This window comes from Mesoplodon mirus (genome assembly GCF_964341445.2).
Source record: "Mesoplodon mirus genome assembly, chromosome: 3".
Classification (NCBI taxonomy): Eukaryota; Metazoa; Chordata; class Mammalia; order Artiodactyla; family Ziphiidae; genus Mesoplodon; species Mesoplodon mirus.
In genome coordinates, this window is record NC_138978.1 from 122,063,683 (window position 1) to 122,207,861 (window position 144,179).

General features: G+C 37.8%; 3 protein-coding genes and 3 pseudogenes across 7 annotated transcripts in view; 1 reads left to right on the plus strand and 5 right to left on the minus strand.

Moving 5' to 3' along the window:
* Positions 1-6,362: 6,362 nt before the first annotated feature.
* Positions 6,363-7,489, plus strand: LOC309799216 (olfactory receptor 10Z1-like; the record flags this gene model as incomplete). The annotated part of the gene is given in 5 exon segments (XM_082612202.1): positions 6,363-6,382; positions 6,605-7,044; positions 7,047-7,423; positions 7,427-7,462; positions 7,466-7,489. Coding segments are annotated over 5 exon segments (897 nt in total).
* A 5,500-nt stretch (positions 7,490-12,989) lies between these two features.
* SPTA1 (spectrin alpha, erythrocytic 1) lies at positions 12,990-89,543 on the minus strand (the record flags this gene model as incomplete). Of its 2 annotated transcripts, none has more annotated exons than XM_082613441.1 (51): positions 12,990-13,425; positions 13,959-14,103; positions 14,878-15,024; positions 15,397-15,450; positions 16,347-16,534; positions 19,956-20,007; positions 20,477-20,494; positions 21,656-21,768; positions 22,595-22,891; positions 33,741-33,950; positions 37,017-37,093; positions 37,697-37,859; positions 38,818-38,916; positions 39,433-39,565; positions 40,058-40,179; positions 40,779-40,899; positions 42,093-42,301; positions 43,350-43,454; positions 43,640-43,777; positions 44,291-44,422; positions 44,685-44,847; positions 45,297-45,400; positions 45,934-46,077; positions 46,877-47,074; positions 47,189-47,288; positions 49,259-49,440; positions 50,941-51,085; positions 51,975-52,066; positions 56,713-56,814; positions 57,976-58,162; positions 58,800-58,951; positions 60,172-60,309; positions 62,023-62,115; positions 62,937-63,154; positions 64,736-64,858; positions 66,136-66,379; positions 71,377-71,558; positions 72,956-73,160; positions 74,478-74,633; positions 74,779-74,856; positions 76,209-76,319; positions 76,915-77,052; positions 78,537-78,638; positions 78,740-78,875; positions 79,822-79,976; positions 82,522-82,666; positions 83,224-83,357; positions 85,189-85,335; positions 86,355-86,495; positions 88,107-88,232; positions 89,307-89,543. In XM_082613441.1, 51 exons carry the CDS (start codon positions 89,541-89,543, stop codon positions 13,300-13,302), a joined length of 7,227 nt encoding a protein of 2,408 aa, XP_082469567.1. In that variant the 3' UTR covers positions 12,990-13,299. The 2 variants fall into 2 exon arrangements, with proteins under 2 accessions (XP_082469567.1, XP_082469566.1); XM_082613440.1 differs by having other exon boundaries at positions 20,477-20,521.
* Positions 89,544-96,401: 6,858 nt separating this feature from the next.
* On the minus strand, positions 96,402-97,830 carry LOC309799217 (olfactory receptor 6K3-like; annotated as a pseudogene). Its single transcript has 2 exons — positions 97,825-97,830; positions 96,402-96,993 (listed from the first exon to the last, which is right to left on the minus strand). The product of its transcript is annotated as an olfactory receptor 6K3-like (transcript).
* An 8,364-nt stretch (positions 97,831-106,194) lies between these two features.
* On the minus strand, positions 106,195-107,275 carry LOC309801126 (olfactory receptor 6K2-like; annotated as a pseudogene). The gene has a single exon. The product of its transcript is annotated as an olfactory receptor 6K2-like (transcript).
* A 7,700-nt stretch (positions 107,276-114,975) lies between these two features.
* Positions 114,976-115,931, minus strand: LOC309799218 (olfactory receptor 6K3-like; the record flags this gene model as incomplete). Its single annotated transcript, XM_082612203.1, is given in 4 exon segments — positions 114,976-115,028; positions 115,031-115,505; positions 115,509-115,541; positions 115,545-115,931. Coding segments are annotated over 4 exon segments (948 nt in total).
* A 26,180-nt stretch (positions 115,932-142,111) lies between these two features.
* LOC309799219 (olfactory receptor 6N1-like) overlaps positions 142,112-144,179 on the minus strand; it is a 2,991-nt pseudogene continuing 923 nt past the window's right edge. Inside the window, exon 2 of the transcript in view lies at positions 142,112-143,105. The product of the transcript in view is annotated as an olfactory receptor 6N1-like (transcript). The remainder of the gene's footprint in view (positions 143,106-144,179) is intronic.

Sequence of the window (144,179 nt, forward strand, 5' to 3'; positions counted from 1 at the left end):
AATAGAATCTTGGATCAGCTTTACTATCATTATTCTGAATTCTTTTTCAGGTAGACTGCCTATTACCTCTTCATTTGTTAGGTCTGGTAGGTTTTTATCTTGGTCCTTCACCTGCTGTGTGTTTTTCTGTCTTCTCATTTTGCTTATGTTACTGTGTTTGGGGTCTCCTTTTTGCAGGCTGCAGATTCGTAGTTCCCATTGTTTTTGGTGTCTGTCCCCAGTGGCTAAGGTTGTTTCAGTAGGTTGTGTAGGCTTCCTGGTGGGGGGGACTAATGCCTGTGTTCTGGTGGTTGAGGCTCGATCTTGTCTTTCTGGTGGGCAGGTCCACGTCTGGTGGTGTGTTTTGGGGTGCCTGTGGCCTTATTATGTTTTTAGGTAGGCTCTCTGCTAATGGGTGGGGTTGTGTTCCTGCCTTTCTAGTTGCTTGGCATAGGGTGACCAGCACTGTAGCTTGCTGGTCGTTGACTGAAGCTGGGTGCTGGTGTTGAGATGGAGATCTCTGGGAGATTTTCGCTGCTTGATATTATGTGGAGCTGGGAGGTCTCTTGTGGACCCGTGTCCTGAAGTTGGCTCTCCCACTTCAGAGGCACAGCACTGACTCCTGGGTGCAGCACCAAGAGCCTTTCATCTACCCGGCTCAGAATAAAAGGCAGAAAAAGTAGAAAGAAAGAATTAGTAGAAGAAAGAAAGAGAGAGTGAAAGAAAGGAAGAAGGAAAGAAAGGAAGGAAGGAAGGAAGAAAGAAATAAAGAAAAAAGAAAGAAAGAAAGGAGAGAGGGAGGCAGGAAGGATGGAAAGAATGAAAGACAGAAAGGAGGGAGGGAGGGAGGAAGGATACAAAAAGAAAGAGTGAAATGAAGAAGGGAGGGAGGGAGGGAAGAAGGAAAGAAAGAAAGACAGACAGGAGGGAGGGAGGGAGGAATGAAAGAAAGAGAGAAGATAAAGTAAAATAGAATAAAGTATAAAATATAGTAGCGTTATTAAAAATAAAAAAAGTAATTATTGAAAAGAAAACAAAACAAAAAAAAACGGATGGATAGAACCCTGGGTCCTATGGTGGAAGCAAAGCTATACAGAGAAAATCTCACACAGAAACATACACATACACATTCACAAAAAGAGAACAGGGGAAAAAAAATCGAAAATCTTGCTCTCCAAGTCCACCTCCTCAATTTGGGATAATTCGTTGTAAAAAGAGGAAAAGGGGAAAAAGTCTGAAATCTTGCTCTCAAAGTCCACCTCCTTAATTTGGGATAATTCATTGTAAGAAGAGAAAAAGGGGAAAAGATCTTAAATCTTGTCCTCAACGTCCACCTCCTCAATTTGGGATGATTCGCTGTCCATTCATGCACTCCACAGACACAGGGCACATCAAGCGGACCGTGGAGCTTTAATCCGCTACCTCCGAGGCTGCACAGAGAGATTTCCCTGTCTCTTCTCTGCTCTCACAGCTCCCTGTTCTCAGCCTTGGACCTGGCCCCGCCTCTGCGCGTAGGTCACCGGAGGGCGTCCGTTCTTTGCTCAGACAGGACGGGTTTAAAGGAGCCGCTGATTCGGGGGCTCTGGCTCACTCAGGCCGAGGGGAGGGAGGGGCACACAGTGCGGGACGGGCCTGCGGCGGCAGAGGCCGGCGTGACATTGCACCAGCCTGAGGCGCTCTGTGCACTTTCCCGGGGAAGCCGTCCCTGGGTCCCGGGACCCCGGCTGTGACGGGCTGCACAGGCTCCCCGGAAGGGGGGGTGGACAGTGACCTGCGCTCGCACACAGGCCTTGTGGCGGCGGCAGCAGCAGCCCTAGCATCCCACATCCGTCTCCGGGGTCCGCGCCTTCAGCCGTGGCTCGCGCCCGTCTCTGGAGCTTCTTTAAGCAGCGCTCTTAATGCTCTCTCCTAGCGCACCAGGAAACAAAGAGGGAAGAAAAAGTCTCTTGCCTCTTCGGCAGCTCCAGACTTTTTCCCCGGACTCCCTCCGGGCTAGCCGCGGCACACCAACCCCTTCAGGCTCTCTTCCTGCCGCCAGCCCGAGTCCTCTCCCTGCGCTCCGACCGAAACCCGATACCCGAGCCTCAGCTCCCAGCCCTGCCCGCCCCGGCGGCTGAGCAGACAAGCCTCTCGGGCTGGTGAGTGCCAGTCGGCACTGATCCTCTGTGCGGGAATCTCTCCGCCTTGCCCTCCGCACCCCTGTGGCTGCGTTCTCCTCCGCGGCTCCGAAGCTTTCCCCCTCCGCCACCCGCTGTCTCCGCCCACAAAGGGGCTTCTAGTGTGTGGAAACCTTTCCTCCTTCACGGCTCCCTCCCACTGGTGCAGGTCCCTTCCCTATCCTTTTGTCTCTGTTTATTCTTTTTTCTTTTGCCCTACCCAGGTATGTGGGGAGTTTCTTGCCTTTTGGGGGTTCTGAGGTCTTCTGTCAGCATTCAGTAGGTGTTCTGTAGGAGTTGTTCCACGTGTAGATGAATTTCTGATGTATCTGTGGGGAGGAAGGTGATCTCCACGTCTTACTCTTCCGCCATCTTCCTCCGGATGCTGATTTGCATATATTGAAGAATCCTTGCACCCCTGGGTTAAATCCCACTTAATCATGGTGTATGATCCTTTTAATGTGTTATTGGATTCAGTTTGCTAGTATTTTGTTGAGGATTTTTGCAACTATATTCATCAGTGATATTGGTCTGTAATTTTTTTGTAGTATCTTTGTCTGGTTTAGGTGTCAGGGTGATGGTGGTCTCATAGAATGAGTTTGGGAGTGTTCCTTCCTCCACAATATTTTGGAAGAGTTTGAGAAGGATGGGTGTTAACTCTTCTCTAAATGTTTGATAGAATTCACCTGTGAAGCCATCCGGGCCTAGACTTTTGTTTGTTGGAAGATTTTTAATCACAGTTTCAATTTCATTACTTGTGATTGGTCTGTTCATACTTCTGTTTCTTCCTGGTTCAGTCTCGGAAGGTTATACTTTTCTAAGACTTTGTCTATTTCTTCCAGGTTGTCCATTTTATTGGCATAGAGTTGCTTGTAGTAGTCTCTTAGGATGCTTTGTATTTCTGTGGTGTCTGTTGTAACTTCTCCTTTTTCATTTCTAATTTTTTTGATTTGAGTCCTCTCCCTCTTTTTCTTGATGTGTCTGGCTAATGATTTATCAATTTTTGTTTATCTTCTCAAAGAATGAGCTTTCAGTTTTATTGATCTTTGGTATTGTTTTCTTTGTTTCTATTTCATTTATTTCTGCTCTGATCTTTACAATTTCTTTCCTTCTGCTATCTTTGGGTTTTGTTTGTTCTTCTTTCTCTAGTTCCTTTACGTGTAAAGTTAGATTGTTTACTTGAGATTTTTCTTGTTTCTTGAGGTAGGCTTTATAGCTATAAAGTTCCCTCTTAGAATTGATTTTGCTAATCCCATAGGTTTTGGGTCATCACGTTTTCATTGTCATTTGTCTCTAGGTATTTTTTGATTTCCTCTTTGATTTCTTCAGTGATCTCTTGGTTGTTTAGTAACATACTGTTTAGCCTCCATGTGTTTGTGTTTTTAAAGTTTTTTTCCATGTAATTCATTTCTAATCTCATAGCATTGTGGTCAGAAAAGATGCTTGATATGATTTCAATTTTCTTAAAGTTACTGAGGTTTTATTTGTAACCCAAGATGTGATCTATCCTGGAGAATGTTCCATGCACACTTAAGAAGAAAGTCTAATCTGCTGTTTTTGGATAGAATGTCCTATAAATATCAATTAAATCTATATGGTCTATTGTGTCATTTAAAGCTTCTCTTTCCTTATTTATTTTCATTTTGGATGATCTGTCCATTGGTGCAAGTGAGTTGTTAATGTCCCCCACTATTATTGTGTTAGTTGATTTCCTCTTTTATAGCTGTTAGCAGTTGCCTTATGTATTGAGGTGCTCCTATGTTGGGTGCATATATATTTATAATCGTTATATCTTCTTGGATTGATCCCTTGATCATTAGGTAGTCTCCTTCCTTGTCTCTTGTAACACTCTTTATTTTAAAGTCTATTTTATCTGATATGAGTATAGCTACTCCAGGTTTCTTTTGATTTCCATTTGCACAGAATATCTTTTTCCATCCCCTCACTTTCAGTCTGTATGTGTCCCTAGGTCTGAAGTGGGTCTCTTGTAGACAGCATATATATGGGTCTTATTTTTGTATCCATTCAGTAAGGCTGTGTCTTTTGGTTGGAGCATTTAATCCATTTACTTTTAAGGTAATTATCGACATGACCATTTTCTTATTTGTTTTGGGTTTATTTTTGTAGATCCTTTTCTTCTCTTGTGTTTCCCACTTAGAGAAGTTCCTTTAGCATTTGTTGTAGAGCTGGTTTGGTGGTGCTGAATTCTCTTAGCTTTTGCTTGTCTGTAAAGCTTTTGATTTCTCCATGGAATCTGAATGAGATCCTTGTGAGGTAGAACAATCTTGGTTGTAGGTTCTTCCCTTTCATCACTTTAAGTATATCATGCCACTCCCTTCTGGCTTGTAGAGTTTCTGTTGAGAAATCAGCTGTTAACCTTATGGGAGTCCCATTGTATGTTATTTGTCATTTTTCCCTTACTGCTTTCAATAATTTTTCTTTGTCTTTAATTTTTGCCAGTTTGATTACTATGTGTTTCAGCAAGTTTCTCCTTGGGTTTATCCTGTATGGGACTCGCTGTGCTCCCTGGACTTGGGTGGCTATTTCCTTTCCCATGTTAGGGAAGCTTTTGACTATAGTCTCTTCAAATATTTTCTCTGTTTCTTTCTCTCTCTCTTCTCCTTCTGGGACCCCAGAATGCGAATGTTGTTGTGTTTAATGTTGTCTCAGAGGTCTCCTATGCTGTCTTCACTTCTTTTCATTCTTTTTTCTTTATCCTGTTCCGCAGCAGTGAATTCCACCATTCTGTCTTCCAGGTCACTTATCCGTTCTTCTGCCTCAGTTATTCTGCTATTGATTCCTTCTAGTTTAGTTTTCATTTCAGTTATTGTATTGTTCATCTCTGTTTGTTTGTTTTTTAATTCTTCTAGGTCTTTGTTAAAATTTTCTTGCATCTTCTCGATCTTTGCCTCCATTCTTTTTTCTGAGGTCTAGGATCATCTTCACTATCATTATTCTGAATTCTTTTTCTGGACGGTTGCCTATCTCAACTTCATTTAGTTGTTTTTCTGGGGTTTTATCTTGTTCCTTCATCTGGTACATAGCCCTCTGCCTTTTCATCTTGTCTATCTTTCTGTGAATGTGGTTTTTGTTCTCCAGGGTGCAGGATTGTAGTTCTTGCTTCTGCTGTCTGCCCTCTGGTGGATGATGCTATCTAAGTGGCTGGTGCATGTTTCCTGATGGGAGGGACTGGTGGTGGGTAGAGCTGACTGTTGCTCTAGTGGGCAGAGCTCAGTAAAACTTTCATCCGCTTGACTGCTGATTGGTGGGGCTGGGTTCCCTCCCTTTTGGGTGTTTGGCCTGATGCAACCCAACACTGGAGCCTACCTGGGCTCTTTGGTGGGGCTAATGCAGACTGTGGGAGGGCTCACGGCAAAGAGTACTTCACAGAACTTCTGCTGTCAGTGTCCTTGTCCCCACGGTGAGCCACAGCCACCCCCCGCCTCTGCAGGTGACCCTCCAACACTAGCAGGCAGGTCTGGTTCAGTCTCCCCTGCGGTCACTGTTCCTTCCCCTGGGTCCCAATGTGCACACTACTTTGTGTGTGCCCTCCAAGAGTGGAGTCTCTGTTTCCCCCATTCCTGTCAAAGTCCTGCAATCAATTCCCACTAGTCTTCAAAGTCTGATTCTGTAGGAATTCCTCCTCCTGTTGCTGGACCACCAGGTTGTGAAGCCTGACGTGGGGCTTAGAACCTTCACTCCAGTGGGTATAAGTGTTCTCCTGTCTGTGAGTCACTGACCCAGCAGTACTGGGATTTGATTTTACTGTGATTGTGCCCCCTCCAACCGTCTCATTGTGGCTTCTCCTTTGTCTTTGTATGTGTGGTATCTTTTTTGGTGAGTTCCAATGTCTTCCTGTCGATGATTGTCCAGCAGCTAGTTGTGACTCTGGTGTTCTCATAAGAGGGAGTGAAAGCATGTCCTTCTACTCTGCCATCTTGGTTCTTCCCCCTCTATTTAATTTTTAACAGGTCACTTTGGAATGGCTTTTCACTGTGTTTCCTGCTTTTCCTCCAAACTCTGGAACCCTACACTCCACAGGCCCTCCTTTCCATGTGCTGCCTCTTCCCTTCCCTGCAGATCCTAACCAGTGTAGAGTTTTGAATGTGTAAAATGTGCATAATTATGTGTGAGTGCTTTGCATGGGTATGCATGTATATATGTGCCTGCATATATGTAGTCATGTATGTATGTGCACATATGTGCATATTGTGTATATTTGTGTTCATGTATGCACATATACACAAGTGAGAATAGATCCATACCTCTGTGTGTCTAATAAGTGCATTTCTGAAGGTTATTGCTGTCTAAGAAAGAGCTTTCTTTTTGAGTTAAAACAGGTACAAAAAAATGAGAATCCACCTCATCTTGCCTTCTAAAGAAACAAGGCATCTTCTGGCAAGGTGGAAAGAATCAAATCTATCAGGCATGTCACTCAGAATGGAGTAGACCAATGCAAACTTCTGCAGGGGCTTTGTATTCCTGGACTCCTCCAGCTTTGGGGAACTGCAGCTCGTGCTCTTCGCATTGTTCCTCTCCCTGTATCTTTTCACCCTGACCAGCAATGTCTTTATTATCATAATCATCAGGCTCAATGGCCATCTGCACACCCCTATGTACCTCTTCCTTTCCTTCTTACCTTTCTCTAAGACCTGCTATACCTTGGGCATTATCCCTAGGATGCTTTCCGGCCTGGTCAGGGGTGGGCAGGTCATCTCCTATGTGGGCTGTGCTGTCCAAGTGTTCTTCTCTGCTTTGTGGGCCTGTACCACCTGCTTCCTCCTGGCTGTCATGGGCTTTGACAGATATGTAGCCATCTGTGCCTCACTACACTATGCCAGCCAGGTTGGCACCTCCTTCTTGAGTGGGTATCTCTTTGGGCTGGGAATGACACTGGTCATTTTCCACCTCCCATTTGCAGCTCCCATGAGATCCAACACATTTTTTGTGACACGCTGCCAGTGCTGAGCCTGGCCTGTGGAGATACAGGCCTGAGTGAGCTAGGGATCCTTATCCTCAGCCTGTTGGTCCTCCTGGTCTCCTTCTCCTTCATCACTATCTCCTACACCTACATTCTGACAGCAATCCTGAAGATCCCCTCCAATGAGGGGTGGAAGAAGCCCTTCTCTACTTGCCCCTCACACCTCACAGTGGTCATCATTCACTATGGCTATGCCTCCTTCATGTACCTGAGACCCAAAGCCAGTTACTCTCTTGAGCAGGACCACCTTATTGCTGTCACCTATACTGTGGTGACTCCCCTCCTCAATCCCACTATTTATAGTCCATGAAATAGGGCTGTGCAGACAGCCCTGAGAAATGCTTTCTGAGGGAGGTTGCTGGGTAAAGGATGAAGGCTACCATAATGGGATAGTATCCTCTATGTAGGCTGGACATACACCAGAAACCCAAGCCAAAGGGACAGATATTCAGGGCTTTAGACCAAAGCTACCCCAACTCCAATTCCCCAAGAGAGCCCCATCCGGTCTCTTGCATGCCCCCTCACCCCCAGGGCTTCTGGGAAATGCAGATGCAGGGTTTCCTGCTCTGGTTACTGTGCTTAACTCACACTGATCTCAGACTCTGAATTTTCACTTTCAGCCTCCCATACACCACACTTAGTTCCTGAAACCCAGTTCATTAAGAATTTTCTAACTGAGCTGAACAAGATGAGGGGAGTTTCAAGTGCCCAAGTTCAAAGCAGGGTTGGCTGGGGCACTGTCAGGGATACTGTAGAGATTTCTAAAATCATTTCATAATTAGATTATCTGACCAATAATGTTCTTCCAAGAGCTGAAACTCAGTGACTATAAGGTTGGCAAATCAGTTTGAATGCTTTCCTAAATGAAGAGGTCAGTTATTATTATTTTTTCTCTCCCAAAAAGTGTCTTTAATCTTTTCATGTAGTTGTCTTCTTTATCTCTGGCTCATTATTACTTTGCCCTATTCTTTTTAATTGGCTCTTCTAGTTGGTTAACTTCTATTTCAGAAAATAGATTTATTTCCTATTTCCTTCAATAATAGTTGTTGCTCTCTAATGGCCTCCTAATCTTGGGTGTAAGGACCTCCTCACTTGAGTCACTCCCTAGTATGGATACTACTCTTTAGAATCTATGGTGGAACTCTCTGTCCTGCCTATTTTACTTTCAACTCACAATATGTCATGCATGGTACCAGACATTTCTAGGGATAAGTAAAGGTGGAATGAATTCACACAGTTGTCAGGAAGAAGTTTGAATACAGATTCTGCCACTTACAGTGTGACCCTGGGTAAGTTATTTAATCTTTCTCAGCTTCAAAGTCCTCACCTGTAAAACGGTTGTAACTTCATAGTTTTGTGTGGCTGACTAAACAGGTTCATACGAGTAAATAATTTAGTGCAATAATTGGATCATAAAAATCTTCCAATAAATGTCAGCTGCTACTATTAATAATGTGCTAAGCAAAGTGATACTGGCTTTTAGTTTAGGGAGAGGTTATTTTCGGTGGAGGATCAGAGCAGATTTCATGTCTAAGGTAGTACTTGAAATTGTTCCTAAAGAATGAGTAAATTTTGAATGCAGTAAGTGGAAATAAAGTGCATATATTCTAAGAAGACAGAACAGAATAACTACAGTCTCAGTGGCAAGACAATATAGGCTTATTACAGAGTGTGGTGAGTTGTCCAGAGGGACAAAATATCTCACAAATGATGGGTGAAGTTAACTTGGGTTAAGATTTCTTTTAGGAGAGCATTGTGAATACCTTGCTTCAGACTTGATACTTTTGGTAGTGGAAGATAGGACACAGTATACCTTTGAGCAGAGAGTGGAGTTGAATCTGGGAACTGATTTAGGAAGATTAATCCAGCAGCAGAGAGGATGATAAATCTCAGCAAGGAGAAAACAGAGGCAAGAAGATCAGTAAGAAATCCATTGCCATCATTTAAAGAAAGGCAAAAAGACCTGAACAAGGATAGAGGTATTGGAAACTGAAAGAAATGGAAACATAAGAGATTTTGAAAATGTAGGATTCATGTGATTCTTCCATGAGTTAGAAGTGGGACAAAACTTAAGAGAGAGGAAAGAACTTACATTGGGGGAATGTTTTTCAGATAGGAATCCATATTTTTACATGCTCTCAGGGAAGAAACATATCCTCTAGGGAGAATTCAGTGGAAATCAAATTTGGCAGGAAGAAAGCTAGTCCAAGAGAAGAGAATAGGTTGTAGAGAAGTAGGAGATTTAGTTAAATGGCAGAAAGACTTGGGTTAGGGGAGAAAAGCCATGTACTCTAGGCTCCTTTTCACTAGGTCTGGAAGTAATCTCCTCATTGCATTGAGGTATTTGAGCAAATTCATTTCCAAAACCTGTTCAGTTCATCTAGCATAACATTCCCTAAATGCACACTCAGCAATGATGGGTAAAGATGTTCTAAAAATTGCTATGTAATACTCAAAGTTCAATCTACCTTCCAAATGTGGTAGTCTTAAGTATGAAAGGGTATAAAAATCACATGAGGGATCTTTCAGTATATGTTCCTGGGAGCCATCTCAATAGACCTTGACACAATTGATCTGGGGTGACAGGAAGAAATAGTTTACAAAATGTGCCTAGGTGATTCAAATTCCCTCCCTTGATTATGAATATGGCCATGTGCTTAAAAAGAACAAATCCTCCTCCCAGGTATATACATACGTATACACATAGCAAAGCAGAGGTCTCTCTGATGTGAACATGACCACATATGCCCAACTCATTGTTCTTTAAAGAGCCAATTTATTCCATAAAGCTCTGGAGTCAGATTTCCTGAGTTTAAAGCCTAGCTTTGCCACTTTTTAGATGTGTGATCTAGAGGAAGTTTATTAACATTTCTGTGCCTCTATTCTCAATGGCAAAATGAAATTTTAACAGTATCTATTTTGTAGGCCTTTTTGTGATGATTAAGATAAAATCTTTAGAACAGAGTCTGCCATACATGAAACAACCAATATGACCATATTTTATTATTTGGAGTTTCTAGGCAGAATCAATTTAGCCTGACATATTTGTTACCTAGTTCATGCTGGCAGAAGCCAGCGCTGACAGTGTCCAGCATCTTATATTTCATGATATAACCAGCCAAAGAAGAGTAAAGTGCTGTTACCTGGCACAGTGTCTGACTGGAGAATGTAGGAAGATGGACCTAGATCCAGAGACCCGAGAAGAGTAGGTACTGGGAAATGGATCAGGCTATAGGAAAAAAGAATCAGATGGCTTCCAGGCAAATGTTTGGCATCAGGGAAGCCCATAGAATGTAAAAGGGAGAGTTCTGTTAAGAGTGGAATCGTTTTTGAGTCCCAATCAAGCAATAAGAATCATAAAAGAAAAATCAAGGGCTTCCCTGGTGGCACAGTGGTTGAGAGTCCGCCTGCCGATGCAGGGGACACGGGTTCGTGCCCCGGTCTGTGAAGATCCCACATGCCGCGGAGCGGCTGGGCCCGTGAGCCATGGCTGCTGAGCCTGTGCATCCGGAGCCTGTGCTCCGCAACGGGAGAGGCCACAACAGTGAGAGGCCCGTGTACCACAAAAAAAAAGAAAAAAAAGAAAAATCAAGAATGTAGCCTCAGGGCTGGGTCTCAGAGGCAGGCTCCCCTCTATAAATTGTAAAGAAAAGAGTTACCAAAGAGCAGCAGGGATTCCAGTTCAAAGTAAGTAAACAGAAGGTCAAGAAAAGATCACTTTGAAATATTAGGAACTTAACCCTGAGATCAAGAGGAAAATTTGATACAAGTTCTAATTGTTATAATATTATAAATTGAATATTTATAGTCCCCAATTATGTATGATAATTCCCATATTACAATTTTTTGCTTGAGTGCATGGGTGGTCAGAATCTGATTTCAGAAGATGCTGTATGTAACTCTAACAGTACCATCTTCTTAGGGAATTTTTGTTGATTCTTTAGATAAATACAATCTTCTTTAGCCTCTATATTATTAATCTCCTTTTATGAGATGGTACTACTGGTCCTTTGCCTTAAAGACTAACCACATGCTTAATAATCTGCTTTAGCACTTACAGATACTTGGCAGGGTTCAGGAGAAGAATGAAACCATAGTCACTTTTGCCTTTGGTTATTACAAACATACATTTTTTAGATTTTCCATATTTGGGCAGTGTGATATTAAATGACACTGATTTTTGATGGCCTACTGGGCTATGAATATTTTCAACTGTAATCATATTTGGTAACTCATAATTTGGTAACACAATTTAGACATTTATGAACATTTTTTGAAATACTTTTATTATTGTCATACTTCATAGTACCCAATTGTTTAAGCAAAAATCAGTAAAAATATTTATACATTATTAGCAGCAAAGACAGCTTTATAGTTTTAACCAAATTTTCTATAAATGGCTCCTGTGACAGGATTTTTCCCTTAGCAAGGACTAATTTCTATACAAAGAATGAGATTGAGACTTGAAATGGTAACCAAGTGGCAATATACATGGATAAGGAGGTGGAGTCTGTGCAGGATACAAAAACAGCTAGGCAGTTTCATACTGAGCAAAGAAATGAACTAATTCTTCTCACAAGCAAATGACACCATAAATTTTTACAAGTCAGAACAGAATGTCAGCATTCAAACCTGTTCAGATCAAACCTGGTCTGGAAATTATTTGGAAATAGCACCACCTCTTGTTTTTTTTTTTTCTTTTTTCTTTTTTCTTTTTTCTTTTAGAGCTTTTATTTTATTTTATTTTTTTAGAATATAATTGCTTTCCAATGTTGTGTTAGTTTCTGCTGTATAATAAAGTGAATCAGCTCTACGTATACCTATATCTCCTCCCTCTTGGACTTTCTTCCCCCACATCCCACTCGTCTAGGTCACCACAGAGCACTGAGCCGAGCTCCCTGTGCTATACAGCGGGTTCCCACTAGGGATCTATTTTACACATGGTAGCATATTTATGTCAAACCTAATCTCCCAATTCATCCCACTCTCCCCTTCCCCCTCTGTGTTCACATGTCCGTTCTCTACGTCTGTGTCTCTATTCCTGCCCTGCAAACAAGTTCATCTGTACCATTTTTCTAGATTCCACGTATATGCATTAATATACGATCTTTGTTTTTCTCTTTCTGACTTACTTCACTCTGTGGAAGCAACCTAATTGTCCATCGAAAGATGAATGGATAAAGAAGATATGGTATATATATATATGAGTATATATATATAAGTATATAAAGTATATATATATATATATATATATATATAAAGGAGTATTACTCAGCCATAAATAGGAACAAAATTGTGTCATTTGTTCTTTTCCTTAATTCTATAAAAATTCTACTGACTCTTAACACTAATAGGAGATAGAAGTAAATCAAAACAAAGATTCTTTTTATCACATTAAAATTTTGGAGAAAATTCAGGGACATACAGGACAAAAAAAAAGACCTGCCATGCTCATATTTTGCTGTTCTGAGAGTAATAACTTCACTTTAATGGGGAAGTATGAAAAATGGACAGATTAAGAAGAAAATGTGTGCTGTGCTGGTCTTCTCTGTGTGATTCCATTTTATAGACTAAAATATTGGGGTTTCCCAGAATATCAAATATCTCCATTTTCAAAAGTAAGAATTTAAACACATTTCAAGCTCAAGAAACACTGTTTGTAAGTTATCTTGGATCTTATGTATCTACTGCACCCAAGCACTTATTTACAGTGTAATTAGATGCCTATATTTAGATGACAGTACAATTCTCAGAAATATAGAAACCCAATTGAGTCAGGAACATTTTACTTCATATTGTGCTATCAAAAAGAACTATAAAAATGTTTTTTTTAAAAAGGAAATACTTTATTCTATAATCAGAAAAGACACAAAGCAATAAGGATAGGTAGAAATCAACAAATGAAAAATAGAGGCCTTGTTTAATACCCCTCAGCAGTGACTAGTTGCATATAAAATAAACCCATGGCCTCCTCTCCTCCAATTTTGTTAATGCCTTTATTTCCCAAGCTCAATAATTTTTTTCAGGTCCTGCAATAAATGTAACACACACACACACACACACACACACACACACACACACACGACTATCTTTCCACCCTCTATACTCGCCTGTCTTCTTCATCCCCTAATACTTCCCACAACACCAAGATTCAATATCCTCTGACCCAGGAATAGCTGCTTATCACTTGCCAAAGTAGGAATTAATGAAGCCAACATAATCATAGCCAGCAGGCTGGCTTCGGCCGCGTGGGTCCATGTATTGCTGCATATGTGAGGCACAGAATGACACTTGTTCTGGGGTTAGGGCCTGAACATAAAAAAAGAAAGAAAGAAAGAAAGAAATACAGTAATAAGGATTAAAAATAGCTGGCTCTTTGGGGCTTTTAATATGCCCTAAACCCAGGAAGTGGAGAGACTTTGGAAGAAGAAGCCAGCCCTGGTCCTATCATGTGCTTTTCTTATAGAAAGAAATCTATAATTTCTAATGAATAAGACCAACTCATCTCTTCAACTTAGTTCTTATCCAAAGAGTCCCATCTCACTCTGACTGCACTATTTACACCATTCTCTAAATTTGGCTTATTAAATAAACAGGATAAATAAATAGCCTTAAAAACCAAGTAGCATGTTTGGGATTGACACTGAGAGTCGTTAGAGATTGACTGTAGATTTTTGAGTTGTGTCAAGACAACATGAGTGATCAAAGCAAATGATATCCAGTGCATAACACTATCTGAGAAAAAGTGGTTGCCTATGATAAGTAGGCAGCCAAGCCTGAGATGAGCAAAATGTAGATTGTGATGAGAGTGTAATGAGAGTGGATGCAAACTGGAATCTGACCTGCTTCATGTCCTCTTTGGTAATATAGGCCTTGCCCTCTGCCAGGGCTTGGAAAGCATCCTCTAGTTCATCACTGGACTTGATGTTCTCTGACTCCTTGTCGATCAGGAAGTCGGTATATTCGGTTTGTGAGATATAGCCCTTTCTGTTGGAGAAATAGATCAGGAATTGTCCCCTCTCAAGACAAAGAGGAAGGCAGATTCCTTTCTCATCCTAATCAGTGTCTCAGAGACAGAGAGAAGCTGGATTCTCCAAGTGTCTGTCCCATCTCAGCTCTCTGAGACTATGGGCTATGATCTCTATTTGACCCACATCCTCATGTCCTTACAGCCAAATAAACAGTTTCCTATGTTCTAGCCTCCGTTTCCACATGGGTCAGTCAGCCTGACTCTCTAAGTAGAATTTGGGGATTTTCCACTAGCACCAGTCTCTAAGTATCTCAAGCTCTTCAAGTTTAGTTGAAGACCTCTATTTCTGATCTTCTTTGGTCCTTGGTATAAGAAAGAATTGGTCCCTAATTAGTAACGTAATCCCTCTATGACTCTGGTCCAAGCACACAGCAACCCCATCTGCAGGAGCTGGCCTTTGAATAATCCATGTCTCGTTAAGATATTACACAAGGGAAGGAATTATTCTCTCAAGTTCCTTTCCAGAGCCAGCTGAAATTCCTAGATCAAACATAAACCAGGAATTGAACAAATTGCAGAGCTGGTGCCTGAGCTGGAGTTAGTGCCATGAACTTCTGAGCTAATCCTAAAAGGGAACCAAAAGCTGCTCAATTCATTTATGGTAGTCTGTATATTCCTACTCTCAAGATGAATTAATTTCATATTTTATGGATCATTTTACTTTCTGTGCTTGCCCCCCCCTCCCCAAGCCTCATTCCCTGCTATGGTCTGGCCCTTGGTCTTCCTCCTACCTCCCTGGATCAACAGCATCCAGGAATTTCTCAAACTTGGGCTCAGGTTCACCTTCCTCCACCATGGGCAAGTAGTAATTGAGCCCTCTCAGGCAGGACCGGAAATCTTTGTGACTTAAGCGACCTGTCAAATTCTCATCAAAGTGCCTAAAGAATAAAAACATTTTATCAAGTTCAATAGAAATCAGATTAAAAAAGAAAAGAATAGATCTTTTTGTACTAGTTGGAGCTTTAGTAACATTCCATAAGGATATCAGTTGAGTGGAGAGCTTGTCTGTGTTTCCACACTTTTTTTTTTTAAGCTATTATATGGAGGGAAATGAATAAAATGTTGAACATAAGATAAATGTATTTCCTAAAATCTCATAGACATACTAAAAGCCAAGACTTGAAGCTAAATAACATATCTATATCTTCATTTAAGATCCTACTAAACCACACTGAGGGAAAAAAAAATAATAGTTACTTGGAAATTCATTTTGATTGTCTGGAAAACAAAGAACCAATCGTTATACTCACCTGAAGGCTGTTTCAAACTCCTGTAGTGTCTCCTCACTCAGACCAGTGATGTCTCTGTAAAGAAAAACAAAAATTAACCCATGTAGTAAACAGAGAAATAGAAAAAGGCATGCCATAAGAATAAGAGAGGAATTTTAGTGACTATTATGCTAGTCAAGTGATCTAGTTCAGGGGTTGGCAAACTATGGTCCATGGGCCGAATCCAGTCGGCCACTCACTTTTGTATAGTCAATGAACTGAGAATGGTTTTTACATGATTAAAAATAACCAAAAGAAGAAGTCTGTTTCATTAAACATTAAAAATTGTGAGAAATTCAAATTTCAGTGTCCATAAATAAAATTTTATTGGAACATGTCCATGCTCATTCATTTATGAATTATCAATAGATGTTTTCTCTTCACAACAGCAGGGTTGAGTAGTTAACCCAGAGGCTATATGTCTCACAAATTGTACGATACTAATTATCAAGATATTTACAGAAAAAGTTTGCCAATTTCTGATCCAGATAACTAATGCTGCCAAAAAAGCTATGGAGAACTAAGACTGCTCTGATATAATTAATTAATTTAGAAAAAAAATGAAATTTTCTCTTCTGCTCTATACTTTGAATATTTATTTTATTCTAGACATTTTGGTGGGAACTTTACAAAAGGGAATGCTTTCTGAAGAGGTCATATAAGATGGTGAATAGACTCAGAGAAATGGGTGGCGAAAAGACACAGGGGGATGGGAGCACTGTGTCCCAGTTTATAATAGCCTCCTATAAAAAGATAAATAATCATTCTGTGGGTCAGTAAAGAGAGAGAATATCGGTTCTGGGGATAGTGAGTGTACTATCCCTGAAGCAACTCCTGTATACAGTACCCCAAACTTTAGCTCTTGGAGATAAGTTTCTAATACCTAACACCACCCACACCCTTGCCCAGCCCTGGCCACAGGTTCTCAATACCTGGCTTGGATCTGTTGTTCCAGACTGTGTTGCCTTCTCATCCCAAGCTGGTAGAGCTGGTCCCACTGCTGAGCCAGCCCAATGGTGCTGTATTTAATGTCCAGGACCAGAGCCTCTTCTAAGTTTTCACCCAGGTCCTCAATCTTGGTCAGCTTACGCTTCATTGCCTGGATCTCCTTCTGCTTCCTCTGGAAAAAGACAAAGAAAAGAGGCAGTCAACCAGGGTACCAGATCCAAACCTAGGGATGATACAGAAGGTAAGAAGCTAATAAGTTTAGACTTCACTTCATTGCTCCTTTTCAATTATCTTCAGGAATTTTCCTGTCCTCTGTAAAAAATGAACTACTCAGTTATATTTGTATTCCTCATTTATAAAGTGGTGGTTATAATTCTGGTAATCTGTAATATATAAATCTAAGTGTCAACAGTTATGTGCTGCAGATAAAGAAGGGTAGGATTCCCAGGATCCATGCTCCCAGTGATTTGCCTCATGTATTATTTGCACTATTGATTGTGGTTGAGCTCTGAGGTCCACTTAAACTTCCCAGTGTTCACACTTCAGTCTCCTTCATTGGCTTGGACAGACTTCCACAAGACTCTTCTGTCATTCAGGCATATTATATGCCAAACATCTACATTTAGGTCATGTTTTCTGAACAGGGGAATGTCTTTTCCTAAAGAAGGGGGGAGTGAATTCGTTGTGATGAGGAGGGTAGTTGTGAAAACATATTAGATATTACAATGGTTTGTGGCCCTGCAAAAATCAGTCCTGTCTGACAACATCTTTTTAGATTAAGTTCTCTCATTAGGGATAAATTAGATTTAATTAGTTAATTTTTTCTTCTGGTGGTGGGGGGAAAGAAAATAAGGTTAAGGTTAAAAACACTGTTCTAGCCAACTGCTATTTTTTTTTCTTGCCATTTTATTTTTTTTAACATCTTTATTAGAGTATAATTGCTTTACAATGGTGTGTCTGTTTCTGCTTTATAACAAAGTGAATCAGTTATACATATACATATGTCCCCATATCTCTTCCCTCTTGCATCTCCCTCCCTCCCACCCTCCTTATCCCACCCCTCTAGGTGGTCACAAAGCACGAAGCTGATCTCCCTGTGCTATGCAGCTGCTTCCCACTAGCTATCTATTTTACATTTGGTAGTGTATGTATGTCCATGCCACTCTCTCACTTTGTCCTAGCTTACCCTTCCCCCTCCCCGTATCCTCAAGTCCATTCTCTAGTAGGTCTGCATCTTTATTTCCGTCTTGCCCCTAGGTTCTTCTGACCATTTCCTTTCTTTCTTTCTTTTTTTAGATTCCATATATATGTGTTAGCATATGGCATTTGTTTCTCTCTTTCTGACTTGCTTCACTCTGTATGACAGTCTCTAGGTCCATCCACCTCACTACAAATAACTCAGTTTCATTCCTCTTTATGGCTGAGTAATATTCCATTGTATATATGTGCCACATCTTCTTTATCCATTCATCTGTTGATGGACACTTAGGTTGCTTCCATGTCCTGGCTATTGTAAATAGAGCTGCAATGAACATTTTGGTACATGACTCTTTGAATTATGGTTTTCTCAGGGTATATGCCCAGTAGTGGGATTGCTGGGTCATATGGTAGTTCTATTTTTAGTTTTTTAAGGAACCTCCATGCTGTTCTCCAGAGTGGTTTTATCAACTTATATTCCCACCAAGAGTGCAAGAGGGTTCCCTTTTCTCCACACCCTCTCCAGCATTTCTTGTTTGTAGATTTTTTTTTTTTTTTTTTTTGTGGTACACGGGCCTCTCACTGTTGTGGCCTCTCTCGTTGTGGAGCACAGGCTCCAGACGTGCAGGCTCAGTGGCCATGGCTCACGGGTCCAGCCACTCCGCGGCATGTGGGATCTTCCTGGACCGGGGCATGAACCCGTGTCCCCTGAATCGTCAGGCGGACTCTCAACCACTGCACCACCAGGGAAACCCTGTTTGTAGATTTTGTTGTTGTTGTTGCTAATTGGCATATTTATTTATTTATTTATTTATTTATTTTATTTTTTTAAATTAGTTTCTGCTTTATAACAAAGTGAATCAGTCATACATATACATCTGTTCCCACATCCCTTCCCTCATGCATCTCCCTCCCTCCCACCCTCCCCATCCCACCCCTCCAGGCGGTCATAAAGCACCGAGCTGATCTCCCTGTGCTCTGCGGCTGCTTCCCACTAGCTATCTACCTTACGTTTGTTAGTGTATATATGTCCATGCCTCTCTTTCGCTTTGTCACAGCTTACCCTTCCCCTTCCCCATATCCTCAAGTCCATTCTCAAGTAGGTCTGTGTCTTTATTCCTGTTTTACCCCTAGGTTCTTCATGATATTTTTTTTAAAATTCCATATATACGTGTTAGCATATGGTATTTGTCTTTCTCTTTCTGACTTACTTCACTCTGTATGACAGACTCTAGGTCTATCCACCTCATTACAAATAGCTCAGTTTCGTTTCTTTTTATGGCTGAGTAATATTCCATTGTATATATGTGCCACATCTTCTTTATCCATTCATCCGATGATGGACACTTAGGTTGTTTCCATCTTCGGGCTATTGTGAATAGAGCTGCAATGAACATTTTGGTACATGTCTCTTTTTGAATTATGGTTTTCTCAGGGTATATGCCTAGTAGTGGGATTGCTGGGTCATATGGTAGTTCTGTTTGTAGTTTTTTAAGGAACCTCCATACTGTTCTCCATAGTGGCTGTACCAATTCACATTCCCACCAGCAGTGCAAGAGTGTTCCCTTTTCTCCACACCCTCTCCAGCATTTATTGTTTCTAGATTTCTTGATGATGGCCATTCTGACTGGTGTGAGATGATATCTCACTGTAGTTTTGATTTGCATTTCTCTAATGATTAATGATGTTGAGCATTCTTTCATGTGTTTGTTGGCAATCTGTGTATCTTCTTTGGAGAAATGTCTATTTATGTCTTCTGCCCACTTTTGGATTGGGTTGTTTGTTTTTTTGATATTGAGCTTCATGAGTTGCTTGTATATCTTGGAGATTAATCCTTTGTCAGTTGCTTCATTTACAAATATTTTCCCCCATTCTGAGGGTTGTCTTTTGGTCTTGTTTATGGTTTCCTTTGCTGTGCAAAATCTTTTAAGTTTCATTGGTCCCATTTTTTAATTTTTGTTTTTATTTCCATTTCTCTAGGAGTATAGCTCACTGCTTCACTCAATTATTAAGAGATAATCTAGATTCAATTTTATTTTCTTACCACATCAAATAATAACAGAAATTTGTCAATGTTGCAAGTTTTAGGCCAGAAGCTTTTGCATTTGTTCCCTTACTTAATCAGTAGAGTAAGTCTATAATGTAGCTATTATTGACTCCATTGTATAGATACAGAAATTGAAGTTGAGATTTAAGCAAACTGACATCCATGTCCATGAAGTGGTGGCCAAAGGTTAGAATGCAAATTGTTGGCAGGGTTGACACCAGAGCCTTAGGCTTTTGACTTTTGCACCAGGGGACTTACTGCAAAGAATCATCAGTTTCCTTTGAGTAGTTTTTCTTGCACTTTTTCTAATTCCAGCAATGTTTAGAGCTAATGAATGAACATTACTTACTTTATTTGCTTCCAGCTGGGATTCCAGAGTTCCTGTTTCTTTCAGCAAAGATCTAGTTAAGAACCACAGGAAAACATTACTTATATTATCAGAGGTCAGTATTTTACACAAACAGACTAACCCAAAACCCCTACACTTCTATAGTTCTTCCAAGTTATATGGCTTTTCTGAAATGAATTTTCACAATGCCAAATTTTCACAAGGCCAAACCCTCTCTGTTTATTGGCAAAAAATGAAAAAGAAAGTAAGGCTGTCCCAGTTCTTCTCTGCCTATGAGAAAGCTTCCATACTTCCCTCCTAGTTATTATTCTCAAATATACCTTTAACCTAATGTAGGCAATACTTCACCTAGTGGGGTGTAGGGCCAGAATGATATACACTTTGCTTCTCTTTCTTACCCCACATTTTACCTAGGGACCATCAGATTGCAATGGGATGAAGATGCTTTAGTACTAAGGCCTCCTTAACTAATTCTTTCAGAATGATACAACAAAACAAACATGATAACATAAAATACTGACCCATCCAGAAAATAATCCCTGGATATGGATGTCCAGAACAGGAATCAGAAGAGAGAAAAGTGAAATCACATGTTAACATGGTTTACTTAAATGATCTTCTTTCTTCAGATTTATGACACATTCTAAATTCTTTGTACCTAGAAAGTATGAACTTGTTCCACCCACTGTCCCCAAAATCTCCCCCACACTGAGAAGCTCAGAGCCTTCTGTGCATCTCTTTAATTTAAGATGAAGGGCTCAGGTGTCAGGTGCTATGCTCAGTGTTGGGCACCTGCTGCCAGGGGAGGAGGGACCAAAACCAGAGGCAGAGGAGGGTGAGCTGTATATCCTCTGCTTTCTGTCAGATGTTTTATTTAGCCATGATACAGAATTTCTTTTTGTTCATTGTCTGATTTATCCTTGTCAACGTGTTTGTAGGAACATTAGCATGGATTGCCTAAAACAACACTTTAACTCCACAATGCTGACCCACCTGCTGAATATAGTCTACCACCTTTGACCATTTACTCATTTGTTATACCCTCTAAGTCTCCTCTTTTCCAGGTCATTTGCCCCAGAAGGTGTGACAAATGTTATTTTCATGTATAGAACATTTTGCATTTAATAAAAGCAATTAGCATATATTATCTCACTTGATTCTTTTCACAGTTTTAGCAGTCAAGCAACATAATAATTTCCTATGAAGTATTCACAGTGTACTCTGCTCTGGTTGTGCCAATAAATACATATGTGATCTTGATCGAGTCAATTTATCTACTGAACTTCTTTCCACATTTGGAAACAGTGGTAATAGGATCAGCTCTGTACACTTTTCAAGGTTGCTCTGAAAGTTGAGATAATGGATCATAGAAATACTTTGTAAAGTACAAAGGGGAAGGCAAACATAAGGGATTGTTATTATTTTTGGACTGTAATTATAGGCAAGAGGGAACAAAAGTAAGAGTATCAAGGAGAGAATACAGAATGGGCAACGAGATGAAATTCTCATTTCTCAATTTTGCAATGATTGATTTAGAGTACAGTCAATTCCAAATACAGAGCACAGACAGGATATGGTGATTTTAGGACAGCATAAATACTGTAAGAGTTCCCCTTCCTTCCCTCAGTTATGTATTTCATCCCTATAGTAAATGGAAAATATAGCTTATGGATGATGAGTTTGGGGGTATCACAGCACACCTGGTCTGCACGATCCAATCAAGGAAGGCACTGGCATTCTGTTCAAATTCTTGGCACATCTCAAAGTTCTTGACCTGTCTTGTCTCTTCCTTTTCCAGCTCCTGCTCCCTGTCCTAAAACCCCAAATCACAGATAGTAATGTGCAGATTGCAGACCTTTCTTTGAAATAAAATAACTGTTTCTGAGTCTCACCTGCTCATCTTCCCTCTTTCAAATTTCACTTATCTTCCAATACTATTGCCTGTGTGCTCACTTTTCTTCCAACCCACCTCTTCTCATCTCAGAAATGTGAAAGAAGCTTATGCAACTTCCCATAAATACTTACAGGTGTTACCAAGGCCAGTAACAAATAAACTAGTAACAAAGGCAAATCTTTCCTCAACTCAATTTTTTTCCAGTTGAAATTTCATTTAAATGGACATAAAAGTAGCTTTAAAGGAAAAGATAATGAGTTGCCAAATGAAATTGGTGATTTTATAGTGAATTTTTTCTTTGTAAACTTTTAAAATACTTTCCATAGCTTCAGTAATGAGCATTACTATATACAGACAAAAATTAAACACAAACACATTAAAAAGGCACTTTTGGAGATGTGTATAAAATAGAGAATGCCTTGGAGTATATACACTGTAAAGGTATATACAAGCCTCATGAACTTCTCATAACCTATTTTTAGAGCCATCTCCTGGAGCTTGTGCTTGCTTCCTTGAATCACCACTCAACACCCAGATGCTTGAGACTCTAACCTAGGGCATAGGGCTATGCCTGTTGTGAATATATTTCCAAATTTTTTCTTAGATTGTCTCAGTGCATGAGTGCTGTCCTAATATAATTATTAATAGTGTTCCTTTCTTTCTCAAAAGTCCCCAAACTTGGATAATATATCAAGTGATCATGCTCACTGTAGCCAAAGGAACTCTCTGCTCTGCCCCAAGCTACCTTGATGATGTCAGATAGGTGATTCCAGATCCTTTCTAGCACCTCTACTGTTAACCACGTATAGGGGCTAGAGGACACATTTAAGGCCTTAATCTGCTGGTCTAGCTCTAGCAAATAGTTGAAGTCTCCTTGGGCCCTTGACAAGGAGGCCAAGAAGTCCTCATGGTCCTTCTGCAGCTGCCGAATTGCATCCAGTGAGACACAGCGCACAGGCTCTGAGAGGTCCTCCTCAGCATTCTCACACCAGTTGTTGAAAGCTGAAGCCTTGTGTGCAAATTCCATGAACAGATCCTCGGCCTATAGAGGAAAAAAAAAGAAACTTCCATCTTTTCTGATAAAGTTTGTCAGCAGAAAAGAAGACTGAGGATAAAAAGATGACTGTCTTCAAATATTTTCAGGGCCAACACTCTAAGAGGGCAGAACTAAAACCAATGGAGACCATGTGACCAGATGGATGGACATGTGCATTCAAGGTACAAGCCCCCATCCTAGCATTTTCTCTTTTTCTTCCAACACCTACAAATGAAGTTGGATGACTTCTAGGATTATATTAGTTATAAGATTCCAAAAGTGGCAAGGGTAGATTTAAATGATAAGATTTCATGATTTCTTGTTCTGATGTCTGTGTTCCAAGTCTACTTGGCACATAGTAAACATGCACAAATAAGTGTTAAATGAGTGAATTGATAACTGATTGAATAAAAATCAGCCATAAAAAGAAACAAAATTGAGCTATTTGTAATGAGGTGGATGGACCTAGAGTCTGTCATACAGAGTGAAGTAAGTCAGAAAGAGAAAGACAAATACTGTATGCTGACACATATATATGGAATTTAAGGGAAAAAATGTCATGAAGAACATAGGGGTAAGACAGGAATAAAGACACAGACCTACTAGAGAATGGACTTGAGGATATGGGGAGGGGGAAGGGTAAGCTGTGACAAAGCGAAAGAGAGGCATGGACATATATACACTAACAAACGTAAGGTAGATAGCTAGTGGGAAGCAGCCACATAGCACATAGCACAGGGAGATCAGCTTTGTGACCGCCTGGAGGGGTGGGATAGGGAGGGTGGGAGGGAGATGCAAAAGGAAGGGGATATGGGAACATATGTATATGTATAACTGATTACATTTGTTATAAAGCAGAAACTAAAAATAAATAAATAAATAAAAAGATATAATTTTTAAAAAAAGGAAGTAGGAAATATTATTAAAAAGGAGCTAATTAAAGTAATGCTCACATCTTTGGGCAAGACAATTAAAGAAGACATGCAGGAGGTGGAAATGGTTCAGTGAAAACAAAAGCTCAAGGCTAGTAATAGGAAAGTGACATTTACTTTTACTTCTGAATTTAATCCCATCAGACAGTCTCCAAGGAAAACTGTCCAGTAAGCTGTCAGCAGCAAACTTCATATTTTCTCTCTCATTGGGTTAGGCTTGCTTTCAAAAAAAAAAAATCAATTTGTGGGATATCATTTCTTCGTTCTCTCCTCTGATCTTCTGCAGACCACACTTCTTTGATGTCTCTTTGCTTATACTGCGTTCTCATCATACCTTCCTTCTAAACCTTGTTCAAGGCTCATCTCATGACTGAACCCCTGCTTAAACCCATTTCCTACCCTCTAACCAGTATCCTTATCCATGCAATGCTCTTAGGAGTTATTCATATGCTCTGAATGACTTTGAATTTCTAAATGAGAGAAATAGCATGGATTTTCCTAAACAGTAGGTAATAGAAAAGTTTTAGATTTAAATACATCACATAGGGACTTCCCTGTTGGCTTGGTGGTTAAGAATCTCCCTGTCAATGCAGGGGACACAGGTTTGAGCCCCGGTCCAGGAAGATCCCACATGCTGCAGAGCAGCTAAGCCTGTGCACCATAAATACTGAGCCTGCACTCTAGAGCCTTCGAGCCACAACTACTGAAGCCCATGCACCTAGAGCCCGTGCTCCACAACAAGAGAAGCCACCACAATGAGAAGCTCGTGCACCGCAACAAAGAGTAGCCACCACTCACCGCAACTAGATAAAGCCCGCGAGCAGCAACAAAGACCCAATGCAGCCAAAAACAAACAAACAAATAAATTTATAACAAAAAATGAAAAAATATACATCATATACTTTGGGTCAGCATGTTGTACTTTCAAAGAGATTTATGTTATACAGATATGAAAATCAGTTTTCATTTCCAAACATAGGGGTTAAAGAGAAGAAAATTGACCCAAATGGAAGGAGATTGCAAAGGTATTACACCATTACACCTTCTCTGTATTCATTTCAGCAATCTATACATTAAAATAGACCAAACACAGAGAAAACTAATATTGCCCCTACCCAAGAAGGACATGAAAAACTATAAATAATGTCATATTATATTCATAATATTATGTATCAACTGAATACTTTACAAAGATTTTAAAATCATAAAATAAAATAACAAAACTCTTTGCAGTTTGAAAATTGAGTAAAATAGAATTAGAACATGAAGTATCTTCTTATGTAGAATGTGTGTATGTACATATATGTGTGTGCGTGTATATATATATAGATATGGATATACAGTTTTCCATTAATTGCTTTAACTTTTCACTAAGATTAATTTCTGTAGGTTCCATGTCCTTCAATAGAGTAGAAATTGAGACCCGGGGGAAGATGGCAGAAGAGTAAGACGTGGAGATCACCTTCCTCCCCACAGATACATCAGAAATTCATCTACACGTGGAACAACTCCTACAGAACACCTACTGAACGCTGACAGAAGACCTCAGACTCCCCAAAAGGCAAGAAACTCCCCACATACCTGGGTAGGGCAAAAGAAAAAAGAATAAACAGAGACAAAAGGATAGGGACGGGACCTGCACCAGTGGGAGGGAGCCATGAAGGAGGAATGGTTTCCACACACTAGGAAGCCCCTTCACGGGTGGAGACTGTGGGTGGCGGAGCGGGAAAGCTTTGGAGTAGCAGAGGAGAGCGCAGCAACAGGGGTGCGGAGGGCAAAGCGGAGAGATTCCCGCACAGAGGATCGGTGCCCTCAGGCACTCACCAGCCTGAGAGGCTTGTCTGCTCGGCCACCGGGGCGGGCGGGGCTGGGAGCTGAGGCTCGGGTTTCGGGTTACGGTCTGAGCACAGGGAGAGGACGGGCTGGCGGCGGGAAGAGAGCCTGAGGGGGTTAGTGCACCACGGCTAGCCCGGAGGGAGTCCGGGAAAAAGTCTGGAGCTGCTGAAGAGGCAAGAGACTTTTTCTTCCCTCTTTGTTTCCTGGTGCTCGAGGAGAGGGGATTAAGAGCGCTGCTTAAAGGAGTTCCAGAGACGGGCGCAAGCCTCGGCTAAAGGCGCGGACCCCGGAGACGGGCGTGGGACACTGGGGCTGCTGCTGCCACCGCCAAGAGGCCTGTGTGCGAGTGCAGGTCACTGTCCACGCCCCCTTTCCGGGGAGCCTGATAGCCCGCCACTGCCGGGGTCCCAGGATCCAGGGATGGCTTCCCTGGGAGAACAGAGTGCACGGTGCGACTCGGGCTGGTGCAACGTCACACTGGCCTCTGCCGCTGCAGGTTCACCCCGCACTCCTTGCCCCTCCCTTCCCTCGGCCTGAGTGAGCCAGAGCCCCCGAATCAGAGGCTCCTTTAAACCAGTCTTGTCTGAGTGAAGAACAGACGCCCTCCAGCAACCTACACGGAGAGGCGGGGCCAAATCCAAAGCTGAGACCCGGGAGCTCTGAGAACAAAGAAGACAAAGGGAAATATCTCTGTGCAGCCTCAGAAGCAGCGGATTAAAGCTCCACAATCAAATTGATGTACCCTGCATCTGTGGAATACATGAATAGACAACGAATCATCCCAAATTGAGGAGGTGGACTTTGAGAACAAGATTTAAGATTTTTTCCACTTTTCCTCTTTTTACAACGAATTATCCCAAATTGAGGCGGTGGACTTTGAGAGCAAGATTTCAGACTTTTTCCTCTTTTCCTCTTTTTACAACGAATTATCCCAAATTGAGGAGGTGGACTTTGAGAGCAAGATTTACGATTTTTTTCCCCTTGTTCTCTTTTTGTGAATGTGTATGTGTATGCTTCTGTGTGAGATTTTCTCTGTATAGTTTTGCTTCCACCATTTGTCCAAGGGTTCTATCCGTCTGTTTTTATTTTAAATTTTTTTAATAATTACTTTTTAATTTTAATAACGCTACTATATATTATCATACTTTGTTCTATTTTACCTTATCTTCTCTCTTTCTCTTTTTCCTACCTTCCCTTCCTCCCTCCCTCCCCCCTCCTTTCTTTCTTTCTTTCGTTCTTTCTTTCCTTCCTCCCTCCCTCCACCCCTCCCTCCCTCCTGACTTTTTCTTTCTTTCTTTCCTTCCTCCCTCCCTCTCTCCCTCCTTCTTTCTTCCTTCCTTCCTTCCTTCCTTTCTTTCCTTCTTCCTTTCTTTCTCTCTCTCTTTCTTTCCTCTACTAATTCTTTCTTTCTACTTTTTCTGCCTTTTATTCAGAGCCGGGTAGATGAAAGGCTCTTGGTGCTGCACCCAGGAGTCAGTGCTGTGCCTCTGAAGTGGGAGAGCCAACTTCAGGACATGGGTCCACAAGAGACCTCCCAGCTCCACATAATATCAAGCGGCGAAAATCTCCCAGAGATCTCCAACTCAACACCAGCACACAGCTTCAGTTAACGACCAGCAAGCTACAGTGCTGGTCACCCTATGCCAAGCAGGTAGCAAGACAGGAAAACAACCCCACCCATTAGCAGAGAGGCTGCCTAAAAACATAATAAGGCCACAGGCACCCCAAAACACACCACCAGACGTGGACCTGTCCACCAGAAAGACAAGATTGAGCCTCATCCATCAGAACACAGGCACTAGTTCCCTCCACCAGGAAGCCTACACAACCCACTGAAACAAACTTAGCCACTGGAGACAGACACCAAAAACAACGGGAACTATGAATCTGCAGCCTGCAAAAAGGAGACCCCAAACACAGTAGGATAAGCAAAATGAGAAGACAGAAAAACACACAGCAGGAGAAGGAGCAAGAAAAAAACCCACCAGACAAATGAAGAGGAAATAGGCAGTCTACGTGAAAAAGATTTCTGAATAATGACAGTAAAGATAATCCAAAATCTTGGAAATAGAATAGACAAAATGCAAGAAACAGTTATCAAGGACCTAGAAGAACTAAAGATGAATCAAGCATCAATTAAAAACACAATAAGTGAAATGAAAAATACTCTAGATGGGATCAATAGCAGAATAACTGAGACAGAAGAACGGATAAGTGACATGGAAGATAAAATAGTGGAAATAATTGTTGCAGAGCAGAATAAAGAAAAAAGAATGAAAAAAAAAGAAAAAAGAATGAAAAGAACTGAGGACAGTCTCAGAGACCTCTGGGACAACATTAAACGCACCAACATTCGAATTATAGTGGTTCCAGAAGAAGAAAAAAAAAGAAAGGGACTGAGAAAATATTTGAAGAGATTATAGTTGAAAACTTCCCTAATATGGGAAAGGAAATAGTTAATCAAGTCCAGGAGGCACAGAGAGTCCCATACAGAATAAATCCAAGGAGAAATACGCCAAGACACATATTAATCAAACTGTCAAAAATTAAACACAAAGAAATCATATTAAAAGCAGCAAGGGAAAAACAACAAATAACACACAAGGGAATCCCCATCAGGTTAACAGCTGATCTCTCAGCAGAAACTCTACAAGCCAGAAGGGAGTGGCAGGACATAATTAAAGTGATGAAGGAGAAAAACCTGCAACCAAGATTACTCTACCCAGCAAGGATCTCATTCAGATTTGATGGAGAAATGAAAACGTTTACAGACAAGCAAAAGCTGAGAGAGTTCAGTACCACCAAACCAGCTTTACAACAAATGCTAAAGGAACTTCTCTAGGCAAGAAACACAACAGAAGGAAAAGATCTACAATAACGAACCCAAAGCAATTAAGGAAATGGGAATAGGAACATACATATCGATAATTACCTTAAATGTAAATGGACTAAATGCTCCCACCAAAAGACACAGATTGGCTGAATGGGTACAAAAACAAGACCCATATATATGCTGTCTACAAGAGACCAACTTCAGACCTAGAGACACTTACAGATTGAAAGTAAGGGGATGGAAAAAGATATTCCATGTAAATGGAAATCAAAAGAAAGCTGGAGTAGCAATTCTTATATCAGACAAAATAGACTTTAAAATAAAGACTACTAGAAGAGACAAAGAAGGACACTACATAATGATCAAGGGAGCGATCCAAGAAGAAGATATAACAATTGTAAATATTTATGCACCCAACATAGGAGCACCTCAATACATAAGGCAAATACTAACATCCATAAAAGGGGAAATTGACAGTAACACACTCATAGTAGGGGACTTCAACACCCCACTTTCACCAATGGACAGATCATCCAAAATGAAAATAAATAAGGAAACACAAGCTTTAAATGATATGTTAAACAAGATGGACTTAACTGATATTTATAGGACATTCCATCCAAAAACAACAGAATACACATTTTTCTCAAGTGTTCATGGAACATTCTCCAGGATAGTTCATATCTTGGGTCACAAATCAAGCCTTGGTAAATTTAAGAAAATTGGAATTGTATCAAGGATCTTTTCCAACCACAATGCTATGAGAGTAGACATCAATTACAGGAAAAGATCTGTAAAAAATACAAACAGGGCTTCCCTGGTGGTGCAGTGGTTGAGAGTCCACCTGCCGATGCAGGGGAGACGGGTTCATGCACTGGTCTGGGAGGATCCCACATGCCGCGGAGTGGCTGGGCCTTTGAGCCATGGCCGCTGGGCCTGAGCGTCCAGGGCCTGCGTGTCTGGAGCCTGTGCTCCAGGGCGGGAGAGGCCACAATAGTGAGAGGCCCGCATATCACACAGACACAAAAAAAATACAAACACATGGTGATTAAACAATACACTAGTTAATAACGAAGTGATCACTGAAGAAATCAAAGAGGAAATTTAAAAATACCTAGAAACAAATGACAATGGAGACACGACCACCCAAAACATATGGGACGCAGCAAAAGCAGTTCCAAGGGGGAAGTTTATAGAAATACAATCCCACCTTAAGAAACAGGAAACATCTCAAGTAAACAACCTGACCCTGCACCTAAAGAAATTAGAGAAAAAAGAACAAAACCCCCGCAAAGTCAGCAGAAGGAAAGAAATCATAAAGATCAGATCAGAAATACATGAAAAAGAAATGAAGGAAATGATAGCAAAGATCAATAAAACTAAAAGCTGGTTCTTTGAGAAGATAAACAAAATTGACAAACCATTAGCCAGACTCATCAAGAAAAAAAGGGAGAAGACTGAAAGCAATAGAATTAGAAATGAAAAAGGAGAAGTAACAACTGACACTGCAGAAATACAAAAGATCATGAGAGATTACTACAAGCAACTCTATGCCAATAAAATGGACAACCTGGAAGAAATGGACAAATTGTTACAAATGCACAACCTGCCAAGACTGAATCAGGAAGAAATAGAAAATATGAATAGACCAATCACAAACACTGAAATTGAAACTGTGATTAAAAATCTTCCAACAAACAAAAGCCCAGGACCAGATGGCTTCACAGGCGAATTCTATCAAACATTTAGAGAAGAGTTAACACCCATCCTTCTCAAACTCTTCCAAAATATAGCAGATGGAGGAACACTCCCAAACTCATTCTATGAGGCCACCATTACCTTGATATCAAAACCAGGCAAGGATGTCACAAAGAAAGAAAACTACAGGCCAATATCACTGATGAACTTAGGTGCAAAAATCCTCAACAAAATACTAGCAAACAGAATCCAACAGCACATTAAAAGGATCATACACCATGATCAAGTGAGGTTTATTCCAGGAATGCAAGGATTCTTCAATATATGCAAATCAATCAATGTGATACACCATATTAACAAATTGAAGGAGAAAGGCATATGATCATTTCAATAGATGCAGAGAAAGCTTCTGACAAAATTCAACACCGATTTATGATAAAAACCCTGCAGAAAATAGGCATAGAGGGAACTTTCCTCAACATAATAAAGGCCATATATGACAAATCCACAGCCAACATTGTCCTCAATGGTGAAAAACTGAAACCATTTCCACTAAGATCAGGAACAAGACAAGGCTGCCCACTCCCACCACTCTTATTCAACTTAGTTTTGGAAGTTTTAGCACAGCAATCAGAGAAGAAAAGGAAGTAAAAGGAATCCAAATTGGAAAAGAAGAAGTAAAGCTGTCACTATTTGCAGATGACATGATACTATACATAGAGAATCCTAAGGATGCTACCAGAATACAACTAGAGCTAATCAATGAATTTGGTAAAGTAGCAGGATACAAAATTAATGCACAGAAATCTCTGGCATTCCTGTACACTAATGATGAAATATCTGAAAGTGAAATCAAGAAATCATCCCATTTACCATTGCAACAAAAAGAATAAAATATCTAGGAATAAACCTACCTAAGGAGACAAAAGACCTGTATGCAGAAAATTATAAGACACTGATGAAAGAAATTAAAGATGATACAAATAGATGGAGAGATATACCATGTTCCTGGATTGGAAGAATCAATATTGTGAAAATGACTCTACTACCCAAAGCAATCTACAGATTCAGTGTAATCCCTATCAAATTACCACTTGCATTTTTCACAGAACTAGAAAAAAATTTCACAAATTGTATGGAAACACAAAAGACCCCGAATAGCCAAAGCAATCTTGAGAACGAAAAACGGAGCTGGAGGAATCAGGCTCCCTGACTTCAGACTATACTACAAAGCTACAGTAATCAAGACAGTATGGTACTGGCACAAAAACAGAAAGATAGCTCAATGGAACAGGATAGAAAGCCCAGAGATAAACCCACGCACATATGGCCAACTTATCTTTGATAAAGGAGGCAGGAATGTACAGTGGAGAAAGGACAGCCTCTTCAATAAGTGGTGCTGGGAAAACTGGACAGGTACATATAATTGTATGAAATTAGATCACTCCCTAACACCATACACAAAAATAAGCTTAAAATGGATTAAAGACCTAAATGTAAGGCCAGAAACTATCAAACTCTTAGAGGAAAACATAGGCAGAACACTCTATGACATAAATCACAGCAAGATCCTTTTGGACCCACCTCCCAGAGAAATGGAAATAAAAATAAAGATAAACAAATGGGACCTAATGAAACTTCAAAGCTTTTGCACAGCAAAGGAAACCATAAACAAGACCAAAAGACAACCCTCAGAATGGGAGAAAATATTTGCATACGAATCAATGGACAAAGGATTAATTTCCAAAATATATAAACAGCTCATGCAGCTCAATAATAAAAAAAAGAACCCAATCAAAAAACGGGCAGAAGACTTAAATAGACATTTCTCCAAAGAAGACATACAGATGGCCAAGAAGCAGATGAAAAGCTGCTCAACATCACTAATTATTAGAGAAATGCAAATCAAAACTACAGTGAGATATCATCTCACACCAGTCAGAATGGCCATCATCAAGAAATCTAGAAACAATAAATGCTGGAGAGGGTGTGGAGAAAAGGGAACATTCTTGCACTGCTGGTGGGAATGTGAATTGGTACAGCCACTATGGAGAACAGTATGGAGGTTCCTTAAAAAACTACAAATAGAACTACCGTATGACCCACCAATCCCACTACTAGGTATTTACCCTGAGAAAACCCTAATTCAAAAAGAGACATGTACCAAAATGTTCATTGCAGCTCTATTCACAATAGCCCAGAGATGGAAACAACCTAAGTGTCCATCATCAGATGAATGGATAAAGAAGATGTGGAACATATATACAATGGAATATTACTCAGCCATAAAAAGAAATGAAACTGAGCTATTTGTAATGAGGTGGATAGACCTAGAGTCTGTCATACAGAGTGAAGTAAGTCAGAAAGAGAAAGACAAATACCATATGCTAACACATATATATGGAATTAAAAAAAAATGTCATGAAGAACCTAGGGGTAAAACGGGAATAAAGACACAGACCTACTTGAGAATGGTCTTGAGGATATGGGGAGGGGGAAGGGTAAGCTGTGACAAAGTGAAAGAGAGGCATAGACATATATACACTAACAAACGTAAGGTAGATAGCCAGTGGGAAGCAGCCGCAGAGCACAGGGAGATCAGCTCGGTGCTTTGTGACCGCCTGGAGGGGTGGGATAGGGAGGGTGGGAGGGAGGGAGACGCAAGAGGGAAGGGATGTGGGAACAGATGTATATGTATGACTGATTCACTTTGTTATAAAGCAGAAACTAATAATGATTAAAAATAGAGTAGAAATTAATTAAGGGTCTGATTTTTTATTTGTGTGTTTTCTGATTCCTGTAACTCCCTACCTTAAGTTGTTGCCAGGTACAATACTTCCCTTAACTTGTTGCCAGATACAATACTTCTTATGGTCTAGAAATACTCAGTAATTTCACTGACCATCTTGGCTTCCTTTTACTATTAATATTTTTATCATCAACATTCAATACCTTAGCAGCCACCACTAGAAAGAACATTTTAAAACTTATATCCATATAAAACATGATGGTTTATACTGCATTTTCAGATCTATTATCTCTTTTAATAGTAATAACATAGAACGAGATATGATGGTGATATTACCCTGTTTTATAAATAGATAAATCAAGGTTCAGAAATGTTAGGTGACACAGGCAAGGTCCCCCAGCTAGGAAATATAAGAACACAAGTTATACTTGTCTAATATTCCTTTTATTTGAGTTAGCAAAAAAGACAAGGACAACCTTGACTCCTACATGCCAGTATTAGTTCTTCCATACAGTAAGATCTTCTATCCCTTGTCTCACCTACTTCTTTCCATTATATGTACCTGGCTTCCATCATAAGTCAGCTGGATAACAGATAAATCAGTCAAAAAAATACTCCCTATCAATCTAAAAAAATGAATTACCTCTTGCTCATAAGAATGTCTTCCTGATTCTTTGCAATGTACTCACTTAAATGTCTACAGTATTCAAACATGGTTTCCAGTATCTATTTCTGGATTTCATGGCTAAGGTACAGATAATCGAGGCCTGATGGTTTTTCATCTTTTTTTTTTTTTTTTTTTTTTACCTTCTGTAGGGGCAGCTGTTTTTCCAGCAATTCCTGTCTGTGGGCTTCAGAAGCTTCCAGCAGCTGTTCCCAGAGCCTCAGCAGGGCAGCATGGCGCTCCTTAATGGCTTCAGTCTGGCTGTGCTCAGCAGCCACTAGTTGGTCCTTCAGGTCAGTTATCTCAGACAGTCTCTCTTGCTGGAAGCTCTGCAGACTGGCATGCAGTGTGTCCTGAGAAAGACCCATAGAGAAACTGTGAACAGAAAAATAATGTAGATTCCAAGGGGTCGTTCATACCTGGGTTCCACCAGATTGGACCTACACAAGAGTTTAGAGTGGTGCCCAAGGAAAATGAAATAGGACTTAGAGACTTTTGTAAACATTTGGGATTGGAATTATAGTCAAATTCCCGTGTTTTAAAATTGGATTTTAGATTAGGTACAAAATTAATATTAAGGGAGTATTGGAGCATGATGTGATATTCCAAATATTTCTGAATCAAAACTAAATCCTTCTTAAGTCTCACATTCTAAAACTCTTTTATATCATTTATTAGATTTTGCATTCTAATTAGCAGTAGTACACTACTAGAAATTGTGGAAGTATTCAAACTAACAAAAGACCTTATACAGGTGCCAGTTATACAAATGATTGTGTATGTGTGTGTGTGTGTGTGTGCACAAATGATATCAGAATCACAAAATTCAGGATATTCCACTTCCAGCTTTAACAGGGTGGTATGTATTTGACAAATTCTCCCTTTGAGAATAACTTTTAATGCTGGATAAAAGTACAAAAAATCAGCTGTTTGAAAGGGATCAGAATGTAACTCAGGTAGCTATAACTTGAGGGATCAAAATTCCAGGGAGAAGGAAATAGTAGCAAACTAAGAGTAATACTCTCTGTCACTTTTCCCTTTGAAGTGTAAGCTGTACAGGATGAGGTAGTGGAGGAAGAAGATGCTCAGATCTTTTGATCATCTCATGGAACTAAAGGCACAAAAATAGGAGTTCTAGGAAACTGGGGAATCCACAGTTTGAGGAAATCATGAAAAGGGAGCTGCAGAAAAGGAGGCTCAATAATCTCCCTGTATGTCCCCCTCAGGGTATTTATAGATTCCTAAACACAAGTCCTAGAAGTCAAGCAGAAATTGTAGCTAAGAATGTAAAATCTAAAGAATCTAAAGTCTAAAGAATCTAAAATCTAAGAATTTTCTGCAGTCTCACAGTGCTGAGATCAGGACACATCAATTAGGAGCAGACTTAGTGAAAGAGGTTTAGTTGAAACCTCTGAAGTCCCTAGTTTTAAGAGCAAACAGAAAAAGGCTAGTCCTCAGGAAAACTGAAATCACATCTTGAATCATTACTGAAAAAAGTGGGGTTGGATAGGGGATAGGGTAGAGGAGGTGTCAAATTATAGCTTTAAATAAAACTCATGAATTAATTACTTTAAATGTAAATGGATTCACTACTCCATTAAAATCATCAATAGATAATAAATCAATACTCATCTATATTATATTTATAAAAGACACATCTAAGACATACAGATACTCTGCACTTCTATGTTCATTGCAACATTATTCACAGTAACCAAGATACAGAAGCAAACTAAGTGCATGTCAACAGAACAATAGATAAAGAAGATATGTGATATACACATATGGAATATTATTCAGTCAGGAGGAAGAAGGGAATCTTGCTGTTTGAAACAACTTGGATAAAACTTGAGGGCATTATGTTAAGTGAAATAAGTGTCAGAGAGAAAGACAAATACTGTAAAATGTTACTTACATGTGGAATCTAAAAAAGCCAAACTTAGAGAAACAGCCAAACTTAGAGTACATTGGTGGTTGCCAGGGGCTGGGAGGTGAGGGAAATGGGGAGAAATTGGTCAAAGGGAACAAACTTCCACTTATAAGATTAACAAGTGCTGGAGAGCTAATGCACAGCATGGTGATTATAGCTAATATTTCTGTATTATGTACTTTAAAATTGTTGAGAGTAGATCTTAAATGTTCTCACCTTAAAAAAGAAATGGTAATTATGTCACAGGATGAAGGTGTTAGCTAATGCTGCAGTGGTAACCATTTTGCAGTTTATAAATGTTAAGCAGAGACTAATAAAAAATATAATAAATAAATAAATAAATAAATAAATAAATAAATAAATGTTCCAAATCAACAACAAAAACAAAAAAATATAAAGGCATAGAAATATTTTTTAAAGGGTTGGAAATAGATATACATTGCAAAGAGTAAACAAAAGAAAATTGGTATAGCATACTCATATGTGAAAAAAATTTAAGAAGTGTTAAAAAAAGTGTTATTGGAGAGAAAGAGAAACTTCATAATTAAAAGAATCAATTCATCAAGATTATTTCATAATTCTAAATGTCAACACAACTTTTTACCTAGCTTTAAAATATATAAAAGTCAAATATTTAAATAACATAAGCAACAAAACCTGATAGGTAATATAAATTATTGCAAAATACACATTCTTTTCAATTGTACAAAGACTATTCACCAAAAGAGACCATTTGTTGGATATAGACCTCCTAAAGTAATATAGATGGTGTTTTAAAAATACAGATGAATAAAATAGATATAAATGTCATAAAAGATAATTAGAAAATTCCCAAATATTTGGAAATTAAGAAATAAATGACAGAATAACCAATGGGTCAAAAAAGAAATTGCGTTAGAAATAACAGAACATTTTTAATTGAATGATAACAAAAATAGCATATGAAATTTGTGAGATGCAGCTAAGGGTTTACTTAGAAGAAAATGTATATCCTCAAATCAATATATTAGAAAAGAAGAATGGTTAAATATTTTACAACCTCAATATCCGTCTTAAAAATTTTAAAAATCGAGGGAGGGAGACGCAAGAGGGAAGGGATATGGGAATAGATGTATATGTATGACTGATTCACTTTGTTATAAAGCAGAAACTAAAAAAATTTTTTTTTAAATCAAGTAATATCAAAGGAAGTTAAAAAATAATAAAGATATAAAAATATATTAATAGAATATAGTACAAAAATACAACAGAGAAAAATTATATAGCCAAAAATTGGTTCTCTAATAAAAATGAACACCTACTGGCAAGACTGATGAGGGAGAGAAAACTAGCAAATTATCTCTATCACGAAGGAAAGGGGAACAATATTATAGGTCTTACAGACAATAAAACCACAAATTTACGAATGAAATAATCCTGTGTGAAGCTTCTGTGTGTTGTGGGTCTTGGACTTCACGGGCATCTATCAACAAGGCAACCCTGCTCTCACCTGCTTTGCCAGGAGAGTGAGGAAGGCAGCGAGGTCTGCACCATTGCCATTGATCTTCAGGCTTGTTTCTTTCTCAGCTGAAGAACAAAGATAATTAATAAGAAGGGAAATAGAGTTGGTCTTGTATCAGCCGTGGTAAGGAGAAAAGGAATATTTACTATAGACCACAAGAGAGCCTCCTGACTCTCAAAGCAGATGATTCATTGGAATATGGGGAGTGTAGTGTCCAGTGAATTGTTTTTCTAGACTTATGCAGGATAAAACTGACTGAAACAGAGCTGGAGCCAACAGGACTTTTGAATGTTTCATAAGGAAAACTGCAGACTAGAGATAAATTATAAGTAAATCAAACACACAGTTTATTGCCTAGAATGTTTTGTCATGGCCCTATCTTGCTGAATATCACATGTGAAATCACCAGTTTCCAAAAAAGATGTTCTCTGGAATTATAGTACTTAGTTATCCCCTCAGCATGTGTCTCTGTGTGTTTGTGTGTGTGTGGGCATGTGTGTGTTTACACATGTGTGAGTGTAATTGTAATTGTGTCCAGATGGGATAGGAATGAGTAATGAAGGGAGCATCTTTCTTCCCATGGTAAGCAACAGAGCTCCAGGATCCACTCTATAAATGGAATTATCAACATTTCTCCAACCTAAGACCCTGGCCCTCACACGTCATACCTATCCAGGCCTCAGCAACATCAGCCTTCCAGCTGAACTGCTGAAAGTCATAATCATCTTCCAGTTGTAACTTCCAAGCAGCCATTGCCTTGGCTAGAGAAGGGGTCTTTTCTTTTAGAGCCTCTATCTTGGTAGAAATCTTCTCTTTATGCTGACTTTCCTCCTGTAACACCAAGGTCGAAAGGAGGAGAGACAGATATACTGATGTGTGTCCAGGGCCAGAAATGTGAATTCTTTGGTACTATTAAAAAGCTCTCATCTCTCCCATTCCAAATGTATAGCTACTATCTTTTGTTTGTTTGTTTTGTTTACGGTACGTGGGCCTCTCACTGTTGTGGGCTTTCCAGTTGCGGAGCACAGGCTCCAGACGCACAGGCTCAGCGGCCATGGCTCACGGGCCCAGCCGCTCCGCGGCATGTGGGATCCTCCCGGACCAGGGCACAAACCCGTGTCTCCTGCATCGGGGGATAGACCCCTTCTAGGTCTAGTGAAATTATTCTGTTATTCACCTATAATAGCATAATATCTATTCCACCCAGATAATTGTTTCTACCCCAGCATTTGGACAATCTTCTCATGTTTGTCCATATAAGTGTGATCTTCTTAGTTGGCATAAGCATCTTGAAGGTACAGAGTCATCTCTGTTTAGGATTCTTTTGTATTCTTTAGGATTCAGCATTTAGATCACTGAGCCTCCATTAAAACAGGCAGTTAAACAAAACAATGGTTCTCAAATTACAAAGAGGTTTCAGTGGGGTCCTCATCTCTAGAGGCATGCAAAGAAATTTCTTCACATTCTTACAATACTCTATGACCAAAGCAAGTCATGTATAAGATATTTTTAAAGGCTGTATTCTGCAGAGGATAAGAGTAAGAGTGTCAACAAATGATTTTTAAAAAAATTTTAAAAGTGCACCTATAAGAACTTGAAAAAAAAACTTCCAGAAAACAGAAATTGAATAAAAAATTATTTACTGAAACAATAACACAATAACAAAAATCCAGCTTAGGAGAGATTATCAATGTTCTATGTATGATTTTATCGCTGCTCATGATTCTACATTTGGGCCAATCCTTTTTTGAAAATCCTTTTTTTACCCAGAACCCCTAGCACAACTCACCTTGCTCAGGATTTCTTCTCCTTGAGCACACACATTTTGCACTCGGATCTCATGAACAGAGAAGTCATTCTCCAAAGCTTCGAGTTTCTTTAGCAAGCTCTGCGTAAATGAGTCAGTGAGAATCAAAACTTCCAAGACTAGACAATCTATGCCACTTACATTCTGATTCCTTTTAATGCCATTCACCAGGGATGATTCAACTAAATTGTCAGACTAGATGAGTGTCCACTTACTCCTGCATAGCTCCACTAAATTCCTCTCCCCAAACTCTTCACTAGCCAGAAAGGCAATCTTACCAGAAAAAGAGCCAAAGGAATACAAGTGACATTGTTTCTAACTTACCATGTGACCTTAGACTTTTCTGGATTTGGGAATGAGTGTTGATCAAGGTAATACATAAGGATTTCCCCACATTGAAATTTACATAATTCTAGGAAACATTCCATCTAGTAGAAAAATATTAAGTATCAAGAACATCGTATACTAAGAACTGACCTGAAAATATTCTTCTTCCAGCAGAAGAAAGATTCTAATTTTACAGGTGAAAATGTTGACTACTTAAGAAAAGATTCCAATTAAAGAGAAGAAAATTGATCCATTCAGCCTGTTACTCACCTGAGTAGCAACCAAAGTGTCTCCAGAATCCCCTCGGGTAACCATAGCTTCCTTTTCACTGATCCAAGCTTCCTCCTCCTCAGCATTCTCCATGAATTCTAAGTATTCTAGGGACTCTCCCAACCGAATCCCTCTATAAGAGGAAAGTAAACCCCAAAAGATAAGAAAAAACTAGTAAGCAATGGGAATGTAGCAGAGTGGAACTATCTTGTAAGATTTTAATTGGCTATAGGACTATATGGTTATAAGGGAGAAAAATATCCCTTCATTCTTTTATTACTAAGCACTGCATGTAATGTTAAAACTGGGGAGATGTATAAAGTAAAACGGGGATGTGGGGGATAACGTGGTATGAAGGATAACACGTGTAGGGCAACAATGATAAAAGACAGCTGCAAGTAAGCACAAGAGTAGAGGTATATTCAGAACACAGAGGCAGTGTCATTTCTGCCTGTGGTACATGGGGAAAGCTTCATGGAAGACTTGGCATTAGAGCAGGCACTTAGAAATTAGACAGAGATTGGTAGCTGGAGAGAAATGCTGAGCAAGCACTTAAGTATCTTCTCCATACCAACCGAATACCTGCAATTCAAGAAGAGAATTGAGCCTCATAGCCCCAACTCACCGAGCCTTGGTCAACTCTTTGAGCTGGTCCCAGTGTTGAACAAACTGATCCAGCCTCTCCCGGATCTCCTCTCGCCCCACGGCAGCCTTGTCTCCCAGCCTCTCCGCCATATCCAGCACATTCTGAAGAACACACCCCCTCCATGTCACATTACCCCACAACCTCTCCCCATTTATCCACAGTTTCCTTGCAAAGTATCTACTCCTTCACACCCTCGGGCTCATTTACAAACTGGAGGTACTCGAGGTGGTCCTGATAATCCTGGGAGAATGAAGAAAGCTGCAGTAAGATCTAGCAAGCTAAACTTTACCAAGTATTTGAACAAATACATTGACGTTTGCATGAGGCTACTTTCCAGGATCTGCTTTATGCATTATTCGTGGTCACAAGGTGACCCTGCTGCCAAGACAAGACTCAGGGTTGCCCTCTTTCCATACAGCTCAGCTCAGGTACAGCTTTTCCAGATGTCCCAAACTGTAACCTAATTGTCAGCAATTGTACCCTGGACTAAAAGTGCTCCTTCCACGGAAGAGCATGAGTTTCCATGCAGATTCTTCTGTTCACAGGAGACAAAATGTGGAGGAGAACACTAGTGAACTCTACGACTAACTCTCTATGTGACCTTGGCACGCCACCTTCACGTTTTGTAGCCTCAACTTATTTATCCATAACATGGACTACTATTAGATTATCCCAGTCTTTTCAGGTTTCATATTCTTACCTGGATGCTGGGTTCATGTGCCACCAACTCCCCTTCTAGGCGTTTGTGTTTCTTCAGTAATTTCTGAACCCCCTGCAGATCCCTCCCATAATCCTGGGATTGCACTCGTACCAACTTCTCCCTAAGACCAAGGAAAAGACAAAAAATATAGACTTTAGACATCTGAGGTCATCCTAAAATGAAGGTTTTCTAAGAGTGTGTGTTTGGCTGGGGGTGGTGTGGGGGTAAATTCTGGAACACTGTGGTATCATTAATCACAAAGTTAATTAGAGGCAGAGGCTTTCAGCAAAATATCTGACTTATGGCAATACAAGTTAAAATAGCATATTGATCTCTACCATATGCATAGTCGTAACAGCCTTCCCATTACTTCCTTTGCCTGTCTATGTGTGTATCTTCTCCTCTTTGCTCAAGAACTTACAGTAATGTTTCTCTTTCAAAAAATGTGAAAATTAGAGACACACACACCTACATATATACATATACAAACATATATGCATATATGACCTTTGTCATTTTTGTCTATTAATATCAGTAACTAATTTAGGTAGAATAGGTATAAAGAGGAACATTATAGGAATCATAGCCGTTGGATAGGTTCTGAGCATAAAATGTTTGTATATCACCATGAAGCATGGTAAAAGACTTCATAGACAAGATTATATCATCTTACTATTTCTAAAAAGGTTCAAAAATATCCTACTAGTTGCCCTATGCACATTTCTTTCCTCTAATTCGTTGATTACAAGTAAGAATCAGCAGGTTTGTAGAAGAGGAACATGATGAGGCAGGGTGGAAGTAGGGCAAATAATTTAATTTCTAAGATTTTCCAATCATATTTTTTACAACAGAAGTCGAATTAGCAATAATACCATAGCAGGTAGTATGTAACATTTTATGCCAGTGTCAAGTTCAGTGGCATATTACAATAGATACACAAGATACAGAAAGAATCATGACAAAGATCTCATCAGTCCGGTAAGTTGTAAATGCTCAGCTGTCTCATTCAGAATGAGCATTACACATTCTATGAACTATCCAAAACAAATATATACAGTTTCTTAATTTTCTTCCCAGAATGTATGTGAACTGCTTCCCACTCCCTCCATGCCTGTCTCCCTCTGTCTGCGTACAGTGAAAAAATTTGGGAAAAATAAAACCAATGTTCATTTTAGGCTAAGACAGACATGATTAAGAAGTAATGTGAATTGCAAGAAGCAACTATGTATTTCATTTCAGCATCAAATAAGAACATGTTTGGTGGATTATCTATTTTCTTGGACTATCCATGCAATGTGAGCTGGCAGCACATACTCTATCCAGAATTCCTCATTGTCTAGGTCCTGGAAGAACTGGAACAAGGCATAGGCCTCTTTCAGTTTATCATGGTGTTCAGCTGCCAATTTCTGGACATTCAGGAAGCGCTCGTTGACATTATCCCTTTTCTCCACAATCTGGTCAGTATTGAAAGTCCCACTGGAGATCAGATCTGCAGCCAATGTATTCAGGTCCTTGAGTGCATCCTAGAAAGCCCAAGTGTCCTCAGTGAATAGTACAGTATAGGTATTAAGTAGACCCTGGACTTTAACCACCACTAGTTCAAGTTCAAAGACTGGGTCAAATAGATCATTTCTGAAGATAATGAATTTGACCTTATGCTCTTTTAACTCAGATTGGATAAGGGCAAGACCAGAGGCAACATGGATAGCATGGCTACATTATTCGAACTATACATTTGGCCTTCTGATGTTTTCCCCTGTATTTTCTTCCTCTCCCCATATGGAACATTAGACCTTGGTAAACAATGCTGTGTCTCCAAGCAGAACTATCTTTTCACAGTATGACACAGATTGATGGATTGAAATATTCAAGAAGAAGCTACTCTATTGGTAATATTCTTAGGCTGGTCCCACCCAGAACACAGCCTTCTTCTGTGTCTCTTTGCATTCTAAGCCTGCCCCCTAGTGATGTCACAGCGAATATCATCAAGTCCTGAAACTGAACTTAGAAAGCCTTTGACTTCTTGCCCTTTCTGTGGGTATTTGTGTTACCCAATAAAACCGATAATATAAAATGCTCCAGTGTGAAATGAACACCTGTCTGAATGTTTATTACAGCTCCCAGGACACATCTATGCATGATATTAGGATACAACTGGAATTCTCCATAAAATTTTCAGAGTGTATTTGTAGTTCAACTCCACAACATGTGTCCCTTATTTTTTTTTTTTCAGTAGTTCTGTAAAATAAACTTCTATTTTCTCTCAAAGACCAGATCAGATATTCAGCTTTGGAAGAGAGTGAGTTTATATACATAGGTCATTAAAAAGTAAACAAGATCATTTTTAGGATCTACTTCTTGGAGTCTTAGAATCTATTCAATATAATTTAATGAAAATAGGTTAATGGCTCTGAAGCCCATGGACTTGACCTGATTATAATGACTGGTGGATGAGAACACTAAGTTCAGTTTTGCAAGCCTATGTTTTCAAATGGACTCCTAAGACAGGAGAGAGAAAAGTCACAAACATTTCCATTCTGGCCAGAGGAGTGGGATTCCAACACTACTTACCTTTCGGGCCAACATCTCTGTTTCCAATAGCTGATGCTTCTTTAGCAAGTTTCCTGCCGAAGCCAAATCCCTGGCATGATCTTTCATGGACAGCAGTGTCTCTGCCTTGGAATGGAAGGATAAATAAATAAAGCTGCCAGACACAAACTGTCTTTAAGGAGACCAAGATTAGCAAATACATCCCCAAACTTTTCCCAAGAAGAGTCAAGGAAATTGTTCATGCAAAAGTCTGTTTATCTGACAAGTATTTATTAAGCTCCCATACCCACACCATTTCCAGGTATAATTACCTCTGAGAGCCAGAACTCAAAGTCCCGGATGCCTGTGTTGTACCTCTGCTGGCGACTAGCTTCGTTGAGCTTCTGTCCTTTGTCAATTGTTCTCTCAAACAAGTAGTCCCAGTTTTTCTCCAACTCTTCTACTTGACCCTAGCCTCCCAAAATTGAGTGGTCATTATGGTGTTTAGGGTCCTGTGACAACTTGAAAGGATAACGTAGGGAGACTCTGGAGTTAGGGTCTAGTCAAAATCTGCCAGTACTGGAATCTTATATATTGATATTTTAAATCAGTTATGCTGGTTTAAATCTGGGAAAGCAATGGGAGGTGTTAGAAGAAATTTTGAATAAAGGGTCATGGGCTGATTACGGAGGCTGATGCCTAAATATCAAAGCTCTTGTTAGTAGGGATAGAAAATATAAGGCAAGCATGATAACACATAGGAATTAAGTCTAAAGCTTTCTTGGAGGTCAAGGTACAGAGTATGATGGGAGTGATAAGGTCTGAGCATCACTATTTTCCTCCTCCTTTGTGCAAAAATCAAAGGGAAGACAATTAACTATGAAACATATTCCATATCCCTACACGTGGAAACATTGAAAGAGTATAAAAGATTTCTCTTCATGTGCCTTTGTAGCCCAAAACCCATTGTGAGCAGAACCTACCTTCATGGTCTCTTCATTGCCATCACATGCCCTCCTCTCAATCAGAGTGTTCCCCAAGGTGATGACTCCTTTCACCTGCTCAGCTCGGCCATAGACCTCATTTTCAAAGGTCTTGTGCTTCAGATATTTTCTCTGAAGGGAAAGCAGAAACTAAATTACCACCTAATTTAGGAAGCAAGATGAGATAAATTCTGTTTAAAAGGAAGAGTTAACATTTCTATCATAACCAAGGTGATGATAACTTCTGAAGAACTCACTCAACGTTAGACTCAGAAGTCCCTGAAGGCAGTGACAGTGCTCTGACCAGTAAGGAAGTGTTCAGTATCACAAGGTGACCATTCATCTAACAATCTGAGTATATTGAAGTTTTCCAATATTCTTATCTTGAACTTGCCTGAATGTTGGTGGGGTCTTTGTAGGATTCATCACAGGCTATGGGCAGCATCTCACTGATCCATTCTTCTTGGTCCTTGAGGTCATGGTAGAATTGTTTTAGGTCAGCATAGTCTCCAAGTTTTGTTCGCTCAGCAATCAGCTGTTCTTTGAGAGCCTTCCATCTGGAAATCAGGGCTAGATTACTCTCTGTCTTCTACCCTTCCACCAAGCTTTGATGCCATATTCATGAATCTTCTTACTTGCTTACCTGCCCTTTCTCCTCTCATTATTTATATATTTTTATGTCATATATATAACTTAGTTATATATTATTTATTCATATATTTCCTTATATATTACATATATTATATATTATTATGTATTCATATGTTATATATAACACAGTCTCATTATTTTCAGATATAAAATAAAGTGATTAAGTCAGGTAATTTCTAAGGTAACTTCCAAGTCTTTCATTCTATGAGACTAGATCAGAACATTTCCCAAATTTTCAAGATAGTTTTAGGCATTTAGAAATGAGAACTCAGTGTTATCACCATCCTCAATGTTGACAAAGAGGCCACTTTGCTACATCTACCTATAACTCACAAAACAATTGCTCGGGCCTGACCTGTCTAGTACCCGTTGGAGCCGAGCAGCAATCTCTTCCTTGGCATAGTGGTCATCAGCTATGAGCTGCTCAGCAAAAAGTTCTAGTTCAGTGATCTTCTTTTCCTAGATAAAAGAAAGAGAAAAAGCCCAGATGAACAGAAATTAGGCCCTTCGTGCAATCCCAGACTCCCTCTTAGAAAAGGTCTGTGATATCTTTGTGGCTTCACAAAGGGAAACAAAACCAAGGCCAAAAGGTAAATGCCTTATGGGGAGGTGTATTTTAACTCAACAAGAGGAGAAACAATAACGATACAGAAATGAGCTACTTCCCATCTCAGTATGGTGCTGAGTTCCCTATAGAAGAGACACTTCCCATGGCCATTGTAGATGATGATTCCTACATTGGATGGGATGTTAGGCAGTATATAAAATAGCTTCCAATTTTAAAAGTCAAGTTTTAAGAAGCTGGATTTAAAGTAAAAAGTCCAATGTCACAAGTGACTTGGCTAAGACTAAGCCACCATGTGCCCTGCCTACTTCAGAGTTTTCTCTAAGAATCAAATGGGAATTAAAATAAGTATAAACTACAAACGTGTAGAATTTCTGTTATTATTACTAATAGTTATTATTGGAATTCTTATGTTAGTTTTTATTACCTGGGCAGTGATTGCTTTGTCCAAATCGTCACGTTTCTTCATCAAGGCCTCCAGACTGTCTAAGGAACCCTTATCATCTGACCTTAAGTAATTCTCACGTACCACCATCCAGCTCTCAGCCTGATCACAGTTCCCTCGGAAAAACTATGGGGAATAAAGTTAAATGTATATGATATATTCATTCCAAGTGGACAGAGGAAATTACCTCCCCAGTCTCCTGTGATATTGATATAAGGGACCCTGTAAGGGGTGTCAACATTCTTCCAAAAAACATTCATACCATAAATCTTAGCTATACTGGACCTTTTACTCTTCTCTGAAAACATGTTTTATGTTCTCATATAAGCTATACTCCATTCTTGGGGTACTATTTCCCATATCCTATACATAAATACTGGGTGGTTATTTCTTTAAGACTCTGGTAAACACTATTTTTCAGGGTACCATGTGACTGTCTCACTCCCTTCCCTCAAAAGTGTTAATCACTCCGTCTTCCATAATCTCAAAACACTCATACATATTATCAGTAATTATCTTACTGTATGAGAATGATCTGCCTGCATGTCTAATTTCATTACTTTTAGAAAAGGGACACTATCTTACTAACCTTTGTGTTCTCAGGGCCCTGCACACAGTAGGTTCTCAATACAACTCAATCAATCAAACCCTCAATCAATCAATAAAGTATAATCACCCAATTTTACACCCCCATGCCCTGGGACTGACCTCCATTTTGTTTGGCTTTTTTAACAGGAATAAGGAGTAAAGAACACCACAATGAACAGTCTACAGAGCAGGAAATACAATGTCAGATAATCAAGAGATGGCCTAATGCTTTCACCATGGAGGTCCAGTGAAATAAGCACCTGTATTAACCATGTAAAATTGCATAGATGAAACAGAGTGCAGCTAATCCTGCCTAATGATTGGGAATTTTCAGTACCTGCAATTCAAGACACTGATCTAGCATCTTCTTGCGTTGTTCCCAAGCTTTCTCCAACTCATCTCTCTCTAGTTTGACAGCTTGAAGCTTTTCTTCAATGTCAGGGCTGGCACGGTGCCCACTGCTTATAAGATCTGTACCGAAGTCTTCTAAGGCTTGGAAGGTGGGAGCCTCAGCCTCCATTTCAGCAAGATGTTCCTGTGGCAAAAAGAGGGCAGAGACTGGTGGGGCCAGTGACATCTCACCAAAGTTGTAAAATGAGGGAAGGTCGTGAGGTCATGTGATCAGGGACTATGGCTTTTGTAACCATACCTGGTGTCGCTCTATCATGATCTCTGTGCCAGTTAAATCCTCAGCTAGCTCCTGGGATGATACCATGCCACCAATGCCACTAAGCCAATTCTGTTGGTCCCTAGAGAAAGAGAATATTGACAAGAGAACCTTGTAACTTGCTACAGAACTGTCCGTCCTTGGGTTTTTTCTCCTCTAGAAAACATTTCCATGTCAGTATTTTCTATCAGGTTTATATACTTCACAAATTTTAGATTTGTTGTGTTCACTTTATAACTTAATAATAGCATTCCCTTGCCTTTGAAATGTTCTTTACTTATTATCTCTTTTGATTCTTGCAATAATTTTGTGTAGAATTCTGGGAATTCTTTTCTTTCCATTTTGGAGATGCAGAAGTTGGCCTAGAGAATGTAAGCAATTTGCCCATGTGCTAAAACTAAAAGCAGACATCTGGAGTAGAACCCAGACACTGGAATCCTAGACTGGTACATATTCCATTACTCCTAATAAGTCCTGTTCCTTTAAAGTGGATGGATCTTGGGTTTAAAGACCTATTTTAGTATAGAATCTCAGGAAAGGCATGTCTTTCTTCTTACTTTTATTCCCAATAGAATCCAGTACATGTTTCTGTCCAACACATACACAGACATAGCACCCCCACCCCCTACTCCTATGCTATTGACTAAATCAGGGCCATTTCCCACTCTTTTAGCAGTCAAGAAATTAGACAAGGAGAGCTCAAGTCCATCTGCTCCAGATGGTAAATGTCAAATAATAATGCATTGACTTAAAAAATTATATATGATGGTCAGATTAAGCATCTCATGAAGAATGCCCTTGCTCTTGCTTGCTGAATAGGAATCAGCAGCTTTAGGGCAGAATAGTCTCTTCTTTTGTAAACTTATTTATTCACTTATTTAAACAACTAAGTTTTATTGGATGTTTACTAAGCACCAAACATTGTGAAAGAGATATATTTGTGTCTTCCAGGAGCTCACACTTTATATTGAAAGAAGAAAAAAAAAAAGGCAAACAAAACATAGACACTAATACATATTTTTAAAAAGTACCAAAAAACAACACTGTCCTAAAGAGATAAAATAAGGTGTTAGAGTTGCTCTGAGGGTAGGGATATTACTTTTGAAATATTGAAGAGTAAGACTTCATAAAGAGAAAGAGGCAGCATTTAACTTGGAAGCTGAATTACAGGTAGAACCTATATATATACAGAGATAGATGAGCATATATATGATTTGGGGGAATGAGTATGGATGCTATTTATTTATAGTGTATGAAAAGCTATAGCTTTCCAGAGACCCTGAATTGGGGAGGGGTTTGCCAAGGGCAACTGCAATCATTTGCCAAAGTTGCCCCCTTTTTTCTTCAAAAGTGTTGCATTGCAAATTACTACTTCCTGAACCCTCAATTCTAAATGATCCTCTCAGCAGACTGATATGATGGGGCAGAATGTGAGAACTGTTCCACAGATAAAGTGCATATTTGCTAAAACGTGATAATGTCTAAAGTCTTTAGCAAGGCAGTGAAACTTCTCCAGGACTTGATTTTAACATTTCTGAGTTTATCTCTTGCTAGTTCTCCTTACACATTTGACATATAAAACCCACGCTCTAGCTGTCCCAACATCATGGATATTCTGTACCTTTCGTATTCTCACTCTTTTGTTTTCATAGTTCCATCTATTTGTTAGGATGTGTGTTTTAGGCTGTATTATGTTCTACCATGGTTATCTGTATTCTCCTTTGTTTCTCCAGCAGACTAACACCCCCCCATATCCTGTAATTCCTGATATAACACCCTATATATAGTATACACTCTATAGAAACTTACTTAATTGGCATAGATAACCTCACATTCCTTCAAACTGAAATATTTCAGTTTGAAGGAATTGGCTTGAAATATTGAAAATGAGAATTTTGTACCTTACTGGAGGTACAATCTGGACCTAGAGGTACACTCCAAACCCAGCAGTGAAGAGCACCTGTACATAGACTGCTCCTAGATGCTCCACTCATGGGTCAGACTTGGAAATTGCCCACCCCACCTGGTGGAAGTCTGCCTCTGGAGCTTTACCTGGCCTGGCTGAGGAACAGGAAGAATTTTAGGTCCTCCTGTAGGTTCTCCTTACGTTCCGCCGTAAGCCCCAGCAGGTCATCCCAGGCCTGATTCAGCTCCAGTCGCTGCCTCTGCAGGTCATCGGTGGCATCTGGGTGGGACTCACTGAGCCGATCTGCTGTCTCTCCCAATACAGCCACCTAGGAAGTCAAGAGCTCTGACAATCAGCCTGGAGTCACACCTGAATCATAGCAAAGGAAGAGTTCCAAGCCCCAGTGGTGCTCCTTCCTCAAATAGACTTCAACGAGGTACAAGAACACCTTGCTACATTATAAAATATTGTACATTTAAGAATAAACCTTTGTAAAAATAAATAAGCAAACAAACAAACAAATAAATATATAAGAAGGCTATCAGGCAGGGTGATTGACTCGGTTGGTGGCAAGGGTCTAATTTTTAACGTGAAAATCTTTTCAATGGAGACATTTTCTGAGCTTCTTTTTGCTTTACATGATAATGCAAGTTCTATGATGTCTCTGATTTTTCCAAAGTGTATTTGGCAAGCTCTAGGGTTCATTTTTTGGTCAGAGTAGGATTAAGCTCCTTCAATCCCTTGCTAAGGAAACTCTGTACCATACTTAGTCATAGACCTGGTCATTTCCTATTTATCTGAGGCTACTGACCTCCAACTGACTTTGGTAAGTTCTGGCCTATTGGAACTCACTAAAGAGGTACTTAGATAATAGGAAGTTCATTTACAATAAATTTTCCCTCAATGTAATTTGGTGCAGCCACTGTGGAAAACAGTATGGAGGTTCCTCAGAAAACTAAAAATAGAATTATCCTATGATCCAGCAATCCCACCCCTGGGCATATATCCAGACAAATCTATAATTCAAAACATACTTGCACCCCTATGTTCACAGCAGCACAATTTACAATAGCCAAGACACGGAAACAAACTAAATGTCCATCGACAGATGAATGGATAAAGAAGATGTGGTATGTATACAAAGGAATATTACTCAGCCATAAAAAGGAATGAAATAATGTCCTTTGCAGCAACATAGATGCAACTAGAGATTATCATACTAAGTGAAGTAAGTCAGAAAGAGAAAGATAAATACCATATGATATCACTTATATGTGGAATCTAAAATATGACACAAATGAATGTATCTATGAAACAGAAATAGAATCGTGGACATAGAGAACAGACTGGTGGCTGTCAAACGGGAGGGGGTTGGGGGAGGAATGGAATGGGAGTTTGGGGTTAGCAGATGCAAGCTTTTCTATATAGAATGGAAAACAATAAAGTCCTACTGTATAGCACAGATAACTATATTCAATATCCTATGATAAACCATAATAGAAAAGAATATAATAAAAGAATATATATATATATATAACTGAATTACTTTGCTGCACAGCAATAATTAACACAACATTATAAATCAACTATAATTTTTAAAAATTTAAAAAGTTTTCCCTCCATGTGAATGGCTCTGGGGCATGCCCTCTTAGTGGACTTGCCTTAGGGACAAGGTAAAAGTACAAGTATGGAGTAGGATAAAAGTACAAGTATGGAGTAGGATAAAACTATAAGAATAAGAGACTCAACAATAAAACCAAAGAAAATGACATTAATAAGTATAAATATGAAGATGAACGTGTTGGAAAAGTTTAAAAGCATGTCTCACCTTTTCCTCCAGGGGTATGAGGTCTCTCTCAAAGCCCTCATGCTGTCGCTGAAGGGCCTGAACACTGAACAAGTCTGAGCCAGGGTCAGCAGCACTGAGGGCCTGGCACTTCTTCTCAATCTGTTCCTTGGTGTCATCTGCTTCTCTGGTACATGAGAGTGAAGAGTTTAAGGATAATAGGCATACTAGAGGCAGACTAGCTGAGTTCACAGAGAAGTCATCACTACCATCATCATCATCTTTTTTAGTGTGTTAGAACTTAGGTGCATTTAATCTTTACAACAACTACTTGAGGCCTAGTTACTATTACCAGTCCCATTCCATTTACATATGAGAAAACTAAAGTTTAAGAGGCTAAGCAGAAAAAAAAGAAAAAAAGTTAACTATTTTTTCAAGGTTATACCACTGCTAAATGGTGGATCCTAACTTTCAACCAGGTAGTCTGATGGCAAAGCTCCATGCTTAACTGTTACGATTCATGATTTTCAATCTTAAGCCATTCTAAACAAGACCTGTCTGCATTTCAGTTTTCCCTTCTCTGAGTATTCAAAAATACATTTATACACAGTAAAGGGGTTTGGTTTTCATTGGGCTTGTTCATTCGTTTGTTTGCTTACTTAGTTGTGTGTGTTTCTTAGTGTAGACACAGATTTGGAAATCAGACATAAAAAACTGTTGAATCAACAGTCAGAGTCAGTGTAATATTTCTTGCCCTCTACTGTCTACTTCTAGCTCAGACATGTAATTACTTAAACCTCTTGTTTCAATTTCAATTTTCATTCACTATCATGAACACATATAAAGACTGCTAGTTATGTATGTACCAGGGCCCAAGCCTAGGTATAGAAAATTGAATTTTGTTGTCTGGGAGTAGCCTATGTGCCAAGTGAGGAATCTACTACTGAAGCACCTGATTTCCGATTTTCTCCAGGAAGAAGGGTTAAATTTATAGCTATGGATCTACTATACTAAGTAGAATTGGCAGTTCTTGAGTGGGTTCTAGAGTAGCACTGCTTTTCAGGTAAAATTCTTACCTGTGAAACATTTGGACAGCATGGGCACTGCCCAACAGCTGGCGCTGTTCCTCTGCCAGCCTCTGCAAGGACCCCCAGCGGGCATTCAACTCCTGAAACAGGCAAACACAGACTTTAGCTAGGGAGCTAACACAGACAGCTCAGTGGTGTCTAAAGACTAGATGGTTGTGGCTAAAACTTCCAAAACTATGTTGAATAATAGTGGTGACAGTGGGTAAACTTGTCTTGTTCCTGATCTTAGTGGATATGGTTTCACTTTTTCACCATTGAGGACAATGTTGGCTGTGGGTTTGTCATATATGGCCTTCATTATGTTGAGGAAAGTTCCCTTTATGCCTACTTTCTGGAGGGTTTTTATCATAAATGGGGGTTGAATTTTGTCAAAAGCTTTCTCTTCATCTATTGAGATGATCATACGGTTTTTCTTCTTCAGTTTGTTAATATGATGTATCACGTTGACTGATTTGCATATACTAAAGAACCCTTGCATTCCTGGGATAAATCCTACTTGATCATAGTGTATGATCCTTTTAATGTGCTGTTGGATTCTGTTTGCTAGAATTCTGTGGAGGATTTTTGCATCTATGTTCATCAATAATATTGGCCTGTAGTTTTCTTTCTTTGGGACATCTTTGTCTGGTTTTGGTGTCAGAGTGATGGTGGCTTCGTAGAATGAGTTTGGGAGTGTCCCTCCCTCTGCTATATTTTGGAAGATTTCAGAAGGATAGGTGTTAGCTCTTCTCTAAATGTTTGATAGAATTCGCCTGGGAAGCCTTCTGGTCCTGGTCCTGAGCTTTTGCTTGTTGGAAGATTTTTTTTTTTTTTTTTTTTTTTTTTTGTGGTACGCAGGCCTCTCACTGCTGTGGCCTCTCCTGTTGCAGAGCACAGGCTCCGGACGTGCAGGCTCAGCGGCCATGGCTCACGGGCCCAACGGCTCCACGACATGTGGGATCTTCCCAGACCGGGGCACGAACCTGCTTTCCCTGCATTGGCAGGCGGACTCTCAACCACTGCGCCACCAGGGAAGCCCTGTTGGAAGATTTTTAATCACAGTTTCAATGTCAGTGCTTGTGACTAGTCTGTTCATATTTTCTGTTTCTTCCTGGTTCAGTCTCGGAAGGTTGTGCATTTCTAAGAATTTGTCCATTTCTTCCAGGTTGTCCATTTAATTGGCATACAGTTGCTTGTAGTAATCTCTCATGATCCTTTGTATTTCTGCAGTGTCAGTGGTGACTTCTTTTTCATTTCTAATTCAATTGATTTGAGTCTTCTCCCTTTTTTTCTTGATAAGTCTGGCTAATGGTTTATCAATTTTGTTTATCTTCTCAAAGAACCAGCTTTTAGTTTTATTGATCTTTGCTATCATTTCCTTCATTTCTTTTTCATTTATTTCTGATCTGATCTTTACGATTTCTTTCCTTCTGCTAACTTTGGCGGTTTTTTTGTTTGTTTGTTTTTCTTACTCTAATGGCTTTAGGTGTAAGATTACATTGTTTATTTGAGATGTTTCTTGTTTCTTAAGGTAGGATTATATTGCTATAAACTTCCCTCTTAGAACTGCTTTTGCATCATTCCCTAGGTTTTGGGTTATTGTGTTTTCATTTTCATTTGTTTCTAGGTATTTTCTGATTTCCTCTTTAGCCACAGCAATCAGAGAAGAAAAAGAAATAAAAGGAATCCAAATTGGAAAAGAAGAAGTAAAGCTGTCACTGTTTGCAGATGACATGACACTATATATGGAGAATCCTAAAGATGCTACCAGAAAACTACTAGAGCTAATCAATGAATTTGGGAAAGTAACAGAATACAAAATTAATGCACAGAAATCTCTTGCATTCCTATACACTAATGATGAAAAATCTGAAAGTGAAATTAAAAAACACTCCCATTTACCATTGCAAAAATAATAATAATATCTAGGAATAAACCTACCTAAGGAGACAAAAAATCTGTATGCAGAAAATTATAAGACACTGATGAAAGAAATTAAAGATGTTACAAATAGATGGAGAGATATACCATGTTCCTGGATTGGATGAATCAACATTGTGAAAATGACACTACTACCCAGAGCAATCTACAGATTCACTGAAATCCCTATCAAACTACCACTGATATTTTTCACACAACTAGGACAAAAAATTTCACAGTTTGTATGGAAACACAACAGACCCCGAATAGCTGAAGCAATCTTGAGAAAGAAAAACGGAGCTGGAGGAATCAGGCTCCCTGACTTCAGACTATACTACAAAGCTACAGTAATCAAGGCAGTATGGTACTGGCACAGACACAGAAATATAGATCAATGGAACAAGATAGAAAGTCCAGAGATAAACCCACACACATATGGTCACTTTATCTTTGATAAAGGGGGCAAGAATATACAGTGGAGAAAGGACAGCCTCTTCAATAAGTGGTGCTCGAAAACTGGACAGGTACATGTAAAAGTATGATATTGGAACACTCTCTAACACCATATACAAAAATAAACTCAAACTGGATTAAAGACCTAAATGTAAGGCCACACACTATCAAACTCTTAGAGGAAAACATAGGCAGAACACTCTATGACATAAATCACAGCAAGATCCTTTTTGACCCACCTCCCAGAGAAATGGAAATAAAAACAAAAATAATCAAATGGGACCTAATGAAACTTCAAAGCTTTTGCACAGCAAAGGAAACCATAAACAAGATGAAAAGACAACCCTCAGAATGGGAGAAAATATTTTCAAATGAAGCAACTGGCAAAGGATTAATCTCCAAAATTTACAAACAGCTCATGCAGCTCAATATCAAAAAAAAAAAACAAAAACGAAGAACCCAATCCAAAAATGGGCAGAAGGCCTAAATAGACATTTTTCCAAAGAAGATATACAGATTGCATACAGGCACATGAAAGAATGTTCAACATCATTAATCATTAAAGAAATGCAAATCAAAACTACAATGAGATATCATCTCACACCGGTCAGAATGGCCATCATTAAAATATCTACAAAGAAGAAATGCTGGCGAGGGTGTGGAGAAAAGGGAACCCTCCTGCACTGTTGGTGGGAATGTAAATTGATACAGCCACTATGGAGAACAGTATGGAGGTTCCTTAAATAACTAAAAATAGAAGTACCATACATCCCAGCAATCGCACTCCTGGACATGTACCCTGAGAAAACCATAATTCAAAAAGAGTCATGTAACAAAATGTTCATTGCAGCTCTATATTTACAATAGCTAGGACATGGAAGCAACCTAAATGCCCATCAACAGATGAATGAATAAGGAAGATGTGGTACATATATACAATGGAATATTACTCAGTCATAAAGAGGAATGAAACTGAGTTATTTGTAGTGAGGTGGATGGACCTGGAGACTGTCATACAGAGTGAAGTAAGTCAGAAAGAGAAAAACAAATACCGTATGCTAGCACATATATATGGAATCTTAAAAAAAAGAAAAGAAAAAAAAAGGTCATGAAGAGCCAAGGGCAAGATGGGAATAAAAATGCAGACCTAATAGAGAATGGACTTGAGGATACGAGGAGGGGGAAGGGTAAGCTGGGACAAAGTGAGAGAGTGGCATGGACATATATACACTACCAAATGTAAAATAGATAGCTAGTGGGAAGCGGCCGCATAGCACAGGGATATCAGCTTCGTGCTTTGTGACCCCCTAGAGGGGTGGGATAGGGAGGGTGGGAGGGAGGGAGACGCAAGAGGGAAGAGATATGGGGACATATGTTTATGTATAACTGATTCGCTTTGTTATAAAGCAGAAACTAACACACCATTGTAAAACAATTATAACCCAGTAAAGTTGTTTAAAAAAAGACTAGATGGGGCTTAAACCCTGGTTGTTTTCATGTTATCTCCTTTAGAAAATGCAGTGGTTTCTTTCTTTCTTGGATAGCTTGAATTTGGGTCTCAAGTCTGCCAATATAATTAAGAAAGGAATTAGTTTTCTTCTGAAACTGATGTTCTAGGGTGGAACAATGAACCTTGGAGCAGCAATTGATGTTGGCTGCCACAGAGATACATTACAACCTCTGAAAAGTGAGTGGAAGATGTTGCCTTGGTAGTTAGAAGGTATTACCTTTCTCTATGAGAAATATAATACCATTCTGCATCTTGAAATGACTAAACCAGGTAGCCTCTTAGAGCCCTATTTTACTGTAGAGAGTAAGCAAATTGTTCCTATGCACTTTCCTTCTCACTCTTACCCCACGTCAATCACTACAAAAGGAGGCAGAGAATTCATCCTCACTGGTTTATGACAACTCAGAGAACTGGACTAGACATTCTATTAATTCATTACATCTCTTATGGAACCACAATTCCAAATCTGAGTCAGGTCTAGAATGCCTTCTTCCCCATCTCTACTACCTATATTCTTCTTTCATCAGATTTTATCAGAGTATCTCTTCCAGTAAACTTTCTTGATTAACCACTTCCCACTGTCATAGCTCCTTTATCTGCACTTTCTTTGTATTCATGCATTTGATCACTGAATTTCTTGTGACGATGGGGGTGTGTGTGGCAATTTATAGATTTCAGATCAGTTAAAATGGATACATGGCTGGACTATCTGAACTACTTCCTTTGACCTTTCCTGTAGCTAGCTCCATACTCCCATTACCTTCTGCATATTCTAGTTGATCTTCAGAATATGAATAAACATTTTTAAATGAAATGAAGATTCCCCAAACCTCGTAGTGAGAAGAAAGAAGGAGCCATAGTTACCTGCTGTATTTGAGCTCCTTCTGGTGTCAGAAGCTCTTCAAATTGAAGATCATCAGCCACCTTGTTGATATCCCTCAGCCGAGGCTCATTGGTCTTCAAATCCTAGGTGGGAAAGTGTATCCAAAGCAGTATAAATCCCCTTCTCAAGAATCTTTCATACTTACCTGCTCATCTTTGCCCCAACGTGGCTACAGGTTAAAACATATTGCTAACTATATTTGCAGTACACAGCAAACGGCCTTCCTCCAATCTGACAGAAAGAAGAGTACCTTTAAACTCCCTGATACCCAGTGTCTATCAAAAACATGACAAGAGAACTGTTATTTATATGGATTATGGAGCACATTAATTTTCCTAGATTTCTCCCTGGATTAAATTATACCATCAAAGGTGTCTATACCTGAGCCATGTAATGTTCTTTGATATCAATACAAATTCCTCCACCTTTTGTGGAATTTCATTGTCTGAGTTGCAATTTGCTTATATTAAGATATGTTGTAACAGCTCTAGGGAATTCATCACCATGTCTATGGTGATGACATTGTTTATTTCACTATACAATGGCATTTTAATGAGTTTTCTCATGGAAGTCACATTCTTGATATTCTTTTATAAATTGTACCCTCTTTTTTCCCCCTTCCCTTTCTTTCACTTCTCTCTCTCTCCATATGTATATATATATGTACTTTATATATCTATCGATTGATAGCTTTGTATAACTGTATTCCATGTGTAAGGAAAGTATCATATGGAAAAGAAAGAAGGAAGTAGTTTTCACTAATTGCTAGTTAAAATAATAGAATGGATCTGAGAGAATAAAGGAGAATGGAAATGTTTTAGGTAGGCAGAAAATTAGAAATTATCTGGTTGTAAAGTCAGCTTGTTCTTCCCACCTTTCCATCCAAATTTCTCCCCCATAATTAGACCTTGCAAGAGTCTCACAACACCCCATCTCAACCTGGGCAGCAGGAACACAAGACAGTATAGGACAAGTTGTGAAGATTCTGGGAGACCAGCACTTCCAGTAGGATGTGGGAGTGGCAGGAACTGCAGGCTGCAAAGTCAGGGTGATTAGTTTCCTCTGCATGTTCCTTCCACTTGTAATACCCAGAGAAATATTTGAAATGTGGAAGTCTCAGTAGCTTTGGGGAGGCTATATAGCAAATATGAAATTAAGGAGTTACTGAGGAGAAGATATGGGGTAAAAGGAGATGATGATAACCCTCGTAAAGCTGTCTAGAGGAGTTAGCTCTTCTTTCTCACCATTTGGAACTCATCAAACTTTTTCTGCAGCTCCCAAACATCATCTAATTCCAGCCCGCTGTTTTCTGCCTTTTTCTCTCGGATCCAGTCCAGCATGTCTCCTGCCTCATAGGCCAGCAAAAACTCATTGTAACGTTGCAATAGATGACGTCTGCGTTCTTCTGCCCGATCCAGGAGAGAAAGGTACCTGGGTGGAGAAACAAAGAGAATGGGAAATGTGGAATAAGAGATGGAGAAAACACAAAAGAGTAGAAGCAGGGTGAGAAAGGGAGATAATGAAAGGGACAAAAATGAGAAGGAGGAAAAAAATCAAAATAAAACAGTAAAGAGAAGAGGAAATAAAGATGGAAGGAAAATAGCATTGAGAACAGAGAGACAAAAGTGTTCCATTTAAAAACAATAAAAATGTCAATGTTCCAACAGTATGACTGGCAATACACCTTCCTCATTCTATAGAAGTGAAAATCTCACATTCCTATTGACAACTGGATATGAAGTAGCCTGCCATAGTCAACAAAGTTCACACGGAAGTCAGAAGACCTTTTGATAACCTTGAAAGAGTGAAAGATTGTCAGGCAGGGAGTCAGAATACGTGACCCTAATATGTGTCTGACCTCTGGCGCTTGACTTAATGGTTCTGGGGTTCCCTTTCCTCATTTAAAAAGTAAAGAGTTTGAATTACCCTAAGTTTACCTTCAGCTCTTAAAATCTGTGAATTTGCAAAGCATCCTTAATCTAACAGATATAGAATCGTAAGACTTGTTTTTGACCAATCTGGAATGTTTGGCCAAACACTGTTCTGTTCTCCAGCCTTCAGAACTTACTGGTTTTCAATCTGTTCCTGACGCTGGGTGATGTCGCCTGGTTCTTCTCGCCTCCGTTGCGGGAGCATAGGGAACTCATCACGGGCAAGTTTCCTGACGTAGACAGCTGGCACAAAGCCCTGGTGATCATCAGCTTCCACTTTCCACCAGTCCTAAAGGAGAGAAAATCCCCACTTCTTCCTTAGTTCTTGGAAAATCCACATATAGGAGAAGTTTTAACCCTCATAACTAAGTCTCTAGGCAAAGGGACAAGCTGATGGCCAGAAGAAGCAAACCATTGCTTATGGGTAGCATATATTTTTTATATATTACAAAGGACATACATCAGAGTTGCAGGAATTGCAGAGATAAGCCTCTGAAATCAAGGAATCTGATATTTGATGCTAGATCCTTAACTTTGATGAGGTTTTCAAAAACTGACAGCCATTCTCTTCATGATGGGGCATTTTGTCCACTAGGAATTCACAAAAAAACCCATAGGGCCAGAACCAAACTGGGCTTTTCGTGGGTGAAGCACCTGTGTATGACAATATTGTATAATAACTTCTCACCGTTCCTCTCCCAGAGCCCCTAAAAATTGTGTGTTGCCCTGAAATTCACCTATGCGAATGCTTTTGCTTAAGTATGACCTTGATCTCCACAGGATGTTTGCTATGCTAACTGCTTGGGAGTTAACATCCTCAGAGAATAATGTGGTGAAATGAAGAAGACTGAGCAAAGAGAAAAGAGGACTGGAACACAGCTTATTTGATAATAAAAATCTTGCTTCTCTAAAAGAATTACTTGGCCTCAGAGTAACAAATCCCAAGCTTTCTTTTTTTCTTCTCAATCATTTTTGGAGATTAATGAAGCATTAGAATATAAAAATATTTCTCATGCTCTTATGAGAAATATATTTAAAATCCTAGACAATACTTTGTCAGTATTCTCACAGTCATAAAGGCTAAAGAAAATCTAAGTTGACAAAAGACTTCTCTTGACCAGGCTCTTCTTAACCCCAGCCATTTTTGTTCGATTATAGGAACACTGGGTCAGAAGAGGAGCAAGGAAAGATGAGAAGAAAGAGGCAGTTTAATCCTGTAAACATATTACAGAATTGTCACTCATGGCTTACATGTCTTTGGGATAGTTACTTAAGCTCTTTGAGTCCTCACTTTGTTAACTGTAAAATTGGTATTATAATCTCCAAAGATATGTACATGATCCTACACGGCACCTGAAGGAAAGATACTGCTCAATAAATTATGGTTATTTAAGAGAGAGAGAAATAGAAAAATATTGGCTGGTTAAAATATGGGTATCTGGCAGGGTTTGGAGAGTAGACTGCAAGAGCCACCTTGTTGATGGGGAGAAAGGTAGAAGGGAAAGTCACCTTGTTGATGGAACTGAGCAGTGTTAATATATCATCTTTCTTCATGGTGACTTCTCGGGGGCTGCGGGCCTGGAAGTCATATAAGGCCATAACCCTCTCTTCTCGAGCAGCTTCCTCCACGGGTGCAGCCTGTTGTTGCTGAACAAAAACAGTAAGCAGAACAAGCCAGTCACCCATAGGAAAGATTTCCCTGTACAGCCTACCCATGGTGGGCCGTCCTGCACCTTACAGGAGAGAGGAGCCCCTGGCTGAAATCTTTTACATGGCTGCCAGTAACAGAGCTATTGCAATATGCCATCTTCAGAGATATCATTCCATCCTAACACTTCTCAGGGAACAGGTGAGTTGGGAAATACAAACACAGAGTGAGCAAGTAAGAATGTAAGTTTTCAAAAACATATTAAATGCTCTAAACCACCAGTTCTTAAGCAGGCAATAAAAGATTGTATACATTCATGTTCCAGAAAATTGTTTGAGAAAGTGAAAGACCCACTATCTCTCATCACATTCTCCATTCCCTGGGTCTTTAAAGCATTTTGTCAAGCAACCGTGGACCTTCTTTTTTAGAGATGAGTGATCTACAGCACAGGAAAGGCCACAGAATTTAAAAAATTGAGAACATAAACTGAGATCAAATATCTTGTCTCTCTCTCCTTTTAACTTGTCCTTTAAGATATAGTCTTCTCTGATTTTCATTTTTCCCAAATATCATATATCTGAGAGAATGAACAAAATATAATCCCTCTTCATAAGCAATGGCCCACACCTTCTTCAGATTGGAGCTGAAGATGTATTTCCCCTTACATATCCCTCTGATTTTGTATCCTTCAAGTACTGCTTCTTCATAACTTACAATTCATAAATCCACCTGTTTTTGTGTAGGCACCCACTGTGCAGAGCTTGAGGAATGCACAGCACCAAAGCTCTGTAAATATATATTGACTTGACACAGTGAGTCTATGTCTTTTCTACTCCCAGTGTATGGATTCAGAGCTCCTCATAAGACAGAATTCCTTGAATGTAAGAAGTGTGTCTCTGTTGCTTCCACTATACTAGGAGATACCCATATCATTTAGTTGATTCCAGCTCCCATCACTCCTCAGGACACTTATTTTCACCTTGCAGTCTAGCCATTCTCACATTCTCAATCGTTTGCATTTCCCATTTCCCAAATACATTTGATTATTTTGTGCTTCATTTCATTTACTTTCATAGCTTATTCACTAGAAGAGCCCTTCTTCTCATTATCTGCATAGTAAACTACCCTTAAAAAAATAAACTGGCTTGCCTCAGCTATGAAAATTTTCCTATCCTCCAGTACTCTTATTTCAAGAGAATGAAACACTCTTTTCTTTGAGATTCTTTTTCCTGTTCATATATCTATTATATGCAATTATTTGTTAAAATTTATGACCTAATAGACTGTAATTTTCCTTCAAGTCAGGATTATTTTTTATTCATGCTTGCACATGGTAGATATTTAATAAGTGTCAGTATAAAAAAAAACTAAGAAAGGGAGGAAATAAATCAGGAGGAAATATAAGAGGAGAGATGCAAATAAAAGAAGTAAGAAAAGATGGAGAATGAAAATATAAAATGAAAAAGGAAAGCAAAAAAATAATATACCAGTGAATAAATGATAGTACTTACTGAGAAATTCTTATAAACTAAATCTCTGTAGGTGCTACAAAGATGCTACAGTGCCTGCCTAAAGATCGCAGGACTTACTATTTTCTATTGCAGTTGCTTCCTGGACTATGTAAAGTAAAAACTGGTAACAAAGAGAATCTCCTAATTCCTTTTCCTCTGTGGTGGAGAATGTAATTCTTGTCATACCTAAGTCCTTCTTACCTGACAGGCTTCTGCCTGATCCCGAAGAGCTTGCATACTGTTTCCAAAAGCCTTCAGATCCACTAGAAAGGCCTCATGTTTCTTTAGAAGAGCCTGAATTTGTTGATGGGAAGATCATCAGAAGCAAATACAGGAAGAACACTAAGCACCCCTGGGGAGTGTTTCAACTATTGTTTTGTGTTATACTTATTGTCCTAATTCCTGGTAAGAGACGCTCTCCACATATAATAAATTTTTTAACTATAAATTTTCAAGTATCAAGAAAATAAGAGTTAAATGAACAACAATATCAATATATTTGCTTTAATCAGAATAAAGCCAAATTGCACAAGTGTTTTCTCAATGCACATCACAGCTGAAAGAGGATACTGCTGAAAACATTGTTTTGTAGGATTAAATACTGGCATAACTTTAGATGCCCATATCAAGTATTTTTAGTGCATAGGGTTTGTGAAATACTATACTGGCTGACCATAGGACAATGAGCAAAACAAATAAATGGATATAAAGGGTAATTATGACCTTTGAAGTTCTTCTTGCCCCAACATGTCTGCCTGACTTTATTACAATAAAGTAATTAAGTGTATGTTAAAACTATGGTTGGTTTGTGAAATCTCAAGCTCAGTCTGGAAAATTTAGGATGGGACCAAGACAGGCATAGATGTCTGGTCACGCCTTTTTGGGCTTAGATAATCTCTAAGAAATATGGATCTCTGTGGGGTTAGGAAAATTTGGTGTATCTTTTGGGATTTCTGTTAACTCAGGTTATCCCAGCTGATGAAGGCCAAAGGTTATCACTCTGGAAACTCAGAAAAATCTGAGAAAACCTATAGTTGTCACACAATCTAATCAGGTACTAATTTGGTACTAGTTTGGTGCGTACTAGACAATATCCTTCCTTGTGCCCACCTTACCCCAGCTGCTTCTTCATCAGCCCCATAGTTAGTGTTGTCTACTATAGGTTCCCTCTCTCTAATCCATGCTTCTGCTTCATGCAGGTCAGCTAGGTATTGCTGGAACTGGACATTAGCTTCAAGATCATTCTGCCGTCTAGCAGCTCGAGCCTGGAGAGATTCCATATTCTCATTCAAACTCTTGACCCTAGAGGCCACATCTTCTGCAGCAAAATGTCCTATGGAGTAGTTATAGAAAAGGAGAATTTTACACTCATTAATGTCCACTATACTTTAATCCTTTTCGTGACCTGGGAGAGAGAAAGGGAGGCATGAGAATGATGCTGCATGTAGCCAATGTGACATTTCACCTAAGTTCCTGGGAACTGGGATGTCATAAGTGAGATTAAGCATCAATAGATGGTAATGGGGGATAGGGTATATGTGTGGTGGTGAATTGGGTGGTACAATCTCTGATATACAGACTGAAAACAAAATACCTATGTGTGGGTACTGCTCAGAGTTCCAAAAATGTGTATTCTCTAGCTTAAGCAAAAATTCAGCAGATTTTCATTTCTTTTCTTTAATATCAATGAATTAAAATTCATTCTTAGGATTGTGTTAAGTATGTTTTTTAGAATTTGGTGAACATCTCCACAGATAAACCAAGAAGATACAGTGAAGTGTTGGCAAAAATCAACAAGCAGGTTTTCATTTTTGCCCATAAAAGAGTTATTACTGCAGGAATTGTTCTCCCATTCTAAACAACTAGAAAACAAGACAGAGTATAAGATACAATGATTTTCAGAAGATAGGCAGAGGAGTGTGACTCCTGAGAGAAGGGAAAGAAATGAGCTATGCCTTATGATTGCCACAGTTTATGCCTGGGGCAGTTTGTAGACTGCAGTGCTGGGAGGACTAGCCCAAATAGAACTAGCAATCACACCATTCTGAGGAGACAGAGATCAGAATTGGGGGAAAACAAGACAGATAAAGCTTGTGGAGCAGAGTACTGAGAAGGATGCTGTACTGGGGATGGAGTTTGGGAGATACACATAGAGGTCCCGTGAAGTATGTGACTGATTACTCCTTTGCACACATGTGTCAGGAAACTCTTCAAGGGTAAGGAAAAGAAGACTGGAAAGCAGTAGGCCAAAAAACTCCTAAGGTCACATAGGGCTGTGAATAATTAAAATTAGCTCCCAACAAAGTGGAAATATATTATAATACATGAGGTAGTATCCTCAGAAGGGTTATGCCTTAGAAGTGGACTAGTCTCTAAATTAGTTCCAGAATAAAACTTCCCTGGAAGAACCATAAGAAAGCAGATTCAAGAACCTCAACGATTGCAAAGCTAAAGAAACAAACACCACTACACCAAGTTATACTGTAATCAAATTGGTGCAAATTGGTGAAAAACAGTGATAAAAGAGTCAGAGGAAAAAAAGACATTACATACAAAGGAGCAAAGATAGTAATGAGAGGAGACTTCTCACCAGAAACTCTGCAGGTCAGAAGACAGTGCAGCAGCATCTTTAAAATGCTCAAAGAAAGACAATATCAGCCAAGAATTTTATATCCAGTGAAAATGTGTTTCAAAAATGAAAGCAAAAGGAAGTCTTTTAGACCAAAACAAAAGCCCACAGAATTTATTATTAACAGGACTTCACTACAGGAAATGTTAGAGGAACTTCATGTAGAAGGAAAATTATGCATGTAAAAGTATCAAAGTAGATAAAGGAATGAAGCCCTAAAATTGAAAAAAACCTCATAAATTTGGCACAGTGATGACAGGTCAATTCAATCTGAATCATGCATACCTTCCTCTACCATTTTGTTTCCCCTCTCTGTTATCGCTTGGATGCGTGGCTCATGGCTGGCAATATTAGCCTGGATGACTTGGTGTCTGTTCAAAAGATTCTTGGAGGCAATCAGGTCCTTGCCTAGAGATAAAAATAATTTCAAGGTCATTGTTATAGTGCACCGAATAATAAGAAGCTACTGTACTTCTTTTTAACTCTTGGGCATACAAGTTTGTCCCATTGAAGTTCATTAAGTGGGCTTCCTAAAATGTATGCTGTTTGTCTGAATTAACTCTGCTCAGCTTTGTTCTTCCCCTTGCCTCTTTGTACTAAGAAAATGCATTATTCTACAAAAGACAATGAATAAATCACTCTTCTCTTTGGATGATAGGTAGTAAGGCACGTAACTCTTCAGCTCAAACTTCCAGTAATTTCATGCAACATATTTTCTTTCAACATACTGTGGTATAAAAAGCAGGATCTTCAACTGGCTTATTTCTATGGATGCCAGAAAGTTATTAAGTCCTCTAAACTAAAAATAACCGTTTTGTAATTTTCTTTGTAAAGATTAGACATAACTTACAAAAAGTGCCTCACTCATTGGTTAACACTAACAAACACATAATAAATACTATGTACTGTTAATCTCCTGCTTCTAAAGTCCCCAGTTCCAGCTGTCTACTTCATCCTCCCTGTCTCCCGTCCACACTTCAACTCTCTTTCCTCCAAAATTTTCTTCCATATAGTTCACACTAAATGTCTCCAGAAACCCTCTATGCCCTTCTCTCCCTCAAAGAGATATTTTCTCTTCTAGGATGTTTTCCCAGACTAGCTCCTCTGTTGTCATATGGTCCAGCCTCTCACAGATGTACCCAATACATGTACATTAAGTTTGCTTTATATTTATGTGCACTTTTTTCTGTATTTCAATGTAAGTGTCCTGGCACTAACAATGGTGGACTGATAGATTCCAAAGGAAAGGAAATTATGTACTTTATCTGCTGCTTCACCCTTTTTACCCTTGTAATAGCTCATACATATCCTTGTGATAGCTCCCCTTATAAAAGGGAGCCACTGACAATATAAACAAAAACACTTGTGACCTCAAACTTTAACCATGACCACTCAGCCAAGGACCTTGGCAAAAACTTAGAGCAAGTAGCAAAAAGCTGGTTACTTTAGCTCTTCCCAGAGGCCTTAAATTCATGGCATTCTTCATGTCTGGTTTTAGGAGGTAAACTTTTCAGTATGAATTATTAAAAAATATTTTTTTTGGAAAGCAGGAAAAATGTTCAAGAGTCTAAGGGGAAAGACCTGGGGGCAAACTTTGCTACTGTATCCCAGATTCCTCAAGCTATCTGCAGACCTTGGTCTTCTCCTTATGGCTCTGCCTGCTTGGGCTGTACGGCTGTACTAACCAAGGTAGGTGGAAGCTGCAGAAGGTTCAGTCTCTTGGATCCATGCCTCCTCATCCTCTGTGTCTCTGCAGATCTGGTGCAGGAGGAGAAGGTCAATGAGCTTATTCTTCCGGTTGGCCAGTTGCTTTTTCAGGTCTTCAAACCGAGACACCAGGGACTCCTGCCTTGCCCATATGTCCCCAGCATTGGGATGGCCTATTTCTTCAAAATATGCTGCCAGGTCTGTGAGGTTGTCCACTTGATCCTAAGGAAGAAATAGAATCGGTGTCAGAAAATCCCATCATTCAGTAGAAAAGAATGAAAGTTTGGTATCTGGTATGGAGGGTAGGACGGGGGGTGGGTGATGATGCGGAGAATCAGCTCTATATGTACTCATGTTTAAACTTCTAATCAAGTCAGTGAAATAGAATGGGAAAGTTTGCTACACTAAGAACCAATTATTCAAGCTAAAGGCTATTTATAAGAAAGTAGTTCTGAAACCACGTGTTAGAAAGGACAAAATATGTATAGAGTGTGCCAAAGAAATCAGGGAAACCAGAACTACAAAGACTTGCTTGTTTTGGAGTAGTGATAAATTAAGGCCCCAAAGAAAACAGCAGGAGGCTTTTTCTATCTCAGTTCCCTTTCCAGGCTCTTTCTCACCCTTTAAAATGAGCTGAAACTGTAAATAACAAGGAAATTTCTGAGGCTTAAGTTTGTTGCATAGCAGGAACCATGCCTATGAGATGAAATGTGACATTAACAAAAACAAATGTCCGAACCTCAGAAAGAAAAATTAAAAGGCCTTTCTTTGGCCACTAACTAGTTGTATGAATTTAAGTAAATAATGGTCCCATTTGGGTCGTATCTGAGAAAGGAGGAAAATAGAAACAGAAGTTTGAAGGACATTCCTAGAAATAAAATTTTAATCGTATTACTATATGGTAAAATACATACAAGAGATTCATCTCATCTTTATTAATGAGGTCAACTGTAACTGGTCTAGCAAGAGCACAGAACACAGGATTTTTGATTGTCTGCTTGTTTCATTTTGTTGTTGGAATGGGGGTGGTGGTGATAAGAGAAGTTCTTCAAAACATTGGTATTGGTTTTACTTATTCTATTTTGCCATCCAGTGTTCAACCTACACAGGGTTTGATCTATCTCTTCTTAATTTGGAGCAAACCATTGATCATCAATAGCTTCTTAAAATGTATACTCACTTCTCCATAAAGAAATAAAAGCTCCACAAATAGTTAAAATTAAAATCTCCTACTAGCCAACTGTTCTCATCTCTTAGGACAATTTAACTTTGAAAAACATCATTGTGTAATAGAGTGATTTTCAAAGCTAATGTAGTGCAACATGCTTCAGACTAAAGAGATAGACTTGGCTGCTACTCAATTGCCATTTTATCCAGCTCTTCACCTGTTTTCATAATAGTTTCCTCACCTATATAATAAGGACTTTGGGCTAGAGAATACTCATGATCTTTTCCAGCTTTAATAGTCCATAGCTAAATTTTTTTTTTTTGCAAGCATGATATCTTAACCACTACTCCAACTAGGAGTGTAACCAAGGAGAATCCTATGGGGCCTTCCCGGGACAGATCCCTTCCATACCCTCTGTTTTAGTTCCTCTCTGAAGTTGCCAGGTAATAGTATCTGATGCATATTTCCTGAGTTTTTCAGATGCTAAAACCAGCACCAAATAGAAGAAACTAACTAGAATACTTGATGATCATGAACACATAGCCCCCAGAACTTCTGGAACTGAAGGATTAATAACGTTAACTGCCATGTTAGCTCAGCATCAATCAATCAGAGAATTGTTCACAAGCTGATCACATACCCCGTGATGCCCCCTCCCTCTCCTGGCCTCTAAAATGCTTTGCTACTCAAAATGGATTAAAGACCTAAATGTAAGGCCAGACACTATCAAACTCTTACAGGAAAACATAGACAGAACACTCTATGACATAAATCACAACAAGATCCTTTTTGACCCACCTCCTAGAGAAATGGAAATAAAAACAAAAATGAACAAGTGAGACCTAATGAAACTTAAAAGCTTTTGCATAGCAAAGGAAACCATAAACAACATGAAAAAACAACCCTCAGAATGGGAGAAAATATTTGCAAATGAAGCAACTGACAAAGGATTAATCTCCAAGATTTACAAGCAGCTCATGCAGCTCAATAAATAAAAAACAAACAACCCAATCCAATAATGGGCAGAAGACCTAAATAGACATTTCTCCAAAGAAGATATACAGATTGCCAACAAAGACATGAAAGCATGCTCAACATCATTAATCATTAGAGAAATGCAAATCAAAACTACAATGAGATATCATCTCACACCAGTCAGAATGGCCATCATCAAGAAATCTACAAACAATAAATGCTGGAGAGGGTGTGGAGAAAAGGGAACACTCTTGCATTGTTGGTGGGAATGTAAGTTGATACAGCCACTATGGAGAACAGTATGGAGGTTCCTTAAAAAACTAAAAATAGAACTACCATACGACCCAGCAATCCCACTACTGGGCACGTACCCTGAGAAAACCATTATTCAAAAAGAGTCATGTACCAAAATGTTCATTGCAGCTCTATTTAAAATAGCCAGGACATGGAATCAACCTAAGTGTCCATCATCAGATGAATGGATAAAGAAGATGTGGCACATATATACAATGGAATATTACTCACCCATAAAAAGAAATGAAATTGAGTCATTTGTAGTCAGGTGGATGGACTTAGAGTCTGTCATACAGAGTGAAGTAAGTCAGAAAGAGAAAAACAAATACTGTATGCTAGCACATATATATGGAATCTAAGGGAAAAAAAAGTCATGGAGAACCTAGGGGTAAGATGGGAATAAAGACACAGACCTACTAGAGAATGGACTTGAGGATAAGGGGAGGGGAAGGGTAAGCTGTGACAAAGTGAGAGAGTGGCATGGACATATATACACTACCAAATGTAAAATAGATAGCTAGTGGGAAGCAGCCACATAGCACAGGGAGATCAGCTCGGTGCTTTGTGACCACCTAGAGGGGTGGGATAGGGAGGGTGTGAGGGAGGGAGATACAAGAGGGAAGAGATTTGGGAACATATGTATATGTATAACTGATTCATTTTGTTACAAAGCAGAAACTAACACACCATTGTAAAGCAATTATACTCCAATAAAGATGTTAAAAAAAATTCTTTGTTGAAACCCTTCAGGGTGTTCTGTTTTTTGGGGGCTCAAGTTGAGGCAGGAGATAGATGGTCCCCAGGCTGAACAGTTTCTCCCCTGTGGACAGATACTACAAAATAGCAGGAGGGAGGAATTGAACCCTGCCTAGGTAAGAGATAAAAAACCACATATTCCTCATTCTTGAAGTCAAGGAGACCTTCCCAACTACACATGTGCAGAAAGGTTCCCTGAAAGTAGAAAGGAAGGGGGCACCACCCCATAGTAGGTGATGTCAACTTACACATAGGCCTCTTTGCTAGAATCCATCTTGGCTAAGAGATGTGAATGCACACAAGGGAGAACCCTGAGATATACCAAATATAGACTCAGACCCAGGAAAAGCAAGATAGTTAGCCAAAGGAAACCTGGAAGAAATTCCCCATATAAGTGATTCAAACTATCACGAGGGCATGACTCTCTCTCTGAGCCCGCCCGTGTGTCTATCCACACATACTCATTTTCCTCTTAATAAACACTTTACTTGTTTCACTACTTTCCATCTCTCTGTGGAAATTCATTTCTACACAGCTGATGGGCCAGGGTCTTGTCACTGGCCACTGGTCCCTGGTTGTCTAGTGGCTAGGATTCAGTACTCTCACTGCCTCAGTCCGACCTCAATATCTCTCCGGGAACCGAAACCCTGCTCCAAGCTGCTACAGGCTGAGGTCATATGAAATCAAAGCTACCCATTCTTTCATGGCCCTGCAATAAACCTTTCTCTGCTCCAAACTCCGAGATTTTGGTTTGTTGGGCCTCACTGTGTGTTGGGCACAAGAACTTGTGTTCCATAACAAGAGAACAAATTCCTGGTGATTGAATTTCCAAAATAGGGTCAAATGCTCCTACTTATTACATGTTTACACATGCTGTTCCAAACTTTCCAAAATAGGGTCAAACTTTCCAAAATAGGGTCCTAACTTTCCAAAATAGGGTCAAATATTCCTATTTGTTACATGTTTACATATGCTGTTCCTCTTTTTTGTATGTTTTTATTTACTTTTCACCAAATCTTTTCTTTTTCCTTCTTTGAAAATCTGCTCCAAACTCTCTTCCTCCATGTAGATTTCAAAGCTATCTTTATATGGTTTTCCTAACTCCAACCTTTTACTTCAAGCTCCATCAAGCCATACCTAGAGCTATGTAAGTGACTGGGTTTGTTTTGTTTATTTCTATTTTCTGTGGATTATTCTGTCTTTTCCTTTTAACCAAGAGTAACCAAAGAGCAGACATCATAAAAGTGTATTTTAACAGGAAAGATCAGTGGGACTTTGTAGGGAACAGCAGAATAATTTTTAAATACAAGCTAGGATTCCTGGGACGAGAGATTGAGTCACCTGGAAGTGGATTTCTGCTGAGTTCTCCAGAAACTCATATACAGTATCAATACTCTAGAAACATATTGGATAAATTTATTTCAACTAAGAGTTTGGTGGGATTTCAGTGGGTAACCCTGAAACTAAGAACCTAGACATCTGCTTCTTAGTCCTGGCCCTGCTGTTCATTTTCTCTGTGACATTGGGGAAGTTACTTCACTTCTCTGGGTTTCAATTTTCTTAAGAAAAAAAAAATGATATGATTAAAAATATTTTCAAACTTTGAATTTCAGGATGCCAGAATAGAAAGAGGCAATTTTATAAAAAACTTTTATTTTACAGGTGAGGATACAGAGGTGTGAAAAGGTGAAAAGATACACCAAATATCACAGAAATAGTAAGTGATAAGGCTATATATAAAACCCAGGTTTTTGGATTGAGAGTACAGTGTTATATTTAGAAGAATCAATAAAGTCTTATATCAGCCATGGGGTTCTGACAAAAGACACAAGGCACCCAGGAGAAAGGCTGGATTAAAGGAGATATTGGAAAGAGGTAGTTGACCAACTAAAAGTTTTGAATTTTTACCTTTGGTTTCCTGCTCTCTCTCTCTCTTTTATTTTAAACAATAATTACTTATGATCAGTGTGCTCAGAACATATACAGGTGATTTGGCCTATAATTGGCCAAAGAGCTAGCAACAAACCTGACGAGCAGCCATGGCAGACTCCAGGAGGCCGTGTTTCCTGAGCAGATTCTGTATATCAGCCAGACCTTTCCCATAATCCTCAGACCTAGCCTGCCATTCCACCTCCTCCAGCCAGTGCTTCAGGTCTTCTGCATTATTTTCAAATTGCAGCTGCTTGTTAGCTTCGTATAACTGGGTCCCTAGGAAAAGACAGCAAGTATAACATAACTGATAACTCTCATAACTGATCCTCATTACATGCTAATATATATTACGTCAACTTAAGGAGCAATATAATATTTTGACCCTCCAGTGGGAAAAAGTATAACTGTCTCACATGTGATTATATAAGAAATTATCATAAATTTGTAGAATTCAGGTGGTATTTGTTTTTGAAGATAGTAGTGTGCTCAAAACAAAGATAAAGAATTTGTTCATTTCTTGTTGAGGTATAGTGCTGCTATGTTAGATTTTAACTATCTTGGGTATTTTCATGTCATTTGTTACTCTCTATTGAGACTTTTTCAAAGGGATTCAAACACAAACACTGCATTTTCTGAGAGAAGTATAAAACTTGGGGTTGGCTCAGTTTGAAATTTTGAAGTATCTTTTCCTAAATATCTTTCTCAGAACTTTGCTAAGCCCCTCTCTTAGTGCCTGTCCTTCATCACAAACCATGCCTTACAATTTTCTCTGCCAGAGAATATCTTGATTACCCACATTGTTCTCAGCTAAATTCTTTACTCTATGATCTTATAGCAATTATTTGCATTATTTCTATGAAGCAATTACTATGATGTAGAGTAGCAGCAACTTCTTATTGTTACAATCAAGTTGAATTTTTTTTTTCTAAACCAAAAATCAGGATGACATCCAACAAAATCAGTATGATGTATCTTTTCCATAACCAGGGCAGAGTCATGTCTGTAGATTATGCTTATAACAAGGGGGATATTGACAGAGAAACTTCATTATTTGTGTTAATTATGGCAATTGATTAATTTTCCAAAATAAGAGGTGAAGTTAAATTTAAGTAGAGGCTATTCAAGCAGACATGGGAATTTTCTAAGAGCTTACAACAAAGCCTGAACATGCTCAGATAGGTAAAAAAAGCAACAAGTCATCAAGCCCTATTCGTAAGAATAAAATATCATGGGAACATCTTATGAGGCACCAACAATATTTTAATGTCTAACTTTATACCCTGGGTCAGAAAACCTTGTTTCATCTATAGAACCAAAATATGTATAATCTAATTTAAGGACACTAGTTTTAGGTGCATAGCCAATACTGAATTCATGGTATCTGAATGTTTATTCAAGAGGAAGAAAAAAGTGGGAAAAAAAGTGAAGAAAACAAAAGTAATTTCAGTTGAAAAGACTTACATACATGAAGAAAACATAAAATTGTGTTAATATATAGTGTGATAAATTTAGGTTAGATTTTTAAATTTCTTGACCAATAGAGGAAGACACAGGGAAGCAAATGAGTAGCATCCCTTCTTATAGAGGTCACTAGGTAAACTCAAGGTGGTAAAGATGAAGAAGGTGGGTTTCAGAATTTAGGAATTCGTTTTCAACAAGACTCTGCTTCTAACCTTTCTGTGCTGTAGCCTCCAGCAATTCCGTCCAGAGTTTGGCAACTTCACTCAAACGAACATCCACACTTTCAGAGGCATAATGATTGCTCTCAATCATCTCCTGGCCAGTTTTCTGTAGGTTATTGAGCTGGATCTTGTTAGCTGCCAATTCCTCTTCAAAGACTTGCTGCTTTTGAACCTGGCTCTTCAAGTTCTGTGTATCCTGAGACAAAATGAAAACAATTAAAGAAAACCATTCCTTGAAGAATAAGGGGCAGACATTTTGAGGACAGGAATTCCTTTTCACTATAAATCTAACTGAACTAAGAAGAGGATATAAGGCAGAATTTTCCTAGTCCAAGTATAGAGCCAGAAGAGGCTTAGGAAACTGTGTGACCAATCCTTCCTCTATACAAATGACAGACATGGCTAATCAACCCCTGAATTTATTTCTATTGAGTCTGGATATAGTCTGAAGACCATTTTAAATACGACACCCCATGCAAGCATTAACAATCTATCAGAGCTGTCATGAAAGATGTATAGTATATGAAACATCCATCCTTTTGTCCCATATACAGAAGATCTGTTTACCCTGCATACACTGGAACCATAACTCCTCAGGAGAACACAAGCACATAGTGCTGAGTTTTACAGAATGAAACGTACAGATTAGATGCTCAAAGTTCTATAAAAAAAATGAGAACAAAAGCATCAGAGGTATACATTTAAGACTAAATGATATCTAGAAAGTAAATACTGTGAATAGATATTGGCCTAGAAATCAAGAGACTAATTCTAGCCCTGATTGTAAATGCAAAAATTTGTGAGTATATATGTGTGTGTGCATAATACTTTATATTGTGAGTGAAAAAAATGTGTTTTACACAAGAAGAAGGTAAAGAAACCTATGTATAGCTCAGATAATTCAGAAATTTTTCAAAGTCATACAAACTAAGACAAGAGAGGGAGAGAATTCAAGCCCAGTTTTTACCTTCTCCAAAGAGAATTAATGCTTCTACCCCTTATGTTAAACTGCATTCTAAACATTGATTCTTGGCTAACCTTGGGCAACTCACTTCACAATTCAGATCCTTAGTTTCTTCATCTGTAAAATAAGGACTTGTTCCTTTCCAGCTACGAAACCGTGTAAGTCTATATTATATCGAACCATTAGGTTACTTTTGAGTTCCGGGTAGCTTGAATGTACATTATGATTAGACACAACATTTTCCTACTATAAGCGTGCAGAAGGCAACAGAGGGCTAAATAAGGAGAGTTCCTCCCTTTCTTCATTCTGTTAAGGACCACTGGAAATTGTGCTAGAGAAAAGGGGTGATGGGCAACAGGGTGTAGGAAAACCAGAAGCTAGATGTACAGTCTTGGAGGAGCCATTGCCCTTCTCTGAGTATCTGTCTCTCCATCTATAAAATGAGGCTCACCAGCTGAACGCTATTGTTCTATCAGTTCCAAGACTAATTCCATGAAATTCAGTCCCAATGAGTATGTCCAGGGTCTGCAGTTTGCAAATCCTGCCTACCTTGTAATCTTCATCATCTGCCAACTTTTTCTTCTTGTTGATCCAGTTCTTTAGGTCATCTGAGTCCTGATACAGTCGCTGCAGAAGCAATGAATCCTCCAGTAATCTGCGTCGAGTGGCAGCCCTTTCACGTAAAGCGTTCTGTCGGGCCAATAGCTGCGAAAACCATAAACAAACTCACTGTCAGCAAAATCAAATATGGATACATGAGATTCACTGCCCACCAAGGTTATCATGCTCTAACACTTTCCCTGATCCTGTGCATAAGCAGGCAGAGGCATATATGGGACCTTGGACATACCCCATCCCGGATGACAGCAATATTCTCTGAATCATAATGGTCATTATCAATCAGTTTGGTTGCAGTCTTGTCTAAGGTCTGGAAAGAAAAAAAAAAAGAAAAGGAATGGTTTTCCCTCAGTGGCCACTGAGTAAGTGGCCACAGTTTGGTTAGCTGTTTAAAAAGGAAGCATGACAATGTCGGAAGTAGACAAGTTTCAGGGTCAGAAGATCTAGGTCCTACTTCTGATTACTGTTATAAATTGTATTTCAAAATGTATTGTATCTCAGGCAGGTTAATTACCTTCTCTATGTCACAATTTTGTTTTTAACCTAGTTTACAGTATATGAATTCTGATGTCACTTCAAGGTGAATATCTGATCTAGTCTTAAATTTTTAAGAGGAAGCATTATTGATATAGTCACATCCAGTGCCACCAGTCTCTCTCTCTCTCTCTCTACCTATCATCTATCTATCTATCTATCTATTCATCCTTTCACCCATCATACATCATATATACTTTTATCTACATCTATATCTATAGCTACATGGGGAATGGAGTCACAAATTATAGATATGAATTTTTACTCATATTCATTCATGATTCCCAAAATTGCTAGGGCTCAGGATGGATTAATTGATTGGGAATAGGAAAATGATCTAAAATGAACAATAGCATTTTATAAACAGTAATTTATTTTACATGGTTAGCTTTTACCAGTGAAAATCAACTTAACAGGCATATGGACTGGGAATGACCATATTAAGCTCTGTATTGACTGAAGATTAACAGAGAAGACTTGGAATTGTGTTGTTAGTGTGGTTGTTGCTGCTTCTGGTTGTATACATGCACACATACAAGTTTAAAGCCAGCACTGTCCTAGGGAACATACAGTAGATTGGACAAATAAAGTCTTCCTCACACTTCTCTGAGACTTGCTTATGTATTGACATAAGACATTTTCTGGGACATTGTACTTACAGTTCACAAGAAGACTGTAGTAGCATTAAATGAGAAACACATAGATGAAGATATACAGGAAAAAATAGTTACTACTTAGATATCTAGATATTACTAAAGAAAACCAAATGGAGATATTATCAGAGGGGAAAAAATATAAAAAATTAAATAATACATTCAAACTTTTAAGTTATGATTCTATGTTGGATATGGATCCAATAGTTTCTACTTATACTGCAGAAAAAATAAGACAATCATGCACGTCATCAGAAAATATAAATGGCTCAAAATTTTAAAACTTTCTAAATATGTTTTGTGGAATAGAAATGTATTGATAAAAATGGGTATGATTATTTTTCTGGATGTTTTCTCTTTAAAGAACAACCTTCATGTTATGTCTGATAGTTATGAGTGATTCTAAGAATTGGTATTGTATGAGATGATATATACAAACATGAAGCCAATACCCAAACCAGGACCCATTTCTTACTGTAATCTTCTCCTCCTGGGCAGTAAAGGCCTCCTCAAAGTCGTCATGCTTCTGAAGAAGGGCTTCAACACTGCCCAAGGAGTTTCCCAAGTCCTCATTTTCCAGGAAGGCCTATAGAAGACAGAAAGAAACATCCCAGCTGTACCTCACTGGTGAGAAACATTCCCTCTGGAATACCTCTGAAAAAGGAGTAAGGAAGGAGGTGAGGGGAATAGAGAGAAAGGTGGGAATTAGCACAAAGTAGGAGAGGAGATACAGGCTAACATTTAGCAGCAGGAGCTTCAGAGTCCCTTCCCAATCTTCCCATACAACTTTATCACTTTTGTCTCTGTGTCTGAACAAATCAATCTAGGCACTATTCTGAGATCTCAAATACTCAAGAGGACCACTAACCTCCTCCAGGAAATCTCTCATTAACCCTACCTGACTCATTACATTTACTCTTGCTGAACTCTTAACAACTGGATATTCATTTCACCTCATGTTCAGTAGAGCTTAAAGACGCTCTGCTTTGTATTTAGGTATTTTTCTGTGCATATGTCCACGAGGGAATTTCAAGAGTCTCACAGAGAGGGCCAATCTTTTCTCCTCCTTGTGGCTCACCCTCCAGTTCCCAGGTGAACTGAAGTGGTTGTAAGGGTGTTGATAGTAGTAAATAAGGAGAAAGATAAATGGCTTCTGGACACTCTCTGAGCCCCTTTGTTACCTCTTGTCTACTCATCCAACTGTCCACTTGCTCACTGTCACGGTAGAAGAGGTGTAGTTCCAGGCACTGTTCATATTGATGCCAACGTTTGTCCCACAGTTCCAGCAGAGCATCCCAATGGGAGGTAAGTACTGCCATCTTTGGAAAGGAAGAGATAATGTGCCAGGAAGATACTAATTAATTTATTTTATCCTATATTCACTGAGCATCTAATAAATGCAAGGCTTTTTGAAGGATACAAAAATGAATAGGAAATGGGATTTTCTCTTAAGGCTGCAACATCTAAGTGAATCACTGTAGTATAGGAAAAATGAGATAAATACCATAACAGAGGTACACCACACTTAACATGTATAAATAAAGAAGAAAAGATTAATTCCGATTAGAAGAACCAGGGAGTAGAAGTATAGAAAGTATTGTATCAAATAAAGATTTGAAGGGCAGGGAGGTGTGGATCAGGATTGTAGGAGGACATCATACCACAAGCAAGTAATTACTCCAAGTAATCATTAGATTATACAAAGTGCTCCAGAGAAAAGTGCAGTGTCTAAAAAAGGTAAACATTTAATGAAATTCAAGTTTATAGGGCACTTAAATGATCAGATTGAGAAGCTTGCATTCTATTCCAAAAGCAAATAAGAACCATCATGGTGAAAGTGACATTCTCAAACTCATAAAAGCCTTTGTTTCTGCCCAAGCAACTGCCCAAGAAATTCCAGCTTATCAAAACAGCTGCTGTGTTAACTCCATTAAAAAGACAGGAACAATTCTCAGAATCCCAGGATAATAGGTAAGTTTTCAAGAATTTAGGGTCCCACTATTCCTTTGGCAGGAAATAGTTAAAAATAAAAATCCGTATTATAATTTTCCCATAGAGTACTTGATGAACTGAAAACATGGTCATCTCAACCTTCATCATATAGCACTGGGGGCTGTGCTTGGAATCTAATGATATGCAAAGAGCCTGCAAATCTTATTTCAGTTATCATCCCAAGGAGTTCCTGTGACTCTGTGACTGGAGTAAAATGTCTCAGGGATCAGGAGGTTTAGGTGAGCCCTTTGGATCTAGGAGGTTAGGATGATGGTAAACCTGAATCTTCATTCAGTGGAATCTGTGTGTTTAAAGCTTTCCTGTTGCTTAATGGAGATTTGAGAAACACAGATATAGGAAAATCAGTTTGATTTGAGGTTGTACAGAGGAGAGAAGAAAGGGGGCCATGTGCCAGGAACCATGCTAGGTACCTTAGGGAACCCAAAGATGAATAAGATGCAGTCCTCAAAGAATTCACAATCTAGAGATGAGCATGGGAAAGGGATAAAACAGAGCACATGTGACAAGGCAAGATTGTATGGAGGTTTCAAATTAGGTAGAATGTAGGTGATGAAATTAGTTAGGTTGATGAAGTAATGCTCAGAGGTGAGGGAGCACACATCAAGTCCTGAGAACTTCAAATGCCTCAAATTAGCTAAAGCAACATATGAAGGAAGCAGGGTGATATTTGTGCCCACATTAAGATGTTTATACGTCTTCTGTCCTCTTTCAGAGATTGTCATATTAGTATGAGATTAAGTGAAGACTTAATATGTATCAAAATTTCACAAATTCTGTTAAACTAGATTACCTTATCCATGACTTCATCAGATGCTTCATGATTGGCATCCAGCAGGGCTCGACCAGTCTCATTAGCAGATTGAAATCGGTCATCATAAGAGTCAATCTCATGCTGTGGTCACGAGACAAAATGTTTTAAAATGCAGCAAGAAACCTTCTGGCATTGTTGGAAACTGCCGTCTTCCTCCTACTGGGGAGGCCCTTCCTCTCTACCTTATGCTGCTGATGCCTGTCCAGTAGGGCTTCCCCACCAGTCACATCTGTGGGCAGCTCATCAGCACTGATCAAAGCAGTCTTCTCCTTCATCCAGCCTGAGAGCTCATCATAGTCAGATAAGAACCGCTGGTACCTGAGGGAAAGATAAGGGAAAAGACAGGAAGGAGGAACCAGATACAAATGGACTTTGAACAAAGAATCAGGGTTGGGTTGGGCTAAGATGTACAACATGCGCCTTGCCGTAATCCTACACTTCCCATTCCTCTGATGTACTTCCTATTCCTTTAGCAGTGCAGGTTGTAAATCCTTCACTCCAGGTTGTATATTCCTAGGGCAGATGCGTCATTGTGTGATGAAGCACTTGGACATGACATCTCCAACATCACAAAGTCACATCCCAGATGCACTTAAAGTAGAATAAAGTACTCACAAGGAGGCCAATAAATAAGGACATAACATAACCAACAGGAAGCCTAAGGGACAACTAGAGTTAGGGTTAGGAGCCCTCATGTATTTTAGTTCACCCTTCACCATATCAGTAAAAACAAAAACTACAAAAAAAGAGATCACCTATTCAAAAAAATCAAAAGCTCACTAGTTCATTTTAAATCATATCAATAAGATAAACACTATTTTCTGGTGATTTAATAACTAATCATAAAAATTAACTACTGAAATGATGTCCAGATTTTTTGTAAGCTGACCTACATTCCAGAAATAATTCTAGATTTATTTTGTGTTCTTCAGCTTGGAAATTAATTCCAGTCCCTTAGTTAGGGCCAGAATTTTGACATGTTTCTTCAGCTAATTTTTCAGTTCCATGACCACTTCATAGCTTCTTACAACTGTACAAACAGAGGAAGACAGGAAGGGTACAGGTGAAAGGAGGTGTCACGCTGAGGATTATATCCGCCTGCAAAGGACTTCTCCTGGCAAATTAAAATTTCTTTTGCCTCTACTGAGCAGGCAGGAGAGCTGGGTCACTCATTATTTTACTCCTTTCACTCTTTTATTACTGCTTTCAATGTTATACTTTGACCTAGAGATAGTTAAAGCAATAGAGAAGAAGGATTTCTCACCTATAAGAAGCCTGCAGCTTTTCATATCTGCTGGTAGCCAAGGTGCGAATGTGCCCCCAGTTGGAGACCAGATCCTCTTTCATCTGCTGGATCTGCGCTGCATCTGAAGGATGGGAAAGCTTCAACTTGTCTGCTTTGGCACATAACTCCTTCACCTTTGGGATAAACAAGAAACCTAGTATGTGAAGGTGGTCAACTGTATGGTGATGGATGGCAACTTTGTAGTATATACGGATATCTAATTATAATGCTGTACATCTGAAACTTATATAATTAAAAAAAAAAAGAAAGAAACACAGTGGGAAATCCAAGCATTCTGGTCCTCTTGGCAAAATTTTATGGGAAGAATGTAACATAATAATCATAAAATTAGAATAATTTATTAGTGCTTTTATATTGATATATTTATATTAATATACTCAAATAACTATATTAACAAGAATAATTTACTGATTACATTTTGTCTCTCATTGTGCTAAGCACTTCATATGCATTTTCTTGTTTTATAGTCTTCCTTTAATAGTACTGTGAGGCAAAACTATTCTTGTTCTCTTTGTATGTGAAAAGTGAGAGGTTGAGTATTTTATTTGCCCAAGGTCATTGAGCTAGTCAGTGTCAGAAGCAATGTTTAGACATACATCTGTCCTTCATTACCCTCTATACGAACTCCATAAATATTATTGTGGGAACCAGAAATACATTTCTGCCAAGAAAATTTCAGTAATGCCAGGCCATTTTGAGCACAATTCTTGAGGAGCAGGCCTACTAGGGCAAATTCCACATGCTACCATTAGTCCTTCTACTATACCCAACTATAATTAGGTGTTGTCTGGGACTTGAGATTTCATTATCGTTGTTCATTAAATCATGGTATTTTATCATCCATAATTAGAAAAAAAAAGACAAAAGAGGAAAAATGAGGATGAACAAAAGAAGTAGAATGGTGAAATCGTTTTCAGAAACTGGACCCAGGCACAGACCTATGATTAAAGCATAGCAAGTAGGGATCTTCCTGTGGGCTGACTCCACTGTAGAAGCTCAGGCGTAATTAGTTTAAGTTATGGTTAAGTTGTGATGGGAAGAAATAAGAATGGGAATCATTCAAGAAAACAGGCTTGCTCCAATTTCTAGTGTGTTTATACCTACTGTAGGTATAGGAACCGGGGTTTTCCAGTTTCCAGAAGAAAACCCAAAGGTGGGTTTAGTAATGTGTTTTTTCTTTTTTTTTTTAACATCTTTATTGGAGTATAATTGCTTTACAATGGTGTGTTAGTTTCTGCTTTATAACAAAGTGAATCGACTATACATATACATATATCACCATATCTCCTCCCTCTTGCATCTCCCTATCCTACCCCTCTAGGTGGTCACACAGCACCGAGCTGATCCCCCTGTGCTATGCAGCTGCTTCTCACTAGCTGTCTATTTTACATTTGGTAGTATATATAAGTCCATGCCAGTCTCTCAATTTGCCCCAGCTTATCCTTCCGCATCCCTGTGTCCTCAAGTCCATTCTCTACGTCTACATCTTTATTATTGTCCTGCCTCTAGGTTCTTCAGAACCATTTTTTGTTGTTGCTATTGTTTTTTTAGATTCCATATATATGTGTTAGCATATGGTATTTGTTTGTTCTCTTTCTGACTTACTTCACTCTGTATGACAGACTCTAGGTCCATCCACCTCACTACAGATAACTCAATTTCATTTCTTTTTATGGCTGAGTAATATTCCATTGTATATATATGCCACATCTTCTTTATCCATTCATCTGTCAATGGACACTTAGGTTGCTTCCATCTCCTGGCTATTGTAAATAGTGTTACAATGAACATTGTGGTACATGACTCTTTTTGAATTAAGGTTTCCTCAGGGTATATGCCCAGTAGTGGGATTCCTGGGTCATATGGTAGTTCCTTTTTTTAATTTTTTTAAGGAATCTCCATACTGTTCTCCATAGTGGCTGTATCAATGTACATTCCTATCAACAGTGCAAGAGGGTTCCCTTTCTCCACACCCTCTTCAGCATTTATTGTTTGTAGACTATTTGATGATGGCCATTCTGACAGGTGTGAGATGATACCTCATTGCAATTTTGATTTGCATTTCTCTAATGATTAGTGATGTTGAGCATACTTTCATGTGTTTGTTGGCAATCTGTATATCTTCTTTGGAGAAATGTCTATTTAGGTATTCTGCCCACTTTTGGATTGAGTTGTTTGTTTTTTGCATATTCAGCTGCATGAGCTAGTAATGTGTTTTAAGTGTCTGAGTTTATTATAAAAGGGGAAGAAGAAACTTACTCCCTTTTCAACTGAGTGAAGGACAAGAAGAAACAAGGTTCAGCTCCAACAGGAGAAAGTGTAGTTAGATAAAAGAAAAGACTCTCTGGTCATAGGGTACTGAGTGAGATTAGGAAACCATTCTTGAAGGTATCTATTTTGGTTTAAATTATGAAATATATTACAAAAAGCTTGAGCATATATAAAACATATATGTATATTTAAATAAAAATAATTAAATAAAATAAGAGATATCCAAGATTCATGTACAAGTTATAAACTAGAATAAGGAGGTATATTCAAGTGGCACAAAATTTCTCCTTCATTGAAATAGTGAATTTACTGTGTCCTATGGAGATGAGATGAACACCAAATGCCTCTTCTAGCTCAAGGGATTAGCCATTCTTCCAACAGGCTTACCTTGTCATTCATGACTGCAAGGTTCCTCTCAAGGGTCTTGTGACTGTGAAACAGTGCCTCAGAGCTCACAAGGTCTTTGCCATAGTCTTCAGAAGTGACTTGAGGTTCCTTCTCTTTAATCCACTGGATGGCTTCAGTCACGTCCCTGTCAGACATCTCCATGAGCTCCAACAAAGGAAGAAGGCAGGCATTCCAGGGCAAACAGCACACAACAAGGACCAGTCTAGCTCACTCAGTCAGAAATTACCCTATCTTCCCCCACACTAGCAAAAAAGTAGTGTACAGTGTTCCTTACTGATTTTAATGGTTTCCATTGAGAGTTAGAGACTTGGGCATCCTGACAACTGAGCCTCCAGATATACTTCCTATACCTGGGTAAACTCTTCATGAATGCCCTTCTTCCCAACTTCACCCTGCATTCCCTTCCGGTTCTTAATCTGCTTTTCTTGCCTCTGCAGAGCTTCCACCACTAATTTACCAGTGCTATTTGTATTGCTTTAAGCTCCATTAGACACATACTTGGCTATAGAGTGGGTCACAATTTTTTTAACTACTCTCTCCCTTGTTGTCTTAAAGGCAAGCACATGAGTTTCTGTTTTTTAGAGGTATTGGCCACTAATTGCTAACAGTAGACAGAGGCTAACACAAATAACAAGCATGGTGCTATAGCAGTTTCCTACAGTTCAGTGGTGAGATTCCTACCTTTTGAATCGCTGGAGGTCTGCAGCACTGGACAGTATTTTCTGTCGTTGGAGAGCCAGACCATGGAGCCGCTCCCAGGCTGCATTCACTTCCTTCTGCTTTGACTGAATCAAGGGCAGATCAGGATGCTTTTCCTGTGGGAGAAAGTCAGTTTTGGACTAATGCAAAAAATCATTTAAACACTTCTTATTTCACATTGGTCCATACTTTGTCAAAAGTGGAGGATGGCCATTTAGCCAGATATTACACTTCACCTTAGCCCTGCTCCCTAACTCTTACTTGATCCACATCACCAAAATCTAGAAAACCAAACCACCAGATATTGTATCTTTTGCCCACAGCTCCAGACTAGCCTACTAACACAGGTTGCCCAACCTTATTATTTTCAGAACTCCATCATGTTGATGCCTGCTAACTCCCTTCAAGATCCTGGAAACCAAGGAAAAGAAGAGAAAATTCCTTTTGTGAAACCTGACTTAATTTTTCAAAACTCTAATACTGTGGGTCTTGGTTCTTTTGGGGTCCTGATACCTCTGAGAATCTAATGAGAGCTATTTCCCTCTTTGCAGAATTATACAGACATGCAGATAAACTTAACTTTGCAGAAAACTTCACACATTTTTGCAAACTAACTGAAGCAATGAGATTTATGAATACTAGATTAAGCTAGCAGCATCAGCCCATTTTTATACTTGGCAATTTTGAGTAGTTCCCAAATACCCAAGTCTCCCTACTCCCCCTATCCCTGTTTATTCCCATTTCCATTTCTATGTTGAAGGCTCATCAGACTGAATTTTCTACTTCTCCTTCCTTGCTTATAAACAGAAATGAGCCCCAGCACTTAGGAATCAAGAGGCCTTTCAGCTTCTGTTCTTACCTTCTTGGAACACATAAAAAAGCATGACCTACTGAAAGATGAGGCAGCATATGGAGAAAACCTTCATTTTCCTTGCTAAATCTCCAGACATTGGAGCAAGGCCATTTTAGAACTTCCACCCCAACTGACTCATTGTATAACTACACTTACTTAAGAATACCAGGTGATATCAGCAGAATTACCCAGCTGAGCAACTGAGTCACTGAGTCATGAATCAGTGAATCTGATTCACTGAAAAAAATAGGTTGTTTGTTATTTTCAGTTTTGTGGTAGTTTGGTAGATAGTGATAGATAACTTAAAAATCTCCACAATAAGAAAAAGGTGATAGAGGGAGAAAATTTGGGGACTCTTGGAAATGTGGCCTGGAAAAAAATTGAGAAATGTTATTTTTCCCTACTCCAGTACCCATTCATCCTGAAATCTTGGTTCTATTAACACAGAAGCATCATTCCCATTATAAAGCTGCAGTGATAATGAAACCTTAAATGGAAAGGCATGATAGCCAACTGTTAGAATTTCTAATTCCTTCATGTACATATAAAATCAGACTGACTTCCCAGTTCTCACATATGTTAGGATTATTTATTCACACACTGAGATTTTACATGCCCAGAAATTAAAAACTTATTTAAGCACTTTCTTAAGAAAATGAAGGTAAATCTGCCTCCTTTTCCCTTCCTCCCAAAATACAAAAAAAATAGTTTAATTATATCATATATATTATGATAGCCCACCATTATTTTATATTCTGTGCCACTTTATTCTGGTTCTTCTTCATGAAGAAAGAGTGCTTCATAAACTTGAGAAATCAATGTACTGCATGGCGCAGGAGTAACCCCACTGTGGATTGAATTCCTTTATGTAAACACACATACACTCACTCACTCTCATCTCCATTTCTGTGGACTGGCAAGGGATAAATTAAGAAAGGAGAGGAAACTGCTGTGGGCATGTTGCTCCAGGGACAGGCATACCTCTGCTTTCTCACAATGTCCTATATCTTTCATGTGCCATCTACTAATGGCCAGAGAGTTTTCTTGAATATCAGATCCTTTCCCTGGCTTGGCTCTCTTGTTCCCCACCTCACCTCAGCACACTCATTGGCATATTTGTTCACTCCATTCACTCTTTCTTTTCGAACTGCCAGATCCTCTTGGAAATCGTCAAACTTCTTATGTAGGACCTCTGTGCGCTCCCAGTCCTCACCCAGCTCCACTGATGTCACTATAGCCTCCTGTAGACAGAGAAAACTCTGTTAAGTCACCCATAAACATGGAATTCCTGCAGGACAAATGCCCAAAACCCTTGCTCACATTCCCAGGATAACTCAGAAGGAGATACTGGTGGAACTTGGGAGAACCCTTCAGGAAAGAACCAGAAGCAGCAGCGTATTTCCTGAGGTGGCATTCTGGCCCAGGGAACAGTGGTCTTTGGGGTAATTCTTTGGAGAGACCAGGAACAGTGTTGGCAAAAGCCCCTGGGAACACCCTTTTGTGTTTTGGAATCTGAAAAATAAATTCATCCTGGTTCTACTAAATTCAACATACTGAGCATTTACAAAAGTATTGTGCTATGGGGGCCTCCCTGGTGGCGCAGTGGTTGAGAGTCCGCCTGCCGATGCAGGGGATACGGGTTCGTGCCCCGGTCTGGGAGGATCCCATATGCCGCGGAGCGGCTGGGCCCGTGGGCCATGGCCGCTGGGCCTGCGCATCCGGAGCCTGTGCTCCGCAACGGGAGAGGCCACAACAGTGAGAGGCCCGCATACCGCAAAAAAAAAAAAAAAAAAAAAAGTATTGTGCTATGCACTTGCTTGTGTAAATGTTCAGTCCTAACCATAGGATTATTCTTTAAGTATGTAGAAAATAAAAACCTCCCAAGTTATAGGTAATGAGAGACAAAGAATTAGGGAAAGAACTGCAATGCTCTAAGCTGGACACAGAGTAAAAGCGAAAATCTAGGAGTGAAGGCTCATGGAAGGTAGAACGGAGACAATCCTAGATCATCTTTCAATGCAGTTTTTGTGTAAGGCTTGCCTTCTTCATATTCAGATTCATACATTTAGACTTATCCCCCTACAGTGTTAACTACCTCCAGAATACCCCAAAATCTTTGCCAACATTCCTCTTTCTTCCAAGGAACTAAGCCCAGGAAGAGACATATTGACTTCTTTATGAAAGGCCTGCATTAAATTTCTATGGGATGTCTGGGGCAGATGGATGGGAAGTCCTATATGCATACTGTCTGGTCCTATACCTTGTCTCCAATCCACTCCAAGATGTCAGCACACTCCTGTAAGTACTGCTGAAGCTTCAGGGCCCGCAGCAACAGGGTGCCCTTCTCTTGAGTCAGCTCCAGAAGCAGGTCCCACAGGTGACTGAGTTCCTCCAGAAGGATCTATGGGGAAAGTAAAACCACTCAGGCACAGTACCTGCTGTGGAGCAGCAGGTATGGACTCAGAGACCTGTGCAGAGAGGGACCTGGATAAAAATCCCTCCTCCCATTCACTCGTGCATTAGTTGATCAACAAATATTTAAAGGAGGAAATAGGACATGTATGTGAATAGCAATTAAACCATATGATCTTCCATAATAGAAAAAAATGAATAATGTTTTGGTGTTTTAGAGGATGAAGTGATTACAGACAATAAGACAGGATAGAATAAGAATTCATGAAAGAGTGCTTATTTGAATTGGACCTTGAGGAACAGGTAGAATTTGATAGGTAGACAATGGGCAGAGGGTGTTCAAAGTACTGAAAAAGGCATAGAAAAAACTTAGCATGGACTGTTTGTCAGAAAGGATAAGAGTTACAACGTTTTTCTGACTTATAAAGGAAATAGTGGCACCAAACAATGAGAATTTGAGAGTATATAGTTGAGGGCTCTAAGGCCAAGATAGCTTAGAAGACCAGATTTTACATATACTGTAAAATTGAAGGTGTCATATATGTTATGCCTTCAATATTCTTGTATTTTTCAACTACTTCATGGTCCTAAGGTAACATGTAGCATGTAGACCACATTTATCTCTGAATCCTGCCATGGTACAGACTGATATAGCCCCAGTGATTCTGATAGATGTGAAGATATTTCAGACATGTCTCAAATATTTTAATTAATCTAAGGGATTGGTTTTTGTATAAATTATACAAAGTGATTTCTATTTTATGACAATAAATAAAATTTGAGATTTTCTTGTTACAGAGTCTTCTTTCTAATAAGGTTTATTCTGGTTAATGTCTGTATCGCCTGACCATGTTTTGTTGACAGTAAAGTAAACTAGAATGTGTATGCTAAATATGGAACTACAGTCCTAATTCTTAAATATAACACACATTTGTTTTGAATTTTTAAAAAATATTTAAACAATTTAAAAAATCACTTATACAAAAAAGAACCTGAATTGACTGTATCAACACAAACTTTTTGGAAGAGTATATGAATTAAGTCAGAAAAAAAGATGATACATTAATAATGGGTTCCATAGTGGTGGTGGTCTTCAGTTTTCAGGGTTTAAGGAAGACAAGGGATTTTAGGAAGTTTTTTCCCCAAAAATGAACAAATGAAAGGGTTTGGAGAACCTCAATAGTAGTCACAGTATGTGGGCTGTGAAGAGAAAGAGGCATCATAGATAAAGGGAGAAAGATTTCGGAGAGGATTCAAAGAAGGAGCATCCCTTGTTTAGAGAGTTTAAGGGACAAGGACTCTGAGGCTAGCAGAATTAAGTAGAAAGGACATTTCAGAAATACTGTGGTGGCATAAGCAGGAATGTGATGCTATTTGATGACAGCTTTGTATCATAGCTCTTCTCCCCACTCCAAGGAACACTAGGACATCCCATCGTTTTTCCTGTCCCAACCCAAGTAAAAGATATAAGGCAGTACCATGGTTCCAAGCCAGTTATATCAAGGTTTATACCTGTTGTAATCAATTAAAACTCTGATAATGTAATCAACATGATAACTTAATTAGAAACATCTCTCACAGAGCCCTGCCATAAATTTACCTTGGTGTCCTCATGGGCAAAATGCCCCTCAGGAAATCGAACTTTCCTGGTTTCTTCCAGCTCAGGAATGACCCGTGATTTTGCTTGCACCTCTGCTTCAAAGGATTCATGCTTCTGATATTTCCCCTGAAGATTAGAAATCAGAGTTTATGGCTAATGCATCCTGGTCTCTCTGGAAGGGAGGTTCTTTTATTCCTCTTCTATCTTGCAGTCAGAACTACTTGTTTCCCAACCTAGATTAAGTGATAACCTATGACCATACCTGGAGGAATCCTATCCGAAAAGAAGCGGTGGTGGCACCACTGCACTTAGGTTTTCAAAGGGTCCCAGGCTCAATGTCCAAGACCATAGAGGAAGTTTCTTTCCAGCCCCCACTGCCTTCGGGGAATTTCCAGTAAATATTATTTTAAATTCTCAATTGCCTTCTGTGGAAATGAAATAATGTAACACAGAGTTTTTCCTCTTCAGAAAAGAGGAACTAAATGTTACTGAAAGTAGTGAACAATGAGGAAGATGATCATGGCAATAATGTTTTTTTTTTAATTGAGAGGTTTTTGCATACCAGATTATGCTTTTTCTGTCATATATAAATTGATCCATTTAGTAGATAACACTTTGTTCTTGTTCCAGGTGCTTCCTCTCTAATATCCATTGCACATTTTAGGCATGCAAGCCTTTCTTCTGATCCTGACTGTGCCTCTTTCTATAACATTGTACAAGTAGGAGTGGGAGCTTCCACCAAAGCGCTCCACCTGACACCTCTCATTTGAACTTAACAAGAGGCATGAATAGCCATTTGGGAAAAACCCTGGTTAAATCATATCTTTCTGAGGAGAGTGAAGAGCAGTTGTTTCAGAAACATTGATGTCTCTTCACCTCAATTCCATCCTTCATGTCACAAAATATTGAAATCACAATGTGTCATAAATTCTTTGAATTCTCAGTGTTTTGCCCATGGGTTAACTTCAGAATGAGTTTATAAAATATTATCTAGAATGAGTTTCCTTTGTAAATAAGACATTGAGGCTTAAGGAGTTGAAGATATGTGCTATTTAAAGACAGAATTACAGTCTCCAAAGTCTAATCTTTCTGTTACATCATCACTCTACAGTTTACCAGATGCACACTTACATTATGAGAATGTTTCCCTCCCTAGAGATCTTAGAGTCTACTCTGGGGAAGCCAATGAAACTAAATGACCTGTATGTTAGTTGGGTCTTCATAGCTTTTATCGCCTGCAATCTTGATTTTCTCCATGATCCATTTCTCGAGGTCATCTGCATCTCGTATGAAAACCTGGTAGTGATAGGAATCTTCAAGCTTCTGACCCCTCTCAGCAACCAGTTCCTTGAACCTCTGGTACCGGGTCAACACCTCCTGACGCCTCTCCTGGATCTCTTCTGCTGTTTCCAGCACCTTTGGCCCACCACTCTCCATAGCCTGCAAGTTAAAAAGCTTCTACCTAGTGCTGGTTCTCAGATCTCTAGTATACTGTCCGTTTATATGTCTCAAGGCATTTACTCATATTGAACTTATGTTCAGATATCTTTAAGCCTATAAAAGCCTGTTTTTAGAAAGACTGTAGTACATTTATATAATTTTAACCATATACAGCTACAACCTGGGCTAATAATTCTTGATCATTCAGAACATTTTTCCAACTTTTCACATAAGTGTATGCTAACATTAATAAGTTTAATAAACTTAATAAAGTTTGATACTACTTATTATTGGACTAATAATCAAAGACAAGTTTAAATTAGCAAAATCACAGACTTACAGATTGATAAAAAAAAAATATAATTTTATTGCTTTCAAAGGCTGAAGAGGTGTTAAAATGTACTGATAATGATGAACTTAATTTAATGAATAAATAAAAATGGCTTGCAATTAACTTGATGAATGATATTCCCCAAAGTTTGAAAGGATTGAATTCTTCTTACATAAAAATATAACTAATATATTGTTTACTTTTTTATTTGCTTTATTTATAAACACTACAAATCAAAAAGTTTGACACATTTGCAACCTAATTATCACAAATTTCAAATTATTAGCATCTCGGTAATTGGCTTTTGTTATATAAAACATTGTATTACTATCAAACAACATAAAATATTATTTTCCTATAGTGAATCCAACCTATATATGACAACATCCAGCAAAATCTCCATAGGGTCCACCTTCATTCCTCTGGATATAAGCACAGTTTTCCTAGCTTACCGCAATGAAAACATTCAATATAAAGTTTAAATTTTAGTCTCCTTCTGCTATACATAATTGCTATTCTGTGGATGACCTTTACAAGTTTGGCTATAGAATTAAATCCTTCTATGGAGACTCAAACCTTTACTGTGTGTTACTTTGCTCCAAGTTACTAGGTTGTTCTCCATGTGAACCCATGTAAACAGGTCATTGCTAGATTTTGGTGCTGTATACTCGAAAGCTCAAGGTCATTGTTTAAAGTGAGACATTCATAAAAATAGTTAAAATTAAACTTCTTTATTTCATAAGAATCAAGAAACAATTCTTGCTGATCCTGTCAAAGATAGTACAGAAAAGTCAAAGGAGACGGCTTTCCTAATTATATTGGTGACAAATTGTACTGTAAAGAATTCTGTACTCACGGTTTCCTCTGGAAAGTGTTACGCTTTTCCTAAAGGTCAAGAACCTGTCAAAATAAAATGTATCCAAAAGACAGAGAGAGACAGAGAGAGACAGAGAGAGAGAGAGAGACAAATGGAGAGGAAGAGAAACAATTCACATGTAGTTGTCTAGTCTAATTCAGATAGAGATGAGAGAAACGTTACATATGTGGCAAGACAAAGAAAAAAAAAGCCCTTTACTTGGGCCAGAATCCCGCCAGCTACAATCTACATTATCTTCAGGAGACAGATTCAGCTGAGACAGCTGCTAACTTTCACAGATGCTGGGTGACTCAGCGGCTTGAAGGACTATGGCTCTCAAAGTTTCTCAACAGGACTTTATAAAAAAATGAAAGCAAATTTTTTAGATGAAATATTAGGAAAAAAACTCAGTTATTGATGTAAGATAGAGGCAGTGTTAAGATGGTGTTTTGTTTCTTTGATTAGTTTTAAATTTTATATCTGAGAATTGTAAATCAGGAAGGAATTCTGGGATGCCCATTCTTCACACTCTGTGAAGAATTACAAGAACTCAGGGCATACACATGTTCTTGTTCTAACCTATCTCTAGGAAATGCAAATCAACGACTCCATCAAAACCCAACTACAGATTTTTAGCACTTTAAGCAACAAGACATCCTAATTCTTGCTGTAGAGCCTTTGTTAAAATAGAAAATTTTATTCTTTGCCTCACAGATTAGGTTTTTAAAAGTCTGATTTAGCCTTACCCTTAATCATTTAAATAAAAAGAGCAAAGGAAGTAAGATATATGCTTTTTTATTTGTATTTTGTGAAACAAAAATTAGGATACTTCATTTGACAAACTAATGAAGTCATAAAATATTTGAAAATTGGACAGAGTTCTAAACTGTAGAATAAAAGTCATCCTAATTTATGTATTATTTTTAATGGAGAGAAAAGAAACAGAAATCCTCCAAACATATAGTTCTTTTAGGCAACTTTACAAAAATGAAACAAACAAACCAAAAGAAAATAGTGGGTTGGTTTCAGACCCTCCTAAAAAACAGTGGGTTTATCCATGCCAAACTTCATTCCAATATAAATCCAATTTGAATAATCTAGCTTTCATGGTCTACTAGGGTAGATCAAGGTTCTACATTTCTAGTTTCCTTTCTTCCTGGATCATCTCACCCAATGAAATTGAGAGAACTTTAAATTCTCTTCTGGAAAGTATAATATTTACTTTTTCACATAGTTTCTTTATATTAAAATCAAATTTGGGTGCTAAAGGCATGAACACAAATCTTAGAGAATGCATTATATCACATGAACAAGGGAAACTCTGACTGGAGTTGGTTAGGGAGGAAATACATTTTTAATCTTTGTCCAAGAGATAAGAATCAATTCTAATCTACTGTGTCTTAATTTATATATTGACATGATTAATTTACATTAATTTCTACTCTTTAGAAGATTCTGTGAAGCAGATATTATCAACCTCATTTTTATATGGGAAAACAAAAGTAGTCTCTGAGAGGTAGTCTCAGAGGTTGTTTGGTTTGTAAGTATTTAAACAAAGGATAAAATTCATGTAAGTGTGACCATAATGCCACTCATCTGTTTTAGTCAATCTTCTCTTAGTCCACCAATAATTCTGGTTGACTTATTCCAGGATCTTCTCACCAAGAGTGTCAACCATGTGATAGAGCATTGTAACCAAAGAAATATTGGGACCAAATTAGCAGGATTGGTCATCATGAAATAGAATAAAAGTGGACCAGAACAATAGTCACTAGAGCAGGTATCAATGTGAAAGTGCACAGGAGACAAGGAAGAGAATTTATACATCAAGACAGAAGTGTTCTTTGAGTTTTCAGTTTGCACCCAGGAGAGATTCATGCTAATAGTTTCTGTGGAATACCCTGGCTGCCACTCTGGCTGCTGCTGACTTTAAACTCAGTCCCACCCTATCTTCTCACTCCCCTTAGATTGACAGAGTTTCTTCAGTCTCTGAGCATGTTTACCATTATTAGTACAAAAGTATCAGGGTGTCTCCTTGGGATTGATGGAAGGGCATGATGAAAAACTCTTAAACCCTGGTAGCTTAACACTTGGACCTCTGACCTTCTTGTCACTATTATAGTTTTCCAAGAATGCTTATTGGCTCTGAGGACATGGAGGCCTTGAGTACCGGGGACACAGGTAAAGAATGTATGAGAGACACTGTGGACGTTTAGAATCATGTATAATCTTTAAAATTGCATGTAGCCATGTACATAAATGAGTGCTAAGAGGTTACAGGGAAAGCATGAGTTGATGACAGACAGCTTCATTAAAGAGAAGTCTTATATTCAGTTTTACAGGGTGGGAGTAATTTGGAGAGCTGTTTTATTTGATCATGGTTATCAGCTCTAGGCAGAACTGTACTTCACACACTAGTTTTATCAGCACTGCCCAGCTTGCCTGAGTCTCTTCTCAGTTATCAGATCTTCTTTTCCTGGACTCAGAAACTCCAAGAGATGCTTTATATGCCCAAATTCTAAAGTCTCCCCAATTTTCAACAATAAAATTCATACGCTTACTGTGGATATTTTGGAGTTCAACTTTCTCAGCCCATTTACCAACAAGGAAAAATATGTTAACTTTAATGTAAAACTAAGTTTTCCCATGGAATAGAAGTCATCATTATTTTATTTTTAAAATTTTATTTTTGTTTCTCTAGAGTTAGTTCTCATTTTAAAAGGTCTCAAATGGTTGTCTCCTAAATGGGTTAAAATATTAAATATTGTCATCCAAAAAAACAGAAAGACCTTTTTGCAGTGAACTGTATCCACTTTAACTCTTATCTCTTTGGGGCCTCTAAAGTTATTTGTCCCTTAACTCTATAAGGAAAATTACATAATTAAAGTTTACAATCCTATAATAAAAAATAAAACTTTTTTTCCCTTACCATTATCTTCTCTCACTCTTCCTTACTTATTTTATTATTTTTCTGTTTTATTTATTTGGTATTACTGCATTGAATAAGAAAAAACAAAACCCATGATGTCTTCTTTAAAAACAAACTATGTAATTATAATTGAAAAAGACCTTGGGATAATGGAAAGTGCACTGGATTTGAAACTGAAACCATCTAGTCTGAAGACTCAATTCTACCATTTTATTATTTTTTTAATTTTATTTATTATTATTATTATTATTATTATTATTATTATTATTATTATTATTGTGGTACGCGGGCCTCTCACTGTTGTGGCCTCTCCCACTGCAGATTACAGGCTCCGGATGCGCAGGCTCAGCGGCCATGGCTCACGGGCCCAGCCGCTCTGCGGCATGTGGGATCTTCCCGGACCAGGGCACGAACCCGCGTCCCCTGCATCGGCAGGTGGACTCTCAACCACTGCGCCACCAGGAAAGCCCAATTCTACCATTTTATAATCAGATGAATATTGGAAATTTGCTTAAATTTTATTAAGTATATAATGGGAATAGTAATGACAAGGCTACTTATTCCAGAAAAATTTTATATGACTTAATTTAGATGGTTGATTAAAAAGCACTTTATTTAAATATACACAAAAAAGAATGTTAATTGTTATGAATAATACCAAGCACATATATTTCATTTACTTCAAGTCATATATTTTGTTCTGAATCAGAAATCTGAAGTGCTTATCTTTTACAAAATGATTTGCAATGTATCATTAGAAAATGTTATATAAAATTGCTGAACGTTTCCATCCAGTAATAATTATCTCTGAATACAGCAACCCTTAAGGAAACCATATAAGCCTAAATCTTTACAAACTTTATAAAAATGGCACTTTGGGTGACATGGTTCTACTCAGGGAAGAAAGAGTACAACCAAAAAAATTATTTCTTATTAGAATAAAGGAAAGTAGGAGCCAGGACTAAACATTATTTCCTTTATAACCATGACTAAACTATGAAGTTTAATTCTTATATTTAAGGGATTAGATTCCCAAGATATCAATAAAATCCTATTAAACATGTAAATAAAGGCCAGTCATTGAAATTTAAGTGGATTATCTGTGACATTGCTTCATTTCACTATTAAAAATGACTCTAAGTGTAAATACACTATGTATCTTATCTTTATTCATTATCGCTGGCTCCCCTGCCATCCTCTGTTGAATGTGTGAATAGCCTGAGTTTTCTATAACATAACTTTTTTATAAATTATAGTTTTGTCAGGAGACAAAGAATGCCTCTGTTTATTTACTCTTTTAGTGAACCATTATTGAGCATTCCTCTGGGCAAAGAATTCTAACCGGCATGGGGAATATAGAGATGAACAAAATAAGGTACCTACTTTCAAAGAGTTCACAAACTAGAGGGCTCACAGAAGACATGCAAGCCATGACACAAGATAGAATAAAAACCATACTAAGTAGAAGCTCAAGAAATGTGTTATAGAAACACAAAACAAAGAATGTTTCTTTCTTGTTTCAGCTAATTATAGCAGGAGATGTTTTGCTAAATCTGGCTCCCTGTGCACCGATGCCAAATAAAAATACAGAGTCAGAGAACTGGAAGATAAGAAATATACAGGATTTTTATTTTCTTTGCCAGGTAAAGGGAAGACACAGTAGACTAACACCTGAAGAACTGTGCCCCCCTCCTTGAAGAATTGGAAAATATTTTATACGTGGGGCTCATGGTCTGGGATAGGTGATAAGGATCAAAGTAGTGAAGGTCTTGCATTTCTTTTCTTGTGCAAATTCATGGCCAAAGCTGGCATCAGGCAGCTCAGCAACCTGTTCTGTTGTCACTGAAGTTATGGGTTGTGACCTTCTTTCTGAAATGAAGAGTGCTACAAGGGAGTGTAAGAGGAGAAGAAATGCCAAGTCCAAAGGGTAATTCATATGGAGTCAGAGAATAATCAGTTTTGTGAAGGACAAGTCTAGCTACAAGTGTTTGTTAGTAGTAACAGCTAAAGAATAACCAAGATTGCTTAACTCTATCAGGCCTGTTTATGTTGTTTCCCCAGCCTGTTCATCATTTCCTTATTTTCCTTGTTTATCAGAAAAGTCTCATTTCTATTTTTGCTGCAACAGTGTCAGGACAGAGGTAGAATTTTATGAGTCCTTCTGGATTCAAAGAATAAACGACGGGACTGTGTGAGTCTTTGCCCCCATTTTCTTTGTATTCTATGATTAATCAACCTCTGAGAACATTTCCTAAGTGAACAGAGATTGGATGGATAAATGTCCCACTTAGAGTCAATGCACAGAAAAAGTAAACACAACAGCAACACACTGAAAACATAAATACAGATACTGGCATAAATATACTTTGTTAATGGGTATGTCTTTTGTCTTATTTGATAGTAGATCAGCATGTGTGCACTTTTATGGCTTCTTTGATCTCTTTACTCCTTAGACTAGATAATTGAGTTAAAGGATGGCCATAACACTGCAAAGAGTGGGCTAATGGCTGTGTCCCAGGGAAAGGAATCCTTAGTAGAGAAGCACAGGGATATAAAGGCTACATTTCCAAAACAATATCAAGAAAATAGTAAGGTGGGAAACATATGTAGAAAAGGCCTTTGGTTTCATCCAACAGAACAGATAATGTAGGATTACTGCAATGATACAAACATAACCCTAAACCACAAGCAGTATAGCCATGATGATCTCCACAGCATGTACAATTTCTACAACCTTGATTAAAATAATCTATCAGTGTTCATGCATGTCAGATTCAGGATGAGAACAAAGTTGCAAAAGATATTTTGAATTTGATTTGGACCACAAAATAATAGTGTAGATATTCAAGCAATCTCAGGAAGTGGCATGAAGAAGCCACAGAAGCAACAGCCTACAGTCAGCTGAGTGTAGGGCAGACGTGTTATGATTGTGGGGTAATAGAAGGGCTTGCAGATAGCCAGGTATCTGTCCATAGCCATGGTGGTGAGCTTGTAAACCTCAGAAATGACAAGAGAGTAAAATAAATACATATGCAGGAGGCAGTTAGTCAGAGAAATGGTCTTCTGCTCACTGACTTGATTGGAGAGCATCTGGTGGATGACGGTTGTAGTATACCAGATCTCCAGGAAGGACAGGACACTGATGAGGAAATACATAGGAGTGTGGAGGTGGTAATCCAGTTTATTGAAAAAGAAGACCATAAGGGTCCCAATGATGATGAACAGGTAAATTAGGAGCAAGAGATAAAAATAAGAGTTCATCTTCCTGCAAATGAAAAAAAAATCCAGTGAATATAAATTCAATCACTGCTCTCTGATTTTTACTTAAAATCTTCTCAATGTGGGGCAGAAAAAGGAAAATAGAAAGAAAAAAGGAAGTAGTAATTGGATAATCAATTCATTCATTTATTATATTTTTATTTGTTCATTCAATTATTTGGTCAGAGCTTACTATGTTCCATGTGCTGTGTAATATGGTCGAATGAGAGAGATCACTTAAAAAGAACCAATATTCCAAATGCATAAATTGCTGTATTTCTCCTAGCTAGCTAGCCACACCATAAGATTCAGCTTATATAGGCAATTGCCTCTGTTACCCAAGAACACAACTTTATAATTAGCAGAATTGTCCCCTTTATATTTCCTTCACTTCTTTCCTCCATATCAGCCCCTCTCCTGCTCAGAATAAAGAATAAATCAGGGTTCAGCTCAAATAATACTTCCCATGAATTATTCTAGTTAGATTAAATTTTTCTCTCTGTGGTACTCCCATAGCAATTAATTTTGCACTTCCTATATCATGGCTAATAATACAGTACCTGTCTGCTTCTCCAATTCCTTTTTATACTCTATGTTAATCAGGTGTTTTACATGAACAAGTGCTCAGTAAACATGTGTGAATGTGGGGAGGCAGCCTTGCCCACCGGCACACTTAAGCAGTCATGGCTCCAACACAATAGAAAGGCATACACAGCCCATATATAGGAGACATCCTCGTACGCTGTTGGTGAGACTGTAAATTGGTGCAACCACTATGGAAAACAGTATGGAGATTTCTCAAAAAATTAAGAATAGAACTAGTACATGACCCAGCTATTCCACTCCTGGATATTTAACCAAAGAGCACAAAAACTCTAATTTGAAAATATATTTGCAACCCTACCTTCATGGCAGCATTATCTACAATAGCCAAGATATGGAAGCAACCTGTGTCCATTGATGCACAAATGGATAAAGAAGATGTGATACACACACACACATACACACACACACAATGGATTATTAGTAAGCCATAAAAAAATGAAATCCTGCCATTTGCAGCAACGTGAAGGAAACTTGAAAGTGTTATGCTGAATGAAATGAGTCAAACAGAGAAAGACAAATAATATATGATTTCACTCATACATAGAATCTTAAAAAAACAAACACAACAAAGCAAAAAAAACAGATACAGAAAACAGATTAGTGTTTAGCAGAGGGGAAGACTAAATGCTAATTGGGTTAGTTGGTGAGAGGGTAAAATGGTGATGGATGGTAACTAGACTTGTGGTGGTGATCTCTTTGTAGCATATACAGATGTTGAATTATAATGCTTTGCACCTGAAACTTACATAATAAAAAATATATGAATAGAACTGAATTGTATTGAAAGTGGAGAGGTAAGTAGCATATGGCTGAGCAAGTTGAATTCACAACTATGGCAACTTTGACCTGAATTTTGAAAAGTGAGAAAAAGTTTGTCATCTCCCTTTTTCCTGCAGATGAGCACAATAAATTCAGTTCTTCTCAGTGGGCATGTCCTATGTGGAGCAAACAAATAACATGGAGAAAGAAAATGATATATGTAATTGGAGTTGGAAAGAGTGTTTGACTACTTGATCTCCAATACTTTTTGGAAGATAGGGAATAAATATATAAATGAAACAAATGCCTTTCCCACTTAATGGAACCTTCATTCTTCCAGTTCTTTAGACCAAATTCTTTGGAGTCAAGCTTGTCTCCTCTCTCACACCCCATATTCAATCAGTAAGCAAATCAATTAGTGATACCTTCACAATATTTCTAGAAGCAACTACTTTTTTTTAAAATTACAACTTCTTTATTATATAGAGTTTTAGTACTTACTTATTGGACAACAGATAACATTTTAAAGAAAGAAACAATATAAATTATATCCCTCTCCTCAAGAATAGACCTAATATAACTGCTTCAGGAGTCTCTTCACTTTACATAACAGATATCCTAAAAGTTTATTGTGATATGATTTGAGGTCACTGGATGTTTTGGGCAGAAATTATTTCAAACAGAACCTGAGAGAAGTCACCTTGGCCACTGAAAGTCCTGGGAATGTCACAACAGCACTCTTGGTACAGTTGGAGAGAGTCCCCTATAGTCTTGAGGTATTATAGTAGTTTGTGAGTCATGAATTTAGGGACTCAGGTTTTAGGAGCCGAGGCAATGTCAAGGGCCCCATGATGCCTGGTGATATTTGAAGGAATCTGATTCTTAGGATTCAGATGTAATGACCAAATGGACTTCTCATTCTAATTGTCAAAAGGAAACCAAATCCTGAATTGCTCTCTTGCTAGTACAGAGAAAAGGACACTGCAATGTATCATGGAATTCCACCAGGTTAGAAGGTTTTATATGTAGCCTATTTTAATGTTGGGTTTAATCCTAGGTTTAAAAACAAAACTCATAAAAATACATTGATTTCATTTACCATCTTCTCTCTTTTAAACCTACTACTCATAGGTGTACGACTTAATATTTGGAAATGGCAGGCCACATGATTCATCCTTTTAATTTAAAATAGTGTGTGTGTGTGTGTGTGGAGGTGTGTTTATTTTATTTATTTATTTATTTATTTTTGCATATAACCTATGCACTTCCTCCCATATACTTTTTTTTAATGGTATTACATTTTTTTTTAATTTTTTGCCTTATAACAAATTTAATCAGTTATACATATACATATGTTTCCATATCCCCTCCCTTTTGCGTCTCCCTCCCACCCTCCCTATCCCACCCCTCCAGGCGGTCACAAAGCACCGAGCTGATCTCCCTGTGCTATGCGGCTGCTTCCCACTAGCTATCTACCTTACGTATGATACTTTATTTTTTTAAACATCTTTATTGGAGTATAATTGCTTTACAATGTAGTATTAGTTTCTGCTGTATAAAAAAATGAATCAGCTATACGTATACATATATCCCCATATCCCCTCCCTTTTGAGCCTCCCTCCCACTCTCCCTATCCCATCCCTCTTGGTAGCCACACAGTACTGAGCTGATCTCCCTGTGCTATGCAGCTGCTTCTCACTAGCTATCTATTTTAGATTTGGTAGTGTATATACGTCAATGCTATTCTCTCACTTCTCTTTTACTTCACTATGTATGACAAACTCTAGGTCTATCCACCTCACTACAAATAACTCAGTTTTGTTTCTTTTTATGTCTGAGCAATATTCCATTGTATATATGTGCCACATCTTCTTTATCCATTCATCTGTCGATGGACATTTAAGTTGCTTCCACATCCTGGCTATTGTAAATAGTGCTACAATGAACATTGTGGTACATGACTCTTTTTGAATTATGGTTTTCTCAGGTTATATGCCCAGTAGTGGGATTGCTGGGTCATATGGTAGTTCTATTTTTAGTTTTTTAAGGAACCTCCATACTGTTCTCCACAGTGGCTGTATCAATTTACATTCCCACCAACAGTGCAAGCAGGTTCCCTTTTCTCCACACTCTCTCCAGCATTTATTGTTTCTAAATTTTTTGATGATGGCCATTCTGACTGGTGTGAGATGATATCTTATTTCTCTAATGATTAATGATGTTGAGTATGCTTTCATGTCTTTGTTGGCAATCTGTATATCTTCTTTGGAGAAATGTCTATTTAGGTCTTCTGCCCATTTTTGGAGTGAGTTGTTTGTTTTTTTGATATTGAGCTGCATGAGCTGCTTGTAAATTTTGGAGATTAATCCTTTGTTAGTTGCTTCCTTTGCAAATATTTTCTCCCATTCTGAGGCTCGTCTTTTGGTCTTGTTTATGGTTTCCTTTGCTGTGTAAAAGTTTTTAAGTTTCATTAGGTCCCATTTGTTTATTTTTGTTTTTATTTCAATTTCTTCAGGAGGTGGGTCAAAAATGATCTTGCTGTGATTTATGTCATAGAGTGTTCTGCCTATGTTTTCCTCTAAGAGTTTTATAGTGTTTGGTCTTACATTTAGGTCTTTAATCTATTTTGAGTTTATTTTTGGGTATGGTGGTAGAGAGTGTTCTAATTTCATTCTTTTACATGTAGCTGTCCATTTTTCCCAGCACCACTTATTGAAGAGGCTGTCTTTTCTCCACTGTATGTTGTTGCCTCCTTTGGAACCAACTACTTCTTAAAACATTCATACTGCAACCCTGGCCGAAGCCATCAACCCTTGCCTGGATTTTGCATAACCTCCAAAAGTGTCTGCTTTTGTCGTTGCCCTCTTTCAGTCTATCCTCAGCACCAAACTAAGATAAATCCTATTAAAAGGTAAATGAAATAATTTTGCTTCTCTGCCAAAAACCCTCCAATGGGTCCCACTTTACTCCAAATGAAAAGCAAAAGCTTTTACAATAGTCTTTTAGTTCTTATGTAATCTGGCCCAAGAAAACTTTTTCTGATTCATCATCTATGTCTCTACACCCACCCCAATCACTATCCTCGTGCCACCTGGAATGCTCTTACATTAGAGCCTTTGCACTTCCATGCCCTCTACCTAGAACATTCTTCCTTGAAATATTCACATGCCTAGAACTTATTTTCTTTTACTTCTTTTGGCCATAATTCAAATAATACTTGCTGAGAGATGCCATTCCTGATTACCCTACTTAAAATTAATCACATTCCAGCCCCAAAACTCCTTATTTGCTAACCGTATCTTATTGTTTTTTCTCCCTACAATCTTTTACTACCATTTAAAATATAATTGCATTTTATTTAGATTATTGTCCACCATCCTTTCATATATAGACTCTGTGAGTACAAGGATTTTTTTCTCTTTTTAAAATAGTTTTATATGTAATGCCTAGAACAGCAATTGGTACAGAGTTGGCATGTAATTCCCTCTTTAGAATTTTATGATATATACCATTTCTATTCCTCTCAGGTTGCTGTTACATACAGAGCAAGTATCTTGAAATGCCTAAGACAGAGATAGCTCAAAGTCCCTATGGCTGATGGAAAAGATATAATTAGGTAACAATACTCATATTACAGAGGAAAGGTGGTGAAGGTGTTAATTGCATCAGGCTATGAATATTTGTAAGTGAATAGGTTAGAATAATGATGGGAGGATAAATTCTGAATTTATAAGTAAAATATCTAAGAAATTGTTTCCTAACTGTATAATGATCAACACTTTAAAACCTTCAGCCTGCAATTAAGTTTTAGATTGTTCATACCTACTTGCCCTAAGGTAAATGAATTTAAAAGAGTAACAAACACTCTCTTTTTCTAGGAATCTAGATGCTCTGTTTCAATAGACAAACCTCTGAAAATCTATTATTCAAACTGCAGGAAAGTTAACAAGAGCAAAATAATGTCAGCAACGGAACGGTAACTCATAGCATCTCCTCATTTTTGCACTCTTCATAGATGTGACAGTACAGAAAATCAGAAGTCATGAAGCAATTCAATAGTCATTTATTGAGGTCATTATTATGTAGAGCCTAGTGCTAGGCACAGGGAGCAATGTACATATGAACCAATGACACAGTACTTCAAGTCTGATGTATTAATGATAATTCAAGGTAGAAAGCAAGCAGTGTCATAAGAGCGGTGCAGATAAAGTACAATGAAACTTCAGAGAAGTTACTGCCCATTGTCTCTGGAGTCAGAGTGTTGGGATTCTTGTCCTTGTTCGGCTACTTTTATGGGTAAATTACTTACCTGCTCTTTGTCTCAGTATTTTCAACTGCAAATTAGAAATGATGAGATGACTCATATTGTAAGTACTAAATAAAGTAAGAGATGTGAAACACTATGTGCTCGGCACATAGAGAAAATAAATGTTAGTTATAATCAAAATAATTATTTATTCTCATTTTTTAAAGGGATTAATAAGTTAAATATGCTTATTAGGAGAGTTTAAGAACAGCACAGTCAGTAATGCTGAGACAATACTATTAAGTATTGCTGTGGTGAGAAAAGCATGCCAGTTTGAAGTCTGGACTCACTTTTTTTTCACTTGCTCTATCATTAACCAACTATGTGAACTTAAAAAGTCTGTTTGCTTCAATTTTCTTTTTCTTTTTTTTGATCTGCACAATGGATGTGATAATATCAACTGCATGAGTTTGTTATGAGGATTAAGTGAGGTAATCCAGTGAAAACTTGGTTTATAGGCCATAGTTCTTATTAAAACCAGCCTCAAGTCCTCAAGCCCATGTTGGTTTGTACCAAAATATCTTCCTAAATTAAATGTAAGTAGAGTTCTAAAGGTATATAAATAAAGATTAAAAAACAAAGGTAAGTATATGATAAATATTTTTCATGTCTCAGAACAAATACAATTTCTCTTTGTAATTATTTCTTGATTTTCCAGCACAGTTACTACTCCTGCTATGATTTTATGAATTTTGTTGTTATTACTTTTTATATTGTACTTTTATGAGCCTCTCCAATTCTTTAGTGGAAACTCTTTTAGGTAGAGGTTGTATCTTTGTCCAGAACTTACCACACTGCTTGACATGTAAAGTTTGCTCAGTAATTAATTGTTCAATATGTTCATGCAGATAAGATTTCTGATATTAAAAAAAATGATGGAAAATAATTAACAATGAACATAAATAGCCATCTTCAGATTACATACTTAATTAGTTATGAAAGATTTTCAGTAAGTGATTATATATTCCTTCATTCATTTATTTATGTATTTAATATATTCTCCCCAAAATATCATAAAATATAATAAGCAGGCTGGTGGGGTGGAAAGCAGTGTGAGAGAACTCACTGCTCAACCCTCAGCAATGTGAATTAAAAAAAAAATCACTGTAAGAAGTTCCACCAGTAGATTAGCGCTGTGATCTCCCCTCTGAATGGTGTCCTTATTTTTGACCATCAGACACTGCTGTACGCTGTTTCTTTTCCTTTTGTTTTTCTCTCAGTTTGGAATCTTCTTTATTCAACACACATGAACACATGCACGCATGCACAGATACACAGGTTAGCTAGGAAAATTACATTCACAATTTGGAGTGAGGGCGTATTTAATCTTAGAACGTTTTAAAGCAGCATAGTAAAGCAATAAGATCTAAGTTTTAAGAAATAAAGTAGTCTCAGTTGGGAGAGCAGAGAGAAGGTGAGAAAGTATGGATGTAAAAAGGTAGTTTCAGCTATATACATTTTTAGGGACAATGATAAATTTTGAGGGACTAGGAAAGTGATAAATAAATTTTATATTTTAAGGCAGGACAAGAGCTTTTCAACATAAAATTCTCTCTGTGTGTCCATTTGGGCCCCCTCTCTCTCTCCTTAATGTGCAGTGTGTATCTGCATTACACATCAAAAAGAACTTCTCAAAGATGGGAGTGTCTGCTGGACCGTAAAGATCGTTTTGGTGTTTTTGTTTGTTTGTTTGTTTGTTTTCCTTTCTTCTGACCCTAGCAATGTAACTTCTTAAAAAAAATATTGTTCTTTCCCAACTCTCTAGGGAGTCATGATGACTTGATGCTTGTTTTGTAACTGCTTACCAGGACTATGTATCCTTGTTGAACTTTATGTAAAATGTCAATATGTCATTTTGATGCATGATACTTTGTCTCAAAAATGTATCTGACTGTGCCTTTGACCTCTAACAGGAGGAACAGTTCTCAGAGCTTTCTGAGAGCCTGTCTCCCTGGTTATAATGCTCAGTTTGGCTCAAATAAAGTTCCCTTTATTCTTCTTAACTTGATTGTTAATTAGACTTTTATTGAGAAATTGATTATATACTACAAAATCTTAAAACAGACAAAACAGATAAGAAAACTGTGCAACCCTTTCATATGGAGATTTATGTATATCAATTCTGTAATAATATTGCACTTAAAAAGTACAGTTAAAATAATCTATCAGTAATTTCATTCCTCATGTTTTATGAAGAACATTAAAAATACATACACTATTTAAACCCAGCAACACTTCTCGTATCCCTTTTTCCCTCTTCCCTTATTTTCTTACACTAAACCTACTTTCTGAAGACTTTCCTTTACCAAGACCTCTCCACCCACAACCTATGATTTTTCTCACATTTTCTCTCTTCTCTATCTGAATTCTTTATTAGATAACATTATCCTCTTCTTATAAGACATTTCCCTTTACTTCTGTCTTTGCATCTGACTTTTAAGTATCATAAGACTTAAGGGTGAGGATGAGGGCATGGCTATGGCACACTAGTGGGGAAGTGAGGCTGACTACCATAGGATTCCTGTAGGTGGGCTAGGGAAGAGTGAAAATCTACTAACATTTGCAGAGTAATCAGCTTTATTATTGCATCCCCATGAGGTGTGAGCCTTGGAGAAAAGCACCTTTTATGAAGCATGTATAAAGAGAAGAATCCACAAGAGAAAGAGTCCTCAAACAAAATAAGATTAAAAAATATAAAGAGTCCAACATCCTGCAATCCAAGGGAGAAGAGATTGAAAGGGAAGCATTATTGTCCAATATGGTTGATCAGTTGTCTGGGACAATCAGAATGCAGTATGGTGATATTGTTTTATTTAATCGGTAGATATTTATTGATATTATTGCTTAATTAATAAGTACAATACATTTGATTATAGTGAAACCAAGGATTACATTTTTCAATTTATCATGAAAAAATATTGATTAGCTAATGAATAGATTAGTTATATTACTTTACTTATTTTTAGAACCAAGATTTTTGTTTGTTTATTTATTGCACTTAGAATATTCTTCTGTGACCTTCTTGGCCTGATAGTCCTTAACTACCACAGAACTGCAACCAACCCTTTTATGGGGTTTCTCTCTCTGTCAGTTTTAAAGAGCCCTATCCAATCTCCTCATTTCTAGTGGTCATTGATATTAATGAAGTTGATTTGGGGTTCAGCAAAACAGCCTCCACTAACTTGACACACACAGGCTCAATACAGGTAGACACAGGGCTTAGTGTCTGTTATTGACACAAACATGGAATCAATAGTGTGTAGTACTGCCAAGATATAAATCATACAAGGGATTCGTAATAGAACCTGCTGAAAAACATTTAGACTGCTATTTATCAATGCATGAATACTCAATTAGAAATTAGGGTTATTCTTCAAGTATATCCATTGGGAATACCATGGAGAGAACTTAGTCTTATGAAGATGGTTTTCAATTACTATACCTTACAAACAGAAGTCTCGACTCTGTTAAAATTAGTAAATTTTTACCCAGATTATTTCCACAAATTAAATTTACCTTGAATAAATTGAGTGGCAGAAAAATTAATCAGAAAAGTCAAATCCAAAATATGTCAAATTGAATAAAGGTTGAAAGAAACTATTGAGTTCAGTTATTAGTGAATTTAGTTTTTTGGTGACTTTTGGGAGACCAGTTTCAGCAAAAGGCTGATGGGAAAAGATGTATTGCAGAGAGTTGAGGATAAAAATGCTCCAACAATTATATAGACTCCCAACTACTAGATCTTACTTGAGGTCGCTGGTCTTATGAAAAATGTTAGCTTGACTTATGTGCTTTTTTATAGCTTCCTTTATCTCTTTATTCCTCAGATAGATAATGGGGTTAAAAAAAGGGAGACAAAACTACAAAGGCCAGAGCAATGACTGTATCCCAGAATAAGGAGTAGGTGGCAGAGAAGTGTAGGTACATGAGATCCACACTGCCAAAGAAAACCAGAAAGCCAGTGAGGTTGGAGACGCATGTGGAAAATGCCTTGCAATGACCCTCAGCTGAAAGAATACATAGAATTACAGCCACAATACCAACAGAGGACATGAAAATGAGCATCACACCTGTAATGATCTCCACTGCATGGACAACATCCACTGCCTGCATCATGATGATGTCTTGTGTGTCTAGGCAGGCCAGACTTGGCACTGGGAGCAAGTCACAAAAGATATGCTCAAGGTGATTAGAGCCACAAATAGTAGTGTGGAGATCCAGGCAATCTCAGTGAGGGGCATGATAAAGCCACAAATACAGCAGCTTAAAGTCAGCCAGGCACATAGCTTAGGGGTTATGATAGTGGGATAATGAAGAGGGCTTCAGATGGCCAGGTAGCAGTCAAAAGCCACAAAACCTCACTCATGCCTGTGGAATGGAAGAAATACATCTGCAGGAGACAACTGCTTAAGGAAATACTCTTCTCACTAAGCAGGCAAGACAGCACCTTTGGTATGGTAGCTGTGGTTTACCAGATCTCCAGGAAAGAAAGGGCACTAATAAAGTACATGGGAGTGTGGAGGTGAGTATTCAGCTGGACCACTGTGATGATGACTAGGTTTCCAACAACAATGAAAGCATAAATGAAGAGCAGTGGAACAAAACAGATGACAGGATCTCCCCAGGAATAAGGGAAAGCAGAGAAGATAAACTCCTGAGCAGTGGTTTGATTGGGGCTCTCCATCTCCAGGTGAGAAATGAGGATTTCAATTCCTACTGCACTCAAGCCTTCTAGGAGATGTTTACTATTGGTCATAGAGTGAGTACACTTACCAAATGCCAGCATCTGAATAAATCCCTGTATTGGGGCTGTAGAAGAAGAAGGAATATTCCATATTCCATAGATGCTTACAACTAAAATTGGAGTATGGGGAAAAAATACAGTCAGAAAACACAGCCAGTATTTTAGACCAATGATCCTCAAAATTCAGCATGCATCAGGATCACTTGGAGGGCTCATTAAAACTGAGATTACGGGTCCCCATACTGAGAGTTTCTAATTCAGTAGGTGTGAGGTAAGGTCAAAGAATTTTCATTTCTAACAGATTTCCAGGGAATGCTAACCCTGCTGATCAGAGGACCATATTTTAAAACCACTGCATTTAGACAAAGAAAGAACTAGAAGAGATAGTGAAAAAATAGCAAGGTGATGCTTTTGCCCATATTCAAGTCATATTGATTTTCTAACAATCTCCCCATAACTGTTTCAAAATTCTTCCTTATAAGCTCTCAGTTCCTCATCTGATTCTTTTGTTTGTTTGTTTGTTTGTTTTTTGCAGTACACGGGCCCCTCACCGCTGTGGCCTCTCCCGTTGTGGAGCACAGGCTCCAGACACGCAGGCTCAGCGGCCATGGCCCACAGGCCCAGCCGCTCTGCGGCATGTGGGGCCCTCCCAGACCGGGGCACAAACCCGTGTCCCCCGCATCGTCAGGTGGATTCCTAACCACTGTGCCACCAGGGAAGCCTCTCATCTTTTTCTTAGCATATGATTTAATTGAATATTTTAATGATGAAGACAAACATCATTAATAAATTCCATCATCTTCTTCCTTTTTCTGCCTCTAAATAACACATCCTTTCTTTCATCTCTCTTTTCCTTCTCCATCTTCTAGGAAAATGGAGCTGAAATGTATTTTGTACCAGAAGCCTTTAGTCAAAAGAAATAATAGATGGAAACTGACTATGTCAAGCAATAAATGCAAAGCTTTTCTAGTATAATTATACTGGGTGGTTGGGTGGACAGAGAGAGCTGTAGTGTTCTGTAGAATACAGTTTAAGTACAACACATTTTAATATATTGTCCTATTCCTTTATCTTCTGTTCAGAACTATTTATTTTACTTTCTTTAATGATTTCCTCTCTTCTGCTATCAAATATGCACAAATCTTATCTTGAGAGGAAAGTCCTATCTCTATTCAGACTATTTCTCTCTTTTGTATCAACATCATTATTTCCTATCATGTTAATACGTATTTACTGTCTTCATTCCCTCCTGAATCCCTTTGAATCAATTGCCTTTCAACTTTCCATGTCTCTTTTCTTAAATTATACCAATGACTTTCTCATTGAAAATTCAATGGCCTCCCTCTGTCTTTGTTGCCACTAGCCTTTGAAGGTCAATCACCCAATCCTTGGAAGACTTTCCTTCTTTTGCCTATTCCACACTACATTATACAGGTTTACCTCATTGTCTATTCTGTCTTCCACCTCCCAAGTTTATGGAAATAACACAAAATTCTATCTTTGTTCTTTGTTTCTCATTCCATCTTCCCTTCTTCAGAGATAACTCATTTATTCAAGATTATTGATCAGCTCCTTAGGTTTTCAACTCTCATTAATTAATGTGACTCCAGAATTCCTTGTTTTGTATCTCAGTCCTGAGCCCCACATTTTCTTTAGGACTCTCTCACTTAGATGCATCACCTTGACCTAAATTTGCCACCTCCACCTGTTATGGAGTGAATTGGGTCCTTCCCCTGAAATTCATATGTTGGAATTCTAACCCTGATACCTCAAAATGTGACTGTATTTGGAGATAGGATCTATAAAGAGATAATTAAATTAAAATGAGGTTATTAGGTTGGGCCCTAATCTGATATGACCAGTGTCATAAGAGGAGTAAATATGGACACAGTTTCAGAAGGAGGCTCATAAGAAAATTCAAGGAAAGACAGCCATCTACAAGCCAAGGAGAAAGGCCTTGGAAGAAATCAACTCTGTCAAAACCTTGATCTCAGACTTCTAGCTTCCAGAACTGTGAGAAAATAAATTCTTGTTCAAGCCATTCAGTCTGATACTTTGTTATAGCAGACCTAGTAAATTAACACACCATCCTTACCCCCAACACGCAACCAATTTCCCTTGCTGATTTTCTTATTTTTGTTCTTCTATATATCAACTTTACACATTTTTGCATTTATTGTCCCATCATGTCTCAAACCTAATTAATCATCAAAGTCTGCTTAACTATTTTTTTTTGCTGTATTACCAATATCTTTTATTTCCATTGTCTTACCCCTAATTCAATGTCTAGTCATAATGTCTACACTATTGTAATGGATTTCCAAATGTTTCTGCTTAGGGTCTTACTTTTCTCATACAAGCCTCCATTCCCTCAAGATTAATCTTGCTAGAGCATCAGTTTACTCATGTGACTCCCCTTTCACACTTATACTTAAGTTTTACATTCTCATCATTTTCTTCCTCTAAATTGTCCCTTCTTTAAAAAGGAAACAATCTCAAATCCTCTAGGATAACACATTTCTAATCACTGAGATAGGAAAAAATAAGCTCCCTTTTCGTCTGTCATTGATTAATTACCTTGTGTTGTGTGTGCATTAGGAAAGGGCACTTTATTAATGGTCTATTATTTGTATTAGCTATAGATATATTTGTTCATTGATTATGTGACTAAGTCCCATCAAACTCCCAACTACATTGTCTTTCTTTAATATTGCATTGAAACGAATTTTTTGTTATTTCAGCAGAAAACAAAGCCATCTTACCTACTGTTGCTGTAAAAATTATTCATTACCAATCCAGTTTAGTAAACCTGTTATTAATCCAAACATGTCACTTTCATTTTCTGGTCTCTGAATATTCCTGAAAGAAATCTTTCCTGCCTGAAATATCCTCTTGTTCTTTCCAAGCTCTGCCTCCTTTATATATGTATATATTTTTTAAATTTTTTAAATTTTATTTATTTTTTTTATACAGCAGGTTCTTATTAGTTATCCATTTTATACATATTAGTGTATATATGTCAATCCTAGTCTCCCAACCTGCCTCCTTTTTAAACTAACCAAATTCTACATGTGTCTTTTCTAGTTTTAACAAGCTAATCCCACATCTCTAATCACTCTATTTCCTGTAATAGTTATATATCTATATATCTTTTCCTCTTAAGATAATTTTCCCTTTTAAGTGTTCTTGATTTTTCATATGCATATCTGATCTTTCCCATAAGTCTTGATGTCCTCAGTAGTAGTCACCACATCTTGTGACTATGATCCTATGAACTAAACTGGTCTACTAGTTCAAGAAAGTGCCCCTCAGCAGACCCAGGTCTAATTCCCTATTCTATTGAAGAGATGTGGCCTAGCCAAAGAAAAGGTAAGGAAAATTGAAACCAAAAAGAAAAACTATTAGACTTTCCCCAGTGAACACTCTATCTTTATCCAAAGCTCAGTAAAGTTATGTCTAGTACAATTGTCAATGACGTTAATGCCTAACAGTAAACTGGAAATCTCACTTGATTCCTGAAACACTGATTCCTGAAACATTTCAGAAATCAATCACAATGCTCATTTGTTGTTTTAAAGCCATCCCATGAGCTTTGACTCCTTTGTATCCCACCCATTTCTTGGGAAATTTAGTAAGTGAAATCATTTTTCTTTGTACTAACTTGCCTTATAAAAATCTTTCCTGATTTCCCCTTGCCCAGCCTTCCCAACAGTTACTCACAGTATCTATATTCATACTAGGGCTCTCTATTGTCATGTGTGAGTATTTTTCTTTCTCTGGATATCTACCATTCCCCAAAATTAGTTAAGTTACTGACCTTGTTGCTCTTGGGTTCCAAAGTTGGAATGAACATGGGTGAAGACTCTATCTTTCTCTACCCTGATGTGGTCAACAATGTAAAGCCACTGAGACAAGAGACAAGCATCTTTTTCTCTTCTGCTATGTTTCTACTCTGAGCTCTCCATCTAAACTATATTTCCTTCATCAGTTAGAGATTAAAAAGATCTGACTTTCCTTTAGAGCTCTCTCCCTCTCTCCCACACCTTTGTGTGTACAAGTATATCTTTTCCTAAGCCTAACTAGAAAGAGAAGATGGACGTTTGGGAATTCTACACAAGTGAGTTAAGATAAGTAGGAAAACAATCATTCACATAACGGTTCCAATCAGGAAAAAAGTTCAGGCCTGTAATTAGGAGAACCCCAATCTGAGGCAACTCCAATCCAGGAAAAATGAGAAAATCCAGGAACTTGAGTCATTGAAATAAATGTTTGTTTTTTATTAACTTCCTTTTCTATGGCACTTCTGATTGGATTAGCTTTAACTAAATCAAAAGCTGAAATTCCAAGAGTCAGATTTGAAGAATGTTAATGCAGTAGAGGGGAGGAGATTTGTGGAACAATAAAAAGAGTGATCTGTGCTTACATCTACTTACTAATTTCTAAGACATTCAGCCAAATTTAGGAAAAATAATTGGCCTTCCGTATGCTCCACCTATTAGTTCCATATTGAATTTTGTAGCCAGTGTTTTAGCTAATCCTGTTGATTTTTCCCTGTTTTGCCTCTTTTTTTGTGCATAAATGTCAGGGAAGAGAAATGACAGGCAGGACAGTGCCCCAAAAGTTAAACCAAATCAATAGTTTTGTATGTTACTCCTATTAAGATTGTTTCCATTTTCATTCATTTATTCACTAAACTTTCTGAGAATAAAAAAGATTAATAAAATGTAATCCATTTCCTTCATTTCTTTAAATGTAATGACTTTTCTTAGTCAAAATAAGTTAAATAAATATGCAGTAATAAATGGTATTATGATTTCAGACAAAAACACTCTCACAAATTTTCCTAATACAACAGTTACTAGTTAAAGAATATCACATAGAATTAATAAGAATTTTGTGCCACATTTGGACTAACCCAAAACATTTTGCTTATGTACATATGACAAGCAACAAGAATAAAAATGTAGAATTGTCTTTTCTACTTGTTAAAATTCTTCATTCTGTTGTGCATATTTCTTTTTCCCACATGGTTTGAAGAGTTTTTTAGCTTTCATTTTACCTTGAAAGATTTTTTAATTCCATAACTTTATTTTCAAGCACAGATCAAGTGCAACGTGACTATAAGCCACCCACACAATGAAGAAAAAATGTAGGAAGGAGAATGTAATGTCCAAAGAATGACTCCTTTGCATCTCTTTATTTTCCACTACTCAGCTCCTGCTCTATTTCTAAATGATCTCAAATCCCTTTAATGTGTAAAAGTTCTTTAACATACAAAAGAACAGGCAGCATGGTTAAATAACTACACATCTAATGCAGGTAATCTTTCTGGAAATGGTAGAATTATTTTAAAAGATTTTTAACAATACAGTTCTAAAATACCTACAACTCAAAAGAATATCTTAAGATTCAGATAAGAAGCATTAGTTATTAAATTTCTGCAATCTCAGGATGGTACAATGTCAGACAAAGCCCACACACAGCAGAGTACAGTAATTTATTAAGTGTTTCACACATTGATTTTAAAACAATAATCATTTATCCTCACACACATAAGTCTGTTAGTCAGCTGCAATAGGATGAGCTATGCTCAACTTCAGGCTCTGGGCTCTGGGTTCTGGGCTCCAGGCACCAGGCTTCAGGCAGGTTTTGTTCAGGTCATCTCCACACGTCTCTCGTTCTCTGAACCAGTGACTCTCAGAGACAAGGTTTCATATGGGTCCAGGGATGAAAGGGAAGCAGCTATCTGAAGCAAATCTAACTAACTACAAAGGAACATATTCAATACCTGTAACATTCATTGATATCTCAATAGTCAATTAAAGGAAAAACCCAATCCAAATCTGTGTGTCAGGAAAGTATATGCTACCCACCATGAATCCATTCATTGGAAAGTTATGAATTTATAAATCTGTTGCAGGGATGTGAAGAATTGGGACCAAAGACTCAAATTATCATCATTTCTTATTATAATTGTACTGCAATTTCAGCTTGCCAATGATAGAATTGATATGATCCACAGAATAACTAGACTTTCATTTAATCTATACATCAGTTACCATACTATTGAAGTTTTATCAAAAGTGTTACATTGATACATTATTTGTGCAAACATTTACAAAAGCAATATTTTTACCAAGAGCTATAAACATATTTGCACATTTGCTTTTAATGTCAATTTCTTGAAATTTATCTTGAAACAGAAGTTTTTGAAAATGGAAAGGACTTTATGCAAGAAAATGATAATTGCCATATTTATAAGAATGGTGATAGTCAAAAAAACAATATAGAGAAACAAACAATAGAGAAACAAAATGGAAAAATAATTTGTATGTCCAATCAGTGAAATATTTTACCATAATTAAACTGATGGTTTTAAATATATTGTGGAAACACAAATAAATTTGAGTACATAATTTTGTTTTAACATATTCATTATCATATCACATATATATTATCTTAAAATATTATACAAAGTATATATTTTAGCACAACATGGAAGGAAAAATAAACAATTTTTAGAGAGGTGGATTAAATCATTAATAAATTTGACTGACTTTAGATGGAAATATATGCATTTATTATGTTTTAACGCTCTCTTGTATTGATTCTAAATAGGATAGTAAGTTTCCATGGGTAGGAATCTGACCTTCCTAACTGCTTTTTTATAGTAGTTAACACAATACCAAATGCAGTTCATGATGTCCCAGTCATGATAGCATCACATGAAGATCACATCAGTACATGTATTTTTTTCTTTTTTTAATTGAAGTATAGTTGATTTACAATGTGTGTTAGTTTCAGGGTACAACAAAGTGAGTCAGATATATATATATACACATATATGTATATATATATATATATATATATATATATATATATACACACTTTATATATATATTCTTTTCTATTTACCATAGCCAAGACATGGAAGCAACCTAAATATCCATCTAAAGATGAATGGATAAATAAGATGTGGTGTATTCATACAATAGACTGTTACTCAGCCATTAAAAAGAATGAAATAATGCCATTTGCAGCAACATGGTTGGACATAGAGATTATCATACTAAGTGAAGTAAGCCAGCCAGTACATGTATTTTAAATGTCAGCAAAGCTGACTGAAAAAGAAACAAAGATGGGGGATAAAGTCAATGGCCTGGGTGCCAGGAATTCTTGCTTCTTAATGTCCAGTAACTTATTGAAAGGGCTTAGATAAATCACCTTAGTAACACAGAGAGTTATCATGTACTGTCACTGAACTACATGGGCTTCGTAAGGAAACTAAAAGTATTGTAAAGACAGATTAGATATCAAAGAGAGGTATTGAGTAGTAAAGGTAATACCTATTAGTATTATATTAACATTTATGCAATTAATAATTTTGAAGTAACAGTAAATTAAAATCAAATAAACAAGACAATAGATACAGAAAAAAAATTACACTGACCCTAGAAAGTCAGAAATAGAATTGTTATTGTTGTCATCTCTGTAAATCCTCAGAGGACTTTCTTTACCAGTCTATTCACCAGTTATGGGGAAGAAAGTTGGACTAATTGTATAATTCTTTGAAACCCTAGTCTATTTGGGCTCACTATTTTGTGAAGAAGTTCCATTTGTATAGAGGACTGCAGCCTAAATTACATACCAGATATATTAAACACTTTTGGGGAGCAAAGGAGCTTCTTAATGCATCTTTCATGTCCTTATTTCTCAGGCTATATATAATGGGATTGAAATAGGGAGCAAGCACAGAGAATGTTAGAGCAATGATGGTGTCCCAGAATGGTATATAAATAGCAGTGAATCTAAGATACATGAGGGCCACACTGCCAAAAAACAGTAGGAAGCCAGCAATGTGCACAGCACAGGTGAAAAAGGTCTTTTTATGACCCTCAGGTGAAGGTATGTCTTGGATAACAATGATAATTCGAATGTAAGAAAGAGAAATAATCAGACATGTTATTAGAATAGCGAGAGCATGAATCACACCTTGCACCAAGATCACAAAGGCATCCGTGCAGGCTAAATTTAATAAAGGAGTGAAATCACAGAAGATCTGATGGATTTGGTTGGGACCACAGAAAGGTAGGGTAGAAATCCACATAATCTCAGGTAGAAGGATGAGGAAACCAAAGATACAAGACCCTGCAGAGAGCTGAGCACATAGTCAGGGAGTCATGATGGTCAGGTAGTGGAGCGTGTTTCAGATGGCAACATACCTGTCAATGGGCATGACAGTCAGCAAGCCTCCTTCAGTGTTTCCGAGTGAATGGAAGAAGTACATTTGCAAGAGGCAGCCAATGAAAGAGATGGTGTTTTGATTGCTGATCAGATTGGAGAGCATCTTAGGAATGGTGGCTGTGGTGTACCATATCTCAAGAAATGAAAAGATACTTATGAAATTATACATGGGATTGTGAAGATGGGTATCCAGCCTTACAGCAAAGAAGATCATTAGGTTCATTAGGTTCCTGATTACAATAAACATGTAGATGAAAAGTAAAGGAAAAAAGTATAGGAGGCCACCATCCTGGAGTTTGGGGAACCCAGTGAAGATAAACTCAGTCACTGCTGATAGATTTCCACTCTCCATATTCCCAGAAGAGCTACCTGTGAATGAAGAAGATGGTACACCCAACAAACAGAGAAGAAAATCAGTGCAACATAAATGTAAATGGTACTTTTTTACCTGGTATTTTTGTGTTTTGACATTTCCCAGATTCAAAATAACTGATAACTTGTCTATATCACTAATCTTTTTGTTTGAGAGACAATATAGCATGATGATTAGTAGCATGGGTTCAAATCAAACATTCCAGGCCTGAATTTTCATTCTGCTACTTATTAGTTGGCTAAATAGGCAAGTTACATAATCTCTCTGAGCCTCAGAGTCTTCTGTAGTTGAAAAACATTAGTGCAGAATTATGAGTATTAAAGGAATTAATGTATCAACGTCCATCATATTAATATTGATCCATATTTGTTAGTTATCATTTCCTACCTTGAACAGCTTTCTAAAAGAATAATATTAACAATTTATTAACTGTTAATTGTCATTAACAATTTATTAATTGTCATTTAGATCTTGTTCACTCCTCAATCACTTGCTATGTGACTGCTTTCTCTACTACTATACAGAAGCCATTCTGTCCTATGTATCAGTGACATGGTAACTGCAAAACAGTGAAAAAGGTTCAGTCATTACATTACAACTACACTTTGGCATCAGAAACTACTGATTACTACTAAGTGAAGATTATCTTCCTTGGCTCTCATGAAACCACCATCTCCAGGTTTGCCTTCTTCCTGAATGGAAGCTTCCTCTCAGGTGTTTTGTCATAACACTGTTTCTTATTTTATGTTTTATAAACTCATCTTCTTGACCCATTCTATAAATGGCTCTGTGTTCCAACTTCCTGCTGTGTTCCCTAAAACCATGTCCTTCCTTGTGGTTGATGAACACATACTCCTGTACTTTTCAGTCCTTTCAAATCTCCAGCACAGATATGTTTCCTGAACTTTAGACCTGCATATCCAATATTCCCCATCTACCACTCTCTCATGCTGCACTATGGCAGTTTTCAGAGTTCACCTTGATTTCTCCTGGGTCATTGTTTATGTGAATGTTAACCCTCTCCTTAGAAGCCACTCTTACTCCCTTTTCTTCACTTGAATACTTCCTAGGCTTTCCTCAAGTTTCAGCTCAGCCATTGCCTCCTATCAGAAGCTCTACAACTCTTGCTGTGGTCTCATCTTCTTCCCCACATTCACACACACACACACACACATACACGCCTGGATTTATTCTCATCTATGTGTCCTACAGAAGGCTTCTACCATAATCCTTACTATGTCTTATTGTAACTTATTTGTTTAATTTCACTAGACTGTGAACTTCTATTAGAGCAGGATCAACATTTTGTCTTTCACAACCCCTGGAATGTATTAAGCACTTGAAAGTAGCTTTTTTTTTTTTTTTTTTTTTTTTTTTTTTTTGAGGTACGTGGGCCTCTCACTGTTGTGGCCTCTCCCGTTGTGGAGCACAGGCTCTGGACACGCAGGCCCAGCGGCCATGGCTCACGGGCCCAGTTGCTCTGTGGCATGTGGGGTCTTCCTGGACCTGGGCATGAACCCGTGTCCCCTGCATCGGCAGGCGGACTCTCAACCACTGCGCCACCAGGGAAGCCCGAAAGTAACTATTTTTTAATGAATATGTTTGGATCAGACTTACAAACATAATTAAAGGTAGAAAAATCCAGAAGGCTGGTAGGAAGGAAACTTATAAGCACTTATATCTTAGACAGCTGTAAACTCTGAATAACTAGATGTTATTTCTGATTATAAATATGCAGAGCCCAGAACTCCAAAGATAGCGATTTATCATAAACCCTAGTCCAATGCCAAAATTCAAGCCTGTCCAAATCTTCATTATTTGAATCTTTAGAGTGTGTCTCATCCCCAACATAGGAAATGAATACTTCCTTTCCAGACCTCAGTGACCCTCAACTCACCTCTGCCAGATAGCCTACTATCATCCTTTTCCCTGGGTCTCTGCGTTCTTAAATGTCCCTTCATCTTCTCTGAAAGGGTTGTTATAGCCATCTTAAGAAAAATACTAAAAAGGCAATGAGTTCCACTGGGGCTTCATCCCTTGGTAATAAATAGAAAGCAATCTTTTTTTTTCCCCATGGGGTCAATTATCAGAGTGCATCTGCAGTTTTTTCTCAATAGATCTCCAGATCAAAAGGGAATCAGTGCTCCAAGGAAGACTTACAGGTTCTGATGACCATTGTTACCCCTTTTCTTGTCATCATTATGATTTAACCAGCCAGTCTCCATTTAGGTAGGGAATTGAAAGTGTATCATATACAGAAGAGCCTGGATTGGACCCTATCCTTTCAAAAACACTAGAAATAAGACATGTTGAAGGAGACTCACTGGCATGTTAATTATTGTGAATAAATGAATGAATAGAAAAAGGAACCGTTTCCATGAAAACAGGTGATTTGGAAGTGTGCCACACTAAACAAGATGGAAGAATGGCAAGTTTTTCCTCCAACAATATACACAGGGTTTCCCTTCAAATTGTTTCTATTGATTCTGCTAAACTCTTTATATTCCCAGTTTTTTACCGCAAAATGTGTTAAAGATTTGTATGTGCTTCTTGTATACCACTTCCTTCCACTCATTCTTTCTGAAATACCTATAATTTCTTCTCACCTTTCTGCCATAAGAAATACCTCCAAAAATTTTATGAATTTATGAACATAAATAAAAACATATCTGTTTGCTGTAAAAATGGAATTCTTCTGTGTGTGAGAAGACTTATTAACATAAGATTGTATTTGTTCCAATGTAACAAAATGTATCTTCCCATTTAAAAGCAAACTCAATGGAGTCTGTTTGTAGTAGGATGAGTAACTAAAAAAAAATTTTAAATTTAATGTGGCACAGCAAATGTTTGAAAATAAACATGAAAATTTGGATAATGAAGGCTTACTTAGAGAAATAATTAACTGCTAGATATTCAAACTTACTGTAAAGCCACAATTATCCTATCAATATTGTGTAAGGACATGTATATGTCAACATGTTAGAGGGTAGATAGCTAATTCCAGAAACCAATAGGGGAAGAAATGAAGCATTTCTTGTGGGAAAATGTGGTATTGTATCACTGGAGAGGATGATTTATTTAATATGATCTGACATAAGTGGATACATCAAAAACAAAATCATTTTAAATGATTATTTTGCACCATACCCAAAAATTACTTCAAAGAGATTAAAAAAGAGAAGAAAGGACATAATAATTAGACAAAATATATATGGAGAAGAATTTCTAAATCAAGAAAAAGATATAAAACCATAAAGAAAACTATAGAGATAGTTGGCTGACTAAAATTTATCCCCTCCCCAAGGGAAATATAATAGTGTATTTTTTTTCAGAAAATAAATTTAATGATAAATAATTCATGTACAAAAGTGCAAAACTTATAAATATGTATCTAAATAAAAATTTACATTGTGAACATACTTTTCTAAACTCTACACAAATCAAGTATGAGTTCTATTTTATCCTGTTATCAAACATGTCCTGTTTGTTAACCTGTTTTTTTCTTTTAGTTTTAACATATTTATTGGAGTATAATTTCTTTCCAATGTTGTGTTAGTTTCTGCTGTATAACAAAGTGAATCAGTTATATGCATACTTATATCCCCATATTCCCTCACTCTTGTGCCTCCCTCCCACCCTCCCTTTCCCACCCCTCTAGGTGGTCACAAAGCGCCGAGCTCATCTCCCTGTGCCATGCAGCTCCTTCACACTAGCTATCTGCTTTACATTTGGTACTGTATATATGTCAATGTTACTCTTTCATTTCATCCCAGATACCCCTTCCCCTTCCCCACATCCTCAAGTCCATTCTTTACGTCTGCGTCTTTATTCCTGTCATGCCCCTAGGTTCTTCAGAACTTTTTTTTTTTAGATTCCATATATATGTGTTAGAATGTGGTATTTGTCTTTCTCTTTCTGACTTACTTCACTCTGTATGACAGACTCTAGGTTCATCCACCTCACTACAAATAATTCAATTTCATTTCTTTTATGGCTGAGTAATATTCCATTGTATATATGTGCCACATCTTCTTTGTCCATTCATCTGTCAATGGACACATAGGCTGTTCTCATGTCCTGGCTATTATAAATAGTGCTGCAATGAACATTGCAGCACCATGTCTCTTTTTGAATTATGGTTTTCTCAGGATATATATGTCCAGTAGTGGGGTTGCTGGGTCATATGGTAGTTCTATTTTTAGATTTTTAAGGAACCTCCATACTGTTCTCCATAGTGGCTCTATCAATTTACATTCCCACCAACAGTGCAAGAGGGTTCCCTTTTCTCCACACCCTCTCCAGCATTTATCGTTTGTAGATTTTTGGATGAAAGTCATTCTGACGGTGTAAGGTGATACCTCATTGCAATTTTGATTTGCATTTCTCTAATGATTAGTGATGTTGAGCATACTTTCATGTGGTTGTTGGCAATCTGTATATCTTCTTTAGAGAAATGTCTATTTAGGTCTTCTGCCCATTTCTGGATTGGGTTGTTTGTTTTCTTGATATTGAGCTGCATGAGCTGCTTGTATATTTTGGAGATTAAACCTTTGTCAGTTGATTTGTTTGCAAATATCTTCTTCCATACTGAGGGTTGTCCTTTTGTCTTCTTTATGGTTTCCTTTACTGTGCAAAAGCTTTTAAGTTTCATTAGGTCCCATTTGTTTATTTTTGTTTTTATTTCCATTTTTCTAGGAGGTAGGTCAAAAGGATCTTTCTGTGATTTATGTCACAGAGTGTTCTTCCTATGTTTTCCTCTAACAGTTTTATAGTGTCTGGCCTTACATTTAGATCTTTAATCTACTTGGAGTTTATTTTTGTATATGGTGTTAGCAAGCATTCTAATTTCATTCTGTTACATGTAGCTGTCCAGTTTTCACAACACCCCTTGTTGAATAGGCTCTCTTTTTTCCACTGTATATTCTTGCCTCCTTTGTCAAAAATAAGGTGACCATATGTGTGTGGGTTTATCTCTGGGCTTTCTATCCTGTTTCATTGATCAATATTTCTTTTTTGGTGCCAGTACCATAATGTCTTGATTACTGTAACTTTGCAGTATAGTCTGCAGTCAGGGAGCCTGATTCCTACAGCTCCGTTTTTCTTTCTCAAGATTTCATTGGCTATTCGGGGTCTTTTGTGTTTCCATGTAAATTGTGAAATTTTTTGTCCTACTTCTGTGAAAAGTGCCAATGGTAGCTTGATAAAGATTGCATTGAATCTGTAGATTGCTTTCGGTAGTATAGTCATTTTCACAATATTGATTCTTCCAATCCAGGAACATGGTATATCTCTCCATCTGATGGTATCATCTTTAATTTCTTTCATCAGTGTCTTATAATTTTCTTCATACAGGTCTTTTGTCTCCTTCGGAAGGTTTATTCCTAGGTATTTTATTCTTTTTGTTGCATTGGTAAATGGGATTGTTGCCTTAATTTCTCTGAGATTTTTCATTGTGGTGAATAGGAATGCAAGAGATTTCTGTGCATAAGTCTTTTATCCTGCTATTTTAACAAATTCATTGATTAGCTCTAGTAGTTTTCTGGTAACATCTTTAGGATTCTCTATGTATATTATCATGCACCTGCAAACAGTGACAGTTTTACTTCTTCTTTTCTGATTTGGATTCCTTTTATTTCTTCTTCTTCTTTAACTGTTGTGCTAAAACTTGCAAAACTATGTTGACTAATATCAATGAGAGTGGGCAACTTTGTCTTGTTCCTGATCTTCGAGAAAACGGTTCCAGTTTTTCACTATACACAGTTATGTTGGCTGTGTGTTTGTCATATATGGCCTTTATTATGTTGAGGTAGGTTCCCTCTATGCCTACTTTCTGGAGAGTTTTTATTATAAATGGGTGTTGAATATTGTTGAAAGCTTTATCTGCATCTGTCGAGATTATAATATGGATTTTATCCTTCAGTTTGTTAATATGGTGTATCACATTGATTGATGTGCATATATTGAAGAATCCTTGCATTCCTGGGATAAACCCCACCTGATCATGGTGTATGATCTTTTTAATGTGTTTTTGGATTCTGTTGCTAGTATTTTGTTGAGGATTTTTGCATCTATGTTCATTAGTGATATTGGTTTGTAGTTTTTTTGTGACATCTTTGTCTGGTTTTGGTATCAGGGTGATGGTGGCCCTGTAGAATGAGTTTGGGAGTGTTCCTCCTTTTGCTGTATTTTGGAAGAGTTTCAGAATAATAGGTGTTGACTCTTCTCTAAATGTTTGATAAAATTCAGCTGTGAAGCTATCTGGTCCTGGGCTTTTGCTTGTTGGAAGACTTTTAATCACAGTTTCAACTTCAGTCCTTATGATTGGTCTGTTCATATTTTCTATTTTTTCCTCATTCAGCCTTGGAATGTTGTGCTTTTATAAGAATTTGTCCATTTCTTCCAGATTGTCCATTATATAGGCATATTGTTGCTTGTAGTAGTCTCTCATGAGACTTTGTATTTCTGCAGTGTCAGTTGTCACTTCTCCTTTTTCATTTCTAATTCTGTTGATTTGAGTCTTCTCCCTTTTTTTTCTTGATGAGTCTGGCTAATGGTCTTTCAGTTTTGTTTATCTTCAGAAAGAACCAGCTTTTATTGATCTTTCCTACTGTTTCCTTCAATTCTTTTTCATTTATTTCTGATTTGATCTTTATGTTTCTTTTCTTCTGCTAACTTGTTTTTTGTTTGTTTGTTTGTTTTTGTTGTTGTTCTTCTCTCTCTAATTTCTTTAGGTGTAAGGTTAGGTTGTTTATTTGAGATTTTTCCTGTTTCTTGCGGTAGGATTGTATTGCTATAAACTTCCCTCTTAGAACTGCTTTTGCTGCATCCCATAGGTTTCAGGTCGTTGTGCCTTCATTGTCATTTGTTTCTAGGTATTTTTTGATTTCCTCTTTCATTTCTTCAGTGATCTCTTGGTTATTTAGTAGCATTTTGTTTAGCCTCCATGTGTTTGTATTTTTTACAGTTATTTTTTTCCTGTAGTTGATATCTAGTCTCATAACATTGTGGTCAGGAAAGATTTTACTATTGATAAGATTTCACTTTTCTTAAATTTATCGTGGCTTGATTTGTGACCCAAGATATAATCTATCCTGGAGAATGTTCCATAAGCACTTGAGAAGAAAGTGTATTCTGTTGTTTTTGGATGGAATGTCCTATAAATATCAATTAAGTTTATCTGGTATAATTTGTCTTTTAAAGCTTGTGTTTCCCTATTTATTTTCACTTTGGATGATCAGTCCATTTGTGAAAGTGATGTGTTAAAGTCCCCTACCATTACTGCATTACTATCAATCTCCCTTTTTATGTCTGTTAGCATTTGCCTTATGTATTGAGGTGCTCCTCTGTTGGGTGCATAAATATTTACAATTGTTATATCATCTTCATGGATTGATCCCTTGATCATTATGTAGTGTCTTTCTTTGTCTCTTGTAATAGTCTTTATTTTAAAGTCTATTTTTTCTGATATGAGAATTGTTACTCCAGATTTCTTTTGATTTCTATTTTCATGGAATATCTTATTCCATCCCCTTACTTTCACTCTGTATGTGTCCCTAGGTCTGAATTGGGTCTCTTGTGGACAACATATAAATGGGTCTTGTTTTTGTTTTCATTCAGCCAGTCTTTGTCTTTTGGTTGGAGCATTTAATCTGTGTACATTTAAGGTAATTATCAATTGTGTGTTCCTATTACCATTTTCTTAATTATTTGGGGTTTGTTATTGTAGGTCTTTTCCTTCTCTTGTGTTGCCCGCCTAGAGAAGTTCCTTTAGCATTTGTTGTAAAGCTGGTTTGGTGGTGCTGAATTCTCTTAGCTTTTGCTTGTCTGTAAAAGTTTTCATTTCTCCATCAAATCTGAATGAGATCCTTGCTGGGTAGAGTAATCTTGGTTGTATGTTTTTCTCTTTCATCACTTTAAATATGTCCTGCCACACCCTTCTGGCTTGCAGAGTTTCTGCTGAAAGATCAGCTGTTAACCTTATGGGGTTTTCCTTGTATGCTATTCTTTGCTTTTCCCTTGCTGCTTTTAATATTTTTTCTTTGAAGTTAATTTTTGATATTTTGATTAATATATGTCTTGGCATGTTTCTCCTTGGTTTTATCCTGTATGGGACTCTCTGCACTTCCTGGATTTGATTGACTATTTCCTTTCCCAGATTAGGGAAATTTTCAACTATAATCTCTTCAAATATTTTCTCAGACCCTTTCTTTTCTCTTCTTCTGGGACCCCTATAATTTGAGTGTTGGTGCATTTAATGTTGTCCCAGAGGTCTCTGAGACTGTTTCAATTCTTTTCATTCTTTTCTGTTTATTCTGCTCTTGGTAGTTGTTTACACTATTTTATCTTCCAGGTCACTTATCCATTCTTCTGTCTCACTTATTCTGCTATTGATTACTTCTAGAGTATTTTTAATTTCATTTATTTTTGTTCATGTTTGTTTGTTCTTTAGTTCTTCTAGGTCCTTTTTAAACGTTTTTTGTATTTTCTCCATTCTATTTGGAAGATTTTTGATCATCTTTGTTATCATTACTCTGAATTCTTTTTCTGGTAGACTGCCTATTTCCTCTTCATTTGTTTGGTCTGGTGGGTTTTCACCTTGCTCCTTCACCTGCTGCATATTTCTCTGTTTTCTCATTTTGTTTAACTTACTGTGTTTGGGGTCTCGTTTTCAAAGGCAGGAGGTTCATAGTCCCCGTTATTTTTGGTGTCTGCCCCCAGTGGGTGAGGTTGTTTCAGTGGCTTGTGTAGGCTTCCAGGTGAAGGGGACTGGTGCCTGTGTTCTGGTGAGTCGGTCTGTATGTTGTCCTTCTGGTGGACAGAGCTGCATCCAGTAGTTTGTTTTGGAGTGTCTGTTAACTTAGTATGCCTTTAGGCAGCCTCGCTGCTAATGGATGGGGCTGTGTTCCTGTCTTGCTAGTTGTTTGGCATGGGGTATCCAGAACTGGAGCTTGCTGACCGTTGGGTCAAGCAGGGTCTTAGTGTTGAGATGAAGGTCTCTGGGGGGAGCTCTCACCAATTGATATTACATGGGGCCTGGAGTTTTCTGGTGGTCCAAGGTCCTGACTCGGCACTCCCACCTCGGAGGCTCAGGCCCAACACCCAGCCGGAGCACCAAGACCCTGCCAGCCACACGGCTCAGAGAAAAGAAGAAAGAAAAAACAAAAACAACCCCCCCAAAACAATAAAACAAACAGAGAGAACCCTAGGAGAAATGGTAAAAGCAAACCTATACAGACAAAATCACACAAGGAAGCATACACATTCACACTCACAAAATAGAAAAAGGAGAAATATATATATATATATATATATATATATATATATATTAAAAAAAGGAAGAGAGCCATGAAACCAATAAACAAATCCAGCAATGATAATAAACACTAAATACTAAACTAAGATAAACATAAAACCAGAAACAAATTAGACACAGAATGCAAGTCTACAGTTGCTCCTTAAGTCCACCGCCTCAATTTTGGGAACATTCATTGTCTATTCAGGTATTCTTCAGATGAAGAGTTTATCAAATTGATTGTGGGGATTTAATCTGCTGCACCTGAGGGTGAACAGAGAAATTTCCGTTTCTCTTTGTTCACACTGCTCCTGGGTTTCAGCTTTGGTTTTGGCCCTACTTCCGCATGTAGCCTGCCCTCAGGAGTCTGTTACCCACCCAGACAGGAGGGGGCTAAAGCAGTGGCTGATTAGAGCTCTCTTCCTCACTCAGGCCAGGGCGGGGGAGGGAGGGGTACCTTAGTACTAATTGGAATGCGGGGCAAGCCTGAGGCAGCAAAGTTTGCAACAGCCTGAGGCAGGCTGCGTGTTCTCCTGGGAAAGTTGTCCTGGATCACGGGATCCTGACAGTGGTGTGCTGCACAGTCTCCTGGGGAGATGTGGTTAGGACCTGAACTTGCACACAGGATTCTTGGTGGCAGTGGCTGCAGCGTTAGTGGTTCATGCCCGTCTCTAGGGTCTGAGATGATAGTCACAGCTTGCACCTGTCTCTGGAGCTCACTTAAACAGTGTCCTGCCTTCTGTGAGCACACTGGGAAGGAATCCCCTCTCCTCAGGCACCTCAAAACAAAGGTCTCTTGCCTCTCTGGCAGCTCCAGACTTTTTTCTGGACTCCTTCCCAGCTAGCTGTGACTCACTAGCTCCCTTCAGGCTGTGTTCATGCAGCCAACACCAGTCCTCTCCCTGGGGTCTGAACTCCAAAGCCCAAGCCTCAGCTCCTAGCCCACACCTGCCCTGGCAGGTGAGCCAACAAACCTCTCATGCTGGTGAGTGTTGGTTGGCACCCATCCTCTGTCAGGGATTCTTTCCACTTTGCCCTCTGCACCTCTGTTGCTGTGCTCTCCTCTGTGGTTCCAAAGATTTCCCCCATCCACCCTCCATCTCCATCAGTGAAGGGTCTTCCTAGTGTGTGGAAACTTTTCCTACTTCACAGCTCCCTCCCAGAGGTGTGGGTCACATCCATATTCTTTTGTCTCTGTTTTTTCTTTTTTCTTTTGCCCTACCCAGGTACGTGGGGATTTCCTTACCTTTTGGGAAGTCTGAGGTCTTCTGCCAGCATTCAGTTGGTGTTCTGTAGGAGTTATTCCACATGTAGATGTATTTTTGATGTATTTGTAGGGAGGAGGTGATCTCCAAGTCTTACTCCTCCGCCATCTTGAAGGTCTTCTGTTAAGCTATTTTTTAACCTTCAGTATGATTGTGAATTTCTTCATTGCTCATTTTGATTCTATCAATTTTTGTCATAAATCTTAAGCCTATGTTTTTTGAAACACAGACAGTACAGTATATTCCATTTTAGTTAGAAACAGATTGATTTTTGTATGGCTTTGTTTGAAGATAATTTCATTTATTATAACTGTTGTAGAAATTTTAATGTTTCCTCATGTTATAGTCTCTTTATTTCCAGAATTTCAATTCATTACTATTGCATTTCTAGGATTTAGTTTTCACATAATCTATCTTGCATGACATTATATTTTCTTTGAATTATATGATATTTTCTCAAGTCAAAACTTTAGATTAGTTTTCTAGTGTTCAATATTTTCTTTACTTCTTCCATTGAATTTTTATATTTTCTAATGATTTTTAGTTATCACTAACATTACCATAACAAAGTAATACATTTCATACATTAAAAGACCTCTACAATTTCTTTATAGATTTAAATTTAGAATATTTAAAATTATTTTTGTAATTATTTCTTAGGGCAACTTATGGTTAAATATTTGTTATTTTTAACAGAATATGCCCATTTTTGACATACCTTAAACTCTGTCCAACTGTTGTACCATACCTGAAAATGCAGATTCCAATGTAGAGTTCTCATACACACACATACACACACACACACATCCCTAAATGGCTCACATGAAACATTCACAGAGATATATACACAGTGCTGAGGGATGGGATGGGGACATATGTGCCTTCAAAATAAGCAAACAAAGAGAAAGCCTGTGCACAGCAAAGAAGACCCAATGCAGACAAAAATAACTAAAGAAAAATAAATAAATTTTAAAAAATCGAGCAGTAGAAGATTTTGTAAGTAGGAAGAATGTCCAATAGGTGACCTATGAACTCTCTCTTTGGAATCTGTTCTTGAAATCTTTCAATCAGGCTCCTAAACATTCAATCCATTAGAGATATTGAAAAGAATCAGAGATTCTTAATGAATACCTAAGTCTTCCTCTTCAAGTTTCTCAATTGACTTACAGATGAGGTAATTTTCTGATATTAAAATTTTAAGGATAGGAGATTTGGAGAAAATGGCTGAAATGCCTCAAGGAAAAAAACTGAGCAAACTAATACATTCAGTGTTTTCTGTGATATATCCATGGCCTACCTGAGGTTGGAGATCACACTTTTTTTTCTCCTTCATCAGCATTCAGGAATCTAGTTGTAGTGTCTAAAACATTACATGGTGGCATTGACTCAAGGCACTTGATAGAATAAGGTAGACTTTTGTCCAAGAGAGAAAAAAATCCCAAAGATAATGGCATAAGTTCTTTAGCTTTATGGATTTGGGGGTTTAAGATGGATGGATAAGAATGTGAAGACAATAAAGCATTGATAACTGAGAAAATAGATAGAGGTCTAGAGACTGATATTTCAGTGAGACTCAAGAGGAATTGTAACAGAAATAATCTAATCAATAAACTAAAAGGAAAAGACCATATTCTTAAAGACAAATATATTAGAGTTTAAAATATTTAAGATGGAATACTTACTATATGTCTAAAGTCCTAGACATGGGAGAAAATCGATGTTATAAATTCAAGGGCATTTAGTAAAATTTTCTGAGAAAAGTTGTTAGATGAGTCATTCCTGTGGACTTTAATGTCTTCGGATGACCCAACTAGGACTGAAGGTATCAAACTATATGCCAAAGATACAATCTTTAGGTAGCAGCAATATAAGGAGATAGAGGATACCAATAAGACATTTTCCCTAGAATTTTTCTCAGCCTAGAGGCACATAGGGAGCAGTAGAACAGGCAACTTTCATCTGAAAAATGTATTGTTTTTAGAAAAGAGATTGATTTCAGTTAAGCGAGAAGGTATATAGACATTATAGACACAGAGAAGGTTATTTGCCAAGGGAAAAAAATGCTGTTGGGGAGTCATAGGAAAGAATAGGAAAGAATGATATTAGTTGGGATTAGTAAGAACAGAGCTATATTGGGATGAAACTCCCAGACAAATGATAAAAGAGTATTATACTAGATAATGGCCAAATATGTTAGGATTGAAAAAGATGTCCAAATATTACCTGGAAACCTGGTTTAAAATATTTCTATATGGGTGCTCAGTTTCATGGGGGCTATGAAACGGGGGTGGGGGGTGAGAATTGGCACTTTCTCTCGTCACGCTCTCACAGTAAATGATTCAAAGCTTCACTGTTACTTTCACTTGTTTCAGTTGTTGCTTTAATCCACTACTCTGACACCTGGCAGTTCAACTCTCTCTTAGCTCAGCTGAGCCCTGACACATACCCATAAAGAAATTAAGGGAAGGAGCAAAGAAGATTTATATTATCTCCAATTACAAATCTGTGAAGAGATAACTACTACTAATTCCTTAAAATGGAGAGATTTTGGACCTCTAAAGCAGTCACAGATGTTGTCTCCTTGTGTTTCTAGCCTCTCTATTTATTTCCCCTAAGTGACTGGTATTAATCCTTTTAATAGAATCTAGGTGCTTATATTTTAGCAAAATCAATATTGTGCTCTATAGAACTTAATATGAAATTTATATGTTGGCGACTGGGAGAAGAGAAATGAGCTGACCCAATACCATTGGAGAAAGGAAGATGTGCATAAAAAAATTGATCTGGAGCTACAGACTGTTTAGTTTGAGTCAATATTCTGGGATATGATTTTCAGAAATAGGCTACTTATATACTTAACCTCTCTTTATTTCATGTTCTCGTTTGGTTTATATTCACTTCACTGGGAAGAGAAGCCAGTGTGTAAAACGGTATCCCCTGGATCAGAGTTAATTTAGAGAAAATCTGAAGGTGTGAGAGCAGAGGAACTATATCATTATTTGGGAAAAAGTCTTAATTATTCAGCCCATCATGCCCCAGATAAAACATAACATTTTCACTGATTTTTAATCTTATAAGTATATCTCCTCCCCTCTGAACCTAATTCCATTCAGCCATTCATGCAATCTCAAATATGTCCCCAAATATTTGGTATTTATGTCAACAGAAGGAGCACTAGATAAGTGTCCTTCCCTTCTACCCAGTAGGTAATTTACCTTCTCATTAACACCGACAAACCTGCATCTTGGACCCACGTGCATTCTCCTCTTACCTCTGACAGAGACAGAGAGGTCTGTTCCCTTTTCTGTGTTTAAGCAGTTCATGTCCCTTAAGTACATCAGGAAAGACTGTTATACCTCTTTCTGAAACCTTATTGGGGAGATTTCTCTACTGGAAGATTTCCCCTGATGACTGGAGAAAAACAGCAATTCTATTTCCCCATAGGATAATTAGTAGAAACCTTCTCCTCTGATCTTCTCTCATTAGTTCTCCTTTGTGTTAAGAACTCTGAGTCTTCCTTATGTATGGTCTCTTTTGATAGATTTGCTCAGGATCAATGCACATGAATATACATTATTATGAAGAATTTCTTTCAACAGGATTAGGGTGTTTTTTTTTTTGTTGTTGTTGTTTTGTTTTGTTTTTTAACTTCCCTACCCTCTGAAAGGATAGTGGCATTTTTCAAGGCCTGTTGAATTTCCCTGAGGAAGATAAAATATCCATTGCAATAACATTGTTGACTGTAACACACTATGCCATGATAAATTTGTCTACTTTGATGAAGATACTCCTTTACCACAAGCTCTAAATATAGACCACTACCCCTCAATATGAGACCACACATACAGGATTAGTTCTAGTGGCTCCAGTAAAGATTTTAGCATAATGTGGGGATACCAATCATCTCCATATGGCAAAGAAAATGGCACAATCTTAACACTTCCCTGTATCCATGCCCTTTGCAAGGTGATTTGACAGCTCTTCCTACCAAGAAGTGAAATCTCTTTCCCTCCTCTAAGTCCCCCTTGTGAATTAATTTGGTTATAGAATGCAACAGAAAACATCGTGTGTTCATTTCTGAGCCGAGTCTCAAGAAGCCCGTGCATTCAGGCTCTGTATTAACACTCCAACCAGCCTTTATGTGGACAATAGGGACTAGCTTGCTGTAGGAGGGAAGACTTGGAGAAAGAGTACAACTGTCTTAGCTAACATTGTCTTAGTTCAGCCAGCTCTAGGCAAACGGTTGCTGACCCCTCGCTGCATGAGCGAACCAGGACTAAAAGAACAATCTATTTGATTCCAGCCAAAGTTAACACATAAATTATGAGATAAAGAGATATTTTCTGTTTTAAGCTCTAATTCTGGAGGTAGTCTGTTTTGTAGCAGAAAAGCATTACCATGTTCCCTTAAATCATCTTTTCCACCTCCACTTTAATTTGTATTCATACAACAGAGATGCTGTTCTAAGAATCTAATATCTTACTTCAGTCTCTTCAGTGTCTTCACTTGGCAATTGGAGTAAATTCCAGTATCTCATAACATGGCCCACAAGTTTGCATATTTTGCTTCTAATCTTCATCTCATGACTCTTACTGTGTTTCATTTGCACAAGTGCATTTTGTTCCTACAATGGTTTTCCTAGAAACCCAGCTATTTCTAATCTCAGGATGTGTGCACAATTGTTTTATCTTATATATTTTCCTGGCTGATTCCTTCTCAGTCTTCAAGTGTCAGCTTAAATGCTGCTTCATCAAAAAAAGCATTCTCTGCCTCTACTTCTAAATAGACATCCAGGCTTATTAATTATTTTGATGCATATTGTTAAATTGCTCTAGAAAGGATTATGCTATTTTGATATCCTGTTAGTACTGTCAGAGAGTGCATAGTTATTTTCTTCATCACATTTAAGGTGTCACCATTTTTAAAAGTACAACTTGTTTTTTTAATAAAATGCAATACTTAATTATAAATAAATTAGAAAACTATTGATAAATACAAAGTTAAAAATAGAAACAGCTTATTAACTCTCTATGACAGTCTCTAGGTCCATCCACGTCTCTACAAATGACCCAATTTTGTTCCTTTTTATGGCTGAGTAATATTCCGTTGTATCTATGCACCACATTTTCTTTATCCATTATTCTGTTGATGGACATTTAGGTTACTTTCATGTCCTGGCTATTGTAAATAGTACTGCAATGAACATTGGGGTGCATGAGATATCATCTCACACCTGTTAGAATGGTTATTATCAAAGAGATAAGAAACAACAAATGCTGAGGATGTGGAGCAAAGGGAACCCTTGTGCACTGTTGCTGTTACAGCCACTATGGAAAACAGTACAGTGGTTCCTCAAAAAATTAAAAATAGAACTACAATATGATCCAGCAATTCTACTTCTGGATATTTATCTGAAGAAAACAAAACCACTATCTCTAAAAGATGAATGCACCCCCTTGTTCACTGCAGCATTATTTACAATAGCCAAGATATGGAAACAACCTTAGTGTCCATTGATGGGTAATGGATAAAGAAAATGTGGTACGTATATACAGTGGAATATTATTTAGCCATAAAAGAGAGTGAATCTTGCCATTGGTGGCAACATGAATAGACCTTGAGGGCATTATGCTAAGTGAAATAAGTCAGACAGAGAAAGACAAATACTGTATGATCTCACTTATATGTGGATTCTAAGAAGCAAAACAAAACAAATAAACAAAACGTCAAGCTCATAGATACACAGACAGACTGATGGTTGGCAAAGGTGGGGATAAAATGGGCAAAGGGGGTTAAAAGGTACAAATCCCATCTATAAGATAAATAAGTAATAAGGATGTAATGTACAACATGGAGATTGGGACTATAGTTAATAATACTGTATTGTATACTTGAAAGTTTTCATCACAAGAAAAAAATTTCTAACTATGTATGGTAACGGATGCTAACTAGACTTATTGTGGTGATCATTTCACAATATGTACAAATATTGAATCGTTATGCTGTACATCTGAAACTAATATAATGTTATATATCAATTCTATCTAAATTTTTACAAAGGTCTGACTAAATAAACAGATAAAAAGTAGAATTATAGAATACATTCGTCACCTGTACAATCTTGCACAACATAGTTATTCCTTGTAAAAAAAAAGAGAAAAAAACAGCTTATTAGATATGTATCCAAAGAGAATCAAAGTTAAAGACTGAAATTCAGTTTTCTTTCAAGCTTAGGCTCACAACCCATTAGTGAAATCAGTTCCAAAAATGGTTTTAATGAAATAGAATAGGGGGGAGAAAAGAAGAGAAAAGATAAGAAGTACTGTATCAACTAAGCATAAATAGTCTTTTGTAAAAATATTGTTTTAGTTATAAATATGGATATGAATATGTAAATATATGCATATATATATGTACTATATTATGGTTTAAAATATACTGTGAATATATATATATATTATATATATTATATATATATATATTATATATATATACTGTGAATCACTTAACAGTATTTTAGTGATCCCACTTGCTGCTTATTACCTCATTTCTCTGCTTTCAGTGGTAGTAAAACTCCATGAAAGAGTGGTCTGTACTTGAAATTTCCAATTTTTCTTTAATTCTTTTCTATTCAACTGATCAATTCAGGCTTTTACTTCCACTATTTCATGTATACTTCTTTCATTAAGTTTAACAATGACCTCCAAGTGTCTAAGTTCAAAGTCAACTTCCAGTCCTTATCTTACTTGACTATTTGCAGGATTTGACAAAGCCAATCACTTTTTTCTCCTTGATGTATTTTGTCCACTTGAAGTTCAGATCTTTGCTCTATCTTATTGATCATGCCTCTGAATCACATTTTCACTAGCTTTTACTGCTGCCTGGATTATTCATTATTCTCCCTCCATATATCCATGTGAATAACTCAATTTTCTTCAAATCTTTGTTCAAATGTAACCTTCTAATGAGGTCCAGTTATGATCACTTTATTTAAAATTATGATCTCCCCACCCACACCAGATCCTTTTATCCTGCAATAGTTTTTTTTTCTATTTCATACAGACTACATGATTTCCTTTTATTTTGCAATTTTTTTGTATTTTAAATATATATACATTTTAATATTGCCCCTATCACAGTGTAAGCTACATAAGGGCAGGGGACATTTTTCGGTCTTATCACAAGCACCTAAAACAGTGCCCGGCATAGTGGCCTTAGTAAACATTTGCTGCATGAATAAAGAAATGGGTCACCTAATTATTTCCTTAGTGGGTTAGCATCTTTTAAACTCAGCAAGATTTTAGAGCTAATTATAGAAATGTTTAATAGACTCAAAACTTATTATTTATATTTTGCACTAAAGAATTTGTATATATTTAGTATTTTATGTATTTGCATTATTTAAGATAATTTGACCTATTAGAATACCAAATCTACCTTGCAATTCTAATTTTAGATTTGTAATTGAACAATTAATTTATAATTTTTTAAATCAATCTTACTGAGGTAAAATTTATAGTCCATAAAATGCACACATTAAATTAAGGTATTGGGCCTTTTTATTTAAAATTGAAATCTTACTACATTTGTCACAGTATTAAAATGTTTAAAAGGATTTAGGATTAGCCATATTTATAATTTTGTTTCTTGTTTTGGAGGGCTTTTTTAAGATTATAAATGTTATTTTTAAAACCTGTGGAGGCTTTGTTTATTGAGTCAGAAAACTGAGGTACTTAAAAACAAAATAGTGTATATCATATTTAAATGTAATTTAAAATGATTTAATTGCCAAGTTTATAAATCAGACCAAATATTTGTCAGGGCTTCCCTGGTGGCGCAGTGGTTGAGAGTCCGCCTGCCGATGCAGGGGACACGGGTTCGTGCCCCGGTCCGGGAAGATCCCACATGCCATGGAGCAGCTGGACCCGTGAGCCATGGCCACTGAGCCTGCACGTCCGGAGCCTGTGCTCTGCAACGGGAGAGGCCACAACAGTGAAAGGCCCATATACCACAAAAAAAAAAAAAAAAAAGGAAAGGCTTTTCTGATACCCCCCCCCACACACACGCACATATAAATATACACATCATTTACAACCAGGATAGACCAGATTCTCCTGTTACATGATTCCAGAGAACTGCGTATTTCTGAATTCCTCCCATTTCTAATAACTTATCCTCTATCTATTTACAAACTGAACGTAAGCTTCATGAAGGCAGAGATTGTGTTTGTTCCATGTGTGTCCATTCAACGCTATTTATTTATTTATTTATTTAGTGGCCACGCCACACAGCTTGTGGGATCTCAGCTTCCTGACTGGGGATTGAACACAGGCCAGGGCAGTGAAAGCCCGGAATCCTAACCAATAGTCCACCAGGGAACTCCCGTTCACGCTATGTTTTTATTGCCTGATACAACGCCTGTAGTAGAGAAGACATTCAGTACACTTTTTCAAATGGATATAAATAGTTTTTTTCCTGCCTATACTTGTCTGGAGGGTTTTATTATGGTTAATGAACTTGCTCTTTTTGTTTTGAAACCCAAACACAAGACCCTTTCTTACCTCAATTAGAGTGCATCTTGTGAGATTCAATCTATTTTCCTAGTGCTTTCTGATGCTTTTAGATTCTGATTCTTCCCTCTGCCCTTTTGTGTATTCCTCCCAACTTTATCCACAGATTTGACAGGTATACTATTTAGGTTCTCCTCCAGGTTATTGGTTCCACTGCTGATTGAGTAGAGACCACTGTGACAGACCCCTAGATCTTTTTTTGAAAGTAATTTTGAAAAAAACATTCTTTAGGAAAAGTTATTTTTCTAGCTATAAGCTGTCCTAACAATACTCTCATCCAACCCACATTTTTCCTTTTCTCCCCAGGTATATCCAGGGCATGTTCATAGGATTGGGATCCTGTAGGCAAAAGGAAATAGAAGGTAAGAAGTCCTGGTAATACTTGAGTAGAGCTAAGAAAAGCATTGTGTAAAACATCAAAGGACGCTGTCTCAGAATCAGAATCATCAGTGGGGAGATGCCTAATTAAAAACCAACATGAAAATGGTAAGTGACTACTTATTAGTTTGTCCTGAGAATATAATTTGTCCTAAGATTATAATTTAATCAACTTAATGCTTACCAGTCTATACATTATAGAATAACATGTAAATACTGTAGGGAAAGCGTGGGCAAACTTTATTAGAGCCAGATAGAAAATATTTTACGCTTTTCAGGCCCTATGTCTCTGTAATAACTACTCAATTCTGTGGCTGCAGCACAAAAGTAGCCATAGACAATATGTAAATAAATGTATGTTCCAGCGAAGTTTGTTTCCAAAAACAGGTTATGTACCTGATTTGGTCCATGGGCCATAGTTGGATCCAGGGCTGTAGCTTGGGAACATTTTTTATGCGTGCGTGCATGCACACACACACACACACACACACAGAGAAACATACACACTATGTTGAATGACTTTCCTCTGACTCTAGTGTTTTGAGACTGCTTCCATTTGTCATGATGCCTGAAAAGACATCTTTCCCTACTCAGAAAGTAATCATTCTGCAAAAAAGTCTTAAGCGAATGTAGGGCAAATAGATATTCTTCTACGAGTTTTTCTTATTAAGTTTTGATGCAATTAACAAATGTAGAATTTTAGAGAGCCACACCCTGTCTCTCAGAACTGGAAGGCAGTGCCCTTTAAATGACTTATAGGTGGCAGAGATAATACCAGCAAACCCTGGTAGGAGCAGTGATCGCAGTGAAATGTCATCTAAGCCCCCTTTAGAGGAAGGAAAAAGTGGCATATTAAGGTGATGGGGGTTTCCACCAGGCACCAAGTGAGTCAGAAGGAAATAAACTATAAGGAGGAAAGGAAAGAAATAACCTATAAGAAGGAAATAAACTATAATTGAAAGGAAACTCTAAAGCCATCACTTGGACCTCAAAGTTTGTTTAGAAACTCTTTTCTAAATCTCTTGATTATTGTTAATAGGAGAAACATAAGAATACAGTTATTTAAGCCCCCCAAAGCTAGACAATTGTGCATACTAATCAAATTGAAGCAAAGTTCTTCAATATGATTAATGTTGACTCTGCTTAGAAGTCTACCATAAGCACAGACCACATCTGTTTTGCTTTTATGAATTCAGAGAAAGAAACAGTACTGTATTGTTGTTAATTTTCATTATGCACATAAAAATTAAGCTTTCATTTTTTTCATGAGCTATAAAATATTATTTGGTAGATTTTAGGATGTCATAAAGCATGTCCAATATGAAAGATTAAGAATGGTCATAACTTGTTTTTGTAGTTAGTCCTTTCAGATGTATCTGATTTCCCACACACAAAAAGAGTTTAACCTTTGTTTTTTCAAGAAGAAAGATTATAAAAATTCAGAACAGCTTTTAATTTCTAAAGCAATAATCACATTAACTTCCACCCTTCCATTTAAGTTTGTAGGAATCTAAAAAAAATAATTCTTTTGGCAAGTTTTAAACTGAGCATTATGTGGAACTTTCTATAAACTTGTGACAGGCACCCTATAACCTCCTGTTTAGGATTCCAATCTCTGAATATTTTTCAGCTTCTCTTATGGAATATACATTCTGACATGGCCCATTTTAGTTCTGTTTCTAAAAGAAACATTAGAGAAAAGCATCACATTCAAAAGAATTCTTTACCATATAAATCAAAGCTTAAATTATAATTTCTTCTAATACTGTCACCTTCATAGGCCACTGAGTATAACTAAATTATCTTGTAAATCTGACTCACTTGATGCCTGGTGGAAACCCCCATCATGCTAATGTGCCACCTTTTCTCTTCTCTTTCTTCTTCTTGAATGTCATGCCTATTCTTGACCTTGGGAAAAAATTGTCAAATTCCATGCACACCGTTTTTGGAATTTCATATGAGATTTTGTTTTATTAATAGACCAATTTAGGGAGAAGAAATATTTTTCTAATATTGATGTCCCATACATGAATGTGTTCTATATCATCACATATAAAAGAGCTATATAATGATTTTAAATACAAATTTATGAGTTTTCAAAAATGTCATGAATATCTTTTTTTTATATATATACAGCAGGTTCTTATTAGTCATCAATTTTATACACATCAGTGTATACATGTCAATCCCAATCTCCCAATTCATCACACCACCACCCCCACCCTCCATGGCTTTCCCTCCTTGGTGTCCATATGTTTGTTCTCTACATCTGTGTCTCAATTACTGCCCTGCAAACCGGTTCATCTGTACCATTTTTCTAGGTTCCACATATATGCGTTAATATAAGATATTTATTTTTCTCTTTCTGACTCACTTCACTCTGTATGACAGTCTCTAGATTCATCCACGTCTCTACAAATAACCAAATTTCATCCCTTTTTATGGCTGAGGCTGAGTTTGAATATCTTTTAAGTACTATATATATATATATATATATATATATATATATATATATATAAAATAAATTGTCTCTTTCATTGTATTTTATGATTGTTGTTGTTATGCAATAATGCAGTTGTTTTGGGTTTTTTTAAATTGAGTAACATCTAGCAAGCTGGTCAACCATATTGATGCTAATAATTTATCCATGGTTATCTATACTTCAACATAAATACCATCTAAAAATAATTAAAGTTTTATCCAGTATTTATACTTTTAATTTCTTTACTCTTTTTGCTTATTTGCTTCACTAGCCAGGAATTCCGATAAAATGCTGACTAAAAGTTGTATTATCCATTAATCTCATTTTGTTCTTGATCTTAAAAGAAATGCTTTCCACACATCACTATTAGTTATGCTGTATGATTTTAGAAAGTGCCCTTTATCAGGATAAGGAAGTCTTTTTTTATTTGTAATTTTATTATTGTTTCTTACTTTTAAATTATGAATTATTATTGAATGTTTTTTTATTCTTGAATCAAGAGATATTCATCATGGTTTTTCTTTTTTAATCTGTTAATATTATAAATCATATTATTCACTTTTCAAATGTTAAGTAAATCTTGCATTTCTGAGATAAACCAAATTCAGTTATCATCACTTAATATAGATCATTGAATTTGGTTTAGGATTATTTGGAGGGAGAATTTTGCATTGATGTTAATGAGTGAGACCGGCCTGTGGTTCTTTTCTTCATACGCTGGTTTTATTTATTTTGGAACCAGCAACCAGCAAGCTTCAGGAAATGCTTTGCTGAATTGTACTTCCAGTATATTTGTTCTCTTAATGAGTTCTATAAAAATAGGAATTACCTTTTTCTTCAATATTTGGTAGAACTCTCTTGTTAAGCCATCTGAGCCCAATGATTTTTTTTTCTACTAATATTTTTAATTTCTAATTCAATATTACTAAGATTTTCTACTGCTTCTGAAGTTGATATTGGTAATTTTCAATTTTCTGAAAATGAATCTAGCTAATTAAATTTTTAATTAATTAATATATATTGTTAATACTATCATCACTTTAAACTTTGTAGTTTAAACCTGTAGTTATATCAGTTTTTTATTCTTATTATTTCCTAATTTTACTCCTCTCTCCCTTTTATTCTTTGTTAGTCTTGTCAGGGGTTTATTTATTTTTTTGCTAGAATGAACTTTTTGATTTATATATCCTCTTTGCTATATATTTATTTTTATTATATTAATTTCTGCTCCCATATTTATATTTTTCCTCCTTTTACTTTCTTTGTTTTTTCTCCCTAATATTATTTTTCTAAGTGCCTAATTTGGATGCTTGCTTGACTAATCAATTTTGCATATTTTTTCTTTTATAATGTAAACATTTAAGGCTATGAATTTCTCTCTAAAAACACTTTAGATTTATCGCATCAGTTTTGAAATTATAATTTTTATTATTGTTCAGGGCTAAATGTTTTCTACTTTCCCTTATAATTTCATCTTAGATTCATAAGTTGTTTAGAAGTGTTTTTTTAATGTCAAACTTAAGGATATTTACTAATTTAATTATATCATGAAACTAGTCTACAGTTTAGAAACTAGTCTACATAGTATTAATTCTCTTAACTGTGTTGAGACTTTTAATTTATTTTTTAGTTTATTGACATATAATGGACAAATAGAAATTGTATATTTTTAAGGCATACAACTTGATGTTTCAATATAAGTATACATTGTGAAATAATCACCACAATCAAGCTAATTAAAATATCCATTACCTCCCACAGTATGATTTTTCTTCCTTTCTCTCTTTTTGTCTTTCCTCCCTCCCTTCCTTCCTTTCTTTCTCTTTTTGTTATAAGAATTCTTAAGATCTACCCTGCTCTCTTAGCAAATTTCAAGCACACAATACAGTATCATTAACTATGGTCACCAGGGTACAAAATTTCAGTGAGCCTTATATTATAGTTTAGCATTTGTTTAATTCGACATGAGCTTAAAGTCAATCTGTATTCTATGTTCCTTCAGTGGAATATATATCTGTCTGGTATATATTTACTCAGGAAAGGGTTTTCAAACATCTTACTATGATAATGGGTGTGTTAACTTTCCTTATGGTTCCCGCACCTGATTACCAATAAGCACTGAATGCCACAGCCCTCCTCCATGGGGACAAGTTCCTTCCACTCCATGGCAGAGAGCATAACACACAAACTAGGGAGGCTGGTTCCCAAGAATAGGAACAGAGAAAAAGGCTGGGCTACACCTGCCCAGTTCCTCTTCCAGTTTCACCAGATTAGATCCATGGCTCTCAGACTTGAACTTACTTCAAATCACCTTGTGTTTGGGGAAAGTTCAAAAAGGTTTAATGATTTGTTCACTGAGTCAAAGAACTAAAGAAATTACCTATAATTTCTTATTTTTAGAACTTTATGACTCTAGGGGAAAAATACCTTTCTAATACTGACTATGCAGGCTCATATAAATCATATTTGAAAGGATTTTCTCTAGCTAACCTACATTTAAGTAAAAAGTCATCTGTGACCTGATTCCTGGGTTCATACAGACTGAAAAATCCATAGTTGACAGGAATGGTAGGGAGAGTGAAGACTCAGACAGCAGAATTAGACCCTCTGTTTTTTAAAATGTTGTTCTTTCTTCTTGCTCAGTAAAGTTAAACTTTTTGAATTGAGTTCAGACTCTTTACCTACTAACTGAATTTGGAAAGACATTCATCCATTTACCTGCTATGGGAGATCTAATGAGAAAATGGACACAAAATATTCAAGTATAAATGGTAAGAGCATGGGATGGCTCTGGGAGGCAGAGAACCCACTCCTACTTTTGAAAAGGAGAGATGGCAAGAAGCCTAGAGCAGAAAGGCTGACCAGAGAAATCCTTGTTAAATCTCATGGTAGTCATGTTCTCTAGAAGAAGGAGAGTTATTCTATGGGAAGAATAGTTTGTATGTCACTCCACATACATTTTCTCCCAGTAATATAAATTAAAATAAACACCAAGTTATCCTTGCAATAGAAATAAAGTATTTCCACATCATTAGTTCAGGAAATCCTAAACTCATTTACTCAATCATTTCAAAAAATGCTGCCCAGGAGAACTATTTTTAAAATGAGTTTTCTTTTTGTATTTTCAGTATAGTTGTGACAATGTTATCCGATACAAAGAATCTCCAAGGGGGATACTACAGTTTCATGTCTTATTTGAAGAGAACTTCAGAAAAGTACCAACCGAGTGCCCAGGGCTTTAGGATCCCAAAATCTGAGACTTGAGGAAAATGTGAGAATAAACTTCTATGAAACTTTTGTTTTCATCATTCCCTTTCTGCCAATCTGTGCACTCCTTCCCTCCACTTTCCATGACCTCCACCATCACAGATATACAGAAATTAAAATGGAAAAATCTATCTCTTGATATTAATCAATATGTTGCTGCTGGGGTATAGAGCGTGTGTGTTTGTGTGTGTGTTTGAGAGAGAGAGAAGACAATTGACCCTTCACAACAAAACTATAAGCTATTTGAAAACAAATTGTGCCTCCTTTTTATATCTCCTCTTGGTTCCCAGACCTAGTTTTGCACTCAAGGACCCCTATGAACAATGTTGCCTTGTTGACTAACTGATGATTTCAAATTCAAGTCTATAACTCACATTTAACCATCAGCACACCCAGGACCCTCATTTCTAACCCCCTGATCATCCCAATTATAAAGTAAATTTTGAGATCCAGCTTTAAACATTCTTTTATGCTAGCTTCACCCAGAAACACTGAACTCCACACTCTTATGAACCCTATTCCCATGGCTCATCAATTAACATCTAAACATTTACCCAAGAAGTTCTTTTACTTTTCATTCCACTTAGCTCCTTTACTACTTTCTCAATGCTTCTCCAGGAATTCTATCTCGAGCAAAGTCTCACAGTCAGTTTTTTTCCAAATTCTTTTAAACACAATTATGTCTCTCTCTAAGGTCTAAGTCTACCTTGGTATTTGCGCTTCCATCATTATTATTTGATTATTTTTTAAGCTATATGATCTTTCACCCATATTTGACAAGTGTGGGTTCAGAGGCCATATTTCTCCACCTTCTAGAAATTTCCCAATTTGTCCCTATCTAAGACCTCAATCCATTTAAATTGGTATGTGCACTATATTTAACAAATTATTTGATTAGTTGATAGACTAAGCAACTAAAGCCTACCCTTACCAAATGAATGGCCTATGGATTGATCCTCAGAGTCTCTTCAACAAAGCCCTAATCCTTTGGGTGACACTCCTGACAGCCTCCCTCACTTCCTTGTTGCTGAGAGTATAAATAATGGGGTTGAGAAAAGGAGTAAGAAAAGTGTACACCAAGGCAATAAGCTTGTCAGTGTCTTCAGGGTGACTCTCAGGTGGCCCTACATAGACAATGAAGGCAGAGGCAAAGAATAACGCTACTACAGTTATACGGGAGGAACAGGTGGAAAAGGCCTTGGCATGGCTGGCAGCTGAAGGCAGCTTCAGCACAGCTCTAAAGATACAGTCCTAAAATGAGCACAAGATTGCATGCATTGATAATGCCAATCACTGCAATATGGACTTGCGCATGCCAGCTTGTGTCCACACATGCCAACTTCGTTAGTGGTGCCAAGTCACAAAAGTAATGAGCCAACTCTTTTAAACAGAAGGACAGAGTGGATGTGAGGCTGGCTGGCACAAATGCAGCTGAGAAGCCAGCCACCCAATTGGGCCCTGCTAGCCATAATTGTCCCTGTCTGCTCATGAGTGCATGTTAGTGGAGTGGGTGACAGATGGCAAGGTAGCTGTCCAGTGCCATGACACCCAACAGTTAGCACTCAGTCATGCCCAAGGAATGGAAGACCTATAGTTGGACAAAACACACAGTTGATGAGATGGGTGGATGCCAATGGAGCAAGGTATGCAGCAGCATGGGAACTGTGGTGCTGACATATCAGAGTTCCAAGAAGGAGCAGACACTGATGAAGAACTACACGGGTGTGGACAATCCAGAATCTGCCTGAATCAGGGCAATGATGAACAAATTCCCTGCCAGGGTGAGGAGATAGATGCACAGTGTCCCCAAGAAAGCAAGAGGTCACAGGGTTCCAGTGGTAGTGAAACCAGCAAGGAGAAAATTCTGGGTCCGTGTGTGATTGACATGATCCAGGATTCCTATGAGCAAGGTGTAAAGACAGAAAATTAACAACATCAGGAATTTTCCTCTATACAGAAAATTTCCCTAGGGTCAAGAACACCACATGTGGGCACCTGAAAGGAACTTAATATTATCTAAGCAATGCTCCTCACTTTATAATAGAGAAATTGAAGTCCTGAAGATACACATGGTTGGAACTGTTGTTGACAGGGTTGGAACTAGAAACCAAGGCTCCTGAGGCCAGTTCAGTCCTTTTCTATACTATAATATTGTGCTATAGTGACTCCAGAAACTGACTTTCTTCCCTACTCCACCATCAGGAAACAAGAGAGACCTAACTACTGGTTGAAAATAGGTATAACAAGGGATGGTGGAGAGAGTAGAGGAAATAGACAACAGTCTCCAAACTTAAAGTAAAACTGTCATTTATTAAGTTCTGTAGACAGGAAGATATAGAGAAGCATGCATAAAGCTGAGGGTCAATTCTCTTAGTACCTTAAGATTACAAACTTTAAGAAATATACCTTTATGTAAGGTATATTTAAATCTAAAACTGAATATATATATGTATCTATAACTGAATCACTTTGCTGTACAGTACACACTTTGTGTGCTGAAACTAACACAATATCATAAATCAACTATACTTCAATTTTTTGTGTACATATATATATAAAGGAAACTGAAGAGATAAGAAAAAACTTATCTCTATCCTTCTTATCATTTTTAATGATTAAAAAACAGCAATATATGGCTTTGGAGAAGAGAGAAAAAGTATCCCCTAAAAGTGACTGCTGAGGCTTCTTTCAGGAATCCTCTCTAGAGTTTATAGACTAGTTTTCTAAGGAGTATAAAAAAAAATAAAAGGGAAATAAAAGAAGCACAGAATTTCTGAGAACAGCCCCTGCAGTCTCACGTCCATGGTGCCTGATGATAACTCACTTAAGAGTTTCACTCCTTTGAAAGATGATCCCCAAAGGAGAAATGCACTGGGAATTCTCAAGGAGGAAAACCATGAAGTCAGAACACCCAAGCAAGAAGTTCTATAGTATTTAAAAAAGAAAAAGTCTTCCTTTAAGTCGGAGATTTGG